This window comes from Puma concolor, chromosome D1 (genome assembly GCF_028749965.1).
Source record: "Puma concolor isolate L17-30 chromosome D1, mPumCon1.1.hap2, whole genome shotgun sequence".
Classification (NCBI taxonomy): Eukaryota; Metazoa; Chordata; class Mammalia; order Carnivora; family Felidae; genus Puma; species Puma concolor.
In genome coordinates, this window is record NC_141676.1 from 54756588 (window position 1) to 54900766 (window position 144179).

General features: G+C 37.4%; 8 protein-coding genes and 4 pseudogenes across 9 annotated transcripts; 7 read left to right on the forward strand and 5 right to left on the reverse strand.

Moving 5' to 3' along the window:
- Window positions 1-1648: 1648 nt before the first annotated feature.
- LOC147576725 (olfactory receptor 52P1-like) lies at window positions 1649-3258 on the forward strand. Its single transcript, XM_086679435.1, has one exon. The coding sequence runs from the start codon at window positions 1818-1820 to the stop codon at window positions 2769-2771; it is 954 nt and encodes a 317-aa protein (XP_086535561.1). The 5' UTR covers window positions 1649-1817; the 3' UTR covers window positions 2772-3258.
- Window positions 3259-9712: 6454 nt separating this feature from the next.
- On the reverse strand, window positions 9713-10663 carry LOC112865704 (olfactory receptor 52A5-like). Its single transcript, XM_025928783.2, has one exon. The coding sequence runs from the start codon at window positions 10661-10663 to the stop codon at window positions 9713-9715; it is 951 nt and encodes a 316-aa protein (XP_025784568.2).
- Window positions 10664-26742: 16079 nt separating this feature from the next.
- Window positions 26743-27681, reverse strand: LOC112865427 (olfactory receptor 52A5-like). The gene has a single exon (XM_025928525.2). It carries the CDS (start codon window positions 27679-27681, stop codon window positions 26743-26745), a length of 939 nt encoding a protein of 312 aa, XP_025784310.2.
- A 10642-nt stretch (window positions 27682-38323) lies between these two features.
- On the reverse strand, window positions 38324-39265 carry LOC147576726 (olfactory receptor 51V1-like). The gene is given in 1 exon segment (XM_086679436.1): window positions 38324-39265. A coding segment is annotated over 1 exon segment (942 nt).
- A 6089-nt stretch (window positions 39266-45354) lies between these two features.
- On the forward strand, window positions 45355-46299 carry LOC112865979 (olfactory receptor 51V1-like). The gene has a single exon (XM_025929019.1). It carries the CDS (start codon window positions 45355-45357, stop codon window positions 46297-46299), a length of 945 nt encoding a protein of 314 aa, XP_025784804.1.
- Window positions 46300-57476: 11177 nt separating this feature from the next.
- LOC112865222 (olfactory receptor 52Z1P-like) lies at window positions 57477-109829 on the reverse strand (annotated as a pseudogene). The gene is made up of 3 exons (XR_015241058.1): window positions 109764-109829; window positions 101098-101163; window positions 57477-58468 (listed from the first exon to the last, which is right to left on the reverse strand). The product of XR_015241058.1 is annotated as an olfactory receptor 52Z1P-like (transcript).
- On the forward strand, window positions 75443-76396 carry LOC112866131 (olfactory receptor 51A4-like). The gene has a single exon (XM_025929169.1). The coding sequence runs from the start codon at window positions 75443-75445 to the stop codon at window positions 76394-76396; it is 954 nt and encodes a 317-aa protein (XP_025784954.1).
- On the forward strand, window positions 90840-91759 carry LOC112865705 (olfactory receptor 51I1-like; annotated as a pseudogene).
- Window positions 94570-96984, reverse strand: LOC112866132 (olfactory receptor 51I1-like). Its single transcript, XM_025929170.2, has one exon. The coding sequence runs from the start codon at window positions 96892-96894 to the stop codon at window positions 95938-95940; it is 957 nt and encodes a 318-aa protein (XP_025784955.1). The 5' UTR covers window positions 96895-96984; the 3' UTR covers window positions 94570-95937.
- Window positions 109090-113056, forward strand: LOC112865707 (olfactory receptor 51G2-like). The gene is made up of 2 exons (XM_025928784.2): window positions 109090-109096; window positions 112003-113056. The coding sequence occupies exons 1-2, from the start codon at window positions 109090-109092 to the stop codon at window positions 112995-112997; spliced, it is 1002 nt and encodes a 333-aa protein (XP_025784569.2). The 3' UTR covers window positions 112998-113056.
- A 10118-nt stretch (window positions 113057-123174) lies between these two features.
- On the forward strand, window positions 123175-124179 carry LOC112865708 (olfactory receptor 51G2-like; annotated as a pseudogene).
- A 15359-nt stretch (window positions 124180-139538) lies between these two features.
- LOC112865709 (olfactory receptor 51G2-like) lies at window positions 139539-140472 on the forward strand (annotated as a pseudogene).
- The last annotated feature ends 3707 nt before the right edge of the window (window positions 140473-144179 follow it).

Genomic DNA, 144179 nt, shown 5'->3' on the forward strand with positions numbered 1-144179 from the left:
CAGTGCCGTGCAGCTACCCTAACCAGAAAGTTTTTTCTGTACACGGATATTATTTAGACCTCCGTGAAAGGAAGGAAGCATTGCCATTTGGAATATTTCCCAATATATCTTTAAACATTTTTTTTAATGTTTATTTAGTTTTGAGAGAGAGACAGAGCATGAGCAGGGGAGGGGTAGAGACAGAAGGAGACACAGAATTCGAAGCAGGCTCCAGGCTCTGAGCTTTCAGCACAGAGCCCAACGCAGGGCTCCAACCGGTGAACCGTGAGATCATGACCTGGTTGAAGTTGGACACTTAACTGACTGCACCACCCAGGCACCCCAGTTTCTCAATATATCTTGAGCCTTCACATCAGTGGAGTTCCCGAACAGAAACTGAGATGCTATGAGCAATTATAAATTTAAAAAACGGTGGCACGTGGGTGGATCAGTCCGTTAAACCTTGACTTTGGCTCAGGTCATGATCCCGCGGTTTGTGGGTTTGAGCCCCGTGTCAGGTTCTGTGCTGACAGCTCAGAGCCTGGAGCCTGCTTCACATTCTGTGTCTCCCTGTCTCTCTCCTTCCCTCTGTCTCCCTCCCCTGCTCAACTCTTTCTCAGAAATAAACATTTAAAAAAAATAAATTTAAGAAGAAGATTAAAAAGAGTAGAGTGCATGTTCCAGAACTACAATATTGGGTAGAAACTGGACGGCAGGAAGAAAAAGAGAGGTGAGAGCAAGAATCATAAGAAAATGCTTTTGCTGCCGAGTCTAAAGGGCTGAATTGTACATGATTTGCTCGTCACTGTCATTAGGCAGGTCTGGATGCCAACCAGAAGTAGGGCTGAGTTTATAGATGGCAGTAATGGCTTTGCAGAAAATAGACTGTACTGACTAACCAACTCATATGCTTATTTGCATCAACTTTAAATCATATGACAGCACAAATAAATAAAATCTTCCCTTTTTTCCTGTTTATATGCTTATGTTATGCTGTCCACCTTCAGATCATCTTAAGGAGTTCATCTAAAATAGGAATAAATTGCTTTGGATGATAAAGCCCTTATTGTTTTTAACTTTATAAGCTTTGTTCTTATATATTAGGATTAGGAGATATTACTCTGAACTGATTATTAAGTTATGCTCTCTGAGAAGAAGAATATCATTAAAATAATGACTGCATTTTTTTTTTTTAAATTTTTTTCAACGTTTATTTATTTTTGGGACAGACAGAGACAGAGCATGAACGGGGGAGGGGCAGAGACAGAGGGAGACACAGAATCGGAAACAGGCTCCAGGCTCTGAGCCATCAGCCCAGAGCCCGACGCGGGGCTCGAACTCACGGACCGCGAGATCGTGACCTGGCTGAAGTCGGACGCTTAACCGACTGTGCCACCCAGGCGCCCCAAAATAATGACTGCATTTTGAAGTATTTGTTAATTATTGTGTGTGCGTTTATTCACTTGTATCCATACCTGATCTCAATGTCCCTGAAAATGATTGTATCACAGAATGCAACACTAGCTTTGACACAATGATGAGACCATTATTTTACTATCTGATCATCTATTAAGAAATAAAAATTACAGAATAAATTAAATAAAATTCAAAAAATGGGAAAAATTTCTGAAATATGAACACAATTTTCTCATTTGCAGATGAAGATACTGAGAATGGCGAAGTGGTTTACCTGAAGATTTAGAGCCTTAACCCTTCTACTGTGTCTGGATTCCCCACATGCAGGACCCTGGTGGAGTTAGTTGGCAATCCTTCATTCTGTGCATAGGAGATTAGTCTGGCTACTTTGTATCTGAGCATGCAAAGTCTCCAGTTCTAACATGGCAGACAATGCTACACATCGCTACATCTCATCTTTTTTCCTGGTTGGTATTCCTGGTTTGCAAGATTTTCACTGCTGGATTGGCATCCCCGTCTGCCTCCTGTTTGCCCTGGCACTGCTGGGGAACAGTGTAATCATCATCACCATCAAACTAGAACCAAGCCTCCACCAGCCTATGTATTTCTTCCTTTGTATGCTGGCAGTGAATGACATGGCTCTTGCCTCTTCCACGGCCCCCAAGATGCTTGGTATCTTCTGGATGGATGCACATTGGATTGACTTTGACACCTGCCTGACACAGTTGTATTTCATTCACACATTCTGCATAATTGAATCATCCCTCTTGGTTGCCATGGCCTTTGACCGCTATGTAGCTATTTGTATCCCATTGCGTTATACAACCATCCTGACAACACCAATGGTCATTAAAATGGGTCTAGCTGGTATGACCAGAGCTATCCTTATGGTTTTGCCCTGTCCTCTTCTTATTAAAAGGCTACCATGTTATACTAAATATGTTATCAATCATGCCTACTGTGAGCACATGGCTGTGGTGAAGTTGGCCAGTGCCAACACCCTCATTAATAGAGTGTACGGAATCTCTGTGGCGCTTTCAGTGATGGTGTGGGACCTAGGGCTCATAGCCGCATCCTATACCAAAATCCTCCAGGCAGTCTTCCGGCTGTCTTCCCAGAATGCCCGCTCGAAAGCGCTGGGCACCTGTGCTGCCCATGTGTGCACTATACTTGTCTCCTACACCCCTGCACTGTTTAGTTTCCTAACTCACCGCATTGGCAAGAAGGTACCTCCAAGCATTCATATAATTTTTGCGAGTTTGTATCTTTTGGTGCCTCCCGCAGTCAATCCCCTGGTGTATGGCGTCAAGACCAAGCAGATTCGTGACCGAGTGGCTGGTCTCTTCTTCCCAAGCAAGAAGATTTCTGGAAACTAAAATATGTAAATACAAACCCATATTGGCAGAATCTGTTTTATGAAGTCATGGTATGTTAACAGTAGTTGCAACTTTGTCCCCAAAATGCTATTTTTCAATTCAGTTATACCTTTTAGCAGGGACATTTGATGTTGTGTATTTTTCTCTTATTTTTATTTTGTAATATTTGCTTGTCTTTCTCTTGTTTAATTCACCACTCATCCTGGCTGACTGAGGACCATGCCAACCTCCATGACTAAGTTTCTTTCTGTCATTAATTCTCATTATTATTTCCCGATTCCCTTGGAAAGGTCCTTAGTGCCAGGTCAGTATTCTTTGTTTACTATCATTACATCTTCAGTTGTGCAAGGTCACCTTTGGGAAATACCATCCATGTCAGTCACCTTCCACCCCTCAGTGCTTAAGACTTATCTATCCTGTATTTTCATTGGTCAATACAGTCCTTAAATTGTTTTCTCTCCATCCACTCATTCTTTAAACATTTCATTTCCTTTAGATCTGTACCTGTGTATCAGCCAATAAATTCTTTTAGAGTTTTTTTTTTTTTTGCCTTTATGGGAAGCTTTCAGTAAATATTTGCAATAATTGTTATTTATTTAGTATTGACATTATTCCATATTCTATATTTATGGATACTATTTTATAATGTTCACAGATGTGAAACAACTAGGCTAATTATTGTAATAATTTAAAAATTCTCAGTACATTGAACATTGAATTTTATAAAAACAAATTCTTTTTTCCAGTTTGCACTGTTACGTGCACTAATTAAAAATTCCTGAGTAGGGGCATCTAGGTGGCTCAGTAGGGTAAGTGTCCAACTCTTGATTTCGGCTCAGGTCATGATTTCACAGTTCATGGGCCCAAGCCCTGCTTCAGGCTCTGCACTAACAGTGCAGAGTCTGCTTGGGATTCTTTCTCTCCCTCTATTTCCCCCTCCCCCAGTTGCTCCTGTATGTGTGTGTTCTCTCTCTCCCAAAATAAATAAATAAATCATAAAAATTTTTTTAAAAAATCCTGAGTAAAAATCATCATTGTCAAGTTTCATCCTACTTATTACAATAGTTATAATAATGGCTTGACACTCAAATAACGATCACTGTGAGTTTGGCTGTTTACTAAGCCCTTTACATGTATTTACTCCTTTAGTCCACAAAACTATACTGTGATGTAGATGTTATTGTTGTTCTCATTGTACCAAATAGGAGACTGAGGCAGAGAAATGTTAAGTAAATTGCATAACGGTGACTCATCTAGGACGTGGCAATGTAGAATTGAACCCAGGGACTCTGGCTTTCAAAATACATGCTCCTTATCATGCAACATTGTCCACCATGACAGAAATCTTATATTTAGTTGCTTTATGAATATGGAAGCCTATTCCTGTAAACATTTTATTTTTTATCATTCTACATCTACTCTTCTTTTAAATATTGTGGTAGATCTCTTAAGTCTCCTTCAAACCACTTATAAGTGCTAAATATATTCCAATATTTTGGCAAGACACCAAGCATGTATTTTTTCTGTTTTACTAGAGAAAGGTCCAATTAGTGTAGCCTGGTACCATTAGTACTATGCCTTCCAAGCTTGAATAAAACTCCAAGACTCTGAAAATAGTACTTACCCACATGGCATTCCCTCTCTGCCTCCCCCCTCTTTTATGGATTCAGTGCATCTCAATTTGTTTTGGTCATATTCATTCAGTGCTGAAATTGAAAACAATTCACTTCTTAATTTAAGATGGTAATTTTATTATACATGGAACACAGAGAACACTACTTTGGGCATATCTATAAAATGCTCTGTTCAAAACATTCTTTTACTTTAGATCATCATGGGCTGAAGCATTCATTGAATTGGAAATTATTTGTTTTTGACCAAGGTTGGTATGTATTCTGTGGCCATTTCATGAACAATTTTGTGTTCTCAAATGAATTAGTTCCTCAAAACTTTATCTTTTCAGGCGTTTCATCTGCAGCCATATTCTTGTTTGTTGCTGACTATATATGTATCTCATCAACTTTTGTGTGTTTTAGATTGCAGAGAGCTATGTTTTCTTATAATAACCATATAGTTTTTCCATTTATTCATTTAATATATTCAGAGTGGCTTTATCAGATATTTTAAAGCTGGGTTTTGGGGGAAAAATCAAGTTTAAACACTGATTCCATCACTAATTGCTGGATGAGTGTCATTTTTAACTTTATAAATCCTAAGCTTCATCATTGGTAAATGTGGAAAATAGTTGTTATACTTTATAGTGTTAAAGTAAGAATTAAATGAGACAATTTATGAAACATAATTATCATGATAGTCAACACACATTCAAAATGCCCCAAGGAGGAGATTTTGCACTTATTCCCCCACCTAAGCCATATTAAAAAAAATTTCTTATTTCAGTGAATAACATGTCAAGTCACTGAAATCAGTAATAGAAAATCAGTTAATGTTATAGAGTGTTGATTAAATGTGAAATATAGGCCAAAGGAAGATACATGAGAAAATAAATGGTAAAAAAAAAATTAAGTAAAGAGAAAATAAAATCCAACAGCCATCCCAGGTAATTTAGAAAAAAAAATAAATATAATACATTTAAAAATGTGTAGATGATTATCAAACACCAAAAATAACGCTGAGTCTGAGAAAAAATTCTAATTCAGGCGTATTGGAGGAGGTTCCAAGAAAAGGATGGTTGAGCCTTGAAGAGTGATGATAATATCACCAGGTAACTGGGTGAGGGTTTCCAAGTAGAGGTAATATCCCAACAGAACTGAATAGACATAGTAAGAAACATGAAAATGCACCCAGAGGACAGTGGTGTCATAAAAACGAAAAGAGGATAAACCTTAAGGAAAAACATACAATTAGAAAATCAGTTGGGACATCCAATAAGAAAAGATCTGGTGTGTGTCGCTATGAAAATCATTGGTCACCTTGGGAAACAAAAGACAATGCAACAGTGATGGTGAAAGGTCCATACAATCTTATGTACAGTGGAAGACACTGGATCCAGGTAATAAATCTAGTCCAAACCCTGAACTTAAAAATTAAATGGCTACACTATAGTTTGCACTTACATAGCCTAAAACTGCTCTTGATCAATCACACAGAATATGGATATGTCCAGCATATGGGACAAATCATCACACAGAGACGAAATGCAGCTTGCTGCTTCTTTCTGTAAATAAAGTCTTATTGGAGCATCACCATATCCATTAATTTATGCATTGTCTATGGAAGCTTTTGCCCTATAGTGGCAAAGCTAAATAATTAAGACAGAGATCACATGACCCCAAACCCTCAAATTATTTACTATCTGTCCTTCTACATAAATATATAATTTAGAACAATTCATCCCATTATAATGTCTTATATTCCTGTCCACTTGTCTTTATTGACCTGCCCTTAAGCTTTAAACCTTCTATCAAAATTTTATATATAAGAACCACATTATAAAAGCCACAAAAAAATTTACAGATAAACTCTTGAAAATACGTAGGTCGGGGCGCCTGGGTGGCGCAGTCGGTTAAGCGTCCGACTTCAGCCAGGTCACGATCTCGCGGTCCGTGAGTTCGAGCCCCGCGTCAGGCTCTGGGCTGATGGCTCAGAGCCTGGAGCCTGTTTCTGATTCTGTGTCTCCCTCTCTCTCTGCCCCTCCCCCGTTCATGCTCTGTCTCTCTCTGTCCCAAAAATAAATAAACGTTCAAAAAAAATAAAATTAAAAAAAAAAAAAAAAAGAAAATACGTAGGTCTACTTTACCATTCAGTATTCCCTATATATACACATCAATGTGGGAAATTTATTCTATAGTTTAGTTCCAAGAACACCAAAAATTCCAGTGGCCAAAATGGACATACATAATACAGAAACAAAGTATCTCCTTTGAAGAATTAATGGTTTTTCTTTTTAAGTAATAGCTATAGCTAGGACCATTTATTTTAAAATTCATTATATTTGGGTGTCAGTTCAAAGTAAATACACACACCACTAATGGGAATAAATTCAATGTTCAGATATCAATTAATGTTATCCATTTCATCAACAAGCTAAAGAGAAAAAATCATGTTATCATATCAATTGATGCACTAAAAACCTTGATAAAATCTAACACTTGTTTCTTAGGGAGAAAACTCTCATCAACCTAAGACTAGAGGGTAACTCTTCAAGTCAGTGAAGAACATCTCCAAAAACTTTACATCAAACATCATATTGAACAGTGAGAAACCTCTAGAATCAAGAACAAGGCAAATATACCACCACTCAGTATTCCCATTCAGCATCATATTGTCAGTCTTAGCTAGAGAAATAATGCAATACAAAAAAAAAAAAAAAAAAGATATACGGATTTAGAAGGAAGGAATAAAACCACTTGTCCACAAATAAATAGGTGAGGTACATGTGATTTTTTGGTAGATCAAATTCTTTTGTATGATACTGTGATGGTGAATACATGATATTATGTACCTTTTAAAAAAAACAATAGACATTTACAGCACAGAGTGGACATTAGCATATAGAAATTAAAACTAATATTTAGAAATTTGGAGGATTCCCAGAATCCCAGATCCCAGAAGCAATGCAGATTGTAAGAACATAATGTACTTGTAGGCAAATGTACAAAATATCTTCACAGAGGGGGATGATGGGAAAAGGTATGACTAAGGCACCTTTGGGAATGAATGGAGTGTAAGAATAAAAGCAAAGGTACTGTCCATAAACGCTGTAGTTTAGTTGATAGAGTTGTTTCCCACAGGGGCAAGGATTTACAACTCTGACATGATCTTAGAAGCATACTGGAAATTAACAGTTGGTGACAGATGGTTGAAGACAGATTTTTCACTGTTGGAGTGGTAATTTACTGATAAGCAAGGGAAAGTTGTTAGAAAGATCCATCAGGGGTGGGGAAGGGGCACCTGGGAGGCTCAGTCAGTTAAGCATCTGACTTCAGCTCAGGTCATGATCACACAGCTCATGGGATTCTGTGTCTCCCTCTCCCTCTACCCCTCTCCCACTCATGCTCTGTGTCTTGAATTAATGTTGCAGATATTAGTAAGAACCCTATATTAACTTTAGATACAGTGTTTGCATATGGAAATATTTATATATATGTGTACGTACATAGGCTAGCATACACACAAAGTTCATGCTGTGTCAGCTGAAAGAACTCAAAGATACCCAGGCAGCAACAAGCATACCTGGGGCCCAGTTACTGGTTTCTAACACTATTCACCAATAAAAGGAATGAAACTTCCTAGAAAAATGGCTAATTCTAGGACTGGGGAGGAAATGCCCAAGATGAGCCTAGAGCACCTTTCAATGCCATAAAGCAAGAATTGCTACACACACATACACACACACTCACACACTAACACACACACACACACAAAATGAGGAGTTAGTCAAAATGGAGTGAAAACCAAATGAAAGTGCACCCAATGGTCAAACTGGGACAACGTGAGCAATAAAATAAAGTAACATTGGATTATAACCCAAATTATACCAAAAATACCAGTAAGTCTATACTGATCTAAATAAATGATTGAATAAATTAATAAGTAGGGAGAATAAATCAGTCTACCATGTAAAAGAATTCTAAATAATTCAACAAATTGTGCACCTATTCCATCCTCAAAGGAGGAACATAAATCCCCACTCCTTAAGTATAGGCTACATACAGCGATTTTTCTTCCAAAAATACAGTATAAAATGGGAATTAAAATGGAGAAATCTGACAAACACTAGTTTGGACAAGTAATTAAAGTCAATACACACAGTGAATAAATTGTTGATAATATGTACTCCTGATATGTGATCAAAATGGGACTTTAATTTCTATGACTTTCTTCCCCAGCGCATACAATTCCAATCTAATCATTAGAATAACATCAGATTAATTCCAATGGAAGGGATTCCTATGAAATACCTGAACAGTACTCTTCAATATTGTCCAAGTCATTGGAAACAAGAAAGTATAGCCAAGAGAAGCTTAAGGACTCTTGATACCTAAATGCAATGGGACATCCAGGATGGGACCCAGTGGTGGGGGGGGGGGGGAGCGGGTGGTGAGGAAGAAATTAGGTAAAAATTTAAGAAATGAATAAAATATGAACTTTAGTAAATTATAATGTACCCATATTGATTCACTGATTATAACAATTCAAATACAGAATTAAACATCTGAACCTTCATAGCGCTCAGATGAAAGTAAGTCAGAAAATAAGTTAAAAGATTTTCATGGTGATAATAAAATGATGATGAAGATGAGGTGGAGGAGAAAGATTACTGAAATCAAATTTAGATGACAAAGAAGTAATTAGTTCATGATCATTGAAGTTATCAACTTTAAAATGAACTTGTTTTTAAAGAACTGCATGATCTTAAAATTTTCAATCAGAGGATAACCACTTAAATTTACTTGTTTTTGAGAAACTTCCTCTCTGAAAGATTGAAGAAAATTCTTCACTGACTAAACCAGAAACAAGTCTTCATGTTTTCTACCTTTTATGTCATCTATTAATTAATTCTGTATCCATAAAAACTGAAATTGTTTAAATAGGAATCAGAGCCTGTCTCCAATGTAAAACCTAAAACTTTATATGTCAGCACAAACAAACTGGAAACAGCACAGAATGTGACTCAAACTAGTATTTCTCAAAATAAATTTTTATTATTTGACAAAAGATAAATGAGATATGAAGATGAATCTTTATTTTTTTTAATTTTTTAATGTTTTTATTTATTTTGGAGAGACAGAGAAAGAGAGAAAGAGGGAGCATGAGTGGAGGAGGGGCAGAGAGAGAGGGAGACACAGAATTTGAAGCAGATTCCAGGCTCTGAGCTGTCAGCACAGAGCCCCATGCGGGGCTCAAATTCATGAGCTGTGAGATCATGACCTGAGCCGAAGTCATCTGCTTAACTGATTGAGTCACCCAGGCACCCCTTAAGATGGATATTTAAAGTGGAAAATCTTAGACACTCGATCTCGAATCTGTTTGGTTTTCACCCCATACACAATAGGATTGAGCAAAGGAGGGACAAGCAGATAAAGGTTGGACAGAAGAATATGAATGTAGGGTGGAATGTGGAACCCGAACCTGTGAGTAAAGAAGGAAAAGAAAGCCAGGAGATAAAACTCAAGGAAGACACAAATATGGGCAATGCAGGTGTTAAAGGCTTTGAGCCTAGATTCTCTCTGAGGCAGATTGAAGACAGTTATAAATATTCGGATGTAGGAGAGTGTGATGAAGATTATGTCAAATCCAAGTATAGTGAAAGCCACAAACAGACCATAGATCTTGTTGATTCGAATATCTTCTGCTGCCAACTTCACGATGGCCATGTGCTCACAGTATGAATGGGAGACCACAGCGGTCCAGTAATGTTTCAGCCGACATTTGATGAGGATGAGACATGGAGCTACAAGGAGGGCTGCTCTGAGTATCACTGCAACCCCAATCTGAGTGAGGAGTTGGTGGGTAAAGATGATTCCATGTCTCAGGGGATCACAGATGGCCACATAGCGGTCCAGGGCCATGGCCAGCAGAATTCCTGATTCAATGGATTGGAAGGTGTGGATGAGCCACATCTGAAAGAGACAGGCATCAAAATATATGTCTGGTAAATGGAACCAGAATATTCCTAGCATTTTGGGTAGGATGCAGGTACTGAGAGCAATGTCTGTTGCTCCAAGCATTGCCAGGAAGAGGTACATGGGTTCATGGAGACTGCGTTCCGATTTGATGACGACCAAGAGCAGGGAATTCCCAAACAGAGCAGTGATGTACATGGCACAAAAAGGAATTCCAATCCAGAACTGCACAGATTCCAAGCCAGGGATCCCGACCAGTGTCAGCACTGAGGGCATGAAGACTGTGCCATTGAGCTTGAACATGTGGCCTTGGGGTTGCCTGATTTATGCTTCAAGTTTTGTTTTGTGTTTCTCTCTTCTTTATTTGTTCTCATGTAGACATTCCTAGAAACAAAAACTGAATGTGTCTTCAAAGGGCATTTTTTCAAGTATACATGTTTATTGATGCTGTAAGTCTAGGGATGCACATACAGGCTCCCTAAATTCTCTCTTTTTCTTTCTCTTTCTCTCTCTCCCTCTCAACAAAGGCACACAAATATACACAACAATTCAATATGCAAAGCAGACCCACTCATACCTGGTGATGTATGTGCATTTGTGTGCATTTATAAGTTAAGGATATTAGTTTAGTTTTATAATAGGTTCAGGAACTTACGATGTTACATATATCAATTTGGTTTTAGCCAAGAGAAATTCATAGATAGTCATTTAGTGTGCAGTGAACACAAAGACAAAGAAAAAAAGAGGAACATTCGCCATTTCAAGCAGTATGCTGTACTATGGGAAAATAGGAAATTATAAAGTAGTGATTTTGACCTTAAAGATAACAATATTTGCATCATTGTAATAAAAAGTTAAATATCTCTGTGCCTAGGAAAGGAAAACTTAATATTATTAAGATGTAACTTATTGTCGACTTGATGTATATAAGCAATGTAACCCCAGTAAAAATCCCAGCAGGTTATTTTGTGTATACATACATCTCTGCCTCAGTTAATATGGAAAGGCAAAAGGCTCAGAATAGCAACACACACTGAAGAAGAGCACAGTTGGAGCACTGACACTACTGGGCTTTGAACTTAAAGAGGCAGTGATCAAAACAGTGTGATCATGCAGAAGAATAGAGAAATTGATGAGGGGAATAAAACTGAAGCCCACCCATAGGCACACACGTACTTGTAGTCAGCTGATCTTTGACACAGGAACAAAGGCAATTTAATGGAGAAAAATAGTCTTTTCAAATAATCATGCTGAAGCCACTGCACATTCCACACACAAAAATAAAGGAATGTAGACACAGACTTTACACCTTTCACAAAAATTAACTCAGAGTGGATCACAGTATTTTTATTGATTTATTTATTTTGGGGCGTCCCCAGATGGCTCAGTTGATTAAGCATTGGATTCCTGGTTTCAGCTCAGGTCATGATCTCATGGTTTATGGGTTTGAGCCCCTTGTGGGGCTCTGTGCTGACAGCGTGGAGCCTGCTTGGGATCCTCTCCATTGCTCTCTGCCCTTCTCCCATTCGCATTCTCTCTCTCAAAAAACCTTAATTAATTGATTGATTTTTTTTTTAAGAGAGTGAGAGAGAGTGCATGTGAGTGGGGGAGAGGCAGAGGAAGAGGGAGAGAAAATCTGAAGCAGACACCATGCCCAGTGCAGAGCCCCATGAGGGGCTTGATCTGAGGACAGTGAGATCATGACCTGATTCAAAATCAAGAGTTAGCCATTTAAGCAACTGTGCCACCCAGGTACTCCAGGTCATAATACTTTTAGATTGAGAATGCAAAGCTATACAAAATTTAAAAGAGACAATAGGATAAAATCTAAGAGATCTTGGCTTTGAAAGTCACCTTTTAGTTAACATTAAAGGTATGATCCATGAAAAAAGCAATTAACAAACTGATCTTCATTAAATTTGGAAATCATCTGCTCTGTGAAAGACATTGTTAAGAGAATAAAATGACAAAGCATAGGCAGGAAGAATATATTTGCAAAGCACATATTTGAAATAAGGACTTTTACTCCAAAATATACAAAGAACTCTTAAAACTCAACAATAAGAAAATGACCAAATTTAAAATGGGCAAAAATCTGAACAGAAACCTCACTGAAGAGGATATATAGATGACAGATAAGCATAGAAAAAATGCTCATCCTAGTTCACTGGGGAATTTCAAATTAAAATAACAATATAATACTACCACATACCTATTAGAAAGGCTAAAATTCAAGAGTCTGATATGTTAAATGCTAGTGAGGAGATGGAGAAACAAGAATTCTCATTCATTAATGGTGAAGATGCAAAATGGTACAGCTACTTTGGAAGACAGCATACAAAGCTAAGCCTAGGCTTATCACGAAGTCCAATAATTATGCTCCTAAGTATTAACCCAAGCGAATTGAAAATTTATGTAAGCACAAAACTTGTGCATGAATATTAATAGCATCTGTATTCACAATTGCCAAAACTTGGAAGCAACCATATCTCTACCAGTAGGTGAACGTGTAAACAAGCCATGATACACCCCTATGATGAAATACTCAGTGATGAAAAGAAATGAACTGTCAAGTTACAAAAGATATGTAGAAACTTTAAATCCATATTGCTAAGTCAATGAGGCAGTTCCTAAAAAAGCTACATACATGTGATCCCTGCTGTATCATATTCTGGAAAAATAAAACTACAGAAACAATAACAAGATCAGCAGTCACCAGGGTTTCAGAGAGAAAAGAGAAGGATGAATAGATGGAACCCAGGGCCTTTTAAGACAGAAGAATATTCTACATGATACTGTAATTATAGATATGATATACATTTGTCCAAACACAAAGAAATGTACAATACAAAGAATGAGCCCTAATGTAAACTATGAACTTTATTTAATAATAATTATCTACTTGCTCAACTTTTGTAACAAATGTATCACACTAATGCAATATGTTAATTACCAGAGAAAATGTAGGATGGCAGAGGAACACAGGGTATATAGAAAGTCTATACTTCTTGTACAGTGTTTCTGTAAACCTGAAACTAATCTAAAAATAAAGCCTATTAATAATGAAGTTAAATATATACATATAGGGGTCTATAGCAGAGCTTACATCATAGTATTTTAAACAAATATTAACCCCAGGAATGGACCCTAGTGAAATATTCTCCAGTATCCCAGATAAAATTAGATGTTTTAGAAATAAACAGCACAAATAAAATTGATGACATCAAATGACAAACTAGACAGATTTTGAAATAAAGAAATCTTGATGCAGGAATAAATTTTTTTATCGAAATTCAGATATACACATTTTGTACAGAAAATTGTAATTGAAATAATAATGGCCTAAAATGAAAAGTTATAATGTATCGTATTTCTCTTGGAAAACTTCCTCCTATCAATATCTGATCGATAAATAATATTCTTTCAAAGAATAGATGGTAATTACTGATTCTAAACAAGATAATTTTTGTAAAATAAATCTGAAAATATAAATGACATAAATACTTAAAATATAACAGAAAATATTGAAAATGTATTTGTTCAATGAAATGCAATTACTATGATTTATTGATGAAAAATACTTTTCTTATATTTCTTATTGAAGTGATTATATTCTTTACATAGAATCTAATTTTTCTTTGGTTTCATGAGTAGGATAAAATTCCTGGAACACACAAATAGCATCTAATAAAGCCAGAAATAAAGGCTAAAATTGTCCCAAACTAGGTAATGCTCAACAAGAAAATTAAAATTTTGTGGAACTGTCCTCTTTAATCAAAGCTAGGTATTTCCCCACTTCCCTAACCCACCCCTTTCCCATTTCTTTTAAGTACCTGCTCCTATAAAACCCACCCTTGGAAATTAATGCACAGTTGAGTGGCCTGTTTACTGTCATTAATTCTGCTGTGAGAGTGTTAGTATTTGTTCCAATTTAAATATTTGCTTGCAAATCACATAACTATGACATTATCACATTCAGTTGGATGTTTTCCTTCTCTTGGGTACACTATTGCGATAGAATTCAGTTAAGTTCAATATCCCTTTACTGAGTACTTCCTATATAAAAGACACTGTGCCGGGGGCTGAGTAAACACAATACTACTGCAGAATTTGCCTGCAGCAGACAATGAGGCTGCACCCCTGTTGACCCCTTTATGTCGCAGCTCTATCTTCCCAATGGAACATCCGGCCTTGTGCTTAGACTATAACATGCATTCAGACCCCACGTCTTCAACATAAGAAGGTTGTTGATCTTTAACATAGATGTCAAACATTAGCTTCATTGTTATCATTTGTAATGACAAAGTTTGGTAGAAATGACTCAATTAATTTCTGGTTCTTTGGGCCCTTCCCCTGGCAAAGCTAATCCTGCCCCAAGAAGCTGCAGGCAGGATGTAGATATATGAGGCGTTCTACACAAATTGCCCCCTTGTTTGTTTCATTTCGACACATGCAAAATACTAAGTCTAAATGCATTCTCCTTTGAAAGGATGTAAATTTTGCTTATATACAAACTTTAGGTGGTTTCTACTAAGATAATCTCTGTATTGAAGGATCAATTAATTGAAAACTCCAACCTTCCTGATTCTCTAAGAATTTGCCTCAGTGATTACTGGGTAATTGAGGACTCAGATGAATCTGAAATCACTGATATGCAGCCATTCCTTTAGTCTAGCTCTAGGAATCCATGGTCAGGAACCTTGTGTTGATTCTCTGGATCGATCTAATTGTTCTGTTCCTGGCTCTTCATATTCCTCTCACACATCCTTACATCCCTAAACACATCTACTCTACTCTGTTACTACCCTATCTCTCTCTGTGTCTCTCAATCTTCCTCCCTCTCTCTCAATCCCTCTCTCTCTCTCTCTGTCACACACACACACACACACACACACTTTAAAAATTTGTCCAAGCAGGTCCATTTCAGTTATTGATAATGTGTACAGTTCCTTTTCTTTTTCTAGCGTGGGAAAGGAAATGATTAATCTCCAGAGAAACTTTCTTCCCACCTTCATCATCTCCAGTTTTTCACACTTGCTAATCACTTTCTTTGGTATTCTCTATTAGTTCTAAGGGAGCCAGTGTTCATCTGTGACCACACCACGCTACACCCACAACCACCCGAAGGAAGCTTTATTCTAAGGATGACTTAATATCTAAGGGAAAGCTAATTTCTATTCACATGAGGATTTATTGGATCCTAAAATCAAAGAATCTTATATGTACATGGAAAAGACTCAACCCCCTGGCATTCCTTATATGATTCATCATAAAAACCTTCAGCTTTGACCTTTCTGCTACTTTGTATGCTATTAATTTGTTAGCAGGTAAACATCTATGGAGTCGGTTTAAATTTTTACAAAATAATATAGAGAGATAGAGGTATGAAATGAATGCTTTTCAAATAGACATTAAAACTCTAATTCCAGGGTACCTGGGTGGCTTAGTCAGTTAAGTACCCAACTCTTGATATCAGCTCAGATTGTGATCTCAAAGTTGTGATCTCTTGAGATCGGGCCCGGTGTCAGGCTCTGCACTGACAGTGCAAAGCCTCCTTGGGATTCTCTCTCTCCCTCTCTCTTTGCCCCTCCCACATGCGCTCGTGCACGCTCTCTCTCTCTCTCAAAATAAATAGAGAAACTAAAACCCAAAAGAACTCTAATTCTACTCAAGGTGGACTTCTACTTCTTACTTTTGTTGGATGATAATAGATTTTCTTCTTTTAGTTGCTTGTATAAACTTCATTTCAGAGGTATGAAGTTCTGATTGTAAATGAGCCAAAAAAAAAAAAATCTGCAGTTTAAATCCCTTAGTCTTTAAAGGGCTTTTAAAATCCAAAGATTTTGTTTGTTGGGTTTGTTTGATTTGTTGTTTAAATCAAACTCATCATGGCTGACTAAGGAACATGCCAACATCCCTGACTAAGTATCTCCCTGTCATTAATTCTCATGATTAACTAACTCCCCATACCTTCACAAAGATCCTTAGTGGGAGGTCAGTATTCTTAGTTTGCTACCATTACATCTTCAATCACCTTCAATCAAGGTCTCCTTTGGGTAATACCACCCATGTACATCACCTTCCATCCCTCAGTGCTTGAGACCAATCTATCCTGTATTCTCATTGGTCAATACAGCCCTAAAATTGTTGTCTACCCACCCCATTCTTTTATCTGTGCCTATGTATCAGCCAACAAATTCTTTTAGAATTTTTCTGTCTTGGTAATATATAGAATATAACTTGTTGAGTGAGATTATTGGCTTCAAATTACATTCATCTAAATTTTCCAAATTAAAAAAAGGTAAATGACTAAAAGGCACAGAATTTTTATATGTAGAGTACAGAAATAAAAGGTGAAAGGGGACAAGTATTCCTGTATCTGGATTTTATTTTTCTCTCCTGGCAGAAACAATATACTTATTATGTTTTAATGATCAGGAATGAGGAAAATAAGGTCTTTTACTTTGTTTTGCTATTTTTTAAATCCCCATGAATAAAAGCTTTCACTCATGTTTCACATTCATAGAACTTCATAAAACTATCACATAAACTTGCACATCATTTTGAAATGTATACAAAAGACATTATTCATACACAAGTTACTCATCATAACTTTGCATTCTGATAAATATCTCATTTTTATTTCCAGCATGTTGTGGTCACATGTTTATTTTTCTCTCTTATTCAGGGCCACTATCTCTTCCTAATTCACATTCTTCTCTTACTTTTTATTCATGATATGATACATTAGCTACTCCTCGGTCAAGTGACAAAATAACCTTTGCCTCTTTAATTACCATCAGTCTGTGTCTGAAAATCTCAAAATGTGACCATACTTTGTTTCCATCATAACCTATCCTGATGTTTCTTCTGTCTCAACATACCCTTCCTTTGTTCTTTTGTCTGACTCTGTTTACACCGTTGGTACCATGAATTCCACTGACAGCTGTATTCATGGCTCTCCTTATTATTCTAGGCGTCTTCTTCTGGCAATATTACCCAGCCCCACAGCTACGCTGATCACTGAAAAAGCAGAAATACATATTGCTTTTCCATAAATTTAACTTGACAATAGAACTCAAACATCAAACTGCCTTTTAAACAGTTCTACCGTGGTGAAAAAGAAATAGAGATTTAAAGATTTTTTTGAATTGAATTCACGTTTCTTAATGCTGCTGACAGGACTTTCTTCCATATACTCCTTCTTCCTGTTGACTTATCGAGTAGACAATACCTACCTTAAAATGTTTGGGAAGATAATTCCTACCCTTAATTCCAGTTCATCACTCACCTTGCCAACAAAGTGAAGATGAAAAGTGACTCATAAGATTGTTGAGATTGGGAAAAGTATTAGTTATAGGAGAGTCTTTTTTTTTTTTTTACCTTTGGTGGGCTCTCTCTGCGTCTCTTTTTCTAAGACTCTGTATCTCTCTTTCTATCATTTTTATTTGTCTCTCTCCAATGTAGTCAAGAGCAGTATTTATCTTTGTATTTCTGATGCCACATTGTGGTTAACCTCATTGCTGACTGGCTGAGGTTGGGTGGAAAAGTCCCTCTACTTCAGTGAGAAATAGGAAAAAAAAAAACACTTATTTTTTTTGCCTGATATTCTAGTATTCTCATTTAATCTAGCTTCACCAACCATGAAGCTAATATATCTCATTAGACCAAGACAGCTATAAAGAGTTCTATTACTGTGCATAATTGTATATGCAATAAAAAATCTCATTTTCTCCAGAAAAAAATAGATAACCTACCATTTCTTCAAACTCATTTATACATTTAGTGACTAAATGTATAGTTAGCATATAGGACGTGAACTTTAGTATATCCTATTAACAGTGTTGTTTTTGTTACACTTAATTTAACCCTGCTATAAACTTACTGCCATAAGAAAACATATATTAGAATTTTAAAAACCATTTTAGATTCTACAATTTTATTATACTTCCCTTTCCTTATAATACATTTTTCTTTAGATTTCCTCCTGTATCCAATACCTTTATTACATGACAAGTAATTATTATTCAACTCTCAGCTCAAGAATCATCCCCTCTATGAAGTATCTCATTATGTTCTTTTTTTAAAGTTTATATATATATAAATAAATATAAAGTTTATATATATATAAATATATATGTTCTTTTTTTAAAGTATATATATATATAAATATAAAGTTTATATATATATAAATATATATATATAAATAAAGTTTATATATATATATATAAATAATATATAAATATATATATAAATAAATATAAAGTTTATATATATATAAATATATATGTTCTTTTTTTAAAGTATATATATATAAATAAATATAAAGTTTATATATATATAAATATATATATATGTATATATATATATATATACACAGAGAGAGAGAGAGAGAGAGAGAACATGCAGGAAGGAGGGGCAAGCCTGACACTAGGCTTGACCCCATGAACTTCAAGATCATGATGTGAGCTGAAATCAAGAGTCAGAAGCTTAGCTGACTGAACCACCCAGGCACCCCTCATCTCCTGATGTTCTTAAGCAGAAATCCAAATTCTTCCTTTATGCTCTCCAATGCAAGACAATGACTAGTTACTGAGTGCACCCTAGTAGGAATTAATTAATTTAGCAGTTTAATTTCCCTGGATATGTTTAATATCAAAAACACATCAAATTTAATGTGGAAGCAAAGCCATTTGTTCTATTTCCAGGAGTATATCTGCATAGAGAAGGATTAGAAAACACAAAGAACCAGTTTAAGAAAAATGTTAGGAATTTTATTTTATGTGTAAGCTTTCTTTGTTCCCACTTCTGCATTATCTTTATAGATTCACCTGAGTCAGAATGCATACCTGCTTTAATGAAACATCTACAGACATTAAGTATGGATGAGAGAAGAAAAGAAAGGTGAAAAATGTTCTTCCAAGAATATTCTTCCAAGAACATTTTTCTGGGTCAAAATATATCTTGGGTCAGATCTGATAAGTGAATTACTTATTTCCCTTCAAGGATTCTGCTCGGAGTGACTTCTTATGCACAATTATAAGGTGCAATTACCCCACACTTCCTTTGGATCCTTTTTAAATATTTATCTAGATCTCAGAGCCACTTATGAGAACATGTACTCACAAGTTTAATTCTTCTGCCTTCTTCTGTGCACTTACCTACTCATATGGTGTAGTTATAAACTATTTTAGATAAAAAAAAACACAGAGTTTTTAATGTAAAAAATTATTTCCACTGAGAGAAATATAGTGTTAGCAGCTAGGCAAGACTGTGATGCAATTCTCCCGAGTAATGAAGAAGTGATCAGTTATGTTCCCTGTGGTCAGCACAATTAGATTTATTTGCTTCTTAATTTTTTTGGCATAAAGATATATTTAAAAAATCCAAAACGTGTTTGCCTCTATTCCCTGAATCTTAGCTGTTTCTGTTCCTATCCCACAAAGTTTTTACAGAAGAGATCTCAGTCTTTGTCTGACACTGAGGTTAGTAACAAACGGGGCAAATAATGCCATCATATAACATATAGGCTTTCAATGGACTCTAAAGTTGAATATATCAGGGCACCTTGGTGACTCAGTAAATTAAACATCTGACTCTTTGTTTTGACTCAGGTTATGATCTCACAGTTCTTAAGTTCAAGGTCTGAATCTGGGCACTGCTGGAAGTGTGGAAACTGCTTGGGATTCTCTCTTTCTCCCCGTCTCTCTGCCCTTCTTTTGCTTGTTCTCTCTCTCTCTCTGTCTCTCTCTCAAAATAAATAAATAAATAAACTTTAAAGTTGAATATATCGTGAAGTTGAAAAAGAGAGGTAGAAATAGTCTTTCCAACAATAGCTGATTGTGTTGAACTATCTATTTGAACCCATGGATTTTTTTCCACAAAGGACTGTTCTTTAATTTGAGACACCACACTGGTGGCAGTAAATTTTAATGAACTAATGGTAGGCAACTCCAAATATCCAGAATCTGCTACTCAGACTTTCATTTGGGTTGGCTCATAGAAGCATCTTACTGTTATTATATCAGAAAACTGTAATTTTATTTATTTTTTAATTTTTTAAGCTTATTTTTTTGAGAGAGACAGAGGCAGTGAAAATTGGGGAGAGGCAGAGAGAGAGAGAGGAAGAGAGAGAATCCCAAGTAGGCTCTGTGCTGCCAGCTGCACAGAGCCTGATGTGGGGCTCAAACTCACAAAACTGTGAGATCAAGACCTGAGTCAAAGCCAAGAGTCAGATGCTTAACCAACTGAGCCACCCAGGTGTCCAGAAACTGTTACTTTAGACAAAAAATGAACTAAGCTGGTTCCTGATTCCTGCGCTGTCTCTAGTACATGTATTTACTATTTTACCTAGAATATCTTGTGGTATTAAAGTGTGGTTAATATAGACTTTGCTGTTTTAAATAGAAAAAGAGTTGTTGACTTGGAGAGAGTACTTTGTGGTTTCTGAGGGAAGCAAGATTTTCTCATAAATGTATAATTATTATTGTTATTGCTGTCATTGTTGTTTCTGTCATTACAAAATCAACCAAACCAGAAAGTTAGGAACGCTGCAGTTATAACTTTCTGAATAGAAATAATCTTATTAAACAAATAATGCATTTACACTTCCCTTTGGGCTTCGCAGTCTGAGAGGGGATAGAACATTTTGAACATTCAGAGAAATTTCTAGTACAGTCTTAGATAACTATACTTCCTATTACTCATGACCATTTTTTTTTTTTATTTCTTTGGGCCTTCTCATATTTGTGAAGCGATGGCATAGGCCTTAATCTTGAAACCCTTAGCCTGCCCTGCCTTAACTTTCCACAACTATGTGAGCTCACCAAAGAACTTCACATACACACGGAGAACCCAAAGAACATTCAGTTCAGGAAATGTGATGGAAGGCTTCATGAGAGGGTCTTGATCTTTCCTGTAGAAGCCTGATTGAAGAGAATAGGTTATAAGTACATAAAACACATATGTATATACTTGGGGCACCTGTGTGGCTCAGTTGGTTAAGCATCGACTTTAATTTAGGCTCAGGTCATAGTCACAGTGTTGAGATCTAGCCCCACGTCTGTGCTCATAGAGTTGAACCTGCTTGGAGTTCTCTCTCTCCCTCTCTTTCTATACCTCCCTCACTCACACTTTCTCTTTCAAAGTAAATAAACATTAAAAATATGTATATACTTTATGAATTGTCATTTATACGTATATATCATTTATGATTATATATAAAATATAGTATATGTATATATACTTCATGTAGTTTATAAATATCTTATTACTTTTTCCCAGTGTCCATAGACATTAATGTAAACTGAGGACAGTTCTCCAAATGCCGTGGATCATACACTTACATTCAATTATTTGAATGAGGTGTGAGGTGTGAAGTGTGAGGTGTGATGGGATTGGAAGAAGAGAAAGAGCAGCTTTGGAATTAAATAATGAATGCAAAGAGAATAGTCTAAGACTTGAATTTCTCCCCTAGTGATGTAAACATAATCTATTTTATCTGTTAAAAGGAAGATATGATAAAATAAAGGGAAAGTTATAAATTGTTAGTCAAACTGGTAGGACATTAAACATATTATTTTGTAGGACACTAAACATATTATTTAAATCTGTGCTATTTCTCTCCTTTATAGAAACAATACTTTTTAGAATTATCAAAACAACTCCATGTACAAAAGGACAGAACACATTATATAGGACTAAATAAGTGATAGCTAATATGTGTACGGAATGCAAATTTTTAATCATTGGACACGTCTCACCTTTCTGCTATATAATACTCTGATTTAACATTTCTCCATAGGTTTCAGCAATTTCTACAATATGATAAACTTTTATAAATCTAAGGAATCATTGAAAAGTCATATATGGAACTTATACAATTTATTTTAATTTGAGACAAAATTATAATAATTTGCCATTGTTTTTAAATTTTTTTTAAATTTTTATTTATTTTTGAGAGAGAGAGAGAGACAGAGCATGAGCGGGGGAGGGGCAGAGAGAGAGGGAGACACAGAATCCGAAGCAGGCTCTAGGCCCTGAGCTGTCAGCACACAGCCAAGGCAGGGCTTGAAGCCACAAACCGCGAGATCCTGACCTGAGCCGAAGCCGGACGCTTAACCGACTGAGACACCCAGGGGCCCCAATGCCATTGTTTTTTAATGTAAGACCAGTGGATACCTACTCCTAAAATGTTTTTATATTTCTAGGTGTGTTTTTCTTTCATTAACAATACCAAAAAAAAAGCACTTCCCAAAACTTTTTGTCTCACCTTCCTTATAATTCAATAAGAAATTAAAGACATCGTGAAGGAGAATCCTTTCAGAGCATATTAAATTCTCCCCAATCACATTAATATATTATAAGCAAATTCAATTGAAAGTATTTAAAAACTGTTATGCTGTACTTAAACCTTTTAAAATATTGAATATTTATATTTTCATATATATATAATATTCAAAATAATGAATATGTTTTCATAGGAATTTTTATAATGCTATTACATTTATTTTTACATATTTCAACACTATACATCCTATTTACCTAAAAGATATGTTATAAAAACAAGAATTAATTCATAAATTACTCAAAGTATATATTATATAATTCTTGATGAGCATAGAATTTAACCAAAGGAAATAAAATGTGTTGGTATAGCAGAAAACAGACTAAAAGCCATACGTCATTAGTGTTACATGGACATTTAGGAATCTGCCTTTTCTATTAAATGGATATTAGTTAAAAGAGTATCTTTGTACTAATTTTCCCCCAAAGTTAACATACTGTGAAATGCTGCCCAGGATGGTTTATCTTTTACCCAGGATGGTTTATCTAACTAAAATGACAGTCTTCAGAGTGCCAGGATGGTTCAGTCAGTTGAGTTTCTGACTCTTGATTTCGGCTCAGGTCATGATCTCAGGGTCATGGAATCGATCCCCACATCGGGCTCTGCACTGGGTGTGGCGCCTGATTGAGGCACTCCCTCTCTCTCTTTCTTTCTCTCTCTCTCTCTCTCCCTCTGCCCCTCTCCACCACTCACTTTCTCTCTCTCCCTTAAAAAAAGTAAAAAGTAAAATGACATTCCTCTATTTCATGAGTAACAATTACACTTCCCCTTAGACCTAACCTTGTAACAGAATGCCCTCTAATATCTTTGTTTCTTTCCTTTTGCCGTCATACTAAACTACCAATAAGTAAAATGTGAAAAATCCAGCCCATTAAATGATGCATCTTACAGGTAACCAGTGTCATCACAAATCCGCCAATGTGTTACTTAGTAAATACCTGTTGATCCTACAATCAGTAACTCTCTGAGTACTATGCTAGATATTTGAGAAAGTGAAACTTTAGGCCATGTTTTCAGTTACTCATTATACTCAGACAGAATCTTGTGTGACCAGAAAATAATAGAAAACTAAAGCTTTGTAATAATATTTAGATGGTATAGTACTAAGAATGCATAAATAAAAGCATTCTAAACATAACCCAGAATTTGCAAAGTGATGTCTTCCTAAAGCCTTCAGAGAAAGATGTAAAATAATAGTTGAAGAATGGCATGCAATTTTCAGGGCTAGAAAGATTAGTCCTAGAGGAATTGGGATATTGTTTGAAAATACTGTGAGGTTTGGGGAGTGAGAGTATGCAGCAAACTCTAGCGATATGCAGCATCAACAGAACTCATGCTCAGAGGTGGGGAGTTTCAGTGAAACCTGTACCATCAGGTTCTACAGCTTTGGTGAGCCAGGGATTAATCAGATCTTTCCCTACCTTCAGAGCAGTTTATATCTACTTACAGAAGAAAGATCTAGACACAAAGAAAGGCTTTCAGTCTACAAAAGGGTTAGTTCATATGATAAACTCAAGGTCACCAGAAAGGAATTTCACAACCCCATAAACTGAGTGTTCTACCTTGTGATGAAGGCATCTTTTAGGCTCATTGATACTGATGAGTTACTGCTCAAAGGCCATCTCAGAGGACAAAGTGCTAGAGAGTACAAACACGTACACTCCTGCACACATACACACTCACACCCATGTTACGTAAATTATACCTGTATATATTTTTCTATATATCAACCCAGATTGGAAACCTTGAGGTTCACTGATGTCTTCAGTAGAAATCCAAAACTACAGATTTCATCCTACTTTTATCTTTTTTGGTACTTGTAATTTCCACCCAAGCTGAGGAAATACATGCTCATCATCTTTAACATGCATTAAATATTTTATAGGGTTCATATAAGAATGAAACTAGATATTGAATGAAATTTTATTCTTACATTTATTCAGTAAAATTGTATTTCTTATATACAAGGGTCAGAACCTTATGAGGCATTGGAAATATGAAGATGAATTACTCAACATTTTTCTGTATCATATTTATAGCCACCAAGTAGATACCTGTACTAGGGAGTTTTAGTTCATAAATTAAACATTAGAATAAACGGATTTTATGGCTGTTTTTTTCCACCTAGACCATCCTTCAAAATTCCTTATGCCAGTGAATGCAACACTAAGTCAATGAAACCAGTAAAAGATAGTGTAAGTCACTATTTAGTGTCATATATATATATATATATATATATATATATATATATATGACAAAAAGTTAAGTGACACTAAGTGGTAAATATTAAGTTATTAGACATCCAGTGTAATCCCCCAAACTATAGATGCATTTTAAAATGATATGGTTTGAACTGTACACACTGCTATGGATTGCAAAGAATAACACAGAGCCCAAAAGGAAACCTCAATTAAGTCACCCTGGGGAAGATACCAAGAAATTTCTGAGCCTAATCCTATAGAATGAAGATTCCACCCATAAAGGAATCAGAGACAGAGGCTCCAGGTAGAGGGTATATCACAATGAGTGTGAGACATAAAAGTAACAGAGATGGAGATATCTCTTGAAGAGATTAATGTCTTAAAAGCAAGAAAAAATGTCCAATTGGAAAAATCCTGACTTCTGGCACTATACAGATTATTGATCATCTTTGAAATTAATGGGCAGTGCAATGTTAATAGTGAAAACCCCACACAATTTTGTGTGTGACAGATGACCAAGTCTCCATGTGAAAAATTTATTCCAAAATCTGAACACATTAATATAATGAAGTTGCTACTTTTTGCCCTCATAAATTCTGACACTATACTTCATCAACCAAACACAATGTGAACATATCAGGTTTGTATCAAAGCATGATGTGAACATGCACTACCCAAGAGTTAGGATATAGAATGAGAGAGAGGGTCGAAATCTACATCTCATACTGTTATTAGGCCATCATCATGCATCTCCCTTACATAGTTGTCGTGACAAGCCTGATGACTTTTACATTTAAATTTTTTATTTATTTTATTATTATGATTGCTATAATAAAGTTATAAAACTTGCTATTTAAAATATTATTTTGCTTATTTATAAGGTCTTACCACAAAACAAGCAAGTAAGCTCACTGCTAATCATTCCACATTTACTTCACTTGTCTTCAGTTCAAATTTCTCTATTGGAATGTAATGTATTTAATAAATATATTATATATGCCCCCATAGAAGGCTGTGTGAAATACTATGGGGGGAAAGAAGAAATTATGATTACATTTTGATACATAAATTAAAAATCTCAATCTGCACTTAATGCTTAATTCATGATCACTCAGTAAAGAACTTTAGGATGACAAAGTGTGATCATAAATGATAGTAAATAAATGATAGATTTAGTTTCGTATACATTAGTATGATAATATATTAGACTGAATTTCTTATGTAGTAGCAAAAAGGCCATTTGATGTTTGTAAACAGAGGCCAAATATTAATATTTAATTTGATTTTAAGAAATGTCTGTCTTAGTGAGTGAGGGCTGATTGAGCTTCAAAAATGTATTCATAACTTTTGTCTGTCATGTGTGGAATAGATATGATTATCTCTGTGTGTTTCAATTAATTTTGTATCTGAAACAAGTGAAAATTTTATTTTATTTATTTTTTTAACGTTTATTTATTTTTGAGACAGAGAGAGACAGAGCATGAATGGAGGAGGGGCAGAGAGAGAGGGAGACACAGAATTGGAGGCAGGCTCCAGGCTCTGAGCCATCAGCCCAGAGCCCGACGCAGGGCTCGAACTCATGGACTGTGAGATCGTGACCTGAGCTGAAGTCGGACGCTCAACCGACTGAGCCACCCAGGCGCCCCAAAAAAACAAGTGAAAATTTTAAAATAGGAGTCAGAGCCTTACTTTCTTGAATGCAAAACTATAATTTTATATTCCTGTGCACAATGAACTTGAGAAAACATAGACTTTAATCAACAATGTTTTTTTCACTGTTTTGTGGTTGTTTTTGTTTGAAATCAAGTAAGATAGTGAGAAATCAAAATGGATCCTCAGAGTGAAAAAATCTTGGACAACCGATCTCGAATCTGTTTGGTTTTCACCCCATACACAATAGGATTGAGCAAAGGAGGGACAAGCAGATAAAGATTGGACAGAAGAATATGAATGTAGGGTGGAATGTGGAACCCGAACCTGTGTGTAAAGAAGGAGAAGAAACCTAGGAGATAAAACTCAAGGAAGACACAAATATGGGCAATGCAGGTGTTAAAGGCTTTGAGCCTAGATTCTCTCTGAGGCAGATTGAAGACAGTTACAAATATTTGGATATAGGAGAGTATGATAACGATTATGTCAAATCCAAGTATAATGAAAGCCGCAAACAGACCATAGATCTTGTTGATTCGAATATCTTCTGCTGCCAACTTCACGACGGCCATGTGCTCACAGTATGAATGGGAGACCACAGTGGTCCAGTAGTGTTTCAGCCGACATTTGATGAGGATGAGACATGGAGCTGAAAAGATGACTGCTCTGAGTGTCACTGCAACCCCAATCTGAGTGAGGAGTTGGTGGGTAAAGATGATTGCATGTCTCAGGGGATCACAGATGGCCACATAGCGGTCCAGGGCCATGGCCAGCAGAATTCCTGATTCGATACACTGGAAGGTGTGGATGAGCCACATCTGAAAGAGACAGGCATCGAAATATATGTCTGGTAAATGGAACCAGAATATTCCTAGCATTTTGGGTAGGATGCAGGTACTGAGAGCAATGTCTGTTGCTCCAAGCATTGCCAGGAAGAGGTACATGGGCTCATGGAGACTGCGTTCCGATTTGATGATGACCAGGAGCAGAGAATTCCCAAACAGAGCAGTGATGTACATGGCACAGAAAGGAATTCCAATCCAGAACTGCACAGATTCCAAGCCAGGGATCCCAACCAGTGTCAGCACTGAGGGCATGAAGACTGTGCCATTGAGCTTGAGCATGTTGGTTTTAGAGACTCTTGGTTTAGAGCTTCTGATTCAAAGTGCCAGTGTGCATTGAGTGTCTGTCTGCTGTTTTCTCTTCTCACTTGCATTCATACAATCAGAGGCTGAGTGTGGTTTCAATGGCAGTTTGTCAGACATAGTCATTTTTTGATGGGACAATTAAATGCGTCTAGGAATGCAGACACAGGCTCCCTAGATGACTTATCTTGGATAGGATTGGGGAATTTAACTGATGCTCTATGTTAAACTTCTTTCTTGTTTTTTTTACCAAAGAAGTTTAAAATCTTTCAGTCAGGCAGTCAGAAGTAAAATAACAACAATAACAATAATGAAACACTCACTCTTGAGGAGCTATTCTCTCTCTTACGCAAACAAGAAGTCATGAAGTAGGGACTTTGACCTCAGGAAGCAATGATCTGCCTGTGGCAATGCCACATGACAAGCTGTAGTGTAAAATTATGCATATGGAGCATGTAGAAGAGATTATAACGGTGTATTTAGAATCTGCCTTTATCCCGAAGTTGGAATCTAAGGAAATTTTCTGAAAAAATGTAGATAAAATTTGATATTTTAGAGATAAATAATTCAAATAAAAATAAAATTTATCATGACAAAGAATAAATAAGACAAACTTAAGTTAGACTAAAGTGTTTTACAAGATTTGCTCATTGGAAAATTTATTTCTCATTTGAAAATTGAACTCGGGATATTTTTTTCTGATTGAATAAGAGCCCCAAATCAAATATTTCTCTGATTATTTCATCAAGAAGTTTTTCTATTATTAAAATAACATTTCCATTTTCATATGTATACAGGAAAACTGATCTTAATGTTATTTTATTAAAATAAATCAGAAAGTATCAAAACCATTGAACATCTATACTTCAAATACACTATGCAATAGTAAATAAGTAATTATATTTTTTCAGTGGGATTCAGGTTATGATATTATTTCTAATAAAAAATAACCAATTTTGGCACCTGGGTGGCTCAGTCAGTTAAGTGTCTGACTTGGCTCAGGTCACGATCTCACGGTTCATGGGTTCTAGTTCGTGTCAGGCTCTGTGCTGACAGCTCAGAGCCTGGAACCTGCTTCAGATTCTGTGTCTCCCACTCTCTGTGCCCCGCCCCCCACTCACACTCTGTCTCTCTGTGTCTCAAAAATAAACATCAAAAAAAATTTTTAAATAACCAGTTTTAGCATATTTCTAATGAGCCACCTTTGGGAACTATTACCCAGCTAGGCTCCCTGTACTCCGCCATCATTCTGCTCTGAAAGTGGCAGAACATGTTTTAAATTTCACGTGCGCTGGCAATTCCCCTATTTAAGCATTAGTGTAATTTTTTTAAAGTTTATTTGCCTCTCACATACTGAAAGTAGGCACAATATTAATTTGGAATTAAGTTAATTTCAACATCTTTTTATTGAATGCTTTTTACGAAGATGAAGTTCTGTGCCAAGATCAGGACAGCCAAACAACAACGGTACAGAACTCACTTGTATCAGAACATGAGACTGAACTTGTTTGACTATCTTGGGGTTCCGTTTTCACACTGGGATATTTGGCCCTATGGTTCAACTATACCCTGCATCCAGTTCCTGGGTTTCTAACCTCTTGCTTAATGATAAAAAATCACTTTATAGATATTTGCAATAGCTATTCCTGGCCATTCCTCTAAATAATTTAATTCTTCTCTAAGAGCCTCTACTCCAAGGGGTCCACCGAGGCAAGATGTAGATATATGGACATTTTGACAAAATTTATTCTCTCATTTGCTGAATTTCAATGAAAATACAATGCTAAGTCTTAACTTATATTCCTTTGGAAGGTACAAAAAATGTGTATATATATGCAAAAGCTAGGTGGTCTCCTTCAAGATTATCTCTGTATTGAAAAATCAATTTAATTGAAAACCCCACTTGTGTGCTGCTCTAAGCATTTACTTAGGTGATTACTAGGTAATCCAGGATTGAGAGAACTCCTTAGTCACTGATATGTGGTCATTCAATCAGTTTAGATCTCAGATATGTCCAGAATCTACAGACAGGAACCACTTGTAAACTCTCTGGATTGATCTAATTATTCTGTTCCTGACATTTGGTATTCCTCTTACTCACCCTTACTTTCCTAATCCTGACTATTCAATTCCCACCTCATCACACACACACACACACACACACACCATTATCTAGAATATTTGTTCAATCAGGCACATTTTAATTATAAGTATATGATGTACTGATTTTTTTTTTTAAATTTTTTTTTTCAACGTTTTTTATTTATTTTTGGGACAGAGAGAGACAGAGCATGAACAGGGGAGGGGCAGAGAGAGAGGGAGACACAGAATCGGAAACAGGCTCCAGGCTCCGAGCCATCAGCCCAGAGCCTGACGCGGGGCTCGAACTCACGGACCGCGAGATCGTGACCTGGCTGAAGTCGGACACTTAACCGACTGCGCCACCCAGGCGCCCCTATGATGTACTGATTTTTTTTTTTCTCTGAAGTGAGAAGAAGAACTTAGTTTCCAAGGAAACTGTCTTCTCACCAGTCCATCTTTACTTTTTCACACTTAACTGAGCCTTTTGGTGTCTCCGTCAGCTGTGACAGAGCACAGTTGGGCTATGACCACAACATACAAAGCCTGAAGGAGGCTTTGCTCTGAGGATGACTTAATGCCAAAGGGAAAGTTGATTTCTCCTCTGATGGGGATATATTGCACCCCAGCATCCTAGAATCTTATGTTTGGGAAGTACTCTATAAAGCTTCACAATTGATTATATGATTCTTCATGAAACATTTGTTTCTGACCACTTGGCCTCTTAGTGCACTATTAATTCTACCAAAAGGTGAATGTCTAAGGAGTCAGTTTATATTTTTATAAAATTACTTAGAGAGATAGATATATTACATGACTATTTCTCCAACTATCTTCTTGAAGCCTGCAATCCCACCCAGTGTGATGTTTACTTTTTACTCAATTTGGGTGAACAGAGATTTTCTTCCTTCAACAGGCTTGTGCAAAATTATTTTGGGGGCATCATGGAAACCCCATTGTAAATGAAACCAAAATTCCATCCACCACAGTACTCCCTCAGTCCTTTAAGGGCTATAAATTCAAAAGCTTTGTGTATTTGTTTGCTTAAAATCACCACTCCTCTTTACTGACTAAGGAATACACCAATCTCTCTGACCATATAGCTCTCCTTCATTAATTCTCATTTTCAAGCCCCAGAACCTCACAGAAATCCTTAATGTGAAACCCATATTCTCACTGGTTACCGTTGCTGCCATTACCACCTCTTTCTGATTCACATTTCTCTCACGTTTTACTCATGCTATAATGCATTAGCTGCTCCTTTGCTACCTGTCACCACATCCTTGCTCCTTTCACTGTCTACCCCCCTGTGCCTGAATATCTCACATTATAATCTATATATTCTGTTTTTCCAACAGAGAAGCTTAATGATATTGGAGAAAAAATCACGATTCTGGAAGGATTCCCATGAAAATCCTGTAGCTTTTAATTCCCTGGCTGATTTCCAGCCATTTCTATTCATTCACCCCCACCCCCCTCAACTCTATAAATAGCTCCTCTCTCTTGATGGTAAGATGTTGGTTACAATGTTACAAACTCTCACCTCTTTTCCTCTGGCATCCTTTACTCCAGCAGAAAGAGAAGCTCTTCTCTGGCAGCTACTATTCCTAATTATATTCTCTTCTAAACAATTAGCTTTTTTGTTTGTTCATTAGCTTTCTCCCCAAACCCTGTATTTTCTTTTCCTTCTGACATATGGTTTTTTTTTTTTTTTTTTTTATGTTACAGGTTTAAACACACTTTGTTATAATATGTGTCATGGTTTCCTCCTGCTAACGTTCTCTATCTTATTCTAATTGCCACTGTAATCCTTCCATGAATCACTATGACGAGCTGTATTTCTTAAATCAATAAGTGATTTTCCACACCATTCTCATAAACCTTTGTATCCATAACTCTTTGAAGTCCATTTTTTCTAGAAAAAATTTAAATGGCACTTCAATGAAATTATGATAAATTTTCAGAAGACTCTGTTGATACTTGTTCGGTAGTCATTATATTTTCTCTTTGAAATGCGTTTTTCATTTCTGTGTCACATTCTAACCTATTTTTCTTCCTGTCTCAAAATACCCTCTCCTTGTTGCTTTGTTTGACTCCCTTTATATTGTTGATGCCACAACTTCCATTAATAACTGTATTCCTCTCCATGGATCTCTTTCTACTCATTCTATATATCCCTCTTGTCCAGAAATATTACTGAATCCATAGTTTCAATAACCACGGATTAAGAGTACATAACTATCACCTCTCCATAAATCTAACCTAAAGACAAGACATACTCATTAAATCCCCTGTGTAACAGTCCCAGCTGTGGTGAAGGTCCTCTGTTTCAGGGAGCAGGGAGAATTAGTGAAAAATCTGATTTGGGTTTTAGATTTACGCATCTTTATTTAATCCAGACTTGCCAGTCACCTAGCCAATATACCTCACTAGGTTCAGGACTCTTGTAACTAGAGCTTTTATTGTGCATAGCTGGAGATGGTGGGGGGAAATCCTAAATTCCTGTAGAAGAAAATAGAATAACTAGCCATCTTTCAAATCCAGCGGTATATTCAGTGACGAAATGCTTAGGAATAGGCAATTTCCTAATTTCACTATTTCCATATGCGCTATTAATATTATTGCTAACTCTCACTGAATCACCCTTGCAAACTTATCAGTCACGTTGAAACGTATGCTAGAATTCTGCAAAGTAATTCATTCCTGTGCTTCTATCATTTCCTTCAGGTTTCCTCCTATCCTTCCTGGTCTTTCTTGTCTGCCAAATACTTATTATTAAACTCTCAACTCAAACATCACCTCCTCTGTGGAGAATTGTGTGATGTTATAAACAAAATTCAAAATTCTTCTTTTATGCCCCCAACATATGACTATTTATTAAATACATCACAGTAGGAACTAATTAGTATTTTACTTCCCCCTCCCCCAATCTATTTAACATCAGAAATGCATGAAACTTAATGGAGATGCAAATTCACTGACACTATTTCCAGATGTATATCTGCATGGAGAAGAGAGGGTAGAGATTAGGAAAAGTGAAGAATCAGTGTACGAAAAGTGTTAAGAATCTTATCTAGAAAGAATATGTTTCCACTGTTTTTATTTCAGTATTCTCTTCAAACACTCACATAAGTCAGGATGTATTTTGCTTTGGTTAAAGATATGAAGAGATTTGCCATGGAAGAGAGGGGGAAATACTAGTCAAAAATGCTAACAAGACCAGGATGAACTCAGTATCCCTTCTTTATGCTCCTCATGTCCCACATGAAATTCTGACAATTGTTCTGCTCCTTTTAGAATTTTGTAATTCCTCATAAATAATTACAAGTGGCACTTTCCCACTGTCCTTTTAGACCCTTTCTGACATTTCTCTGTGTACTCACAATCCCAGTTCTCCAATCTTCTCATGTGCATACACTGGCGTGCTAATGTAGCCAAACACAGTTATAAAAAAAAATTGTTCCCAATGAGACTAATACAGGACAAATACAATATCAGAGGTGGGAAAGGCTATGTGATGCAATTCTCTTGAGGAATGTAGTTAGTGACAGATTGCCTTCATAGACTATAGAATATTTTTTCCAGCTTTCGAATAGCCTCTAAAATTGAATTCATGAATATCAGAAAGAAGTAAGCACTGAAACCAGGACTCCATTGCAAGTATACTCAGGGACTCATAATTTAACTTCATGAAGCTAAAAGGGAGAAGTGGAAACTGAGGGGTCTTCCCAGGAAGAGCTAATCTAAACACATGGAAGATGCTTTTACACTTGTGAGACAAAACCTTAGGGACTTTTTTTTTCACTTAATCTCTTACTTCTAGAAATCACCTTGGTGGTTAATTTTAACCGATTGGTGCTAAGCAAATGACCAAACATAGGATCAACTACCTGGTCTTTCATAATAAGCTGGATCATAGAGGCATTTTCACCTTGGTTACACAAAAAAAGTGCACATTTACACAAAATGAGTTACACTGATTCATAATCCTAATACTGCCTCAGTAGAACTATTTTACCTATGATATCCCGTAACATTAATGAGTGGTTAATATAGCTTTTGTTGTTTTACATAGCAAAGAGTTGTTGACCTCAGGAAGGCACCTTCTGGTTTCTGAAGGAAGGAAAACTTCCTCATAAGTGTATTATCATTATTGTTATTACTATCATTACAAAATCAATCACAGCATGAAGTTGGGAACTCTGATTCTACCATAATTCTTACTCTATAGGAACATTCCTAATGAATATATAATTAATTTTTACTTATGTTTCTTGCTTCTTGGTTGATTGAAGGGCACTAATCTAGTCTGTGGATTCAGAACAGTTTCTAGTAAAATCCTGGATAAATATACTTCTCATTATTCATGGCCATTATTTATGACATCTTTGGGGCTTACTTCCCTTATCTATAGAGTGTAGGATTTGGACTTCTTGATCATGAAACTCATCACCTGCTTTGGCATAACTTTCCACAACTATGTAGGTTGCTCATGAATGCTTCGTGCGCACACACACACACGCACATGCACACACACATACACACACACACATACATGCACACATACACACAGAACCTGAGTAAGAGCCTTCTATCAGCAAATGGGTGGAAGTCTTCAGGCAAAGTTCCTTATTTTCATTGTTGAAGGCAGGACTGGCTGAACTAAACAGCTTTGGAATTAAAGGAAAATGCAGAAGAAAACTCTAAACTATAATAGTATTTGATTTCTAAAGGAGAAAATGTGGTAAAATAAAAGAATATTACAGAGTTTTAATCAGTTGAAACTGGTTTATAAGAGGTCTCTTCTGTTTTTGTGTGATACCAAAATATGTTATTTTGTTCTGTAACAACATTTCTCTCCTTTATGAAAATAATTTTTAAAATTATTTAAGCTATGAGGAATACTGTAGAAAGGTGCAGGAAATATAAGATCAAACAAATGGTAGCAAATATGTGTATTGAATTCAAAATCTTTCATTTTGTGCACACTTCTTGTCTTTCAAATATTATCCTCTGATCCTGGTTTTCTAGAAATGTCAACTACAAAATCAACAATTTGTAATTTTTTAAGTTTTAATTAATATAGTGAGTTATTTGAAAACTTACATGTAACACATGAATTTTATTGTCCCTAGAAACAAAAATTACATCCATTTTTTTCACTTAAGGCCAGTGACCACTAATTCTTGAAATATGTACCTATTTTCAAGTATGACCTTTCTTTCCAATATATGCTAAAAGACACTGTTCAAATTTTCTGTCTCCAATATTTTATAATGTCATAGAAATAAAAAGCATCGTGAAGCACAGTGAAGTGTATTCTCAGAGTTTATTCACGATTTTCCCAATCCTTCTGAGTAATGTATTTGAAGTAAATTCAACTGCAAAGTTTAAACCAAATTAATGTTATGTTATATTAGAGTTCTTCTAGAATATTCAACTTAATTTTATGCAGTCCATTTTTAGCATATTTTAACAATTTGCATATTATTTAACTGAATAATCCATACTCTCTTTTTTTTTTAAGTTTATTTGTTTTAGGGAAAGAACGAGCAGGGGAGGGACAGAGAGAGGGAGAGAGAGAGAGAATCCCAAGCAGGTTCCACATTGCCAATGTGCAATGTGGAATGCAGGGTTCGAACTCACAAACCATGAGATCATGACCTGAGCTGAAATCAAGAGTTGACGCTTAACCGACTAAGCTACCCAGGCACCACTGAATAATCTGTACTCTCTTAGAATGCCAAGGAGATACCTTGTTGGACATATGAGAAGATGGAAACTTAAGCTATGTTTTGGGTAGATCATTACAGTTAGGCAGATTTTGTGTAAGTGAAAAATAAAATATAATAAGTCATAATACTTAAGTGAGATCATATTTAAAGATGGTTGAATGAAACTAAGAACACCAAATGACAATTTAATCCATAATTTTCTAATTGATATTATCTTAAAGTCCCTCATGATACATATGAAAACCCAGATGATGCAGTAGGCACATTTGCAAGGCTGGCAAGATTTTCCTGGTAGGATTTGTGCTATCAGCAAAGACACTGTCGACTTTAGATGGTCTAGTGCCCTTAAGACCTTAAGACTTTGCAGTGACTATTGATGGTGTGCAGCAGCATTCATTAGAGAGCATTGTAGCTGAGGCTGGGGGGCTTTTCTGCAAGACCTCCATCCTTTTTTTCCGTCTCTATTTTTAAGGTGGTTTCTATTGACTTGGAGAAGAGTGATATAAACACAAAGAAGGTACATGACATCAGGGCCCTAAATCTAATAAAAGTAGTTCACATAAACTCATATCACCAGAATGGAATTTCAAAACCCTAGAGGCTTGTAGAATTAGATTTTGATTAAGCCAAAGTCTTTCCTACTTTGTGTTGATTAGGGTTCACTTGGCAGAGAGACAGTGAAGGCATTATTTAGGCACATTGCTACTGGGGAATCACTACTCAAAGCACCACTCAGAGGACAAGGAATGAGGGGATATACACCCACATCCACACATCCACACCTATCCACTTAGATCACACTCATTACATACATTGTATCTGTATTTACTTCTCTATCAACATGAGGCAGTATAGGGAAAACAAGAGGAACATAATTCCTGTAAAGCCTCTGATCTGTGGCAAGTGTTAAAAGTTTCCATAGGCTTAGAGACAAATACCTCCTTCCAGGAAAGAGAACAAACAAGAGACAAGAGCATTAGGGACTAACAGTTGTTTAAACAAAAACAAAAGAAAGAGTTTAAACAGAAATGACTATTTTAAGCCTGCCTGCATAAGTATTTCTGTTTTTCAGACACCCTAAAAAAATCTGGACTGTGAAGAAGGGCATCCTGATTGCCTCGTGGCCATTAGAGTAATGTGTATAAGCTAATGATCATGGGACTGAAGGACACTTCCCTACTCCAAGGCTTTCAAACCTTGGAAAAGTGCCTTTATAAGCTGTACACACTACCCTTTTGAGAGCGACATTCCTCTTTCGTGTTGGTTCCCTTGTATACAAGCTTTCTCTAATAAACTCTGCCTATTTTTTTCTCTCCCTTTCAGTGTTCATTTCTATGACACTGAGACTCAAGAACCAGGTTTTAGGGGTCCAGTAATAAACAAATATTGAAAACCTGAAGTGTTCTTTTAAAATGTTTATTTATTTATTTTGAGAGAGAGCAAGAGAGGGGCAGAGAGAGATAGAGAGAGAGAATGCCAAGCAGGCTCTGTGCTTGGTGTGGAGCCTGATGTGGGGCTCGACATCCGTGAGATGTGAGATTGTGACCTGAGCTGATACCAAGAGTCAAACGCTTAACTGAGTGAGCCACTCAGGTGTCTCGAAAACCTGAAATGTGTTAAGTCAACCTCCAACAATGGGTTTCATTCTACTTTTTTCCACTTTTTTTTTAAATCTATGTTGATGCTTTATTTGAAACAGTTCTTCTGACTTTGAAGGTTCTTTCCTGCATCAAATGAAATGAGACTCAAAGCAAGGAGAAAAAAAGCAAAAGGTACTTGTCAGTTTGAAAGTCACAGTTTATCTTTCTATAATTAGACTAGGAGAAAAAAAAATGAAGAACTCACTGGTATCAGGAAGAAGCAAGAGTCTTCTAGGATCTGGCATTTGATGAGATAGATATTCAGTTACTGTGCATTCCCATTGTTTTTCCATGGCGGAACATATGGCAGAGACTTGGGAACACGCATGCCTGAAGACAGGTTATTCTTATGTTCCGTAACTATGTTGCCACGGTAGTTGGTTGTGCCCCAGACAAATGGGGTGCTTGCTGGTCTGTTCCCACAGATCTTTATCCCAGTCTTCATCACAAGGAGGGTACTGCCAGGTGCTCTCGGCCAGAGTCTCTTGACATTATATTTAGTGAAAAAATGAAGAATGAACATTTAATGTGGAATGAAGTCACATCTTTATAGCATGGAAAGAAGTAAGAATAAAGTCTTTGGAATAGAGGGATGGGATATCTTTTTATTTCAAAATTCCTGTAATAGACTTGCATTACCACTAATGGGGAAAAAGTAATAAAAGTGGGGGAAGGCTTAGCATAGTAGATTCATATGTTCCGCACTTCACCTTTAGGAATAAAACAAGTCCAATTACACAATATTATATGTTTTGATAGAAGTCCCAATTAATTGAATAATCTAATAGGCATGTTTCCAAAATTTTAGACAGTGGTGTGTCTAAGTGGAATGAAAATATTGTTGAACTGAGGGTCACAATTTTCATATGGCAAACACGCTTCAAGAACATGTCAACAAAATGCAAAGACACTTATTATTACATCTATAATGGCCATGATTATCCTATAGCAGACATTCAGAAATCTTTTCTGGAATGTGTATTGGAAAAAGTTAGTTCTATTTTCTCTCTTGAATTAGAACATCTCTTAAGTTCCTTAATATCCAAGACCTCATAAAAGAACAAACCCTCCAATAAGTTATTCAAATTGTAAGTTGTTTCACACATGGGAAGTAGCATTACTCTTCTGACCTTAAAATATTCTTGCTGATCAAACCCAAGGGTTTTACTACATTTTCAGGGAACACCACTTCTTCATCCTGCTTCGGATCTGCTGGGTCTTTACACTGTAGATGATTGGATTCATCAGGGGTGGAAAGAGAATATAGATGTTGCCCATGAGGACATGAACCGAAGGGGAGAGATGCTTTCCAAAGCGGTGCACCATGGTGAGGCCAATGATGGGGATGTAAAAGACCAGGACAGCACAGATGTGGGACACACAGGTCTGCAAGGACTTGAGCCTCTCCTTGTGGGATGCAATTGCCAGCACTGTGTGCAAGATGAAAACGTAGGAGATGAGAATAAGCACAGCGTCTAACAACAAGGTACAGATCACCAGAGCCAGGGCATAGAGGCTGTTGAAGCGGATGTCAGAGCAGGCGAGCCGGAGCAGGTCCTGGTGCAGGCAGAAAGAGTGGGAGAGGATGTGAGGGCGGCAGTAATGGAAGAACTTCAGGCGAATGATGACAGGGAGAATGGACAAAGCTGCCCTCATCAAAATGGCCACCATGAAATGAATGACTCTACTGTTAGTCAGGAGGGATGTGTATCTCAGAGGATTGCAGATTGCAGTGAAGCGATCAAAGGCCATGGCAAGAAGGACCCCAGACTCTATGAAGGACAGACCATGGATAAAGTAAGTTTGGGCAATGCAAGCATCTCAACTAACTTCTTGGTTGAGTCCCCACAGGACCCCCAGCACCGTGTGCACTGTGGACAGCCCCATGCACAGGTCAGTGAGGGCCAGCATGGCCAGGAAGTAGAACATGGGCTGGTGCAGGCTGGGCTCTGTCCGGATCACATGCAGCACCACGCAGTTTCCCAGGAAAACCATGGCATAGATGGAGGAGAAGGGAATGGAAAACCAGGGATAGTAGTGGTCCAGGCCAGGGAACCCCGTGAGAATGAATATTGAGGTATTGATAATGGAAGCAGAAGAAGCAGGCATGATATTTGAAGGTAATGTTCAAGATGAGATCAATATTAACTGACAGTTTTGTCAAAGTGTCTGCTGTGTGGGAGCAGTTGAGTCTAACACAGGTCCTCACACTGTAGCACAGGTCAAGCTAACGTAGACGCCAGGGAAGCCCCCTCTCCAGGAGGAGCTACAGCACAGGACGGTCTCACAGGGAAGCTTCTTGGTATCAGGTCTCAGGTTATGGGAGCAAATCAATGTCCTGACCGTTGTGGGCAAATCAGATCATGCCCTTCATTTGCTTTTAGTCCCTCTGAGCCGCTTGCAGGACACAGCAGGTGACAGTGGCAAAGCCATTGAGAGCATAGGGCTGCTCCTGCTCCGCTGTCCCGAGGAAGCCTCTGCACGCTGTCCTGTGGCCAGTGCTTGTGGCACAAGGAGTCAGAAGGCTCCGGTTTATGAGGAAGGAATGAGAGGATTGTGTGGGCCGGGTGGACCCAGGCTCCTGGGAGGCACTCTTCCCTCTTGGTGGCTGATGCAAGTGGAAGATTCCACCTGGTCACTGCAGGCTAGCAGTTCCTTGGAATTGAGAGGAAAGGACAACTGGTAGTGTTTCCCGGAGTCCACAGATCTTTTCTATCTTGGAGGGAAGGGGACTCAGTGTGTCAGCTGAAAATCTAATACCCGCTCAGAAGGAGGCAAGAAGTAAACACCCAAGGGGAAAAGACCGTATCAGAATTCGGAGGAATTTTTAGTCTCCGTTTCAGTCTGAAATCAACTAAAATATTTCCATAAGGCTTACCTTTACTTATTCATTGTTTTTCCCTAAATGTCACTTTCACTGTTCACTAAATTCCTCGGTAAACACGTCTCCCTTTCTGAGCCCCTGAGCTACTTTTGACAGGTATAATATAAAGAACCATATATAAAAATGTTAGGGAAAAGTGCTACAAAAATGACACAAAACATATTGCTAAAATATTTACTTATGTGTCAGTAATATAAGGTTAATTCTGCACTCATGTGTGAAATACTTAAAATATTTTCTCCTCCTCATATTTGTATCATTCACTGGTGCTGTATGTAAAATTATAGGTAACTACTTCATTCAAATTTCTTTTTTCATTTGAGATATTTTCAATTTTTTTCCTTGGGGAAAAGTTTTGAGTAGAGTGTAAAGAGAATTTTTGCAAATGATTTAATGATAAATTTTCTACCCAAAGTCCATTGTTTTCTACAATGAAGGTCATTCTTCTACATAACCATAATGTAATCATCATCATGAAATTATGGCAATGCTGCCATATTGCTGTCATCAAATTATCAGACCCCAGATAAACTTTCTCAAATTGTACCATCAATGTAATTGATAGTAAAATAAAATGCAGTTCAGAATCGTGTGCATTAGTATTCCTATATTTTTACTTTTATTCCCTGTGAAATTTCTTTAGATTTTCCTTGATTTGCATAACTCTTAAACTTTTGAAAGTTACAAGTCATTATAGAATGCTTCTCATCTGAGTGTGTTTGATTCATACTCATGGTTAGATTCAAATTATATAGGAATGTAATGAAAATGAGGTCTTATTCTTCTCATGCATATGTTCAGGCTGTGTGTGGTTTGAATTTGTCCAAACACTGATGATGATCAATTATTTTTTAAAGTAGGGTCTTCCAGGATTCATTACTATAAATTAATATATATTTCCTTTCCCTTTTATTTTAAGTTTATTTATTTATTTTGAAAGAGAAAGGGGGGAGAGATAGGAAGAGAGAGAGAGAGCAAGTGAGAGCACAAGCAGAGGAGGGACAGAGAAAGGGCCAGAGAGAGCCTCAAGCAGGCTCTGCACTGTCAGTGTAGAGCCTGACCCAGGGCTTGAACTCACAAACCTTGAGGTCGTGAAAAGAAGAGCTGAAAAGAAGAGCTAGGCACTTAACTGACTGAGCCACCCAGGTGCTCCATTCCATTCACTTTTAATAAGTATTTTGTAGGAGAGTATTTGAGACTATATAAATATCTTATAGTCATTGTTTTATATTTTATTCAATAGGTAATTATCAGTCACTATCATTTTTTAGTATTCAATTTATATTCCAGATTTAGTCAGTGAAAGCACCATAATTTGGCTTTTGTATCTTTTTTATACATATTTTAGCACTTCTTAATTTTTGGTACAATTATGTTTGGTACATTTGGTATATTCAGTGTACTTTCACTACCATGGCCCTATAAACATCCATTTTCACAGAAAGCTAAATCCTCTTTTCTTTCTCTTTTGTTTTTAATGTTTATTTTTGAGAGATAGAGTGCGAGTTGGGGACAGGCAGAGAGAGAGAGAGAGAGAGGGAGACACAGAATCCAAAGCAGGCTCTCTAGGTTCCTAGCTGTCAGCACAGAGCCCGATGTAGGTCTCAAACCCATGGATGGCAAGATCGTAACCTGAGCCAAAGTCAGAAGCTTAACCAACTGAGCCACCCAGGTGCTCACGCCCTTTTTTTTTCTTTCTTTTTTTTTTTTTAACGTGTATTTGAGAGAGAGAGAGAGAGAGAGAGAGCAAGCAGGGGAGTTGAAGAGAGAGAGTAAGAGAAAGAAAATCCCAAGCAGGCTCTGCACTGTCAGCACAGAGCCCGATGTGGGCCTTGATCTCACCAACCATGAGATCATGAGTGGAGTCAAAATTAAGAGATGGATGCTTAACTGACTGAATCATCCAGGCACCCCCCAGATCCCCTTTTCATACAGATTAGTACCTAGAAGTTTAAGAATTGCATGCTAGATGGGTCATATCTATTTTCTTTTTTTAAATGTTTATTTATTTTTGAGAGACAGAGAGAGATAGAGCATGAATGGGGGAGGAGCAGATAGAGAGAGAGACAGAATCTGTAGCAGGCTCTAGGCTCTAAGCTGTCGGCACAGAGCCTGACGTGGGGCACAAACTCACAAACTGTGAGATCATGACCTGAGCTGAAGTCGGACACTTACCCAACAGAGCCACCCAGGCTCCCCAAATGGTTCATATCTATTGAGGAATCACTGTTTCCAGGCTCTCTCAGAGAATTGAGCTAGGGTATTGCATCTACATGTATTTCTCTCTATATATATATTGAAATCCTTAATGCACACTTACAAGTTAATTCTTTTTTCATGGTTATAAAGTTGCCACAAACACTGAATTAATGAGTACTGAAGTATTGCTGCCAAGAAAAATAAAAGGTAAAGAAAAAGGTAACCCTTAGTCACAACGTTTTTTGAGTATAACAGCGTTTTGCATTTAATAGATTTAACAGAAACACTGTGGTATTATATAGGCTCACTTATTCTGTTCTCTTTTAAAAATTGTTCCCTTACCAGTGTCTCTGTGAAATAAGCCAGTCTCAACAGTGTTGAAAACCTGTTCAAGCACAAAACCCTTTACCTGCAGAACATTTATGAGATGTTTTAACTTTCTTCTACAGTTTCCTGAACTATTGTCTCTGCCCTGCCTGAAGTTGCACATTCTTCATGCCATGTTGCCATTTAAGCACACAAGCCAGCCAGTGCTAGCTGAGTGGGGTTAACATTTTCCTAAACCTAAATTTCTAAATCTCACAACGATCGCTGCTATGCAGTTTTTGTCGGCTGTCATCTCCTGAATCCACAAATGTGGCTGCTTTTTCATTGTTTCCTCTGTTTCACCATGCATTACACACATTACTTTAGCCCTTTCTCGATAATACAGACACACCAGGGAATTTCTTTTCTTTTTTCTGGAAGTACCATATTGTTGATTCATCAACATTGAACTCACGTACAACAGCATTGCAAATCATGTCTGAAGGAAGCTTATGTCGCACATGTATTTTCTCTGCAAGATAGGTACATCACAGCCTTGCACTTGGGAACACAAGACCTTACTTCAGTACTATGCTTGGAGGCCATTTCAAAAAGTGAAATTGGCACCCAAAGCAACAGAAATGTTTAAAACACGGCACTAAATACCCCAGGAAAAGGACAGTTTTTTACAATATAAAATCTGAAACAAAAAGGAAGCATACCCTTCAGTTTTCAGTTTGTTTTGTTTTTATTGTTGTTGCTGTAAAAATGGGAGTGATAACTTCCAAAGCCTTTACATATCAGAACAGAAAGCAGAAGTCTAACAATCTAACTTTGAAATAAAAAAAAATTAATGCCATTATAATTGCATCCCCCAAATCAATTATTTAGCATTAAATCTGAAAAAAAAATCACTCAAAATGTTAGAATTAAAACTTCATAATAGTAATGGGAAAAATAAAAAACATACACAAATTTAAATATATTTCATTTTCATGGATTGGAAGACATGACAAATTTCTCCAGTTTTATGTTTGGTTCAACATAATCTCAATCAATATCTCAGAGAGTTTTATGCACGTATTTACAAGTGTATTGCAATATTTGTATGTATAGGTAAAGGAATTATATAGTAGCCGGAACAAATTTGGAGGACTTTGCTGGATTTTAAGACTTTTATAAAGCCATAATAATCACAGTAGTGTGGTGTTTAAAAGGATAAACACATAGATTAATACCAGAATAGAGAGGTCAGATAGACCACATATTCAAGTGACTTTCGGCAAAAGTTCAAAGATAAACCAATCAAGAAAGGATAATCTTTTCCAAAGTGGAAGTACTGAAAGATAAAAATAAACTCGACACCATGTATAAAAATTAACTTAAAATGGATTATAGAACCAAAGGTTAAATGTAAAACTTCTAGGAGAAAACATGAGAAAATCTCATGACCTGGATTTGACGGTTTGTAGATATAATAACAAGAGCATATTCCTTAAAGGAAAAAAACACATATAAATTGGAGTCTGTCAATACTAAAAAAAAAAAAATTCCACTCCTTTTGCAAAACTTTGTTTTGCAAAAGTCACTGTTAAGAGAAATAAAGGACAATTAACAATCTGAAAATAACTAGTTGCAAATCATGTATCTGTGAAGGATTTTGTAATTTAAATGTGTAAAGAACTCTCCAAACTCAAGAAGAGCAGAGCTTGATCACAAAGGGAAAATTATTTGAAGAAGCACTTCACCAAGAAGTATATATAACAAATAATTATGAGAAAAGATGCAAAAAAAATATGATAAAGGAGGTGCAAATTTAAACCAAAATGATATATCACTACACATCTACTAATATAGCAAAATAAAAGACAACAAATAAAAATCTGACCGTACAAAGTATTGGCCTAGATATAGAGGAACTATAATTCTCATACACTGCTGGTCCGAAAGTCAAATGGTACAGTTGCCTGGAAGACACACTGACAAATACTGTCAAAAGTTAAACAAATATGTACCATATGATTTAACTATTCTCTTCCAAGTTATTACCTGACAGAAAGTATTGGTTTGGTACTTTACAGTTTAAAATATCATTTATGTTATATAAAAAATAAGAGACAAAAACATTGTGAAGGTCAGAAAAAGGAGAAATCTCATACAGAATAATGAAATGCCTAAAAATAAAGAAAAATATAATGAAGTATGACTAAAAAGGTTAAATGATTTAGAGAGGGGTTAAACAATTTAGAATGTGCAAAAAAAGTTCTGATTCCCCTTAGTTTGTTAGGCTTCTCTTTGTTAAATTGTAATGTTCCCGCAAAGTCAGATTACTTTACTCAGTCTACTTCCTCTGGGATCTTATGGCCCCTTGGGGGTAGAGAAATAGTTGTGGTAACCAAGAGAAAAATTTAGCAATGCATTTCACATTTTACTGAGGATAATGACAACCATGGTAACAGTACACACAGGTCACATGTTATCTTCCTTCAGGAATAAACAGAGAGTCCCACAAGTCCAGCCCAAATCCAAACCCCATGGACCCAGAAACATCATTGCTTCTGCATAAAACCCCCTAGTCTCTTGACATACCTAATCACTAGTCCTGGAAAAGCTATGACTAGACAATGGATTTTTGCCTTATAGAATACAGAAATAGGTCTCTATTTTTCTGAGTTTACGACACTTAAGGAAATTGTATTATATTTTATTTTATTTTCTTCTCAAAGGCAGACAAACATTACTGGAAGTTAGGAGATCATAAACTATCTAATTGTAACATCTCTGTAGAAATATTTTCAATCGTCTACTAATGTCTCCTATCTCTATCTTTAATGTTAATAGTTCCAGATTTATTCTCACTGGTTTTCCTGGCCTAGAAGTTCACTATCTCTGGATCTCCATCCCTTTCTCCTCCATCTATGCCACGGTTTTCCTGGGAAACTGCATGGTGCTGCATGTGATCCGGACAGAGCCCAGCCTGCACCAGCCCATGTTCTACTTCCTGGCCATGCTGGCCCTCACTGATCTGTGCATGGGGCTGTCTACCATGTACACGGTGCTGGGGATCCTGTGGGGATTCGTTCGTGAGATCAGCCTAGATTCCTGCATTGCCCAGTCCTACTTCATCCATGGTTTGTCCTTCATGGAATCCTCTGTCCTCCTTGCTATGGCTTTTGACCGTTACATTGCCATTTGCAACCCACTACGCTATTCTTCCATCCTAACTAATGACAAAATCATGAAAATTGGGGTGACAATCTTATGTAGGAGTTCTTTACTCATACCTCCGGTCATCATTCGCCTAAAGTTCTTAAATTATTGCCGCCCCCACATCCTTTCTCACTCTTTCTGCCTGCACCAAGACTTAATTAGAATGGTCTGTTCAGACATCCGTTTCAACAGCATTTATGGTCTTGCCCTGGTAATTAGCAACCTGTTGTTGGATGCAGTGCTCATACTTATCTCCTATATTATGATCTTGCATGCAGTCTTAGCTATTGCATCACGGGAAGAGAGAATCAAGTCCTTGCAGACCTGTGTATCTCACATCTGTGCTGTTTCTGTTTTCTACATCCCAATCATTGGTCTGACTATGGTGCATCGCTTTGGGAAACACCTCTCACCATGGGTACATGTCCTCCTGGGCAACATCTATATCCTTTTCCCACCCTTGATGAACCCCATTATTTACAGTATCAAGACCCAACAAATACGAAGAAGAGTCCAGAGATTGTTTAATTTCAAAAAATTTTAAGTCTTGAGATCAAATGCGAATTTATTTAAAAGTAGACAAGTGGAGCTCAAAAGGGGAAGGGTGAGTAAATAATTATAAATATATTTAATGACTTCTATTTGTATGTTTTCTATGTTACTCCCTCTCCATTTTCCCCACAACCATCGTAAGTCAGTGAAACTGATACGGGTTATATTGTGATCAGTTTTATAAATTGGAAAGTATATATAAAATGGGCTGAGAATTGTATTCATGAATAAGGCAGATTCACTATTAAAATGTATATCTCACTATATCCAATTGAGTGAAGATGGTTTGGCATCCACTCATTACAGAAAACATAAATTTTACTTATTAAGTAGTTTAAGTAATTACTAAAAGATCAACAATGATCTTAGTCCACTTCCACTACTCTAGGCAACATTCTTGTTTATTATTTAGACATTCTACCTGCTATACAGATTAGCCACTGTACAATATATGGTCATGTAATTGGATCATGTAAAAAAGTAGTGAGACAAACAGCAAAAAAACTAATCTTGGTGCCAGGTTATCTGCCAGCCAAACAGTCTTTCCCTACTCCCTTCCTACAATCAGTAACTGAACTAGGGATACTGACAAATAATAAATACCAGGGTAGAAATAGACTTTTGTGATTAGTTTCTTCAATCATATAATATAAAACAAGTACCATTTGAAAATCGTTTGAAAATGATTCCTATGAGTCCATATCTCATTTAAATTTCCTGTCCTAGGGGCGCCTGGGTGGCGCAGTCAGTTGAGCGTCCGACTTCAGCTCAGGTCACGATCTCGCGGTCCGTGAGTTCGAGCCCCGCGTGGGGCTCTGGGCTGATGGCTCAGAGCCTGGAGCCTGTTTCCGATTCTGTGTCTCCCTCTCTCTCTGCCCCTCCCCCGTTCATGCTCTGTCTCTCTCTCTGTCTCAAAAATAAATAAACGTTAAAAAAAAATTTAAAAAAAATAATAAATTTCCTGCTCTAGTTTAAAAAAAAGAGAAGGAAAGCATACAGTGTCACTATGGCCAACTGATATAAATATGTTTCTAAGGTATCTCACCATCAAGAACCTGTGGCAGATACTATTTTTGTTACATATATGAATAGTTTAAAACATACAAAAGTTAAATGATATGGAAGTAGTAGGTGATGGGATTTGGATATATTCTCTTGTTTAGTTCAAATCACATGACATTTTTATTCTTATCTTCTTTCTGTACTTTTTAATATGAAGTTTACTAAATGGTTATGCAGCCAACATAAAAATATTTATCTCATAATAAAAGTAGAAAGATCACCAAAGTAAATCATGGATGGTAAATAAAGTGTACATATATGGACTGTTGGTATGTGTACATTTCCCCAAAATATTGTTGCTACCATTGTGTTTATACAATCTACTTAATATATGTAAGGTAAGTTTTTTTGAGGTATACTTACAAACAGTAATTCGCTGTTTTGATGTGCATGTGCAGTTTGATGAGTTCTGAAAAACACTTCTAGTCATGTAACCACCACAATCAAGATGTGGAATATCACTGTCACTCACAAAAATTCCCTTTAATCTCTTTGTGTTCACTCTTTACCCACAACCCCAGGTTATGGAAATCACTAAGTTGATCTGTCATTCAGTTTGTCTTTAAGAGAAGATCGTGTAAATTAAATGATAAAGAGTGTAATCTTTATGTCTGGATTCTTTCACTTGCAAAAATCCTCTTGAGATTCCCTCTTGTTATCTGTATGCACAGTTTACTTTTATTGTTGATTCTTATTCCATTTTATCACAGATAATAAGCTGTTTATTCATTTATTTGCAGATGGACATTTTAGTGTTTTCCAGATTTGATTTTGAATAAAGCCACTATGAACATGTATTTTCCCCAAGTTAGACTTTATTTTTATTTTATTTTTTTTTTTTAATTTTTTTTTTTTCAACGTTTATTTATTTTTGGGACAGAGAGAGACAGAGCATGAACGGGGGAGGGGCAGAGAGAGAGGGAGACACAGAATCGGAAACAGGCTCCAGGCTCCGAGCCATCAGCCCAGAGCCCGACGCGGGGCTCGAACTCACGGACCGCGAGATCATGACCTGGCTGAAGTCGGACGCTTAACCGACTGCGCCACCCAGGCGCCCCTAGACTTTATTTTTGATGCTTGCATCTTTACGTTGAATAATACAACACTCATCAAGTAATAATCATTATCATAATCACCATAAAAATAATATTTAGTTTATATTTACCAGATGCCTATTTTATGCTGGGCACCATAGACACACTACCTTCATAGTCATTCTCATTATTGATCTTCAGAGTCAATCTACAGGGTAGACCATAATTATTCAATTTTGCAGATAAGCAACTTAAATAAAGGCATTTTAATTTACTAGGAGATAACAGTGGGGAGAAATAGTTTCACACCACTTTTACCTCTATTATTTCAATTTCATTTGACATCACACTTATTTTTTTAACTTGTTTTATTTATTTATTTTTTTAATTTACATCCAAATTAGTTAGCATATAGTGCAACAATGATTTCAGGAGTAGATTCCTTAGTGACCCTTACCCATTTAGCCCATCCTCCCTCCCCCAACGCCTCCTATAACCCTCAGTTTATTCTCCATATTTATGAGTCTCTTCTGTTTTGTCCCCCTCCCTGTTTTTAATATTATTTTTGTTTCCCTTCCCTTATGTTCATCTATTGTGTATCTTAAAGTGCTCATATGAGTGAAATCATAAGATTTTTGTCTTTCTCTGACTAATTTCACTTAGTATAATACTCTTCAGTTCCATCCACATAGTTGCAAATGGCAAGATTTCATTCTTTTTGACTGCCGAGTAATACTCCAATGTGTATATATATATATATATATATATATATATATATATATATATTCATCCATCAATGGACATTTGGGCCCTTTCCATACTTTGGCTATTGTTAATAGTGCTTCTATAAACATGGGGGTGCATGTGTCCCTTTGAAACAGCCCACCTGTATCCCGTGGATAAATGCCTAGTAGTGCAATTGCTGGGTCATAGGGTAGTTCTATTTTTAGGTTTTTGAGGAACCTTCAAAACCTTGAAGGTTTTGAGGAACCTTCATACTGTTTTCCAGAGAGGCTGCACCAGCTTTCATTCCCACCAACAATGCAAAAGAGATCCTCTTTCTCTGCATCTTCGCCAACATCTGTTTTTGCCTGAGTTGTTAATGTGAGCCATTCTGACAGATGTAAGGTGATATCTCATTGTGGTTTTGACTTGTATTTCCCTGATGATGAGTGATGTTGAGCATTTTTTCATGTGTCGGTTGGCCATCTGGATGTCTTCCTTAGAGAAATGTCTATTCATGTCTTTTGCCCATTTCTTCACTGGATTATTTGTTTCTTGGGTGTTGAGTTTGGTAAGTTCTTTGTAGAATTTGGATACTAACCCTTTATCTGATATGTCACTTGCAAACATCTTCTCCCATTCTGTCAGTTGCCTTTTAGTTTTGCTGATTGTTTCCTTGGCTGTGCAGAAGCTTTTTATTTTGGTGAGGTCTCACTAGTTCATTTTTGCTTTTGTTTCCCTTGCCTCTGGAGACATGTTGAGTAAGCAGTTTCTATAGCCAAGATCAAAGAGGTTTTTGCCTGCTTTCTCCTTGAGGATTTTGATGGCTTCCTGTCTCACATTTAGGTCTTTCATCCATTTTGAGTTTATTTTTGTGAATGGGGTAAGAAAGTGGTCCAGGTTCATTCATCTGCATATTGCTGTCCAGTTTCCCCAGCACCACTTCCTAAAGAGAGTGTCTTTACTCCACTGGATATTCTTTCCTGCTTTGTCAAAGATTAGTTGGCCATACGTTTGTGGGTCCATTTCTGGGTTCTCTCTTCTGTTCCATTGATCTGAGTGTCTGCTCTTGTGCCAGTACCATACTGTCTTGATGATTACAGCTTGGTAGTATAGCTTGAAGTCTGGAATTGTGGTGTCTCCTGCTTTGGTTTTCTTTTTCAAGATCGCTTTGGCTATTCAAAGTCTTTTCTGTTTCCATACAAATTTTAGGATTATTTGTTCTAGTTCTGTGAAAAATTCTGGTGTTATTTTGATAGGGATAGCATTGAATATGTAGATTGCTTTGGGTAGTATCGACATTTTAACAATATTTGTTCTTCCTATCCAGGAGCATGAAATCTTTGCCATTTTTTTGTGTCTTCTTCAATCTCTTTCATAAGTTTTCTATAGTTTTCAGTATATAGATTTTTCACCTCTTTGGTTAGATTTATTCCTAGGTATTTTATGTTTTTGTGTGCAACTGTAAATGGAATCAATTCCTTGATTTCTCCTTCTTTCATTTCATTGTTGGTGTATAGGAATGCAACTGATTTCTGTGCATTGATTTTATATCCTTCAACTTTGCTGAATTCATAAATCAATTCTAGAAGTTTTTTTGTAGAATCTTTTGGGTTTTCCATATAGAGTATCATGTCATCTGCAAAGACTGAAAGTTTGACCTCCTCCTGGACGATTTGGATGCCTTTTATTTCTTTGTGTTGTCTGATTGCAGAGGCTAAGACTTCCAATACTGTGTTGAGTAACAGTGGTGAGAGTGGACATCCCTGTCTTGTTCCTGACCTTAGGGGGAAAGCTCTCAGTTTTTCTCCATTGAGGATGATATTATCATTGGGTCGCTCATATATGGCTTTTATCATCTCGAGGTATGCTCCTTCTATCCCTACTTTCTTGAGGGTTTTTATGAAGAAAGGATGCTGTATTTTGTCAAATGCTTTCTCTGCATCTATTGAGAGGATCATGGTTCTTGTCCTTTCTTTTATTGATGTGATGAATCACGTTAATTGTTTTGCAGATATTGAACCAGCCCTTCATCCCAGGTGTAAATCCCACTTGGTTGTGGTGAATAATTTTTTTAATGTATTGTTGGAGCCAGTTGGCTAATATCTTGTTAAGGATTTTTGCATCCATGTTCATCAGGGAAATTTGTCTATAGTTCTCCTTTTTAGTGGAGTCTCTGTCTGGTTTTGGAATCCAGGTAATGCTGGCCTCATAGAAAGAGTTTGGAAGTTTTCCTTCCATTTCTATTTTTTGGAACAGTTTCAAGAGAATAGGTGTTAACTCTTCCTTAAATGTTTGGTAGAATTCCCCTGGAAAGCCATCTGGCCCTGGACTCTTATTTTTTTGGCAGATTTTTGATTACTAATTTGATTTCCTTACTGGTTATGCATCTGTTCAAATTTTCTATTTCTTCCTGTTTCAGTTTTGGTAATGTATATGTTTCTAGGAATTTGTCCATTTCTTCCAGATTACCCATTTTGATGGCATATGATTGCTCATAATATTCTCTTATTATTGTTTTTATTTCTGCTGTGTTGGTTGTGATCTCTCATCTTTCATTCCTGATTTTATTTATTTGGGTCCTTTCCTTTTTCTTCTTGATCAAACTGGCTAGTGGTTTATCAATTCTGTTAATTCTTTCAGAGAACCAACTTCTGGTTTCATTAATCTGTTCTACTGTTTTTTTGGTTTCAATAGCATTAATTTCTGCTCTAATCTTTATTATTTCCTGTCTTCTGCTGGTTTTGGGTTTTATTTGCCATTTTTTTCCAGCTCCTTAAGGCATAAGTTTAGGTGGTGTATCTGAGATCTTTCTTCCTTCTTTAGGAAGTCCTGGATTGCTATATACTTTCTTCTCATGGCTGCCTTTGCTGCGTCCCAGAGGTTTTAGGTTGTGGTGTTATCATTTTCAGTGACTTCCATATACTTTTTTATTTCCTCTTTAACTGCTTGGTTAGCCCATTCATTCTTTAGTAAGATGTTCTTTAGTCCACAAGTATTTGTTACCTTTCCAAATTTTTCTTGTGGTTGATTTTGAGTTTCATAGCACTGTGGTCTGAAAATATGCATGGTATGATCTCAATCTTTTTGTACTTACTTAGGGCTGATTTGTGTCCCAGTATATGTTCTATTCTGGAGAATGTTCAATGTGCACTGGAGAAGAATGTATATTCTGCTGCTTTAGGATGAAATGTTCTGAATATATCTGTTAAGTCCATCTGGTCCAGTGTGTCATTCAAAGCCATTGTTTCCTTGTTGTTTTTTTGGTTAGATGATCTGTCCATTGCTGTGAGTGGGGTGTTGAAGTCTCCTACTATTATGGTATTACTATCAATGAGATTTTTTATGTTTGTGATTAATTGATTTGTATATTTGGGTGCTTCCACTTTTGGCACATAAGTGTTTACAATTGTTAGGTCTTCTTGGTGGATAGACCCCTTGATTATGATATAATGCGCTTCTGCATCTCTTGATACAGTCTTTATTTTAAAGTCTAGATTGTCTGATAGAAGTATGGCTACTCTATCTTTCTTTTGTTGACAATTATCCTGATAGATGGTTCTACATCCCCTTATTTTCAATCCGTAGGTGTCTTTAGGTCTAAAGTGGGTCTTTTGTAAACAGCATATAGATGGGTCTTGTTTTCTTATCTATTCTGTTACCCTATGTCTTTTGATTGGAGCATTGAGACCATTGACATTTAGAGTGAGTACTGAAAGATATGGATTTATTGCCTTTATGATGCTTGTGGGGTTGGAGTTTCTGGTGGTTTTCTCTGGTCCTTTCTAATCTTTGTTGCTCTTGGTCTTTATTTATTCATTTTTTTTTTTTTATATTTTCATCTTTCTCCCCTCAGAGAGTCCCCCTTAAAGTTTCTTGCAGGGCTGGTTTAGTGGTCACAAACTCCTTTAATTTTTGTTTGTCTGGGAAACTTTTTATCTCTCTTTCTCTTTTGAATGACAGCCTTGCTGGATAAAGAATTCTTGGCTGCATATTTTTCTGATTCAGCACATTGAATATATCCTGCAACTCCTTCCTGGCCTGCCAAGTTTCTGTGGATAGGTCTGCTATAAACCTGATCTGTCTTGCCTTGTAGGTTAAGGACTTTTTTCCCCCTTGTTGCTTTTACGATTCTCTCCTTGCCTGAGTATTTTGTGAATTTGACTATGATATGCCTTGTTGATGGTCGGTTTTTGTTGAGTCTCATGGGGGTCCTCTGTGCTTCCTGGATTTTGATGTCTGTGTCTTTCCTCAGGTTAGGAAAGTTTTCTGCTATGATTTGCTCACATAACCCTTCTACCCTTATTTGTCTCTCTTCCTCTTCTGGGACCCCTATGATTCTGATGTTATTCCTCTTGAATGAGTCACTGATTTCTCTAATTCTTAAATCGTGCTCTTTTGCCTTAATCTCCCTCTTTTTTTCTGCTTCATTATTCTCTATAAGTTCATCCTCTATATTGCTGATTCTCTGTTCTGCCTCATCCATCCTTGCTGCTGCTGCATCCACCCATAATTGCAGCTCAGTTATAGCATTTTTAATTTCATTCTGGCTATTTTTTATTTCTTTTATCTCTGCAGAAAGGGATTCTAATCTATTTTCAACTCCAGCTAGTATTCTTATTTTTGTTATTCTAAATTCTGGTTCAGACATCTTGCATGTAACTGTGTTGGTTAAATCCCTGGCTCTTGTTTCTTCGTGCTCTTCCTTTTGGGGTGAATTCCTTCGTTTTGTCATTTTGAAGGGAGAAAAGGAATTAATGAGGTAGAAAAATTAAAGTTAAAAAAATTAAAATAAAAAAAATATTAAAATTAAAAAATTAAAACACATACACACAAATCTAATAAATGATGCTAGATCCTAGGTGTGTTTTGGTCTGCATGTTGAGAATGGCTTGACAGAGTAGAGGAAAAAAAGGGGGGGGGGAATGAAATCATTTGAGAATTTGAAAAAATGAATACACTGAATTAGACTAAAATGAGATGATGGGAGTAAAATAGAATTTGAAAAAAAATTACACAAAAGTAAAGAATATAGTAGAAAAAATTAAAGAAAAATGTTTTTAATAAAAATTAAAAATAAAAATGTATTTTTCTCATTCTGTATTCAAGAAAGAGAAAAGTTGTGTAAAAGGGAAAAAAAAGATAGAAAATTGAATAGATGGACCTGCTAAGAGATTGAAATACAACTGAAATTACTGTTTTCTCCTAGAAGTCAGACTACGTAGTGCTTTATAGTTCATAAACGAAGTAGGCGGTGAGACTTGTGCTCTTCAAGAGCAAGGTTGGCTCAGTTGGGCGGGGCTCAGTGTAACGGCTGTTCTCCAGTAGATGGTGCTGATAGCCTACTGGGGTGGATTGTTGCGGCACTTGTAGGTGCATATGCGCATACCTGGGAGTGTTGAAAATGGTGTCACCCAGGTACCCTGTCTCTAGTATCGGAACTCAGTTCTCCTGGATCAGCAATCGCTCACTGTCTTCTGTCTTCAGCTTTCGTCCACTCCACTTCTTCACTGTCCATGACCAAGCCCCAGGCAGCACTTCTTTCCCCAGTTTTGTCTCAGATGTGGCTGCTTTCCCTGGCCCCTTACTTCTGAGGGACTGTGGCTTTGACCTGTTCTTCAGGGTCTCACTGAGCAATGGCTGAATGAGCAAGGGCTGAATGTCGGCTACACCCGGGAATGCTTGCTGGACCCTGCTGCTGCTGGTGCCCAAGACTGCAGCCAGGTGCCAGGCCACCCCAGAAAAAGTTCACAAGATAGCATACTAGCAGCTTTTCAGGGATTATGGAAAAATCACAACACACATCTGGCACCAGTCTTCACCTTTAACCACCTTGTTCCAGCACCAATGAATATGGCCATTTTCTGGGGTCTGCTGGGACCAAGTGGCTTCAACAGTCTCCACCAAATGTCCTTCCAGCAGTGGAACTGCTTTTCCCCGTGTGGCCTGAGAACCTCCTGGACACCACTCTGCTCCTGGGGTTCCACCCTTCTCACCAGAGCACCACCAGGTATCGAGCTGCAGGGTTTCAGACACTGCCTGCCCCCTGTTTAAAGTCTGCATGGAATTTAAACCCTCTCCTTTCTCCTTTCTCCCTTTTTAGTTTAGTCCCTGCGGCTGTTTCCAATTTTCTGCTTTCTCTCCAGCTGCTTTTGGGAGGGGTGCTTTTCCTGTATTCTGCCCCCTTCCCCTAGTCTCCGTCCTCTCTCTGCCTGCAAAAGCGGCTCCCTGCCCGCCGCCAGCTTCTCACTCCCCAAGTTCACCTCTCCCTGCCACATACCTGCTGAATTCTGTGGTTCAGGTTGTGCAGATTGTTATATTAATCTTCCAATCAGTTTTCTAGGTGTGTAGGATGGTTTAGTGTTGGTCTGGCTTTATTTCATGGATGCAAGACACACAAAAAACTTCCATGCTGTTCTGCCATCTTGGCTCCTCTTGACATCACACTTATATCTCCATTGTTCAACTTGTTTTTGTTGGTGGTCATGTTCATGACATGGGTTAAGAATTTTAAATAGTACATCAATGTAAATTTAGGTTTTCAAACAATTTACCAGTTGAAACAATTATTTAATAGGCTGTTCTTTCTCAGCCAGTTTTGATACACAAAATCTTATGCAATAGGCTTTGTACTTTATACTCAAAAAGTCCAATGGTTATCTGAAACTCCAACTTCCCACTTACAGGTCAATTAAAGTTTTTGAGTTTAAGAAATATGCTTTCTGTGGCATCATGTAATCTGTCAGTAACTTTTCTGTCAATTTGAAATTGAGATTCTCCCACACAATTCCCTTATCATCTGTTTTCAAGGGGAAGTCAACAATCCAGACAACACTGAGGGACTGGATGTGAGAACTGGATGGGCCCCTGGTCTATGTCTGTGTACTTAGCTGAGCCTTTTTGAATGAACCTTATCCTACCTCTTCACTCTGTGTAGGCCTCTATCCTTTCCGCAGCCTTTGCTGAAATTTGATTATTGTCTCTTGGATCCCACTTAACGAGGCATCTGAAATGTTGGATCTAATCAACAAGCCTTGAAACCTGACCCATTTTCTCTTACTTTGCTGACTCTAACATTTGTGTCTATGGCTCTTGGCTATGGAGCCACTTTTCCCTTAGCCAAAGCCTCTCCCTTTTCAACTTCATGAGTCAGCATTCACCATGATCTTTGTGTTCCCCACGGTGCCGTAAAGAACTCCTACATTCATCTGTTGCTCCTGTGGAACGAGAGGAAACCAGTTCACTGACTGAACATGCCACATGGTCATTTTTACTCTAATGCTGTTCTCCCATGTGGCATGAGACAATTTGTTCAGAAATCTCCCTCAGATACTTAAGTAGGAAATAAGGTATTCCTCTTCCACTGCTTTTCACTTTCATCTCTAAATTCATTGGGTTTCTATCTTTTTATTTTGTATGCCCTGATACTTTGAATGAATACCGAGAATGTGCAGCTGAAACTTGGACTGTATCTTCCTTTTTCTCCATTCCTATCTGTGTCTCTCCCCCATCTCATGCTGGAAGGGGTTCTGCTACTCTTTTTTTGTTTCTAAAAGGAACTTCCTCTGCAGTCAAACCTCCTTCTTCCTTACCATGTTCTACTGGTACTTTTTAACAGAAGCATTTAATGACAGTAGACTCTAGTGGAAGAAAATAAAAATCTATAGTTTTCAAAAGGAATTTTTGTGGTATTTCATATATATATATATATATATATATATACACATATGGGATATATTTCAATGTGTGTTATGCACAGTTTAGAAGCTTTGTAAATCATCTTATTTAATACTTTCAACAACCTTATAAAATATGAAATATTTTAAGCTCAATATAAAGCTAAAGAAGCCCAGAAAGGGTAAATACTCTTTACAAAGATGAGACATCTAAAATTCAAATCTTGAATTTAGAGCCCAACTACTCAACTGATAGATCACAATGCTAAATATATAAGTATTATTTTCTCTGAAATACAAAGATAATATGGGAAAATAAGCTGAAAACCTGTTAAGTTGATTTAGCAATTTGTTTTTTCTATTTTTTTAGTGGGTGGGTTGTGTTTTTACTTTTCCTGTTTTTCTGTATCAATATGAAATTGAAGATAATTATGAGTTATTGTGTTTTAAGTCTGTTGTAACTGAACTCACATTTACACAGAATCTAAAATGCCCTTGGTCTGATACTGTCCTGAACAAAAGCAGCAATTAATTAATTAATTAATTATGATGTAAAATTATCTCAAAAATTTACTGTTATCATTCTACCCTAATGCTGGCATGATATAAGATGTCTGATATAATTTTAAGTACTCTTCAATTAGTTACATAGAAAAATGAAAAATTGAGCTGGATAGTCTACATCAGCAGAATTTATTGCTCACAGAAAAGACATGGACAAACTTCTCCTGAACTTTCTTGGTCTTAACTCCATAAATGATGGGGTTGAGAGTGGGTGGTACCACCACATAAAGATTGGCAAAGAGGATATGTACATGGAGTGGTATATGGTGGCCCCCAAATCGGTGAGCAAAGAATGAAGAAAAGGCTGGAGTATAGAACAGCAGGATAACACAGACATGGGAGCCACAAGTACCCAGAGTCTTGAGTCGGGCATCTTGGGAAGGAATTCTAAAAACAGTACAGAGTATAAGGGCATAGGAGATGATGATAAACACTACATCCAGGCATGTAGAAAATAGGGCTACAATCACCCCATAGTAGATGTTGATTATGATGCTATCACAGGCTAGCTTGGCAATGCCCATATGTTCACAATATGAGTGATGAATAATATTCCTCCCACAGTAAGCAAGCCGATAAACCAGAAAAACCAAGGGGAAGCAGATGAAGAAACTCCTGATCACAGATGCAATGCCCATTTTTCCAATGACTGAGGGGGTTAGAATTGTAGTATATCTTAGTGGATGGCAGATGGCTACATAGCGGTCAAATGCCATGGCCAGCAATATGGCAGACTCTGCCACAAAGATGAAGTGGAGAAAAAACATTTGGGACACACAGAAACCAAAAGAAATACCCCCATCTTGGAACCAGAAGATTGCTAGCATCTTTGGTGTGGTGACTGGAGAGAAAGATATCTGCCAGGGCTAACATGGACAAGAAAAGGTACATGGGTTCATGAAGACTGCGTTCAGTGAAGATCAGGAATAATAAGAAGGTGTTGCCTAAAACAGAAACTATGTACATGAAACAGATGGGAATGGAGATCCATATGTGTGCATATTCCAGTCCTGGGATCCCAGTCATGGTATACCAAATATCTCTAAGGTTGGTGTGGTTTGAAGAGATCGTCATCTTTTACTCTGTCCTCTGACACTGGACACTGGAATGGAAAAAGAGAGAGACAGAGTGAAAAATCATAGTTATTTCATCTGGTTTGAGTATGAATCTTGGCATTGCAATACAGTTGTTGCTTTAAGAAAGGATTGATAGTAAGTAATGGTTCAAAGATGACAAGCCAGATAGGCTTCATTGACATGAAAGTTACCATGATCTTATAGAACTGATGCTACTGGTAATGCTAATGGTTTTAACTATAACTATAAGAACAACAACAACAGTAATGATAATAAGCATTTTATAGGTTTATAATTTTGTCTAGACACTGTGGCAGATACATTGTACTTATTGACTTAGCATCATACATGAAAGTCTCTTATATGCTCTTGCACATCATGGTTTTCCTTCTTATATGACTGGTCATTTCCAGTGTTAATCACAGTTTCTTTCTGGTGATTAATTGCACACTCCAGTAACAAAGTGTCCAGAATATTGGTATGACCTTTTGAGAATTCAAATCTGTAACGACCATTGTTTCTGTAATTTAAAGACTTTAGCTTTTCATCACCAAGTGAAAATAACTTGGAGAGAAAGAGAAATAGAAGTCTAGGGAGTCCTTGCTTTGCATAGTGCTGTATTAACTTAATACTGTGCATATTGAAAACATGTTCTTCCAACATCCACAGTATTAATACAGCACTGTGCAAAGCAAGGACTCATATAACATCATTCTAACTCAGCAGACCATGTGTCCTATCTTCCACATATGTTACATTCCTCCTTTCATTCTCCCTAGTCTCCACTGCCTTTTTCTCCAATTTATTCCTTCCAGCTTGTGTTCAAATATTTGTCTTTTCCTTCCCTTCTTTTTTTTCTTTTTCTGCTCAAACTTGCATACCATTACTGGAGAAAAGAGAAAGGCATCTCATAGGTAATGAAATAATCACAATAATAAAAAATGAGTTGCAGACACATGCAAGATTTAAATAAGTTAATGAATATTTCTTTAAGTTCATTCTGTGATTAATACTATGCTAAAGAAGGAATTAAATATAAACTATACATATCCTCTATTTCAAGGATCTCCTACCCTTGTGAGGATCATGGGACATAGACACAAGTAAGCATCCTCTCAAAGCAGATCAAGATAAGAATGACGGGAGACATGCAGTCACGTGTGTATAATGTGAAAGAGACATTACTTTAACTAGGAGATGATACAAAGATTCATTGAAGTGTTGTCAGTAGATGTGTTTATCAGAAAGCCTTTGGCTTTCAAGAGACTATCATTGGAAAAAAAGAACCAAGACAAGTAAAAACCTAAAACAAGGACTGTAAGTCACTATAAAAATCAAATTATGTAGTGTATCAAAGGCTTAGAGACATGAGAAATATGACCGGACAAATAAATTGTGTCTTGAAGACTCAAAATTTTAAAAGTCAAGCTAAAGACTTTAGGTTTAGGTCTCTTATACTGAGAATTGATTTCTTATTCAACAATACTTACTGAATCTCTAATATTTTACCACAGTTTTAAGGAGAACATAATGGGATCAAAATTTAAGATTTACCCTTTCAGAGAGGTCTTTGCTGATGGACAATATGCTTATTTTTTATTCTCTACTTCCCAATAGCACACCGATACAATTCCTAATGAATAGTTTGTAATATTTTTCACCAATCTTTCTTAAGTTTCATGATGGCTATGAGTATATATTCAACATCTAACATAATATATTTTTGTTGAGTAAATATGGTTTAAAAGGCAGAAAGATAGATTGATGAGGTGGAGGATTTACCTGATTTACTGTAGGAAGTTTTTCCAACAAACCAAAGTAGAACTCGGAACATAGTTTAAACAGTGAAAAAAGGGGATGGAGAAGAAGTGTGGGGCTTTTAAATGTTTATTTGTTTATTTTGAGAAAGAGAAAGTGAGTAAGAGCAGGAGAGATACAGAAAGAGAGAGAGAGAGAGAGAGAGAGAGAGAGAGAGAGAGAGAGAATCCCAAGCAGGCTTCATGCCGTTAGCACAGAGCCCAACTTAGGGTTCCATTCCACGAACTGTGAGATCATGACCTGAGCCGAAATCAAGAGTCAGACTCTCAAACAACTGAGTGACCTGGTCACAAAAGGTGACCCAGGCACCTTGAAAAAATGTGTTTAAAAATAAATAAATGAAAGATAATTCCAAGTGATAGGTTTTATGAGGCAAAATGAAAGGCAATAGGACATTTTGAGACACACTGTCTAGAAAAATGTGATGCCACTAATCAACATAAGGAATAGAGGAGGAGATTTCTTTTTCAGAGAAAGTTAAAACAATTGTTTTAAATTATATTAGTTTATGGCATGTCTATGGAACCACTAAGGAAATAAATCTGGCAGACTATCTCAAACCTGTATAGTGCAAGGGAAAGAAAAGTGGACAAAGCATGAGGTTCTAGCCTGAACTGAACTGTAGTCTCAGCTATGCCATGAACCAACTGGGACCTTGGTAGAAGCATTTCATCACTCCAAATTCTCTGTCCATATAGGTTGGAATGGAACTAGCTCATAGCTACTTCTCTTCTAGATACAAAAGACTAACATCCAATCATGGACCTGGACCTCAAAGCAAAAATACATACATATCAAGCTGTATATTTCAGTTTAGTTTACTATAAGTTATTCTATTAGTTTTAAAAAAGAAAGACCTAAGATGAGAAGTTCTGGTATTAAATCTCTTCCCTAACTGTATCTCCAACATGTAGTTTATTTAATCACAGTGACAGCCCTCAAATAACACATTTTAGTCCCCACATTATTTATACTATTCAACTAATTTTGAGTATTTACCATGAGTTATATCCTGTGTTAACCACTTATCTATAATTTAATGGTCACAAAATACCATTCAATTGCAATAAGAACCCAACAGAATGACAGCTAGTATGGTCCACTTCACACTTTAGGACACTATGGCATGAGTGGTTTGAATAATTTGTCTAAGCTACTATCTAACCAATTAGAGATTCAAACTCAAATTCTCTTGCTTAAAAAACCCATGTTTTTAACACATTGTTTCATTTGCCACTAGTGAGCAATCCCTTCTTCAAGCTTTCTTCTCATTCATTTGCCTTGATTTCATTACAGTCCTCTCTACCTACTACAATTTTCACAGTTCTGAGTCATTTTTTCAATGCTATTTTTTTTTATTATTTCCAGTTTGGTGGTGGTGGTGGTGATGATGATCATGATCATGATTTATTGCCACTTCCCAGTTGTCGTGTTGAGAGTAGGATGTAGAATAAAAGTACTAGACTTTGGGACACCTAGGTGGCTCAGTTGATTGAGTGCCCAACTTCGGCTCAGGTCATGATCTCGTGGTTCGTGAGTTTGAGCCCCACATCAGGCTCACTGCTTTCAGCCTGTCAGTGTACAGCCTGCTTCGGATCCTCTGTCCCCTCTCTCTGCCCCTACCTCACCTACTTTCTCTTAAAAATAATAAAAATAAACATTAAAAAATGTTAGACCTTCACTAGCATCTAGTGAAAAATATTAGACTTTCATTAGTGTCTAGTACAATTTCAAGGAATTGATGAGGGTGAAGTCTGATTCCAGATTGAAAGACACTGGGTATAAAATAGCTGAGAATACCAGCTATGAACAACTGTTAAGAAGGTAGGCACTAAAGTAAAGGAAAACAATAACTGGAAGGAGCAAAAGGTATTGGGAAATGTTCTCTGGAACATAAGAGATGAAAATGGCAGTTTATGTCAGAGGAGTTTGGTAGTAAAGAAGAATTTGAAGCAAGAAAGTGAACAATTTTGGGGATTAAGTCCCCATGATTACAAAAGATAATTCAATCAGTTATTATATAGGTGTTCTGCTTCTTCCACTGAGGCAAAAAGTAGTCAGAAAAATATTAAGGGATATATGGAAGATTTTCAAAAGACTCACATTTGATCCAGATCTTTGCAATAAAATAAAAAGCAATAATTATTCGAGTTAATGCCAAAGCTCATGTGGGAAAAAAAGGAGAAATCTGGAAGAGATACTATTTAAAAAAGATGTGGAGAATAGAAAATAAGAATGAAAAAACAATTGCCCAACAGTGGTGAAGGCTAGCGAGGTGAGAATAAAGAAAGATTTTATAGTAGAATTAAGGGTCTCCTGGCAGAAGAAGCCATACAGGAACAGAGGCTCAACTGATTTTTCACCAGGAAAGTTCAAATTTCATGATCAAGAATACTCAAACAGAGGCATGGGATCAAATGACAGGAAGGGCAAAGTTGTCCAGCAGTGGAAGGAAATGATAACTGAAAGAACAAGTTGTTCACAAAGACTGGTGACATGCCAAGGAACCAAGAAAGATCAGGTTTGGTCAGAGGGAATTGTTGCCTGCTTCATCTGATGCTAGTCAACCTTCCAACTCTTTCCTCTCTGAACCCAGGTCTGCAGTGACCTTCCCCATTCATATCTTCTTCTCTTGTTCCCATTCTATCACTTTTCTTTCAGAAGTACTGAGGATACAACATTTTTTAAGTTTATTTATTTATCTTAGAGATAGAGAGATAGACAGAGCATGCAAGCAGGGGAGAGGTGAAGAGAGAGATGAGAGAGAGAATCCCAAGCAGGCTCTGCAATGTCAGCGTGGAGCCTGATTCAGGCCTTAGATCATGACCTGAGCTGAAACCAAGAGTCAGGTCCTTAACTAACTGAGTCACCCAGGCACCTCTAGGATACCACATTTTAAATGAATGTGTACTAATAGATTAAAATCAATCCCATAAATACACAGAAATGTGCTGATTTTGAAAACAAGCTTAGATACCAACTCAACCACAGTTCATAAGATAAGCAGAGATGGCATGGCCCTCAGTCTTTGGCTGAGGCTTCCTTTATCACTTTCAGCCATTCAGTTATGTTCCAAGAATCATCCAGAAAACCAGTATCTTCTATTATAACTCACATAATTTCCCTTTCTAATACTCACTGCTTACCTCACTCAAAGCTAACATACTGCTGTCGCTGAAGGAACATACCCACAGACGATGGCAGGAGAGGCCACAGTGAGCCAACTGATCTGAGAAACTTGTAACCCTTTTCTCAGAGCTAGCCAGAACTTTATCAGACGCATGCAGCCCAATGGGGCTCATGGGTTTGTTATTTACCAAGAAGGATGGCTCTCATAAATGTTCTCCTTTTTTTCCATTCCTTCTTCCAAACCATCTATATCTTTCTCATACACTTGACTTCTGATTTATGTCATATTTTAGCATTTCCATTTTATTTACCACCTTAATTCTTCTTTACCCCAAATATATAGATAAGCCTCCCCCCCAACAAAAATATCAATAAAACCCAGTAAGCAAAAGCTGCCATCAGAGACCCTTCTGAGCTAGAGCTCTTACTGTCCTGTGAAACTGGCTTCCACACCCACTACAGCTAGACTTGTGTCTCAACTCCTTTTCTGTTTTGGATGAAATGAGACAAACTCCTTCTGCACTAAATTGTTCCAAAAGAGTTTTAACCAGAAATCTGAAAGTAAATAAAGAACCAAAACAGAAGCCTTTGGTATAGAACCTAAAAACATCTAGGGATCCCTCTTATAAAGGAATCTTATCTGTGACTGACTACAGCTGGGGCAACAAAGCCCCAAGCCTTTTTCTTCTGTTGGAAGAAACCCATTTTGGAATGGGTTTTGGAATTAACCCAACTTTCATATTCTGAAATAATTCTTCCTCACAGAGATTGGCTGTTTCAAGAGCCATAAACCACCCTTCAATGAACTCTTCATTAGCTTGAAGAGCATGGTCCAGCCAGGTAGTCAGATATTCATAACAATGACAAGTATCATTTCACAGGTATTGGACATGCCTCCATCACTACCATAGATCTTCTTAGGCCATGACCCTGGGGCAGGTGCTGTACATGGGCATATATGGCAAGAAAAAAGTCGCATATCCTTTTCTCTACCAGGAGTATGCCTAACCTAAAACCTGAGATTTACAGGACATGCCTTCAGAACACAGCAGTCACTTACTGTCCAATATGGGATATCAGAAGCTTACTACCTCCTTTGTTCAGCAATTGCAGACTTCCAAGGCCCTGCAAGATAGGCTGGATGTTCTTGGTCGAGGTCCCAACCTCCGAACACTGAGGTTCGGAACCTGGTTCTATAGCTTTCTCTATCCTGGGAGAACTAAAACCCAGGAGACATGGGGAATCTAATAAAGCATCTGTGGTTTTCTGAGCTCTTTATCCTTTAGTAAGGCTAAGAAAGAACCAATGATGGAATAAGTAGCCTTATAGGAAGAGCATCCTTCTTAGACAATCTTGGGGAGTTAATGATGGCTCTATCAGGGGCAGTAGTCCACAGTGAGACTGCCTTCATAGACATGAAGAAGTTATAGAAATACAGAAGTTGTTGAGGTTTCAACTTGTCAAATGCATGAATTTCTGTGAAAGTGTGATTGTCAGAGCAGAGGGTCTATTTTTTGGTGTCATGAGAATGTGTTCCTTAGGAATCTTCCACCTCCTGAAAAATAGCATAAGATCCATATGGGGGGGATTGAGCAATTTATCATGAAATATCTTGAAAAACATTTTTGTCCTGTATTACATCTGTATCAAACACAAGTATATAAATCAATATAAAACCTGCAACCCCTGCTGTCTAGTGTAGGAAGGGAGATATGTATGTGGGGAAAAATAAGTCTTTAATATCACTACCATTGCCATAAAACTTGCCAAGTTTAACACAAATTTCTGATATAACAATTCTTTTGTTTTGTAGTTTTTTTTGTTTTTAATTTTTAAAATTAATTTTAGAAAGAGAGAGAGGGTGCACAGGCAGAGTGAGAGAGAATCTTAAGCAGGCTCTGCTTCAGTGCAGAGCCTGATGTGGGGCTCGATCCCACAACCCTGGGATCATGACCTGAGCCAAAATCAAGAGGAAGATGCTCAACTGACTGACTGAACCACCCAGGCACCCCTATAACAATTCTTTTAAAACCACAAAAATATCTGGTATTATTTTACTGTTGGCAAGATGAGGATATTGAAGTCCAAAAAGTTTAGTCACTTGGTTTACCTACACATATAGTAAGAAATAAAACTGAAAATTAAGTCAGGCTCTCCTTGCCAAATCTCATGCTCTTCTTAGATAACACTCTGTTATTAATACAAATTTAGAGTGATCAAGTAAAAGAAGTACTTCTCCAACAGAATTAAAACTATTCATTAGAAGCTACAAAGTGTTCAGTGTAATTTATTTTTTGTATGTGAAATACTATGTGAATAGTATAGTCCTGTATGGATTATATTTACACTATATGGCAAAGATTATACACCCACCTAATACATAATTATAAGATTAAAAATCACCCCAGATTGAAAAGAGTGGGATAGGGGCACCTGGATGACTCAGTCGGTTGTGTCCAACTCTTGATTTTGGCTCAGGTCATGATCTCATGGTTCATGAGTTTGAGCCCCACACAGAGCTCTGTGCTGACAATGTGGAGCTTGCTTGGGATTTTATCTCTCTTCTTCTCTCTGCCCTCTCCTGTCTGTGCTCTCTCTCTCTCTCAAAATAAATACATAAAAACTTTTAAAAAAATCAGTTTAAAAAAGAAAAGAATGGGACAAATCAGTGTGAAAATGGATCTATCTGTACACCCATATAGCTCTGTGACACTGTGTAGCATCACTCAGGGATTATTGGACAGAGATTGTCCCTGCCCCATACCATAACCTTACCCCTCGTTCTTTCTGATGCCCACATGCTGTTTGTCCAGGAATCCAATACACTCCGTCAACACAGTGGATCATTCAGTCATGAGCGATGATTCAACCAACATTTGCTAGTGGTTTTAGGGAGTGGAAAAGGCAACAAGAGCTAGAGTACATCAATACAAAGAGACTCTTTAAGAGTCATGACATGTCAAGTTAATTTTGTTGCTACCTTTCCTTTCTGTCACAGTGAAAGATAGGAAATTATCAAGGAAGAGTTCGTGTGCCAGTAAAGAGATAGTTCTTGGATCTGAACAGAAAAAGACAGAGCTTAAACACGATGGAGAATGTCCAAATTCACTGATTTGGAGGATAAATAATATATAAGTGTTTTTTCTCTACCCATTATTCTAAATCTTCACTGTACGTCATATGGATCCATGGAATTTGTATTGCATTGTAGAATCAAATTGTTTATGTGGACAGGGCCCCAAACCAATAAAATATACTTTCAATGGTCTTTCATATCTTGATAGTGACCCTTAGGGAACCCACAGTATATACGGACAGTATACTTCTTCCATACAGTAAGGTCAGATACAATGATGTAATATGCTTAGTTCATGCCCTGCAGAAATGAGATAAGGCTGTTGAGAAGTCAGATTAAGGTCTAGTTAGGGATAGTGAAAGCTCTGAAGCTCTGTCTTACATTCTTGACAAATACAAGTGTCTTCCCATCTGAAAGTTAGAGGGCCACCTGGGTGGCTCAGTTGGTTAAGTGTCTGACTTCGGTTCAGGTCATGATCTCATGGCTCGTGGGGTTGAGCCCCCACATTGGGCACTGTACTGATAGCTCAAAGCCTGAAGCCTGCTTCAGATTCTGTGTCTCCCTCTCTCTCTGCCCCTAACCTGCTCACACTCTGTCTCTCTTTCTCAAAAATAAGTAAACATAAAAAAATTAAAATTAGAGCATTCTTATGAAAACTTTTGGAAGCCAAATGGTATAAAGCAAAAAAGCAATTACTATTAATTTCATGTGAAAAAACATTAATATTCCCACATCCAAAAATTAACCCCTCTTAGACTATTCTGATACCTTAGGTTGCACAGATACTCAGAGGCACAATTCGAAGCCACAATGTCTTGATGCTGAGAGGCTGAGTGTGCTTCCTGAGGAAGGAGCCTGGCCAGGCCGCTCTTGCTGCTCAGGGTATGAGCTGCCTCTACAATGACTCGCTGCAACACAAACACTGAACATTACTTCACTCTTCACCTTTTTCCATAAAAGTGAAAACCTTCTTCATATTTCTTTTGGTTAGCAAATACAGATACTAATATAGATCTTTTCATAAATGCAAATACTTTTTAACCTTATCAAACATTCATTTCTCTTCACAAGCCTGTCTTAATCCCCAGAAATATTGTGTCATGATCTTCATAAAATTGCTTTCTGCATTAGAAAATCAGATGTCTTGTATTATTTCCTTATTTTATTTGCTCACTTCATCTAACCCTTAAAAATTTCTTTCAATGACTATATATTATTGGGCTTTCAGCAATATTGTTCCCAACAGTCAGGAATGTTTTCCTTCAAACAATTTCTAAAGCATTTTCTTCTTTGTCATGTCTCTTACATGGAAGTGTTTCTCTTTGTTCTAACATCAGCTCCTTCACTTCCTTCACCATACTATGTCTTTGAGGGATCCGCTCGCTCTCTAATGCAATTTCAACCCTTTGCAAGCTACGGTTTTTGTGTTAATGGTAGATAAGTTTCATTCCCAGCCTTTATATCTCTGATGGAATTAAGTCTTCAACGTCTTTGAGTAAATGTGCCTTGTCACCTCAACTCAGTGTGCTACTCTGTCTGCTCTGAATCTGCTCCTCCTTTACGGACTCCCCTACTGTATGCACATATACATATACAGATACACATCCACATCCACAACACACATATTCACTCAAGATAATTCTTATTGATTTTTTCTGTGTGTGATACATTATTCTCATTCTGTATGTATTTCCCATCTGATGACTCATATCTATACCTCCAACCAAAATCTTTCCTAAGCTAAATACAAATATAGTTACCAAATGTACTTCCCCATCTATCTTCATATATATATATATATATATATATATATATATATATATATATATTTCAGACTGAGCATTAATTCCATGTCTCTATTTTATTTTTTGATATGTGGAATAGAGTTATAACAACTGTTTTAATGCCCTTGTCTATTTCCAAAATCTGTCAATTCTGGATCAGTTTCTTTAGATTAATTTTTTTCTTTTTCTTAGTGAGTCATATTTTCTTGCTTCTTTGTATGTATGTTTTTTTTATTCTTTATTTTTTTACTTTTTTAGAGAGAGGGTGTGTGTACATGCAAGTGGGGAAGGGGCAGAGAGAGAGAGGGGGAGAAAGAGAGAATCTTAAGTGGGCTCCACATTCAGTGCAGAGTCCAATGCAGGGCTGGATCTGACAACCCTGAGATCATGACCTGAGCCAAAATCAAGAGTCATACACTTAACCAACTTAACCAACTTAACCAACTTAACCACTTAACCAACTTAACCAACTTAACCACCCAGGCACCCCTGCAAGCATGTTTTAATTAGATTTCAGATACTATGAATTTTACCTTGTTGGGTGTAAGTAGAATTTATATTTACTAAAAATTATATATAAATTTTATATTAAAGTTTATATTCTTAAAATTTATTTATATACCTATAAATATTCTTAAGCTTTGCTTTGATATGATTTTTAAATTATCTGGAATTTAAGTTTGATCCTTAAGTTCTTATGCTTAAGATTTATCAGGCATGACAAGTGAGCTTTTAACCTAGAATGAATTGTTCATTACCCCCACTGATTGGACATTATTTTTCTAAGTATTCTGCCCAATGACCTGTGGACTATGAGTTCTTCCAGTGTGGCTGGGAACAGGCACTTACTCAGGCCATGTGTGGGTTATTAAACCTATTTCATTTTCCTCTTACAGAGTTGTTCCTTTGGCCTCAGATAAAGGCCACTTCTTTACACACATGCACCAATCAGGACTCTGATAAGTATTTGAGGGAACCCTCTGCAGATCTTCAAGGCTCTACCTTTGGTAGTTGTCTCCTCTTTGTTACTCTGTCTCATGAACTCTATAAACAATTTTGTCTTCTTGGATTCTCAGCAATGGTTCCTCAACTCAGGAAGTTCATAGGCTCTGTCTAGGTTTCTGCCTGGAAACTCTCTCAAAGCAGTGAGCTAGGGCCACTGTAGGATTTATTTATTTATTTTTAAATGTTTATTTATTTATTTTGAGAGGGGAAGGCAGAAAGAGAAGAGAGAAAGAATCCCAACCAGAGTCTGAGCTGCACAGCAGGGAGCAAGACACGGGGCTTGATTTCATAAACATGAGGCCATGACCAGAGCCAAAATCAAGAGTCAGATGTTTAACAGACTGGGCCACCCAGGCATCCCTGTGGGATTCATTTTGTATGTTTCCCTGACTCTCATAGATTATAGTCCTTTGTTGCCAGAGATTCATTGTCTTAAAAACTGTTACTTCATACATTTTTTCTAATTATTTTGGTTGAGAGTAGAAGATGAATTCAATTGCTCTTACTCCATTTTTGCCAAAAGTAGTCCTCATCATCATTTATTTTTCATTGATCAAGAATATATTGAATGCCTCTATATGATAGGTATCATTCTAGGCATTGTGAATGAAGTAGGAAATAAAGATTAGAACTTTAAAAGGAGAGGAAAATGTTACAATCACAGGAAAGATATAATAAAACTTTAAAAAGAGAGAAAGTGTCTAACAACTAACAGCTTTGCAGTAAGAAAAGGAAGGAAAACCCAGAAGTTTAAATAAAATCCTGCTAACTCATACTAATATAAGTGGTCCTATACCTCTCAGAAAAAACTATCGCAGTACAATGTTGAGAAATAATATAATAATGGATATTTATAACAATGATAGTGAAAGAAAGTGTCCAAACCTCAGCTTCTCAAAAACATTAGATTACAGTTCAAAATTATTCACCTCAGAAAATGATCCAAGCTAAGTATGGATACCTAAAGGTCACTTATCAGGAAAAATCACTTCTTGAAAAAAAGGTGTATCACATGTTTGTGGTGAACAGTAGAGATACAACTGGTTTCATGCTGGAATGTGTGATTAATTACAGGGACTCTGGAGTATTGAGAAAAGCAGGCTTGGCATGTCCTTGCTTCCAAAGACTTTGTTTTCTGTGACATCTCATATGTAGCACGATAAAACCACTATCTCAGGAGAATATTTTGATAATCTCCCTCTGGCACCTTGTGTCTAAGATTTTCTACTTGTGGCAATAAATAACTCTGGCTGCTGGGCAAATATCTCTATCAGTGGTTTCTAGCGTCTTCTAAGAGCCCATCCATTCTCCATCTATGCCAAGGAAGGTGAGTCCAAGAGAACTGTGCTGCTGAGCTCACCTGCCAACCCATGCTGAGGATGCAGGTTGCATAGTAAGGAGGTTGCCTGGCACATAAAAAGAACTGTTGAAAGTATATTCTTTTTTTTTATAATTTTTTTTTTCAACGTTTATTTATTTTTGGGACAGAGAGAGACAGAGCATGAACGAGGGAGGGGCAGAGAGAGAGGGAGACACAGAATCGGAAACAGGCTCCAGGCTCTGAGCCATCAGCCCAGAGCCTGACGCGGGGCTCGAACTCATGGACCGCGAGATCGTGACCTGGCTGAAGTCGGACGCTTAACCGACTGCGCCACCCAGGCGCCCCGAAAGTATATTCTTTAAAAGAACAGAGATGAGGGGCACCTGACTTGCTCAGTCAGAGGAGCATGTGACTCTTGATCTCAGGGTCATGCGTTCAAGCCCCAGCTGGGATATAGAGATTACCTAAAAAAAATAAATCTTAAAAAAACAAAAGAAAAAAGATGGCGAACCCTCTTTAGGAGCTGCTTCATTGAAGTTTTCCATAGATTCAAAATGAAAGTCATGGAAGATCAGTGCCTTTAAAAAAGAAACCAAAAGGGAGTTGGGAAATGATGAGAATAAAAACACCGAATTGAGGAGCCAAGAAGTGTGTTCTGTAGTTCAAGGTTAACAGATGGGGATTCATAGTACATAAGTGAGAGAGCAGGGTTTTGTTGTGGGCTCTGGAGGAAGACTCCAGGAGTGATACATACATCTTAAAAGGAATTTTTTAGGAGCTTGGAAGGAGGGCTTATGGAGATGGTATTTAAATGTCTTTGGCTCTCCAGGAACAGCCAGCAAGATATCTCTCTGGCTAGGATGAGCAATCTACCAGAATTCAATGGAACTCTAGCACAAGGATAACTGGAAATCGAGCAGGTTGATAAATACCAGAATGAATATTCTTCATCTGATTGTCACCTCCTTCTCTGCGTCTAATTTAGTGGCATCTACTCTTCAGTTCTAAACGAGCCTCAATGAGGAGGATGACCCCAAACTCTTTTTCTACATCGGTTTTTAAAAGGGAGCTCAGGACACCTGGGTGGCTCAGTCAGATGAGCATCAGACTCTTGATTGCAGTTCAGGTCAAGGTCTCATGGTTGTGGAATGGAGTCCCGCATTGGGCTCCATGCTAGGCATGGACTCTGCTTGGGATTTTCTCTCTCCCTCTCTCTCTGCCCCTCCTCCACACGTGCTGTCTTTCTCTCAAAATAAATAAATAAACACTTAAAAAATAATAACAAGTAAAAAGGAGCCTGGATTTCTTGTGAGTTTTAAATCTTCGCTAGGGGTTAGCAAATTTATACTACAGTAGGAACCTCTAAACAAGTAATTTATTTGTTTAAACAAAATTTACTATGAGCTTTCTGTGTCCAAACAGTATTGGACTGCAATATGTGAAGGGTACAATCCCAATCTTAAAGGTATTTAAAATCAAACTGCATAAGGAAAACTCCTTTAGGTTTCAGCTGGAAGACAATATGAAATTATATATCATAAATGCCATCTATTGGGGGGAAAAGTACATTCTGTATGGATTTGAGGGCTTGAGGAATTCTTATAATATGAAATAGCATGAGAGGATTTTATAGAATGCTGGATATAGACTGCCTTTTATTTTTTTTATTTTATTTATTTTAATTTTTAAAAAATGTTTATTTATGTTTAAGAGAGAGACAGAGTGTGAGTGGGGGAGGGGTTGAGAGAGAGGGAGACACAGAATCTGAAGCAGGCTCCAGGGTCTGAGCTGTCAGCACAGAGCCCAACACGGGGCTGGAACCCACAAATCATGAGATCATGACTTGAGCCGAAGTCGGACACTTAACTGACTGAGCCACCCAAGTGCCCCATGGCTTTCAATCAATTAATTTAATCACCATCAGTGGAGATAGAGCATGATCACATTTGGGATCCCATCAGAAAGTGTACAAATATTCTGATGTTGGAATGAAAAAGTCATATGTGGTGGAATTAAGCAACCAATCGGACTAGAGTGGAGAGTGACAAGAAAAAAAATAAAATTAGTTGAAATAAAAGACATTCTCATGGAACAGGGCTAGGCACACCACAAAAAGTATTAAACTTGTAACGGCTAAAAAAAATTGAAACACTAACAATATGGCTGAATATATACTTGAGTTTCACGTTGTTGGTGCAGTGATGTCCCTGGTGTATGGATGCGTATGCTGGTAGTGCTTCATGGCTCAGTGACCAAAACAGAAGGGGGAAATGAGTATAAAAGAGAGAAGAATGAATTCCAAGGTATATTGGGAAATAAAGCAAAGGGAGGAAAGATGGTTATGTGTATATATGAACCTGTAGTATATGTATTTCTGTGTGTTTAAATGAGGTACATTGTGTATCGTGGTGGGTCAGAATTTTATGTCTGTTCCAGCGCTTACTGTGGTGGGATGCAGTGTGTTGAGTAACTGTGGGTGTGTGGTATGTTCAGATGCCCTCTCTATTATGAACTATGACTTTCTTCATCCCCCTCCTCCTGTTCCTCCTCCTTCTCTTCCTTTTCCTTCTTGACTCATGTCAAGGAAGACTGAGATATTTCATGTATACAGCTTATATATATATACATATATATGTATATATATATATAACAAAAATAATAATAAATAAATTAAAATAAAATTAAAAAATAAAAATAAATAAAAACAATATTTTAATATTAATCTTTTCTGTATAATATAACATTTATATATAATTTATAATATATAAAGCTCAGTATTCTAATTGCCTAAGTCAGTCTTCTTATTAGGGGCCCTCCTTATGAGGTGCTGATTCACTCCCTCAGCTAAAACGACATGCTTCGTGAAACTCTTTTTAATAGACATTCTATGGAAGAATATAGTAGGATAGAGTAGACATTCACTACCAAGAATATGAGAGTAGGGGACTGAACAAGCATAGGTCTATACATCAGTGCATGGAAATGTATATATTGTGATTCATTTGGGATCTACTCCTTGAAAATATGTTTATATCTATAAAAAGATAACTTTGCTTACATTGACATGCTTTTAAAACAGCACAGTTTTGGGGCGCCTGGGTGGCGCAGTCGGTTAAGCGTCCGACTTCAGCCAGGTCACGATCTCGCGGTCCGGGAGTTCGAGCCCCGCGTCAGGCTCTGGGCTGATGGCTCAGAGCCTGGAGCCTGTTTCCGATTCTGTGTCTCCCTCTCTCTCTGCCCCGCCCCCGTTCATGCTCTGTCTCTCTCTGTCCCAAAAATAAATAAACGTTGAAAAAAAAAAAATTTAAAACAGCACAGTTTTGGCTGAGGGCAAAAAAAAAAAAAAAAAAAAAAAAAGAATGTCTCTTATGCTAATATTCCCCATCTCTAGCTTTTTTCCTGAAAAGGAATCCTTCATCAATCTCTGTTTAATTTTTCTTCTGGTTTTTCAATTTTGGGGCATACTTTTAAATGATATAATTTCACAGAAGACATTGTGTTTTGATTTCATGCTCTTCCAGGTCAGTTATATTACCTCCCTTCTTCCCCAATCTCACATATCCGAATGCAGTTACATCACTGTTTTGTTTCTGCTTGCAATCATAAACAAAAAACTTAAATCTAAGTGTATTCAACCAATTATTTGTAATCTCTTCCTACCCTTCTTTGTAAGATAAATACATAAGTGCTAACCTCATTTCCTCCAATTATGCTATTTTTTGTTTGTTTGAGCATAGTTGACAGACAGTGTTACATTACTTTCAGGCATACTACACAGTGGTTCAACAATTCTGTGCGTTATTCTACACTCACCACAAGCGTAGCTACTCTCTGTCACCATCCAACACTATTACAATACCATTGACTGGATTCCCTATGTTATGCCTTTTATTCCCATGACTTATTCATTCCATGACTGGAAGCCTATATCTCCCCCTCCCCTTCACCCACGTTTCCCAAACCTCCAACTCCCTCTGCCATTCGTTTGTTCTCTGTATTTATAGGTCTCATTCTGCTTTTTTGTTTATTACTTTCTTTTATAAATTCCACATCAATTACACCATTTTTAAGATACTTACTGAAGTATTGTTATTTACTTCCTAGTAAACGATATCTATGTTTTTAAATAGATGTATTTCAAATTTTATTCAATAAATTATTTGTTAATATCTGAAACTATTCTAGCACCAGCTAAGATATAATAACAGTATCCACTTTAATGATTTTATCACTCATATTTCAAAAAATCAACATATGAATTAATTGTAAAAATGAAGGATGTCAGGATGTCACATGAATTTTTTTTTAATGGTTTGAGGTTTATGTGGGTTATTGAAATATCCTATGCTTTATCTCTATAGGTAAAACGAACAGGAAAAATGACCAGATTTCCAGATGCCTGAATAGGTATGATGTTGATGTGGAGAAAGTGCAGGAATTTCTTTCAGAGTTTCAATTAAGGTGATTGAAAATAAAAATGGAAGCAAACATAATTAAATAAATTAAGAAATAGAGTCCTCACAATAATTTTTTCTAAGCACTGAGATAAAAAAGAAAATTATTTTCTTTAAAGAAATTTCAAGAAATTTTCATTGTCACTTGATCCATGTTGGAGTGTTCTAGGCCAAAGGAACTCTAGTAGCTCTTACCTTTTACTAGCAGTTATCCATTGCCCTAACTCCAGGTAGTTATTCAGATAAATTTGGAAACATTTTAAGGATCAATTCTTTGGTAGATAAGGATTTCTAGGATTAGTGCTGCCCCAGGGGAGTTAGGTACGCTATGTCCTCCTATCTTAAAATCTGTGTTTTTCTCCTAAGAGAAATGCCTAGAAGCTCATTTGGGCTGGATCCCAAGAAATATCCTTATGGGTCCTATAAACAGTAGCTGGTTCCAGCCACCCACTCTTCTCCTAACAGGCATTCCTGGACTGGAGGCTGTACAAATATGGATCTCTATCCCACTGTGTGTCATGTATCTAATTGCTCTCCTGGGGAACTGCATCATCCTCTTTGTTATCAAAAACACCTCCAGCCTTCATGACCCTCAATACATCTTCCTATCGATGCTGGCAACCACAGATGTGGGTCTGTCTTTATCAACTCTACCTACGGTACTCAGTGTCTTCCTCTTGAATCACAGAGAAATTGAGTTCCATTCTTGTCTGACACAAATGTTCTTCATCCATACCTTCTCCTCCATGGAGTCAGCCATCCTGTTGGCCATGGCCTTTGACCGATTTGTAGCTATTCGCAACCCATTGCACTACACTGTGGTCTTAACCTCTCCTCGGATCATGGGGATGGGAATTGCAGCCATGGTTAGGGCTGTGGTGTTGATGGTACCCTTGCCAATCCTGCTCAAGCGATTGTCCTTCTGCAGGGATGTTATTCTATCACATTGTTACTGCTACCACCCTGATGTTATGAAGCTGGCCTGTGGCCCTGTCAGAGTCAACATCATCTATGGACTGTCTCTTGTGCTCTGCTCCTTTGGAGTTGACTCTGTGTTCATTGTCATTTCATACATCCTTATTTTGAAAACAGTGCTGGGTATTGCTTCAGAAGATGGTCAGCTCAGAGCGCTTAATACTTGCATTTCCCACATTTTCACTGTCTGCATCTTTTATGTGCCACTCATTGTCCTGGCTCTAATTCATAGGTTTGGTACATTCACATCTCCTCTTCTCCATGTCACCATGGCCAATCTCTTTCTCTTCTTGACCCCAGTCCTTAATCCCTTGGTTTATAGCCTAAAAACGAAACAGATAAGGTCTGCAGTACACAAGGTACTCAGGGCCAGGAGAAACTTGCTGAAGTAGTCAAGTTTGGCTTAGTGAAAGTGACATCCTGACTCTCTCTTTACCTTTCATCTGTCTGTTTCCCTCTGGGAAATACATCATCATTTCAAGGATGGTTTTGTGAGAGTGGAAGTATTTTCTTTTTGTCTGCCAAGTGGATGGTATTATGTTGGTTATTGTCTTGATGCAATTTATTATTTACTATTTTTTATCTAATTTATCATCCACAAAAGTATTGTGTGAAAGATCTTACTGAAATAATTTTTATATCTCTCTTCTACTTAAATATTTGAGTTTAAATAATTAAGTGATTTACAATTAGGTATAAAATAAAGGTCAAGTTATTAACATATTTTAGAAAGTTTTCCATTTTCTTATCCCCACCTTTCTCTCCAGCCTCTGACTACACATTGCCACTTTTTTTCAAACTGGATGATTCAATGTATTTTTATACATATACACCAACTTCCCAAGACTCTAAGCATTTACCAATTGCTTGGCTTGAAATTGTAACACCAATATTAAACAAAAATTTTTCTGGGGCACCTGGGTGGCCCAGTCAGTTGAACATCTGACTCTTGGTTTTGGCTTGGGTCATGACCTCACAAGCCCCACATTGGACTCCATGCTGGCAGCATGGGGCCTGCTTGGGATTCTCTCTCTTCCTCTCTCTCTCTCTGCTGCCCTGTTCATGATCTCTCTCTCTCTCTCAAAATAAATAAATAAACTTAAATTTTTTTCTGTGATGAGTTTTTCTAACATTTTAGTAGAGTTGTCATTTCTCTTTTCCTCTCAACATAACCCACTAATAATTTTATTATAATACAGTACAATTTTACTTACATCTTCATGTCTATCGTCCCCAATTAATTAAGAATTGTTGTGGGAAGGCATTGTGTTGCTTTATTCTAAATCTCTGGTGTATACCTATTTAGTGTATATACCAGTGTATACACCAAGTGTATATACCAGTAAATCTCAATTGTTTTCTTTAATAAGTGAATGAATGTCTGTGAGCATAAGTAATTGCATTTGGCAATCATGACTCTTACCTGCTAACATAACTACTGTTTAATTACCCTCCCCTTCTAAACAGTCAGGGGCCATGTCTGTTGTTTCTGTCATTGCATCTTCAGTACATAGTGGAATATATGTAATATTGTATACAATGAATGCATACTAATACATAAACTAATAAATATGTCAATTAGAGATGTCATTGGTATTTTGTTGTACTTTTAAAGGTATGACATTTACACATTAAAATGTAACTATAAAACAAGTGAGGGAAATCTTTAAAATGATGTATTATTGAAAGAAGACAGGAAATTGAGTTATTGGATGTCTACTTCAAACTCCAAATTTTTAACTACATTATAAAAATTAGCCTCGTTTAAACCAAAGGAAGTAAATTTTATTAGCTCCATTTTAAAGGAAAGGAGACAGTTAAAAGATACTAAATAATATTTCAATATCTCCCCAATCAAAAATTATTGGAGTCAGAATTAAAAACCACCACATATTATGTAAAATAACACATAAATCCTGCCATAGCCTAGTGTTTTTTGCCCTATATAAGATTTAAAGATATGTAGACACATAGGTGTCATTGAGACCCATGTATTTAATTGCAGTATGTTAACCTAATTTTATCTGTATTAATGTTCACTTACATTAGACACTACAAATTTCCTGATTCCAGCAAACCCTGTCTTGTTAAAAAATACACTATTTTTCTTGTCACACTATGTCTGCATAAAGCATACAGTGCCCAAGAAAGCTACCCACTGTAGAAGTAGGACTTAAACTCACATCCATGTTCCTTCAAACATCATGCTCTCAACTTCACCACATACTGAAGTCTAAGAAGAAAATTGCCAAAATGTATAGCCTTACCACATTGTGAAATGTGAGTGTATGTGGAGGTCAATGTGTGTATATTTTTATTTGCTCTCTTTTTAAAGAAATATTGGGATATTCTTTTTGAAAGACAGATGGACGAGGCAATTAACAATCATCTTCTGTAAAACATAAATTAACTACAATTAGCTAACACAATGGAAAAATTATCTTGTTCTTACGAATTTCTACTTATCTATGAAAAGAATCATTCACGAACACAAGTGAAACATCTGATAATTAAGGAAGGGCTTCTTTTAGTGTTCATTAGACATCAGAACTTGAAAGTTGTCTCTTCTATAGAAGTTGATCATTCTGTTGAGAGTTGATCAATGGATGAAACGCATTGTAGTATATGCATACAATGGAATATTATTCAGCCATAAAAATGAAGTATTGACACACTGTAGCACAGATGCTCCTCAGAAACATTATTCTAGGTGAAAGAAACCAAACACAAAGTGTCACATATTGTATTATTTCATTTACATGACATATTCAGAACAGGTAAAAGCATAAAGACATAAAGTAGATTGGTGTTTGTGAGGGGCTGGAGGAAGATGAGAATGTTGATTAACTGCTTAGTGGAGATGAGGTTTTATTTTGGAGTGATGAATATATTCTGGCACCAGGTGGAAGTGATGAATGTACAAGAATATGAATGTACTAAATACTATTGAGTTGTACACTTTTAAATGGTTGACTTTATGTATGTGAATTTCATTGCAATAAAAAGAAAAAAGGAAAAAATTATTCCTTAGACCAAATTCGATTGATATGTTAATGTCCAAAGAGAGTCTGGGTCAGTGTCCTTAAAAAAAAAAGTGTTTATATTTGAAAAAAAACATCATTTTAGGAATGGAACGATAAAATATGGAATTTTGCTCACTGGAATAGACTAAACAAAAAGTTCTGAGAGGCGGAGAGTTTTGGGTGATTATCATGTGTCCAATACATATCCTTCAAACACCTGGCTCTCTTTTCTTTTTTTTTTTCCTTTTTTTAGAGTTTATTTATTCATTCTGAGAGAGAGAGAGAGAGAGAGAGAGAGAGAGAGAGAGAGAGATAAAATCCCAAGCAGGCTATTCCCCTAGCCCTTGACAAACTACCATTCTACTTTCTGCTTCTCTGAGTGTACTTTAGATTCCTGATATAAGTGGAGTCATGTATTATTTGTTCTTCTAATCAATATATTTCACATTTGCAAGGATTTAAGAGTATAACAATAATCCAGCCAATTACTTATGATTTGGAGAGAGTCTATTGGGAAGAAACAGAAATGTAAATTGATATAGTGTGTATCATGATAGGGGTAAGGTCAGAGTACTGTGGATTATATAAAAAAAGCAACTAGCCTAGGATTTAAGGGTCAAGAGAAGGTTACTGCAGAAGTTGAGATGAGAAAACGGGTATAAATGACAACAAACAACATTCAGTCAGAGGAAAGTAGATCAGGTATATTGGGAAAAGTTCACAGAATGTACAAACACATGGTAGTAAGACAAAACATTTTGCTTACAGGAAATGCAAGTAATACAGTGTAACCAAAGGAGATACTCTGGAGTAAGGGTGACAAAGGGCAATATGGCAATGTAATGTTAACTGATATATTAACATATTAATTCTAATAATTAATTAAAATTATCTATCTTTTATTAGCTGATTCTATATTTTTCCAGGGCATTGAAATGCTCTGCTTGGGATAGACTGATGCCCTCAGACTATTTTCACCATAACCAAGGTCACACTGGTGATCTGTTAGGAAATAATTTCTCATACATCTTTTTGAAATTATTTAACAATTATTAGAGTTCCCACTGTTAGGCCCCTTGCCTTGAAATGGATAGTATTTCATGTAGTTATTTTTTCCTGTTATCTTTCATAAACCCCCACCTCCACATACACACACACACACACACACACACACACACACACACACACCATGACACCATGCTCCCAAATAGGAATTCTTTAGTTTCAGTATGGCCACTGCATTCCACGACCTATTACTACTTATTTCTATGCATTGTATTTGGAAAAATAGATGTATGTAAAATGGGAGGTGGGTGAACACTGTAAATGTTTATATCAATATTCTGCACTCCCTTTGTTTTAGACAGTGTTAGGTGGTGAGTAATAAATGTAAAACACCTTTTTTTTTTTTTGGCAAAATCGGACTGGGTGATTTCAGACAGTTTGAGAGAGAATCTGTGTCTTAATTTCATCTACACACTGCATTTAACTGATAATTTTCCTTTGTATTATACAGGTTATTTCTTCAATTGCATTTCCTTTCATCAACATAGAGCTTTTTTATATGAAGTCTATCAGTTGATTCCTGCCTTAGGTTTTCTCTATTTCATTTTTCCGTAGTTTCTTCTAACGAGATAGCCCTCAGTTCCATCCATACAATTCAGAGGCCAAAACATGATGATTTCTTGTTGCTGCCTGTGTGCGTGCTTGTGTATCAGTACTGCATGCACATATCTCTGTTTTAGACTCTAGATCCCTCTTGTACTACTGGTAAATGCATACACAATAAAATAGTTGGAGTAAAGAAGATTGCACATTCCTAAAGTCATCATTAAACTCCACCATTTTTCACCTTGCACATCCCATTCATGATAAAATCTCTTTTTATTGCTTCTGCTATTGCAACAGAGCAAGACTTTTTAATCTCTAACTTAGAGTTGATCTTTACCAAGTAACTAAATTATATCCCAGAGCAAACCCTAAAAACATTCCTAGGAATGCAAAAATATACAGTAACCAGATTTACAATGTGTAGCATTTAATTAAATAAATATCAGACATACAAAGAAGGGAGATGCAGCCTATATAATAAGGAAGAAAACGTGAACCAAAATTGACCCACTTGGATGACTGAGAGGATGTCATAGTAGAGCTAAGCTTAGAAGTCAATAAGCCAATAGAAAAACTGGATTCATTGAATTTTTTGATGTTATAGAAGGTATAATATAGGAAATCATCATCTAGTTATTAAAAGATAAGCAAGGATTTTCTCAGTTAAGGATGAAAAGCTTACATCAGGTATAGGTATTGGCAAGTCAAAAGCATTTTTGAACTAACATATAGTATTCAGAATATTGAAACTAGTTTCATAAGACTAGGGTACCAGAAAAGGTAGACAAGTCAAGGGAAGCCTAGCATATCATATACATTAGATTAAGTTTATCATATCAAAAGTGGATTGTATTGCAAAAATTCTAAGTGAACAGTCAACATGACAGTATTTGCTTTACAAAGTTTATACAGCAGTGTAAATAGTTGAGGCATGGAGTGACATTACATGAAGAAAACTCAGCTATTGCAATAGATAAATAAAGAGATAAAAAAAAGCTTGAATTAGTGAAAACTACAGAGATAATAGATATATAAACCCATTTAACATATATTGAGGTGGTAGAGTGAATTAAATTAATGAAAATTAAATGTGGGTAAATATAAGAGGACTATAGAGAGATAATAGGATCATTATCTTCTCTATAACAAAATAAAACTTCCAATTTATGTACAAAGGGAATTTAAAAGAAAGAAACATTTGGAGCAGAAGTTCATGAATTTGAAGACTGCTGTCATGCTGAACATATCGACGTACATACGCTTATCTGGAGATCAAAAAGAAGTGGAAAACTTCTCAAAATGATTAATAAAATGTATTCAGTAATTATGTTAAAAGCAATATATAAACTAAAAATAGTAGAATCTATTGGAAACCAGGACAAACGTCCTCTGCAGAGCCTGGATTTTCACATATTAGGGGGAATGGGAAGAGTTTTCTTGAATTGAGCCAATGCTTGGGTAAATGAGCAATAAAAAAAAAAAATTATCTATGAACTTACTGCTATGACTCAGGAACTTGGCAATTTGACACAGTTAAAGTAGTGTAGCAGATATAAATATTCTCAAGGAGATTTCAGTGCAGGAGACAAGGAAGACAAAAAAATAAAATGAAATTAATAAAACATAGTGGAAAGAAAAGAGATAAACTAGGAAGTTAGAGAATAAGGTGGGGGATTTGTCAAATTCTTTGGACTTCTCACAAACTTGCTGAGTTAGAAACTGCATTTGGAAGTGGAAGAATACTAGACTTGCCTGTGACAGTGGGGTTGTCATGAACACTGTCCAAGGATCCTTCATCTGTCCCCGTTTTCTTCTCAAGATGTTTGAAACCGCATGTGAAGGAAGAAGTGGGAACGCATAGTATATTATGACTATCTAATTTATATCTTTATTTATAAAAGCTATAATTTATACCATTTCATTCTATATCCACATTCTACACCTAAAATTACAACAAAGTTCATCAATATTTGCAAGATCCTCCACCAGCAAAAAGATGACGACCTGCTGACACTCAGATAATGGTCAGCACTTTTTAATAATAAAATATTCTAAAATAATGTGTGTACATTTTTTTAGACACAATGCTATTGCATACTACAAAGACTAAGGTACAGTGTAAACATAACCTGTTTGTGCACTGGGAAACCAAAAATTCTCTTGATTCACCTTATTTCAATATTCAATTTATTGCAGTGGTCTGGAACCAAATCTACAGTATCTCCAAGATATGCCCATGTATTTTTTCATTATTTTCTATCTAAAATTTTATGTTATGCTATTTTAAATAATTTAAATATTCCATAAAATTTCTTATTTTACATTAAATAGCTTAGGTTAAAAGTCCATGAAACTAGTTTACAAAGTTTCATTTTTTCTAATAAAATATCACATAGTAAAAACTGCAATAATGACTTTATAGTGCTTAATACCTGCAATGAAATTTTCAGATACAAAACAAATTCGAGCTTAGTAAGGAATTTATTTTAAAAGATTATTGCAAAGGGAGGAGCAGACTGTTGCAAGAGGAAGAGGGCTGTGACTAAAACTGCAAGCATCTCAAGGATTAGGCAATATATTCTCTTTTTTAAAAAAAAGAATATGTATTTATTTTGAGAGAAAGAGAGAGAAGGAGTCAGGGAGGGGCAGAGAGAGAGAGGGACACAGAATCCCAAGCAGGCTCCATGCTGTTAGAGCAGAGCCAGACATTGGGCTCCATCTCAGGAACCATGAGATCATGACCTGAGCATAAATCAAGAGTCCTTCACTTAACAGACTGAGCCACCCAAATGCCCCAAGAATACATTTACTTTTTTTTTTTTAATGTTTATTTATTTGAGAAAGAGAGAAAGAGGGAGAGACAGAGCACGAATTGGGGGTGGGGTAGAGAGAGAGGAGACACAGAATCCGAAGCAGGCTCCAGGCTCTGAGGTGTCAGCACAGAGCCTGATGCTGGGCTGGAACACATGAACCCATAACGTCATGACCTGAGCCCACATCAGATGCTTAACTGACTGAGCCACCCAGATGCCCCAATACATCTTCTTTTATAGAGAGGAGTGAGCTAGACTAGGAAGACCGAAGTGTGAGGAAGTACAGATGAAAATGTGGTGTGATTGGATAGGGAATCAGAAAGTGTTTTACCCTGAGGCCCACGTATTCTCCAGGGGGCTATCAAAACTCAGAGGCCTGGGGGAGGAGATCAGCTTAACCACCATTCGTTGAACAAGCATTAATATGCTCTGATTGTTCGGTGGGGACAAAGCAGTTTAGCTAAATATATACGAGGCAAAAAAAAAAAAAAATGGACAAGGGGAATATGAGTGGTCTTTGTCTGGTCTTGTTATGGGTAAAAAGGGGGGCATCCATGAGTCTCATCTCTGTCATATGGGGAAGGGAGGTTGTTTGCAGAAAGCAGTTTTCCCAAATACAAAAGGTGTGGGGTAGCTTGATCATTTGTTTTCCAGGATGACAGGGGCTCAGGTATCAGGTACAGTTCAACATTGTCAATTGTATTATTTTCTTTATATGTTTGATGTATTAATACAAATACCCATTTCATAGGCATGCAAATAAAGGCACAGTGAGCTTCAGCCATTTGTTAAAGGACACCAAAGGTGAGTGGCCAAGTCCAGTGGAGCTTTGTCTCCAGGCATTCTGACTGCAGAACCTTTTAGTTTTCACATTCAGTGACCCTTAAGCTTAAATACAGTCAAAAAAACTTGGAATTACATTTTTTAATTTTTTTGATGTTTTATTTATTTTTGATAGGGAGAGAGGAAGAGAGAGAGGGCACGAGCAGAGGAGGGGCAGAAAGAGAGACAGACACAGAATCTGAAGCAGGCTCCAAACTGTCAGCACAGAGCCCGTCTTGGGGCTCAAACTCACAGACTGTGAGATCATGACCTGAGCTGAAGTTGGATGCCTAACTGACTGAGGCACCCAGGTGCCCTGAAATTACATTTTTAATTTCTGTATAAACATGTTGGATGAACCTGGATAATTCACACCCCTGCTCAGTGTCTCCCATCTATAAAATAATGTATCAGGATGGTCTTTATAATCCCTTTTCATTCCAGCATCTATGAGGAAGGGACTCATCAACAACTGAATTGACATATTATTTATTTGTTTTTGTGGGTAAGTGTTCTTTCAATAATCTTGCAGTCTTTTCATTTATCCAAAACTATAACAATATGCTTTAAATTTCATCTCAGAATTGGTCTGGCTGGGCTAACATCTGTGTACTTGTGTTCTCTCAAATAGGTGACAGCGTTTTTCTGTCTTTCCTAGGTGCCTTGGCCCCAAATGTGAACAAGGACTTTATGTATGGAGACCTGAAAACAGTAAGTTACTACAGCTCAAGATGGGTACAGGTTGGTTAACACTGGAAATGAAAACACTCTAATAGTGGCTGAATTTAAGGCAACCAAACCATTAAGATTGCTAATTCTCTCTTTTGTTTATCAGTGTTAGCCTTTACTTTTCATTCCTTTCCATATACTCATTATCCATTTACTCTTTCTCAAACAATTTTTTCTGATAGTTAAGTCCTTCCTGAGTTAAATCATTTTACTAAATGATCTAAATGGTCAATGTCATACATAGTTTACAATAGTATGATTTATCCTCTTTTGCAAAACTAGAACAGAAACTAACCTACTTTATTTTGTTGGAATATTTGAAGAGAACATATGGGATGAGTGTTACTAGATAATTTTTTCTTATTGCTCCTCACACCTGATCTGTGGAGTCTTTTAACAACCAGCAAAGCATCCTCCCACCTCAACCCAGGAGTAATTAAGAGAGACTATTGTTCCACAGCTCTCAACTGACTTGCAAAAAAAGGAGATTCCGTACCTGAGCAGCTCCTTCCTTGCCAGACTCTCTCACAGTGAGCATATGATCCACCTGGCAGTTTCTGAAAGTTCTTTGTATATGTATCATGCAGAGTGATGAAAAACAGTGTGTAACTTTAATAATGCAATTCTACAAGGGCACCGGGGTGCTTCAGTCAGTCCAGTGACCAACTCTTGATTTAGGTCCAGGTCAGGATCTCAGGGTTCAACAGGATCCAGCCCTACCTCGGGCTCTATGCTGACAGTGCGGAGCCTGCTGGGGATTCTGTCTCTCTCCGTCTTTCACTCTCTCTCTCTCTCTCTCTCTGTCCACCCCTCCCCCAAATAAATAAATAAATAAATAAATAAATAAATAAACATTTAAAAAATAATGCCGTTCTACAGATGAACGAATGTGCAGACTTTGATCTTTGAAAGGTAGGTGCTCTCTTTCCAAATCCCCCACCCCCCACCTGATTTTCTTAAGACCTATCCACCTCACTCCTTTCTTAGAGTTCCCTTCTTCCACCAGTGCACACTCTGTTGTCCTTTTATTTTGAAGTTTCTCCATCAAAGGCAGGTGATAGATTGTAGTTAATCCATTCTACAGAACAGAATATTGAGGAACAGAAAGGTTAAGCAATTGGTCCAAGATCACAAATCTAGTAAATTGGAGGGGAGGTGGTAGCAGGATTCTGATTTGAGTCTCTCTGACTCCAGAGCGCGTAAGGTCTTAAACCCCATTTTAAATCGTCTTTCTCATCTCTGTTATTTTGTGAAAAATCTTATGCTATGTTTGTGTAACTTATATTTTTATAGATTTTATAAATATAAACATATAGTTTATATTTTTCCACAACCAGTTTCTCATTACCCATTCACTCCTAGATGCTCCCTGTCAGTCTTGCTTTCTGGTGATTGATTGATTGATTGATTGATTGATTGATTTTGAGACAGATAGGGGGAGAGGGGGAGGGCCAGAGAGAGAGGGCCAGAGAATCTGAAGTGGGCTCTGTGCTGACAGCAGTGAGCCAGATGTGGGGCTCGAACTCACAAACTGTGAGATCATGACCTGAGCCGAAGTCAGATGTTTGACCACCTAAGCCACCCACACACCTCTGGTGTTCTGTTCTTCTAGAACCACTTTTAACAATAACCTCTCTAATCACCAAGAACAACATAGGGGATTTTTCAGTTCTCGTGTTTCCGTTACAGAACATTTATTTACTTCCTGTGACTATCTATTTGTTGAAACCTTCTCATTATTTTATTTCCAGGACAGTCCACTCTTCCACTCTCTTTTTTTCTTAATCTACTCTTGTGTATCCTGTGTTTTCTTGCTTGCTTCCTCCTCCAAGTTCCTGAGTATGGACATCAACTAAACCTCATTAGCTCTACACCTTTTGGCCATCCTTCCCATTACAGACATCATCTATTCCAAAATATAGCTATAAACGAACTGAAATACCTTTTCCTGTCAATCTCTAAGCCAAGAACTCAGACTCAAAATCTTAGCATAAAATGAGAGTGGGGGACTTCTTGCTACACATCTAGTTAACTAAATCCTGTTTGGTTGTTTTTTTCCCCCCCAAAACACCCTTGCCTCCATTTCTCCCTAGTGAATCAAATATTCTTATTTAGGTTTTTACCACTTGACCTTTTAATGATTATAAGAATTGCCGAGGGGTTTGTCCTGAGACCACACAGCCTTACATACTAATGTGTTTTGGGTTCTGATACTTGGTAGAAGCCTCATTATGCATACCGCATCCTCTTTACCCCGACCTTATGGTTTCCAACAAGACTCCATTCTACCTATTCTATCTTATTTAACTTTCCCTCTTTTTACAACTCTTCATTCTATTCAGGAGGATATTCTCGGTGCTCTTCCCTTATAAGCCTTATTCTGATTTCCACACCTTTGCTCTTGAAGTCAATCAGCCTGCAATTATTTCTGATTTTGCCTCTTCCAATTAAAGTTCTTCATCAGCCAATGACAAGTTACATTTCATTCTCTCCTTGAATCCTTCTATGGCTTTTCAAGTCCTCATTTACTTCTCTTTCAATGTATGCCTGCTATTTGCATATTTGTTTTATATAATTTAACAGAGGAGTGTTGTTGAAAGAGCACAATAGGACAGAAAAATTAGGCTTTTCTAAGGGCTGACTGAAAGTCATGTGACCTTAGGAATTATTTACCCTTCCAAGCCTAATTTAAGGTTTAGTGTGCTTTTGGTTTTTGTTTCTCTTTGTTTTCTTTGTTTTGTTTATTTTGATTGTGTTTTTTTAATTTTTTTAATGTTTATTTATTTTTGAGAGAGAGAGAGACAGAGAGAGAGAGAGAGAGAGTGGGGGAGGGGCAGAGAGAGAGGGAGACACAGAATCTGAAGCAGGCTCCAGGCTCTGAGCTGTCAGCACAGAGCCTGATGCGGGGGTCAAACTCATGAACCACAGGTCATGACCAGAGCTAAAGTCAGACACTTAACCAACTGAGCCACCCAGGTGCCCCAATTTTGGTTTGGATATAGTAAGGCTGGCTTCCTCCTTGCTGGGGTGAAATTATAACCAAATAAAATAATGTTTGAGAAAAAAATAGTGAAGTTCTATTCATTGTGAGAGTTCATTATACAATGTCTTTCCTTGTTCATAGTTTTGAACTGATGTGCTTTCCACCAAATATATTGTACTACATCAGGAACTTTAGAACAGGGATCATAAGTTGCATAGCATCTGTTATCAACTGCAAATCATGGAACAATATGTGGTACATATTAAGGGTTCAATAATATTTGGCAACTGTGTCTCACAGTTTTCTGTTGTTCTGTCTCTCATTGCACTTGTACAAGAGTCTGGGTCACAATAATTGCCATTCTTCAGTTTCCTCTTTTTTAGTACTGATGCATAGGGGCACTTGTACCCCAATGTTCATAGCAGCACTCTCAACAATAGCCAAATTATGGAAAGAACCTAAATGTCCATCAACTGATGAGTGGATAAAGAAATTGTGGTTTATATACACAATGGAGTACTACGTGGCAATGAGAAAGAATGAACTCTGGCCCTTTGTAGCAACGTGGATGGAACTGGAGAGTGTGATGCTAAGTGAAGTAAGTCATACAGTGAAAGACAGATACCATATGTTTTCACTCTTACGTGGATCCTGAGAAACTTAACAGAAACCCATGGGGGAGGGGAAGGAAAAAAAAAAAAAGAGGTTAGAGTGGGAGAGAGCCAAAGCATAAGAGACTCTTAAAAACTGAGAACAAACTGAGGGTTGATGGGGGGGTGGGAGGGAGGGGAGGGTGGGTAATGTGTATTGAGGAGGGCACCTTTTGGGATGAGCACTGGGTGTTGTATGGAAACCAATTTGACAACAAATTTCATATATTGAAAAAAAATAAATTTCCTCTTTTTAAACTCCTTTTATTAATTACATTAATCTTCTATTATTGTTTCCTTTATTTAACATTCTGCTTCTATTTTTTAAGCAGGAAGTTTGATGTAATATATATTGATGTAGGACACATGGTTTGAAAATGATTCTTAGCCGCTAGCAATTGATTCTTAAATAAGTGACTTCTACTTCCTATGCCTCTAAAGTGACAAGGAACTCTGTTTTGCTTCTAAGGTACTGGAGATAAATGCTTGTTTGGGAGCTATAAATAGCCAGTGGCCATAGCCATTAAGGCAATAGACTTATGTCAGATAATCCTGCCCAGCAACTCGTTGCACAGCAACTGTTGGTTTTATACAGACACACTTTTCCCCAAAATGCTATGAAAGCATTCTCATGGCTGTGCTTACAACAGAAATGTGTTAAGGTAGCTTGGTGTCCTGGGTGCCAAGTTTGTGTGGTTTATTTAACATTTTTTTTTTTTACATTTATTTATTTTTGAGAGACAGAGTGAGACAAAGTGAGAGTGGGGGAGGGGCAGAGAGAGAGGGAGACACAGGATCTAAAGCAGGCTCTGGGCTCTGAGCTGTCAGCACAGAGCCCAATGCAGGGCTCGAACTCATGAACCATGAGATCATAAACTGAGCTGAAGTCGGATGCTCAAGCGACTGAGTCACCCACGCGCCCCTGTGTGGTTTATTTTAGCCTAGCGTGTCCTGTGTTGATTGTGGTCTGTCCCACACAATCAATTCATTATAATTATAATTCATGTATTAAGTTCTTGTTTTATTTATAGATATATTTTGTATCACTCTTACTGTGTTACATATGTATTTGCTTATTTGTTCGTATCTGTATATCACACCACCAAACAGTAGCCTATATGTAGGCCGAAATCATATCTTAGTAAATTTTGTATCCCCAGAAGTAGTAATGTATATTTTTTGTATTACTTAAGAATATTTAACTTGAGTCCAAAAAACAAGATGATAAATGGAGTATAGATTAAACTCATGAGATACATTAAACATAGATAGGAAGTAAATTTATAAGTAGCTTAGAAGATATCATATGACTAAGATATAGGCATCATTCACCAATTATGGTAAATATGGATAGTAGGTAAGTTATAGGAGCTATTAAACAACATGTTAAAGATAAAACATATGGAATCTATGATAAACAAAAATTTTATTTATAGATAAGAAGAATAGAAAAAAAGTCATAAGGCATGATAATGCCATGTCTAGAATGGCGGCTGTGTGATACCTAAATCAGTCAACTATTAATGACATCCGTTGTGGTTTTGTCCTGGTCCCACATGCTCTCAGCATAAGAAATGCAGGTAAAATTCATAGATATTCCCCAGTCTTATTGATGAGCTACAGCTGTGGCCATGCATGCATGATGCTGTGTGCCTGATAAAGTGTGAGTTGACCCCAGGTACCTTTCATCTGTAGGATTCCCTTTGCTCAAACCTCAACTCTGGTGATCTTTCTAACATGATCAGCAGAGAGACAGAACAGAGAAATATTTCATAATCTAGCATTCAGATACTGTGGGCCTTCCTACTTGGATGCAATTCTATGTGTATTAACACAACCCCATCTCTGTCCTCCTGCTTCTCACTGTGTGTTTTAAATTAACTAAGTTAATCATGTGATTTGTGAATATTACTTTGTTCTGTGAATGTTTCTGTTCAAAACTTCCTTAGTTTATCTGGTAGTGTTTTTGAAGGCTACCATTGCATCCACAAAATTGCCCACAGGATAGCAGTTACAAATCACCTAAAAATTACTCATACAGGCTTTTTGAATTAAACTACATTCTACCCTATTCAGTTTGCTCGGCATGCAACAGATATTTAGTTTGTTTCTGCCTCTAGACTCTCTCTTCAACCACTGAATGAACTTGAATTAATTTACCACTTGATTTTCCTACACGTGTTCTCTTTTTTAGGTTTAGCATCATGCTTATGTTCAATGGCACCTACTACCAGCCACCCTTCTTCCTTATTTCAGGAAGACTCATATCTGAGTCTCCATCCAACTGAGCATCACGTATATAATTGCCATCCTGGAGAACCGCATCATAATTACCATAATACACAAGAACCCCAGCCTTCATGAGCCTCAGTATGTATTCTTATCCATGTTGGCAGCCACCGACACAGGCATGTCAGCATCTACACTGCCTACTGTACCTAATATGTTTCTCCTTAACCACAGGATTGAGTTCCATGGTTGCCTAGCTCCGACGTTCTTCATCCACACTTCTCTTCTGTGGAGTCAGCCCTCCTGTAAGCCATGGCTTTTGATTGCTTTGTTGCCATACGCAACCCGCTGTGCTACACTGTGGTCCTGACCCATTCCCGCATTACTCAGGTGGGATTGGCTGCTATGGCTTGAGGAGTGACACTGATGGCCTTCTTACTCATCCAGCTCAAATGGCTTCCCTTCTGTAAGAACATCATCCTATCCCACTCATTCTGCTTCCACCCTGAAGTGATGAAGCTAGCTTGTGTGTCCATTCATGTGAACATCACCCATGGGTTGGCATTGGTTCTCTGCACCTTTGGTGTTGACTCTGTCTTTATTGTTTCTGTCTTATGCTTTGATCTTGAAGACAGTTCTTAGCATTGCTTCTGGGGAAGGATGACTTAAGGAACTCAACACACATGTCTACCACATTGTCATGGTCCTCATTGTCTAGGACCCGCTTATTGGCTTAGTTCTGATCCACAGGACAGGCAGATACAACTCCCCTTTACCCCACATCACTATGTCCAACATTATCCTTTTCCTCACACCTGTCCTCAACTCTTTTGTTTCTAGTGTGAAAAGAAAACAAATTAGAAGTCCAAAATGTAGACTGTTTGCACTTAACTAGGTTGATGGAACAGAGTAAGATCCCTTTGAGGGACTGACTGAAAGTTACCAGGGATATTGAAAAAAGAAGAATCAACAGACATTATTTTCCTGTGTGCTGAGGTACTTCCTTTAGTACATCTCTGTATGGTTTTATTGTAATTTTTCTAGAAATATAGTATTCCTTTCTGGTTTTAAATATTTGATCAAGAAAGATGCCCAAAACCCCTTTCACCTTCACTTATGTTTCTCATTCCTGGTGTTTACAGCACTCACCTATGAGCCCATTTCAATCTAAAGAGTCCTACAGATACTTCTATCTGAGACTCCCACATGTATAGCTATATGGCTGAAATATTATTTAAAATAAAATATTTACATTGTTATACAGACATATACTATCTTTTGGGAGTTTGAGATATTATAGAGGGGAATATTCCAAATGAGAGAAAAGAAGGCTTATTTTCATTTTCATAATTTTTATTTAAATATGTTTATGTTTTATGATTCCTTTGCTGAAACCATCCCAATCTAAGCCTCATATAACATGAAAATTCAGTGAGAGATTAAAATGAAAATATAACAAAGCAGTGTACCTAAAATCTGCCATTTATGTAATGTATCCTTGATTTTCTCAGGTTGTATTAATTTAGATTTCATATTTAGTTGAAGATATAAATATATACTGCTTAAGCTAAAATCAGGACTCTGAAACTTATCTGTTATGTATCCAGGGAACATAATGACCCTGATTTCTGTGCTTCAGTGTCTCTATCAGTGAAAATGAGTTAATAATGGTATCTACTCTGTAAGGACACTGTAAGAAGAAATGTGATAAGTTATGTAATATGTCTGTAACAATGAAAAGTATGTTGCAAATGTTCAGTGAATATGAATCATTTTATTATAAACCAAAAATATGGTAGAGGACAAAGGCCAAGCCAGGATTTAAAGATAAATACAAATGAATAAAGGCTTCTGTCATTCAGATGGTGATATCAAAGGTGACCAGAGGATAATACAGTTTGTTCAAAGACATATTTAGAGTTCTCTTTTTATATATATTTTATAAAATATGTTTGTTTGCAAATATGTAAAATGATTCAGACCAGGTTTATATATTTCATATTTGTGTATATCATATTTATATGCCCAATATTATCATTGCAGATCAGAGACAGGCATCAAATTCTTTATATATACTAGTGATGTCTCTAAATTAACTATAATACAGCAGAGCTAGACATTATTACTTCATCCATTTAAAATTTTTTCATGTTTATTTATTTACTTTGAGAGAGAGAGAGAGAGAGAGCAGGGGGAGGGGCCAAGAGAGAGGGAAAGAGAGAATCCCAAGCAGGCTCCATGTTGTCAGCACAGAGCCCAATGTGAGACTCTATCTCATGAACCTTGAGATCATGACCTGAGCCAAAATCAATTCAGACAGTTAACCAACTGAGCCACCCAGGTGCCCTATTACTTCATCCTTTTTTAATCAAGTTATGTGGACATGAATTCATGGTTCATTAATTTATTGATTCAATAATAATATTTAATTCTTTTATTTTCACCTTTTGTCCTTTGTGACTCCTTATTTTACATCTTCACACAACCATTCTGGGGTTCACTATATACCACACTGTATGGGACAGATGAATCAGACAAAAATGCCATCATTTAGGGAAGTACCACTTAGTAAGTGAGACAAGACAGGAATACATTGGCATACTTTTTTTTTTTTTTTTTTTTCAACATTTATTTATTTTTTGGGACAGAGAGAGACAGAGCATGAACGGGGGAGGGGCAGAGAGAGAGGGAGACACAGAATCGGAAACAGGCTCCAGGCTCTGAGCCATCAGCCCAGAGCCCGACGCGGGGCTCGAACTCACGGACCGCGAGATCGTGACCTGGCTGAAGTCGAACGCTTAACCGACTGCGCCACCCAGGCGCCCCTACATTGGCATACTTTAAGACAGAATCAGGGGCGCCTGGGTGGCGCAGTCGGTTAAGCGTCTGACTTCGGCCAGGTCACGATCTCGCGGTCCGTGAGTTCGAGCCCCGCGTCGGGCTCTGGGCTGATGGCTCAGAGCCTGGAGCCTGTTTCCGATTCTGTGTCTCCCTCTCTCTCTGCCCCTCCCCCGTTCATGCTCTGTCTCTCTCTGTCCCAAAATATAAATAAATGTTGAAAAAAAAAATTTAAAAAAAAAAAAAAAAGACAGAATCAAATAAAGTATCCAATCCACTTCATAACAGACAGAATATGCCATTAAGTTACCTCATCATTTAATTTATAAGTGAAGAAATGTAAAACAAAATTATCAGGAAAGGTCACAGATTCAAAGGAAGGATCTCAGGGACTCAAGCTTAAGGACTCAACACTGTCATGTCACTTTTCCTCTCTGGGGCATCCTCTTATATCTGCTTCTTTTCTCCTCCATACTCATGCTCTCCTAATGTAGACAGGTATGGCTTCCACAAAGCTATGGAACATGATGACCACATGTGATGTGATCTCCTTCCAGAAAGGAGACTCTTTCACGCTAACTCTAGCATAAAACATGAAGGAGATTTTCTTTCCTCAGTTTTTAATATCTATAGCTGAAAGATCAGAGGAGGGATATGGTAGAATTTTATTATTGGTCTCATTCAAACTCTACAGACAAGTAAGGATTTCCTCAAAGGAAAATTGTGCAGTGTTTTAAGACAATGAAACAGTTGCTGAAAAATGATCCCCAGTTCCCTCTACTCATGCTCAGGGAAGTCAGAGTTAGGAGGCTTTTGGCCAGACTCACAATAAAGAAAATGATTAAATCAGGCCTTAAAAGATGAAGAAACAGTTTAAGAATTAGAATTTTATTTAATTTTTTCAGCGTCTTAATTATACTTCTCAAATAATCTCTCCATAAAGGTAAAGACCATACTTAAAAAAAAATAACTCCCTTTATCTTGTTAATACCTAACAGATAGAGCTTACTGAATGCTTTTGGAATTGAGATAGATTTCCAGCTTCCATAATACTTCTCTTGATCTTCTCTGTCTTGCAGGCCGAAGTTCTTGGCAACCCCAGTCCTCACTAGCTTACTTTCCTCTGAATTCATATTAACAATTCAAAGCAAGTCTCAGCCTTACTAATTACATTATGTAACATGGTTTTGCTGCTATTTCCTGATTTCCATGGGTAGAATGTAAGCTATACGAATATTAAATCTATGTCTTTTATATGATTCTGGTGTCTACCGAATATGTCAGACATTAAAATATTTTCCAGTTGATTGCTTGAGCTATCCTTTAGAAATTCATTCAAAGCTCTCTTAAAGTTGTTTGAAATTCTTGCTAATGATAACTGCATGTTTGTTCATTCCCATGGACAATTAAGTCTCTCTCTTTACTTGCTTCCTATGCTGATCCTAGCAGGACAATTCTTCCTTTGCTTACTCTAACTTCAAGAGCTGACCCTAGAAGAGAATAAACGAATTTGTTTTTCCTCTTGGAAAGTTAGGAGAAAAAAAAAAAAAAAAAGATGTAGCCTTGCTTCAACAGGCAGAATATAACCCTATCTACCCTCAGTATGAAATGTGAAACAAAACAATATCCAAATAAGGCATGAATTCTGAATGAAGTAGCAAAATGAGTAAGAATAACTATTTCTCAGATCCTTATATATTATTCTTTTCAGAAAGCTTCTTTACTTTTTGTTAAAAGTCAGAAGGTTCAGACATTAGCTAGTATCCAACTACAAGAAGTAGTCAGAAATAATAAACATACCGTCATAAATTTATCATCAATTTTGAATTTTCGTGCTTCAGCTTAAACAACATTGCCAGTCAAGAATTAGGAGACATTTTGTTTTCTCTATAGAATTAATCCTTCATTGATCTTTTACAATCCAGAGTTGGACTCCTCAGTTTAGCACCTGGAGCGATGTGATTTTCCTCCAACTCACACACCAAACACATTGAGCTTGGCTTCCTGTTGTCATTTCTCCTTACCACTACCAAAGTCATCATTCATGATCACAGTTATGATCTTTTATCTAAGCGTTCTGCCTCTCCTTCCCTCATTAGTTAGATTAATTATTTCTTGAGAAAACCTAAGTATTTTATTGTTTTGAATTCATGGTGCCTAACATACTACTTGGCACACAGTAGATCCTGAATAGCAGTTTTTAAATTGGTTATCTCTTCTAATATAGAGAAAATATCATTCCCCAGCAATGACACGTTGCACCCAAAATCGCTTGCGCAGGGCAGCCTGGATCTGCCGGGATTTGAGACTATAGACGAGAGGGTTGAGCAGTGGTGTCATGAGGAGGTAGGCATTACTCATGGTGGTATACAGAATTGGGGAAGTGTCCTCGGTATAACGATGCAGCACTGCCAAGCTGATTAGGGGCAGGTAGAACACAAGCACCGTGCATAGGTGACAGGCACAGGTGTGCAGTGACCTCCAGTTTCTGTCTTGAGTCTCCAGCTTCATAATAGTGTCCAAGATCTTCATGTATGAAGCTAAGATGAAGACAACATCCACTGCAAATGTGCAGAGAACAAAAACCAATCCATAGGCACTGCTGAAGGTAATGTCCCCACAGGCTAAGTTCAGCATATCTGGGTAGTAGCAATAGGAGTGTGAGAGGATATTGGCCCCACAGAAAGGAAAAGTCCTAAGGAAAAAAGGCAGAGGAGCCAGGAGAGTGGCACCTCGTATGAGGGCAGCTCCACTAAGGCATGCAACCGTGTAGTGGGTAAGGATCTTGGTATAGTTTAATGGAGCACAGATAGCTACCAAACGGTCAAAAGCCATGGCCACCAGGACACCTGATTCTACTGAGGAGAGGGTGTGGATGAAGAACATCTGGGTTAGGCAGGCATTAAGGCCAATGTCGCGGACATCAAACCAGAAGATAGCCAAGACACTAGGCATTGTTGACAATGAAAGGCCTAGATCAGTAAGGGCTAGCATAGCCAAAAAATAGAACTGAGGTTCATGAAGGTTCTTCTCTGCTCTAACTAGGATAAGAAGAACAGCATTACCCACAAGGGCTATGAAGTACAGGACACAGAAGGGGATAGAGATCCATATATGTGCAGCCTCCAGACCAGGAATACCAATGAAGGAGAAAGTGGGCCAATTAAAGAAAGTGTTATTAAAAGCCAACATAGTAAGATGCACATAGGACTGTAGTTCAGGATACTTGCAAACCTATAAAAGAGAAACCATGTGTCAGGAAATGTGAAAGCCAAATTTAAAGTAAATAGGTTATTGATGCACAGAATATAAAATTAAAATATGGAGAACTGAAAAATTGAGTTTCTATTTTGAGCTTCATAACTATTTTGATATGTGGATGGCAACTAAGTACATGAAAAGATGTAGAACATCATTATTTATTAGGTAAATGTAAATAAATACAATAGGATACCATTAGAATGGCTAGAATTAAAAAGACTGAAAATTCCATGTGTTGATGAGGATATGAACAGCTGGAACTCTCTCTCCTGGAATGTAAGTGGTACAACTTCTTTGGAACACAGTTTGGCAGTTTCTTATAAAGTTATACATACACTTATCATACAGTTAGCATTACCCAGAAATTTCACTCTTAAAAGTTGGCCCAAGAGTCAAAAGACATGAATAGATGCTTCTCCAAAGAAGACATCCAGATGGCCAACCAACACATGAAAAAATTCTCAACGTCATTCATCATCAGGGAAATACAAATCAAAACCACAATGAGATACCACCTTACACCTGTCAGAATGGCTAACATTAACAACTCAGGCAACAACAGATATTGGCGAGGATGCAGAGAAAGAGGATCTCTTGCACTGCTGGTGGGAATGCAAGCTGGTGCAGCCACTCTGGAAAACAGTACGAAAGTTCCTCAAAAACTTAAAAATAGAACTACCCTATGACCCAGCAATTGCACTACTAGGTATTTATCCAAGGGGTACAGGTATGCTGTTTCGAAGGGACACATGCACCCCCATGTTTATAGCAGCACTATCAACAATAGCCAAGGTATGGAAAGAGCCCAAATGTCCATCGATGGATGAATGGATAAAGAAGATGTGGTACATATATACAATGGAGTATTATTCAGCAATCAAAATGAATGAAATCTTGCCATTTGCAACAACATGGATGGAACTAGAGGGTATTATGCTAAGTGAAATTAGTCAGAGAAGACAAATATCATATGACTTCACTCATATGAGGGCTTTAAGACACAAAATAGATGAACATAAGGGAAGGGAAGCAAAAATAATATAAAAACAGGGAGGGGGACAAAACATAAGAGACTCTTAAATATTGAGAACAAACAGAGGGTTACTGGAAGGGTTGTGGGGAGAAGGGATGGGCTAAATGGGTAGGGGGCATTAGGGAATCTACTCTTGAAATCATTGTTGCACTATATGCTAACTAATTTGGGTGTAAATTAAAAAAATAAATTAAAAAAAAATGTTGGGCCAAGAGAAATGAAAACTCATGTTCACACAAAGACTTGTACACATTTATCCATAATATTTTTATTCATACTAGCAAAAAACCCAGAAAAAAAACGAATATACAACCACTGTTGAATGAATAAACAAACTGTGACAAATCCACACAATTTAAATCAAAGAGGGGGGGTGCCTGAGTGGCTCAGTCAGTTGAGTATTTGACTCTTGATTTTGGTCATGATCTTGTGGTTCGTGAATTCGAGCCCTGTGTCAGGCTCTGCACTGACAGTGCAGAGTCTAGTTGGGATTCTCTCTCACCCTCTCTCTCCTTCTCTCTCTCTCTCAAAATAAATACATAAATAAACTTTTTTTTTTTTAAAAAAAGGAAGAGGGGCGCCTGGGTGGCGCAGTCGGTTAAGCGTCCGACTTCAGCCAGGTCACGATCTCGCGGTCCGTGAGTTCGAGCCCCGCATCGGGCTCTGGGCTGATGGCTCAGAGCCTGGAGCCTGTTTCCGATTCTGTGTCTCCCTCTCTCTCTGCCCCTCGCCCGTTCATGTTCTGTCTCTCTCTGTCCCAAAAATAAATAAACGTTGAAAAAAAAAATTAAAAAAAAAAAAAGGAAGAGATTACTGATAGATGCAACAGAATGAATGGATCACTAATGCTATGTGAAAGAAGGCAAAAATAAAAGGTCAAAGATGTATGACCTCATTTATATGAAATTCTAGAAAAAACAATGCCATAGTGATATTTGCTCAGAGGTATGAGAGATGAACAGGGAGTGTGAAGAGATTGGCTACAAACAGGCAGATCTATCTTTTTGGGAGATGAAAATGTCCCATACTGGGGTGCCTGGGTGGCTCAGTCAGTTGAGCGTCCAACTTCATTTCAGGTCATAATCTCATGGTTCGTGAGTTTGAGCCCCATGTCGGGCTCTGTGCTGACAGCTCAGAGCCTGGATCCTGCTTCAGATTCTGTGTCTCCTCTCTTTGCCCCTCCCCTGCTCTGTCTGTCTGTCTGTCTCTCTCTCTCTCTCTCAAAAATGAATAAACATTAAAAAAAATTTTTTTAAAGAAAATGCCCATACCATGGCTAATGCACTGACTGAATGGTGTGTGTGTGTATATATATATATATATATATATATATATATATATATATATTTCATCATACTGTACTATTAAAACAGGTAAATTTTATTCTAGGTAGTTTTCACCTCCATAAAGCTAATCAAAAATATAAGATTTTTGTCTAAGAAATAGCTTTTTAATTATTCTAAATCTGTAGTTCATCAAAATGTATCTCTTCAGGATATCTTCTGCAAATCCTTCCTTTCAACTCATTCACAAAGAAAATGTCACTGTAGTTTGTGAAATTACTTGACCCCACTACTAGAAATTTATTGTATCTAGGATGAGTGCCAAGTTATATTTTTTTACACATTTACCTATTTGACTCTGATCTAAATGGTGCACATCCACACTGAAAAAAAAAAAAATCTCTATGTCCTCTTTTAATATTTTTGTCAACAGTGTCTTTCATTTTTTCTCCATTTTAAAGAATTATAACACCCTACATGCATCCTATCCCTTAGAAATCTAAAGGTGGCTTTGAACAAAAGCCATGGCTTCTCTAGTTCAAATTGATTTACTTATCTTCTTCTCTTCTGATTTATATAAAATTTATGGACAACTTGAGTACTCTCAAGGCTTTAGTTAACTCCCAAATTTCCATATCCAACCCACATACCTTTTCTGAATATATATTCAGCTGACCCATAGATCATAGCTATCTCTACCCATATGCTTCAAAGGAAATTCAAATGTGTACGCTAAGCATAAGGGCTAATTTAACCCTTATCAATGCTTACAACTTTTTCTTGTGCTTTCTCCAGAAATATCCCTCTTTCTTACATACCTCATGAACTTCTCTTCAGTCTTAAAAATAAATCTTAAATTTATCTTGTCCAAAAAGTATTCCCTAACCCCTTTCAAAATAATTGAACAAACTTCCTTCTTTGGTACCTTTTAATGCTCCTATCATTACACCCATAACTTTTGAATTTTTTATTATTTTTCTGCCCTGTCGACTAATCTGCAAGTACTTGAGATTACAGGTTATTTCTTTAAATGAGATTTTTTTCCCTGAAAAACCTTATATATTATGATAAACAATTTGTATAGGTAAATGGCTGACTTGATTAATAAGGATTGAGGTAAATTGCTTGATTTCACTAATTTCACTAAATTTCAGGGTTTTTTTCAGTAAATTTGTATTAATGATACTTTATTAAGTAATTATGTGAGGATTAAATGTATGAGACAGAGCAAAAGCACACTGCACACTCACTGCCTAAAACCTTACCAATCAACATTTGTTTCTTGGCCTTTATCATACTCAATTCAATACAAATGTATGTCTAAGTGAATTGCAAACATTATAAAAATCCTTATTAACTTCGCTAGGACACACACTGATTGTTAGGAAATATTAAAATATTTCTACAAAATAATATACTCTCACATTCTTTTACTCTGAGATTTCATATTAAAACCATGAATGGATTTTATTAAAAATCAAAGTATATGAGAGAATTGATATGTATATATAAGTTGTTATATATACATATAGGTCAGAGTATCTATCTAGTGTGTATCAAACCTCTCCCATGTGTTATTTATATTTTTGAATACATTATAAAAAAAAAGTAAGGTCAAGTTGATCAAACCAATATTCCAGGTCAATGAGGAGCTTAAATATGTGTTGGAGAAAGAAAAGAGGCAACAGAAACAGAGATGGAAAGGCAGAAAAAGACAGTGGTACACAGGGAAAGAAGAAGGGAAGGGAAAAAGAGGAAGAGAGGGAGGAAAGAATAAAAGAAAGAGAATTCTAGAAAAAATTAAAGAATAGCTGATACCTGGCCCATCTTCAAATACTAGTGGTGAAGTCAATATACATTTCCTGGATCCTAGTACTTGAATTTCTATAAGAAAACAAACTAATTAATATAAATATTAATTCACCAAAATAATATACGGATATTGAGTGTGTTATATATATGTGTGTGTATGTGTGTGTGTGGGTATTTTTCCTTCAAAGTCCAACCAAAAGCTATGTTCTTACACAAATTTCTAAAAAAGTTTCACTTTGATTTACTAAAGGCTCTATCTTAAAAATGTATAAATGAGAAATGCCCCTGGTAGCAGTGGGCTAAAAACACATAACACATCTGATTATAAAAATGTCCTGCACTTACACATACATAACATAGCCATTCACATACATGTATCTGTTATGAATGCATCTTAGTTACTAGCATAAAAGCTTCTTGTTTTACTATAACTCCAGCTTCAAACAACAAATTGAATATAATTCATTCTATTCCATCCCATTAGCCCTGTTTCTTTGATTATTATTTTTACATATAAATATATCATATATGTAAATATTATTTATAATATTTTACACAGGTAATTATATAATATAAATAATTATTCAAATATATATTTAAATATAAATGCATTTATAATGTAACTATACATTACATATTATAATATGTTATATATGAATATAATAAATATTTTTTTGGTTAAAGAAATGATATGGCTTGGGGTACCTGGGTGTCTCAGTCACTTAAACTGAGTCCGACTCTTAATTTCAGTTCTGGTCATGATCGCATGGTTCATGGGTTCGAGCTCCACATGGGGCTCTGAGCTGCTTGGTATTCTCTCTCTCTCTCTCTCTCTGCCTCTCCCCAGCTCATGATCTCTCTCTCTCTCAAAAAATAAACAAACTTAAAGTAAGAAAAGATCTAGCTCTAAATCCATTCTTATATCAGCTGCTGAAAGGAAAATTTTATTTTACTTGCTTCCCCTTTGAAGTTACACTATGTCATTTTATGTCATGTCACATCATGTCATGTCATGTCATACTACCTTATATCAATTATGTACATTTTAACAAGAATGTTGTTTGTCAGGTATCATTCCAAGCATTGGAGTAAAGCATTAAAGTAAAACAGCATTATGAAAGAAACTAAATTATTATGGTTTAAAAATTGGCTTTGTCTTTTCCCTCTTATGTAATCTCAATGGTCATTTTACCTTTCGAAGAACTAATATTCCTTGCAGTCAAGATATGGGTAATCATACCTTTTAATGGGTATTTAGAAAGATTAAACAGAAAACAGTAAAAGAGCTTATTATAATGCTGACAGAATTGAAAAACAAAACTTGCAAAAGTCACTGTGTAGTACTGTGTTGAGGTCTGATTGAGAGGTATTTATCAAATTTATATCCATATCTACTTCACTCTGTATAAATTTTAACTTAGGGATATTGCAGATGGTTCCAATGATCAGTTGAATTTAAGGAGGATTCTAAAGAAGCATCAGTTGGGTAAAAGCAAATATGTTTCCTGTGCAAAGGAACAGCCTTCCTTGTGTAATTCTGCAAAATTATAGTGACTTTACAGAGAACCGAGATCAGGAATATTATGGCAGCTTAGTATTATCAATACAGCATTGACATTGCAGACTGACAAGTCTGTAAATATTATCAGAACAGCTCTTCACCCAGGTCAAGTTTATATTTTATCTGAACACCTAAGTTTGGTTTTAAATGGTCATTTTCCCAAAACACAAATCCTCATCTTGAAACTTGTAAAGAAGATGACTATTATTACCAGTAGGCATGAACTCAACATTTATATTGGGAAAAGCACTTTTGCTAAACAAGGTGGGGAGAAAAGTCCCAAAATTTGCAAAAGCATTTGCTCTCTCCACGAACCTAAAAACAGCACCTAAAAACAGAACATGCTGATTGAGTCAAATCTAACTCATGTTGCAAAATATATTCCTGAAACACAGGTTTCAGGATTCCAGAGAAAGCTATCAAATCAAGAAATGCAGTTCCATGTAATTTGGGAATCTAATACTAGCTGTGTAACCACAATATGCACAGGTAGCATTAACAGATACTCTTTAAATTGATCATGACTACACCAATTAGTACTCAGAAGAAAATACAGATGAAATTCAAACAAGCATGTGACTTTAACCTTACATTTAACTTTAAAATGTTTGGTTATCAAACACAGGATTCTCTGAACAATTTAATCCCCAAATCTCATATACCCTCACTCAACACTAGCCATTCCTATGGGTCCCTTTACCCTGGAAAACTGGTTATTATTATATAAGTTTACTTGAAAGAACATTATAACCAATTTACTTGAAAGGACATTTACAATGGTAGTTGCTATTATTTATCTCTGAAATACTTCACTTACTACACGGCGAACGGCCTTTTCACTTTCCCATGTGTCTGTTGGCAGGACTGTCCCTCCCTGGAAGACACAAAACCCCACAGCTCTGTGTGCGGAAGCAGTTTTACTTCAAAGGCTTGGTCGTTTAATGGTAGCTTACAGGCCAACAAGAGAAGGTCTCCCAAGTACCCAGAAAGCTCTGCTGAGATTTAAAAGGCACTGTGGGCTCCCAACCCCTAGCTAAGAAGCTTAAATTTATTTTCACCCCAAGGGATCTGAGAAAGGAGGAAGCATCGTTTAGATATTGCACACCATAGAGCATCTTTTTGTCCTGGAGAAACCAAAAGCTTTCATTTTTATTTGAACACAGTGGATCTGAGCAATTTCTTCCTTTGTTATATGAAAAGCAAGCTGGAGTGAAAACACGTAAACCAGAACTATGTTTAAACAAGATCGGCTGTTTAGGAAATGTTAAGCTTCTTAGCAAATAGAATAATAACTACTTAAAAGTATTTAATACAGAGGCTTCTGGGTGGCTCAGTCAGTTCAGCATCTGACTCTTGATTTTGACTCAGGTCATGATCTCACAGTTCATGGGTTCCTGAGCCCCACATCGGGCTCTGTGCTGACAGCATGGAGCCTGCTTGGGATTCTCTCCCTTCCCTCTCTCCTTCTCTCTTTCTGCCTTTCACTATCTCTTTCTCAAAATAAATAAATAAACTTTAATTTTTAAAAAGAAAAAAGTATTTAATACAAATAAATACTTGCATGCTGTCAAAACTTTTTTCCATGTAATTTATTGCAACAACTATTTTCCCCAGAGTTAACAAAACAAAACTGTCTAACTTTATCTTTCTGCATAAAAAACAAAATAAATTTTGGGATGCCTGGGTGTCTCAGTCAGTTAAACATCCAAGTTAAACTCAGGTAATGATTTCTAAGTTCACGAGCCCCGCATCAGGCTTTCTGCTTCGGGTCCTCTGCCCAATCTCTCTCTGCCCCTTCTCCACTTGTGTGCTCACATGGGCAAGTTGTCTCTCTCTCTCTCTCTCAAAAACAAATAAACATTAAAAAAAGAAAAGAAACATTTAAAAAAGAAAATATATTAAAGTTATTTAGTACATGACTTCAGACTGTATCTTTCTATATCTTGTGGTTTTTTTTCTCAAGGATTTATCAAAGGCATATTTCCATGACAGTACAAAAAATATCCCTCTGAGTTTTAAAAGATAGTTCATATTGGGGACCCTGGGTGGCTCAGTAGGTTAAATGTCACACTCTTGATCTCAGCTCAAGTCTTGATCTCAGGGTCATGAGTTTAAGCCCTACACTGGGTTCCATGCTGGGCATGAAGCCTCCTTAAAAAATAAATAAATAAATGATACTTAATACTGCACAATAAGAATGTAATATATTAAGCACCTCTCTGATTTTTAGACTGCTTATGTTTCACAAATATGAATAATTATACCATCTTAGTACATATTTAATTCCTGTTTAGCTTCCTTTCAAAAATGTTAAATAAATATACATCCAGAGAAGTATAAAGATTTGACTTCTTTTCCTTCACACTTGCCAATCTCTTAAATTTCCTAACATACTAGACCAAATGGGAAAAAAAAAAGTGTATTGTTATTCCCTTAATTTGTATTGTTATATTGATTATTAGTAAGGTATGATCTTTGTTATGTATTATTGGACATGTGTGCAAATTCTTTGGTAAATTACTTAAATTCGTATTTCAAAATATTCAAATAGATACTTTTAGAGTCCCTATTATCTCAGTTCTATCTTTATATTTAAAATAAAGGCAAACTATTTTTCAGAAAATTTGAGTCCATGTAGGCACTTGATTGGGGAACATCATTAAATCCAAATTTCTAAACCAGGACCCCATTCAGAGTCACCCTCAAAACCTTTTCATGTCTTTATATCCTTGTCCTGCCTCCACTGTGATTCTGCCTTCACTGTGTCAAAATATTTGCATCTAAGATTATTCTGGGTAATATTAGACAGTAAAACTCAAATTTTTCAAAATCAAATTTTTCAACTGTAATTTCTACCAATATATCAACTGATTGATGTATATGGGAGTACTAGATCATATTTTCATAAACTAAAGTTCTCTGTAAAATTTTGTCTACTTATTTATGCTAATAGCCTAGTCTAACAATCCTGCCTGAATTCCTTTTGGAAGCTTCCTTAAACAAGTCACAAGTTCACATTTTACTTCTTTTTTATTTTAGGGCACTTCTCAAATAGACAATTCTTCACATTGAGACTTTCCCAAAGAGGCCAAAGTCATTATAAATTATATTTGGTATAAATATGCCATTTGAAAAGACAGGCGCACTAAATGAGAGTTTTGGCACAGCTACAGTTAAGATGCATAATCTGTCATGGAGAGGAAAACACTTGGAATGAGACAAATCAATACATGCCTGATAATACTTGGGAAATTAAATTGTTCATGCACCTGGTGTCTTGGGTCCTTAGTTACTGGCTATCTAAACTGCAGATTTAATAAATATGCAATTCCTGGCAGATAGAACATTAAAAGAAGAGCTCTCTCTCCCCCAACCAGATTCCCATGGTAAATAGGAAAAGAGCTGAGACAAGTTCTCCTAATCCTTTTGGTCACTCAAGGCAAAATTGCTCCTTTAAGTCTGCTGTACTGTGGAGGCCTTCTGTCTTCATCAGTCCTTGGAGCCATCTCAAGGACAGACTTATCAGTTGTGGATTTGCCTTCACCCACGTGAAACTTCTTAAACACACAAATTAGCAATAACAACAGAAAGACAAACAAAAGTATGTCTATTAATAAGGCAAATTTGCACCAATGGAAGCAAATGTGAAAGGATTGCATAAAAGCAAGTGTTCCTTATTCATGATGAAATATACTCTCAGTAATTTGAAACTCGGTGTTAAGAAGTTGGAGACCAGGCACAACATGAGGTTTACCTCATGTTGCATCTTGGATATCTCCAAGCAGGAGATTCATGAATTATGGGGTCTTAAGCCATGGTAGGACACCAAGTATAAACTAGATCCATAACTTACTAATTGAACTAATAGAGAACACTACTTTGACATATTTCCAGTAGTACTTCAGAAGAAAGTGGTCAGGTTGGGATATTTCTAGGGTTTTGGGATCCAGACCCAAGATCTGAGATATCTTTTTGAAGGTTGGAACTGAATGGCAATATATAAATCTTATGGCATAATAGTTTAGGATAGAAATAATGTGGTATGGAAAGTGAAAGCCATCTTGATAAATAAACTGTTGTTCGATAAAGGACCTAAGCTGTTTTTCTATGTGAGCAATCAATTTCTCTCAAATAATTTCCATTTGCCCAGATTGCCTATTGATTATTTGAATAAATTTATTTTCAGGAATTTAATAAAACAAAGGATGGGTTTATTTGCTGTTTTACATCTTTAATTCCTTGTGCAAAAGTGTTCCTGCACAAGTAAGAGAGTTGACATAAGTATTCTCAGTTCACAGTCTGGATATGTTCTGTGTTTATTCAGGTGTTCGTGGTTCTGTTTGCCATTTCACTGATAGGAATAGTAGGAATTTTTACATTTAGTAAAGCTGGAGTTAAATGGTGTATACTACCTAGTACTCTGAGATTCTACACATCTTTATGTATTATCTTTAGTTATTCTCAAAGGCTCCTGAGAGGTTAAATTGATGAATTCCATAATGACATTTTATATAGTCATTTCTCACAGCTATATCTCAAGAATACAGCTACCGTCATTAACACATTAACACACAAAGTTGTTCAATGCATATCTTCAATAAATAGCATATTGCTGGATCTGTTAATACTAATGTAAGATTTATGTAACACCTTCTCTGTGTTGGGCCTTGATATATCTGACAAATCAACAGGAGAATACAAAAAAAGAAATATTCTTTTTCCTGGAGGTGACTGAACTTTCAGTTTGAACACCTCATCTAAGAATCTGTCCTCACATGTTAGGAATCATTTATGCAAGACCTCTTTCTCTGGTTCCCAGTCCCACATTTAACTTATACTTTTTCTCAAAGGTCATAGGTCTTCACAACTTTGAGTAGACAGGAAACTACCTATTTTATTTTAATCTAAGTCACACAAAAAATTTTAATGAGTAAAGGATTATTAATTATAATCTATATTTCAATATTTCTATCTTTAAATTAAAAAAATAATAATGACAAAAACACCCAGGGAAATAGGAAGCTACTTTGGGTAATATATCATTCTCAGTGGTATTTTATTTATATATATTAGTGGCTTCAACTCACAGCATTATTATGAATATAGAAAGCCTCAGGACAAGAAGAATCAGTGGAGAAAGCTGATCAACCAATTTTGCACTTAACTGATTTCCATTATGATTGCTTTTCTTCCATAGAAGGGGAAATAAACATTTTTCATCAGAGAAAAGATACTTTATCAATACAAGTCAGGTTTATAAAAATTATAACTTTGATGTTATTTTTGAAGTATATTTTGATAAAGGGAGAACATGCTGGGGACCATGAATTACCTTTGAATCCTAGATTGGCTACATATTAGTTGTCTGACGGGGGGTTCGATAAATTAATATATTTGAATTTCAGCTTGTTGAAACTGAACATGATTTGCTAATTGAAGTGAGGAGAATATATGGCTTTTTATGTGAGAAAGTAAATAATAAAAGACACATAAAAGTGTTTTTTTTTTAATTCCTTAACATGATTCATCACAAGGAGGGTCTAATGCTATTTTGTGGAATTTGTGGAAGTTTGACTACTCCTGTTGAATGCCATTGAATCTGTGCATTCTGCTAGCCTGAAAGTCCGTATGTTTATGTGAAACTACATGACAAAAAAAGGTCCTTGACATGCAGTTATGTGTAAGGTGCATGGTGTGTGTAGGGGTAGTGTGGAATGATGATGGGAAAGTTTATATAGTTTATAATTTCAGAATTCCAAGGTAATTTCTACATATATTCTATAGGGTTTCTGAAACATACATTATAAATGGAACAATAGCAGAATTCAAACAGATGTCTGTGAAGCAATTAAATTTTGAGAAATCTCAAAATATATTGTAGAAGACATGAACAATCCCAAGATGTAGATACTACATTAAAACAATTCGCTTCAGAGTGAAATGAGATGACACCAAGACTTAATGAGAGGCTTTCAATTAACCTGATGCAAAAAAAGTACCCAGTACTTGGGCTATTTCTGGAGCTTCCCTAGGAAACAATGAAGAATGGACTTTAAATCAAGAAAAGTGGCACCTGGTGGCTCAGTCAATTGACTGTCAGGCTCTTGATTATGGTTCAGATCATGATCTCACATTTCGTGGGTTCAAGCCCTGCATCGGGCTCTGTGCTGACAGTGTGGAGCCTGCTTTGGATTTTCTCTCTCCGTCTCTCTCTCTGCACTTCCCATGTGTGCGTGCTCCCTCTCTCTTAAAATAAATAAATTAAAACTTTCAAAATAAATAAATCAAGAAGAGACTGGGGCTTCCTAGGAGATTATATCCTCGTGAGATAGCTGCATGAATAATAAAGAAGCTCAAACCAAGTCATAGGACTCTTGATTTTGGACATGGAAGAGAAAGCTGCCCCTGCAGGACTTTAGCAAACACTCTACCTTGAGATGTCAGGTAAGAGAGAAGATATTGTTTACTTGCATTTGGAAAAGACTAAGAACAAAGAGACTATGGATAAATTAGTGAGTATAGACACTCTAGCCTGTAATATGAGGAACTACAGGAATCTAGAGGTGTTTCTTTCTATGAAAGTATCTCTAATTTGTTTTCCCTCAAGAACCTGAAACAGTTGGACAATGCTACTGAGCCAAAGAAAAGTGAGTGGGTTTAACGTATTCCTGAACTAGAGAAGTGCACAACTACCCATGCCTATGTTTACACCGACCATGAGATTCAGCCTCATATCTAAACATGAACATACTTTGAAAACAACAAGTGTAGACTCTGGATTCTGAAAATGCTTTGCAAAACCCATGCATAATAAAAGGCATTGTGAATAAACATGGCACCAGACCCTTAATGTTGGAAGGTGCAATGATTTGACTAAGCAGAATGAGTTTTACCCAACAAAGAGTGAGTTTTCTAGCCATTCTACCTCCATTCTCTATCTTTTACAACAAAACTCAAGATTAAAAAAAAATACTAATAAAGCCTCTTGAAGATAATTCCAATTTTTGTAATTTTTAAACACAATGCATAGAAATCTAGTGAATCCCTTGTTAGTATTTCTAAAAGTCTGATCCAAATTGACTTAAATTGAGATTTTGAAAAATTCACTAACCTGTCAAATGGAAGCAGAGACAAATGGGCTGGATCTTCCAGCTTCTTACCCACAATGCCAACCAAGTTAGGTAGTCAGACTTTATAGAAGAACTTTTAAAAAAAAAATTATTATTTTATCTGAGACTCTTAATCTGACCAAAGATTAGACTTAAGGGAGAATTCAAATAGGAACAGCTGGGAAATACTCAGGCCACCACAGCTAAGGCCCATCAGCTCCACCCAGGGAATGATGATTTAGAAGTGCACATCTCTACAAAGGCTCACAAATGATACCAAGGATGACATTGGTGAGTGAGGGTAGATGAGGGGTTGGGAAAGGCATATGTGCAAATATTTGTATGGCTTATTGTCATTGTGAGATAACTGCTACGATAGGAAGGGTATATAAGTATAAATGCAATGTCTACGTAGTTCCATAAAAACAGAATCTGGTGAGAGGTGAACTCATAAAAATGTGTACTTTGCTGTCTGTGGGAAAGAGATTCAGTGTATCACAAGATTCATTGTTTTATTTAAATAAATAAGTTTTGGTAATGAAGACTATGAAAACGGTCTCATCTCTGACATACTGTGCATTTTGTTGATTATTAAATAAGCTTGTCACTTCTTCAAAGAAGTTGCTAATTTTACTTTCCTAGATCTTTGTTATAATCTTCAAGCTTAGAGCTAATAAGAATATGGAGAAAAATAATTGATATTTATTGAATATTTGGATGAATAAATAACCATACCTATATTGAATTAAGTCAATAAAATAGGCATTGTATAACATTTTGTTATCATCATTAAAAATGAACTGTTTGCTTACACAAGTACATAGTAACTATGCAAAATATCTCTAGATCTTTTTAATTAAAATTCAAAATATTTACAATATTTTGGTCAAACATGGTCAAACATAACCATGAACATGATTTTTTTTTAATTAAGCAATCTAGGGACACCAGGGTGGCTCAATCACTTCGACTTCGGCTCAGGTTATGATGTCACAGTTCGTGAGTTCAAGCCCCTCATCAGGCTCTGTGCTGACAGCTCAGAGCCTGGAGCCTGCTTCAGATTCTGTTTCTCCCTCTCTCTCTCTGCCCCTCCCCAGATTGCACTCTGTCTCTATTTCAAAAATAAATAAACATTAAAAAAATTAAACAATTTGTTCAAAATTTTAGTATTTTTAAATATATAGAACTAAATTCTTGCTGTTTTTGTTCATGTTCAATTGAAAAAAAAACACATTTATATTCAACAATGAATTATCATGAAACAGTGCTTCATAACCTATGGAGTGAAGATATACTTAAAATTTTGCAATCACCAAATACTTTCATAAATATAACTAAAATTATGTTTAATGTAAATGAAATGAAAAATACATGCAATAATAACCCTATTATTATATACTAATAATAATTAGTATTATTAAATTATTTAAATTAAAGCATAGATACATTATGTCAATTAATGCAAAAGTTTCTAAAGATTTATTTTACTTTTTTATTATTTTTAACTTTTTAAAATTATTATTTATTTTTGAGACAGATAGGGAGCAGGGAGAGGCAGAGAGAGAGGGAGACACAGAATCCAAAGCAGGCTCCAAGCTCTGAGCTGTCAGCACAGAGCCCACTGCAGCATTCAAACTCACAAACTGAGAGATCATGACCTGAGTTGAAGTCAGATGCTTAACCGACTGAGCCACCCAGGCTTTAAAATAAACCTTTAAATCAAAGGTTTATTTAAATTTCTGCACTCATCTCACTGGAGAAATAATAGGATATCAAAATGTGCCAAGAACTACAGTTTAAGTAGCTTTGTCTAATATGGATCAAGGTAGTCTAAGGCAGTAAGAAATACCCAGGAATGATGTACCACTGTAATTACAGTAACAAGTATGAATTTGCATGGATTTTTAAAAGAAATTTACTTGAACATATCATATACTTTGGATTTTTTATTATTTATTTATTTATAACAAACATTATATCAGTTAAAGTACTTAGATAAACTAAATACCAATGATACTTTTTTTTCCTCATTTTTCCTTCATAAAGCTACAATATCTAGGGAATTTGATCAAAAAAAAGCAGGTCTTGTTTGTTAGTCTAGAGGCTTAGATGCTCTGTCGGGAAATAGCATTTAATCTCAGAGACAACTCAGGGTCAATTTAAAGTAAGGTGTATTATGAGTTGTCAAAGGTTCAAGTCAAATTTTAACATCTGTGACTGAGTCAATAAATTTTGTTCTAGGAAAGGCATGCACCTCTGGCATTATATTGCCCACCAATAGCACCACATCCATAGTCTCCACCTTTGTGGTGACAGGCATACCTGGGCTGGAGGCTGTGCACATCTGGATCTCCATACCCTTCTGTGCCATGTTCTTCATTACCTTGGTGAGCAACATGGCCATCATGACAGTTATCTGCAAGGACCAGACCCTCCATGTGCCTATGTATCTCTTCCTGGCCATGCTAGCTGTCTCTGATCTGGGTCTGTCCCTCTTCACTTTCCCCACAATGCTGGGGATCTTCTGGCTGGATGCTCGAGAGCTCACCTTCTCTGCTTGCTTCACCCAAATGTTTTTTATTCACACCTTCCAGGATTTTGAGTCAGCTATCATACTGGCAATGGCCTTTGACCGCTATGTGGCCATTTCTCGTCCATTGCACTATTCTTCCATTCTCACCAACGGTGTAATTGCCAGGATAGGTTTGGCCATTCTAGTGCGAACATTCACTGTGCAGGTGCCTCTCCCCATCCTCTTGAGGACACTGTGCTTCTGTGATTCCAATGTACTATCTCATTCCTACTGCCTGCATCCTGATATCATAAAGCTCTCTTGTTCCAACACCAGGATCAACAGCATCTTTGGACTGTTTGTGGTGCTATCCACTATGGGACTTGATTTTCTCTTCATCCTCTTTTCATATGTCCTGATACTTAAAACTGTACTGAGCATTGCATCCTATGGTGGCCGTCTCAAGGCTCTCAACACCTGCATTTCCCACATCTGTGCTGTGATTCTCTTTTTCACACCCATGATCTGCCTGTCCATACTGCACCGCTTCGGCCCCAAACTTCCCTCATGTATCTACGTGACCATGGCTAACATGCATTTTCTCATTCCCCCTGTGATGAACCCTGTTGTGTATGTAGCGAAAACCAAGCAGATACGAGATAAAATTCAGAAACTCTTCACCAAAAGAAGACCAGGAGAATCCCAAGTCACATTTATAACATAAATGAGCACGATCCTAAGAGAGAAAGAATGCTTCATGAAAGCAAAGAGCTGCTGATATTCTAAAAGCCCACAAAGATTCTGTTTGACTCTTCTGAATTATACAGTATATTGGTTTGGGTAACTTTTAAAACTGTTTCTATTCTATGATTTGAACAAATGTACATTGAACAATAAAATTTATTCAGGAAATAAAAATCTGAAATAATGAACTATTTGCATTATTTCTTTGTCCACTGGTTCATATATTTTAGTCAGAGAAGTTTATAGTCTTATAGTTCATCTTGGACAGAGTGAACAAAGTACTTGGTCTTATCATCTGTATCTATACCTTGACATGGTGTTAACTCTTTATCCTTGACTTTTTGAGGAGCTGAAGATATAATATGAATTAAGCAAAGTTCTTGCTTGCATAGTGCTTTGTTTTATTGATGATATTGTTGTTGAAGTAGGGAGTAAAGGAAAGAAGCAAACAAGTGAATATCTAATATTGCTATTTAAAAAAAACTATAAAATCATGAAATTTACAATACCAACAATCTCTACCTATATTGGACGTACGAAACTTCTCTTGCCACACTCTAAAAATCATCATCATTTGGAAAAAGTATAATGTTTAAATCCAGTATGTCAATCTGTAGTATCATATTCTGTCCTTCAAGAATGTTCACTCCTTGACTTCACCGCATTTGGACTTTGGGCTTGAGATCTTTAGTCCCAAATCCCTCACTTTCTCTAACTCCAGGACAGCCATCATTTTATCATTGACTTTCCTATTCACTATGGACCACACATATTCCAGGAAAAGCTCCATCAGCACTCATTTTTTTTCTTTTAATACTTTTCAACTGTAAACTTAACTTTGGAATCAATTTAAATATTTTGTATTTTCTAGTCTTACATCTGTGCTTTTGAGTTCTCCCTAAGAATAACACTAGAGTTTTCATACTGTAATGGCTACAAATTAATGATCTTCAATTCATTTGGTTTTTCAGTGTCTGGATGCATATTTTTGAAACCCTCGGTGACATTTTTCATGATCCACACTTGCCATTTCAAATACCTGCAACTTTCTTCCAGTCACTTATGCTTCACACCAGACCCTTTCTTCACTTTCACATACATAAAAGAATCTATATCTAGAAATGCCATCAAAATTCTTCCTTCCAATATTAGAAAAAGAATGTAATCTCTTTTATTCAAAGATGGTTGAACATGTCCATCTCTAAATGTGTTTCTTTTAATATTATCTGAAACACTCCATTTTGCCATCCACCTTACTCTCTTTCCCCTTTTGTTTATATTATTATTATGATTATTATGAAATGCTTCAAGGATGAAAAGATGCAAACAATAATACAAAAAACATACAGAAGTCATACAATTTCTATATGGTTCTACTGAATTACAATATTTTGCCTCAATTGAGTCAGAATTTTTTAAGTAAAACAAATTACAATAAAGGCAAAATTTCTTTGCATCTCTCTGAATCATAGATGTTAAACTCAATATCCAAAAGTAATCATACAATTTTACTCTGTTCCTTATCTTTCTTTTCCATGTTTTATTATGTTAAATGGATGTGTGTGTATATAGCAAGCATACACAAAAGTGTATGTGATATGCATGTATGTGCTTTATAGCACTGTTTTAAATCTTCTCCAAAAAAAAAAAAATCACTATTCTTTGTCACAAATGTATGCTTTTGAGATTTGCCCATATAGTTACATGTTATTTGGATATATTTATTTTCACTGATGTAAAGATTCCTGTGTTGTTTAGGAGATAAAAGGGAGCTCCAGAGATTCAGTTCCTCCAGGTAATTCTGCCTCTTGCTTTACCTACATAATATCATTAATAGTATTGCAGGGGGTTCTAGAATTCTGCAAATACTTCCCATCTCCATAACATTGTCAGACTCAACCCCAATCTCTGTAAGAAACCTTCTGGGGTAATTTCATTATACATGCTATCCTTATTCATATAAGACTCTTATCTCATCCCTTGACTTCCATTCAATAATATTCACTTCAATAAAATTCACTTCAATAAAATTTTTTGGCATAAATAAGCTACTTGAAAAATATTCATTAATTGTCTTAATTTTCTCCCCCTTGTCAAATTTAAATATATTTTATGGTGGAATATAAAGTACATATAGAAAGTTGCATTGAAATAAATGTGCAATTCAATAAATTTTTATTAAATGAGCATCTGTATAAATATCACCTAAGGAATGAAATAATAAATTATCAACACCTAAATTTTCTCTGCAGCCTTTCCTGAACATAACCTCACCACTGTCAGCGCATTAAACCAGTATGCTGACTTTTGTACTGTTCATTTCATTGTTTTTCTTTATAGTGGGGCTATTTAAGTATGCATCCTCAAACAACATAGTTGCCAACAATTTAACTGAAATAGAAATCATTTCCTCTTCAACGCCATTATAACAAAATTTTGCCTCTACAATTCTATTGAAATTGCTTGGGCAAAAGTCATCAAGAAATCTAAATAACAAATCAAATAACGTATTTCAAATCTGTCTTTTCAGCCCTGGACCTCTCATCAATTATTGACACTGTTGACCACTCACTTGTTATTCAATATCTGTACTTTTTGGCTTCTCTAACACCCCTCATTTCTGCTTATTCTCTGATCTCTCTGAATAATTTGACTCCTTGCATTTTCTGTTTTCACTTCTTTTGCTAACCCCCTGAATATGAATGTTGCCATATCAATCTCAAACTCAGCGTCCCTCCTGAATTTCAGATATGTTCACATGTCACTCTGGGATAATTCCCTTTGTATGCTACATGGAAATCTTAAACTCAACAAGGCCAAAGAAGAACTTACTCATTCTGCTCCAACCTTGATTGCTACTTCTTCCTGCTTCCACTTTTGTGTTCTCCATGTATGTGGGTGGCATTTCCCTTTACTCCCTCACTCTAGCCAAAAATGCAGACCAAGTGCCACACATGGTTCTCACTTTCCCTCACTTGTAATTTCCAATCCCTTATCAATATTGTAGATTTCACTCTCTTAATATTTTTCACCACTTTTACATTTCCACTCCTCCTGCCTCAGTTTAGACCTTAATGATTAAGTAGATCATTTAGCCATCCTGCTAGTTGGCTTCCCTGTCTTCATTCTCAAACAACTCCAAGCAGAACTGAAAATAGCTCTCAAAATCTAAAGATTATGTTGCGCACTCATTTAAACTTTTCCATTGCTCCTCTTCACTTGCAGGTTAGTCTTTACTCACAGCTACCACTATTATTTTTTGATAATTTTCTAGCTCAAAATTTTTGTCACTGATTATATGCTCCATGCCCTAAAATAAATGACCTTCTTACTTAACCACCTGCTGTCTCTCTAGCAAATTATTACAATTGTTCCAGCTACATTCTCTTCCTTAAATATCCTCCTTGTCACTTAAGGATCCACAATGGGAATCCACCTAGTTTTGATTTAATATTTCTAGTCTTTTTTGTATTTTGTCATCTAGGATTAGAATTATGTTTAGGTCACATTAAAAGTTATTCATATTTCACACATGCTGAATGAAAACATTTCCGACCCATGTTCAGTGTGGTCATGGTCACGACATACTCCTGCAAATGCACAGAAGATCCCTGCAAGAAAAGAGTTAATGCAACAGATCCATTTTACTCAGTTCTTGCATATCTCTGTAGACATGTTGATGAGTGGTCCTTGACCAAACTCTAAAAATAATTCTCTGGAATGTTCACATAGTTACTGAGTAGTAGTGTTATTATGTATGCCAAAGCAGTAGTTCAATATGAACCAGGTTGGTAGCATATGTTAGACAAATATAGAATTTATTATGTGTCCTGTTGCCTGGTTTGGGGTCTACACACACTGGTCATGCAACAGATATGTACCTATGTAACTGGCTTGCTTTAATAACACTGGACTCCATAACTCAAGCAGGCTTCTCTGGACAGAGGCATCTCTCATGTGTCCCTGAGGTTTGTGGCTACAGTGACCCTTGCAGAAAGAGAAGAAACAGTTGGAAGCCTGTATGTGGCCTCTCTTGACGTCACAATGGACACCTTTTTCCTGCTCTTCCTGCACAGTGTCCTTTGCTATGTCAAATCTTAGCCGTGAGTATAACTTTCTGTTGAATTGTATGAGTGCTTTGGTGAACCACTGAACTAGCAAGTGGTTGTGGTACCCCTGGATGTTTCCTCTGCCTCATGCCCAGTTTGGTCCCTACTTCAATTTCCCAGGCCACTCCTGCCCAGCTCCATGCCTACTATGACCAAACTTTGCATCTTATATCACTCTTCTTTTTACCTTCAAAACAAAATCCAGGACCCTTTCGTATGTTCCTGGTGAATCCTTTTTAATCTCCTTCACCCATTCCTCAGTAAGTTTGAAAACTCACTTTGAGGAAGTAGGGAGGAGGAAAAGGGGCAGCACTAGGGAAAAGTTAGCTGTATGTTATTGTAACAAAGACCGATCAGTGCAAAATAATCTTGGTCATGTTATCATTCATGAAAATAGTGCTGCAGATATTCAACTCTCACCACCCAAGATATATACAATTGAAGGGAAAAAAACCTGCTGAATTGGGGGATCAGGGAGGATATAAAGATTGTATGTCCTGGAGATCAGAATATGACACAAGATGTTTCCATGACCAAAAAAAGCTAGGATCAATGTGATAACTTCTACTTCTAAGGGGCTAAGACACATGGGTGGCTCAGTCAGTTGAGTGATCAACTTTGGCTCAGGTCATGATCTCACGGTTCAGTTGGGGAGTTTGAGCCCCACATCAGGCTCTGTTCTGACAACACAGAGCTTGGACCCTGTTTTGATTCTGTGTCTTCCTCTCTCTCTCTCTCTCTCTCTGTGCTCCTCCCCATCTCATGCTCTGTCTCTCTCTGTCTCTCTCAAAAATAAACATTAAAAAAATATCTCATAAGGGGCTAAGGATGTCTTAGAGTGGGAAAAGAAGAAAGGAAGTTCAAAGAAGGACTGGCTCCATGTTCTAGCGTGTAATCATACCTCACCTAGAGGCCTGGCAAAGACACACTAAGATTAGCACATGAACATCTGATGCTTGTTGAGATCCTATACCACAAGGATTGGGTGTGAGTCTCACTGGGATTGGTTGTGAGCCTCCAGAACCAATGCTTTATAAACTTGCTTACTTGGCACTATGCTCAAGGCAGGGGGCCTCATGAGCCCCCAGCTGCATGACAATCCACAAAGCTTGTGTCCCTGCCCTGGTGTCTGGTGAGTGATAGAAACTCCTCAAACGACATTAGCTTACCTTAAATCATGTTGTATGCATACTTGGGATGGAAATCAAGAAAAGTCATGGGCTATCCTAGATATGGTTGTAAACTCCGTGTGAGGATCTCTGAGACAAGAAAAACATTTGCTGGAGGTATACAGTGCCTCTAATCCTCTTATATGATATATTCTATAGTTTTGGGGAATAATCCCTGGCCCCCTTTCCTTACCCAACAATCACTCAATTATTTCCCGTAAAGTTTAAGATCAACTACCAACCCAAACATCATTTATGTAAGACACGTATTAGATAATTAGATAATTGATTAGATAATTGTAAGACATGTATTAGATAATAGATAAGTTTAAGATCAACTACCAACCCAAACATCATTTATGTAAGACACGTATTAGATAATTAGATAATTAGACAATTGATAATTGAGATTAAGAAAGACAAGAGGGAAGAGGTAAGCAAAGGAGGGAAGGAGGGAAACTGGAAATCTGAAAATATGATTCATAATTCTCACACAATATTATAACAGAGGCAACACCAAATATTTACTAATAAATCTCCCAGGATGAAAAGCTATGTAGAGTTCTTGTCTTAAAAGAAATGATTTAAAGGATTGATAAAATGGAACCTAGGCTATGAGATTTTTTAAAATTTTTTTTTTCAACGTTTATTTATTTTTGGGACAGAGAGAGACAGAGCATGAACGGGGGAGGGGCAGAGAGAGAGGGGGACACAGAATCGGAAACAGGCTCCAGGCTCTGAGCCATCAGCCCAGAGCCCGACGGGGGGCTGGAACTCCCGGACCGCGAGATCGTGACCTGGCTGAAGTCGGACGCTTAACCGACTGCGCCACCCAGGCGCCCCTGAGATTTTTTTAAAAAGGATAATAACTCTGCATTCATGCTGGGGTGTTTTAAGTTTTTATTGGAATTCCACTTAGTTAACACACAGTGTAATATTAGTTTCATGGGTACAATATATATAGTTTCAACCTTTCCATACATCACCAGGTCCTCATCGCAAGTGCCCTCCTTAATCCCTAACACCAGTTTCACCCATTCCCCCCCCCGCCCCACCTCCCCTCTGGTAACTATCAGTTTGTTCTCTGTGGTTAAGAGTCTGTTTCTTGGTTTTCCTCCCTGAAGAACTGATGTGACTTCGTTCACGTAGTGTTTCTCAGGGCAGGTGCAAACAGTTCCAGGACTCCATCTTTGTCCATCTAGTGCTTTGAAGCAGCATTAACAACTTGAAAGTCTGTAAAGCCGAAGAGCCCCATAGGGTATGGGCAATACAGCAGTGTTTCTCAGAAAGTTGTATATTTTTGAGACAAGATTTTTGGAATTCAAATTTCCACTATCTTCTACGAATATTAGGCACTATTCAACAAAATGTCAACGCCCCTTAGTTTATAATGATGAGACGCTTCGGGAAGAAACTGAGGAGTGAATTGTGTCCAGAGAGACGCATAACCGGGGAGTCTGGGTGGCTCAGTCAGTTAAGTGTCCAAGTTTGGCTCAAAGCACGATCTCATGGTTTGTGGGTTCAAGTCCAAGTCAGGCTCCATGTTGACAGTGTGCAGCCTGCTTGGGATTCTCTCTCTCTCTCTCTCTCTCTCTCTCTGCCCCTCCTCCCTTTCAAAATAAATAAATAAACTGTAAAAAATTAAACAAACAAAATAAAAAAAAGAGACAAGCATAACATTGGCTTGCACTGCAAGTCATAGCCTTTATTCAGAGGTAAAAAATTAACAGTCCTTGTTAATTCCTGTCATTTTAGCATTTCTTTGTGAGTCCAAATCCAGGGAGTTGTATATGCACCCGTTCTCTATGAGTAAAAGAATAACAACATTGTATAGTTACTCCTTACTAAATATTAAATACAGAAATCCTTTCAGACTATGGGAGTAAAGGAAATCCAGGTGGCTCATTTCATCGGATACAATCTAGACTGTCAATTACTAAGTAAGGGCTTAGAACACTTCTCCAATTTGCACAAAAGGCAGCACAGAAAGATGTCTTTCGTGGGTTACTTAAATATCACTATAGAATGGATTACTTTCTGAGACAGAGTTTCACATTTATTTTATGGATATTGCAGTAACAATTTCGCAGGAATTGGACAAGATGACTTTGAAAAATCTTCAAAGTTTCTCTCTCTCTCTCTCTCTTTTTTTTTTTTTCCTGGTAAAGCTCAAATAAAGAAGATAGCATTTTTGCTGCTCACTTTGTGACCATAAACATCCTGCCAAATGTTCATGTGGGAGGGTTAATTCTCCCATATGCTCATACTCAGAAGTGGACAGCGAGGAGAAATAAGCAGAGAGATACATGCTTCGAACTTCTGCTTGATTATATCTCCTTGGTCCTTAAACATTTGGCATCATGACTGGGCCTGTCAGAAACACCTCTCCCTCTTCTCCTCACTGATTGCCACAACTATTTCAGATGAAATGATGCTCTTTGGATAATTATTCTCTATCAGAATTAGGTTTTGTATACACCATTACCTCTCTGCAAAGTCCAGTAATGTGCCTGACACATAATACACATCGAAATATACTGAAAACAATTACTTCATACTATTCACAGAATAGAGTGTCTGGTACTATTTTCTTTCTCTGCTTTCCTGTCTCAGGCAATTCCCCAAATCCCTACTGTCCTTGATTCTTCCCATTCAGCTTTATATTTAGCGAGGATCCACAATCCTTGGAGGGTGGAAGCTTGTATTCCTGACATGACTGGTTCCTACACAGCTCAATACCTATTCTGGACAGAATGAGACACATAAATAGAATCCATACACCATGCTTTAGAGCCTGATAGTAGCAACCTTTCTTTCCCGACATTCTTAGAAGGTAGAGTCAAGGCAAAGACTTCCAAGTAGCCCCTGAGACTTTTCCTACTTGTGAATTGATCACTGGTTAGTCACATACTATCTAGTCTTCTGGATATAAAATTGTCCTCTTTCCTACTCGTCATGGTTCAGTAATGGATTTGCTGTTTTATTTATAGCAGCTTGTTAAATATTCTCCCAGGAATATTAATGCTGAATCCCAGATGTTTTATTTTGATTAATAATTATAACTTCTCTGCATTCATGAGAATTTTAGTATATGACTTTGGGAGAGGGATGCTTTTCTTTTCTTTTGAAAATACACTGCGATTAACAGCTTATAAGAAAAACTGTTGAGGCAAGTTAATGAATACCAAGTGCATGCATTGCACACCTTGCCCTCTGGAACCAGAGGGAGTTTTTATTAGAACAAAGATGACTACTAGTACTCAGCTACCTTTACTTCTCCATGGGTATAAACACACAGAAACTCAGTCCTCCTCTTTTCATTGCAGATCCTTTCTCAAATCTGATAGGCCTGCCTCTGCTTTTTGCCTTTCTTATGCGTGGTTATACACTTCCTCCTCCACAACTTGCCCTATAATAATTGCCAATATTTGTTTACTGTTCAAATGCCATGTTGTTTTGATTCTGACACGTTGTTCACTCTTCACAGAATTTTTTCTCTAGGTTTTCCTTAGACTAATGGTTAGCATGTTGAAAGTATTCTTCATGACTTTATGGGCAACATTATAATTAGCGTCTGAAAACGTGGAATACAATGAAGATTGTTCTACTGGTCACGGCTGCCCCCTACTGGTCATGACTGCCCAGAGCATGTTGATAATTCCCTTGTTAAGAGAATTTTCATAAGGTATTAGCAAAGAAAATCATCATTCAGTGTGAACTTCATATATGTGACCAAGGTTTCTTTTGAACTCTATGTACTCAGTTTTCACACTGTATTCCTTTCTTTAATAATTGTCTTTGAAGGTACCAGGATCATTCTTTAAAAAGGTGAGTTGTGGTTGGGGCGCCTGCATGGCTCAGTCAGTTGAGCATCCAACTTTGACTCTGGTCATGATCTCACAGTTCGTGAGTTCCAGCCCCACGTCCGGCTCTGTGCTGACAGCTCGGAGCCTGGAGCCTGCTTCGGATTCTGCATCTCCCTCTCTCTGCCCCTTTCCCGCTCATGCTCTGTCTCTCTCTGTCTCTCAAAACTGAATAAAGTTAAAAAAAAAAAAAAATGAAAAAGGTGAGTTGTGGAGAGTGTAGATTCCCAGAGGGGATGTTTAGCTGTCCCATGGTCATTGCCCTCATGGATATGTTCTGTGTTGGCCAGTGGATTACTAGACCTTCAAAGGCATAAGTTATAGATTGCCTGTCATTATATTATTTAAATGAAGTAGTAGGAGCTCAGTAAATGTGTGATGCCATTGAGAATACATGTATTTCTAGCTGCAAATATTATCTAGTCTTCATCTTCTTCGTCTCATACATCTGAACCAGCTATCCAAACACTTTTTCAGAGAGTGATAACAAAGATTGAGAAGGGATTTAACCCAGTAGACATACACATTAAGCCCAAACCCTTGGGCTTGTCTTCTGGTCACATATATTACTTTTGAATCCCTTTCAGACAAAAAGATATTTCTGGTGACATCAGGAGTTCAGAGTCAGTATTAACATTCTTACACTTTACTTTCTAACTCCCAGGCAGCCATTAAATACAATTATCCTTACCTAGGTTTCTTTAGAGCCCGATTTTCTGGTATTAAAACTAATCTAGTTTATGCATCGGTACCGCGCACTCTCACCACAGAGTTTCCCTTTCCATTTTTCAAAACTTGACATATCTTCAAATGAGGAAGGAATTTTCTGTCAATGAAAGGCACAAAAAGCCTCTGAAAACTAGGCTTCGTGGCAGTCAAGAAAAGAGCCACCATTGTACTCTAGAGGAACTTCTAAAGCAATGGGATTTAGACTTGTAAAAAGAGGAGGAGAGTGATATTACTCTGCAAGCATGGGTCATGGGCGTTGTGGGATGAGATGCTAGGAAAATGCTGTGAAAGAATAACTTTTTGCCTTCTCCATAATTTTTCCAGGGCAAGCTCTTCCCAAAGTTATGGCAGTTCTTAACAACAATAATGCCAGCAGCTTCATCTTCATAGTGATGGAACTCCCAGGACTGGAGACCTCTCATTGCTGGACAGCTATTCCTATCTGCTCTATCTATGTTGTGTCTTTGCTGGGCAACATCACCATAATGTACATTGTCAAGCCTGTCCCTAGCCTCCACACACCTAGGTACCTCTTCCTGTCCATGCTTTCAATGGCAGACCTGGGCCTCTCAGCTTCTACACTGCCTTCAATGACAGCTGTCTTTCTCCTGGGCCAGAGAGAGGTGGGAGATGCAACCTGCTTTACACAACTCTTCTTCATCCATACTTTCTCAGTTATTGAATCATCTGTGCTCTTGGCCATGGCTTTTGACCACCATGTGGCTATTCGAGAGCTTTTATGCTATGCCACCATTCTCACAACCAAGCGCATTGGGGCCATTGGGCTGGCCATTGTGATACGTAGTGCTGCTCTCCATCTGCCCCTGTTCTTGATCCTTGGAAGACGGCAATTTAAGCCTATGAATGCTCTGTCTCATTCATATTGTGTCCATCCTGATGTTTTAAGGCTAGCCAGTTCTAGCACTCTTGTGAACAGTGGCTTTGGGCTCTGTCATGCTCTCCACACTGGCTTTGGATGCTGTACTCATTCTCCTCTCCTACATGCTAATCTTGAGGACAGTATTGAGCATTTCTTCTAACACTGAGGGGCTCAAAGCCTTTAACACCTGCATTTCCCACAGCTGTGCTGTATTACTATTTTATACCCCACTGGTCAGCCTGTCTATGATCCATCACTTTGGGAAAAAGAAGCTACCAGCTCAGGTATATACATGTTTCTCTCCTATCTACACTTTCTTGTTCCTCTAATGCTCAACCCAATTGTCTACAGTGTTAAAACCAAAGAGATTCGGGCATGCATTCTGAAGATGCTCCACCTAAAAAAACTCTGAATCACAGAGATAAAATACTGGTTTTGATAATCAGCCTGCTGACTGAACACATCTCTGAGAGGAAACAGAGTATACAGCTTCCATCTGATGTTGATTAATTATTAAAAAAACTGACTGAAATATATTATGTATTTAAATATATACCATTTAAAACAGTACCTATTTAATGAGAAAAACATGTTGCTCATTCTGCAAATATCAATATCAGCCTGTGAAAGACTCAGATTATTACAGAAGAAACTGTCAGCCACTTGAAAGAGTATCATTTACATGAAAAAGCAAGAAGATTAGAAGAGTGGAATTCAAAGACATCTAAAATATCCTCCAACCAAAAATCTAGAGGTTTATAAACTTTAGCTCAAGAGGGCTTTACTTTGTATATTTTCTGAAAATTTGGCAAATATTAAAATCAAAATATGTTTTTTATGAATTACGTAATAACTTTAGATGTGTGTTACACTGGAAAATACACACCAAATGAGCTACAGAACTTTTAAATACATTTAAAGAAACAAATACCTGAATTACCATAATAAAATGTATTACAATGTGACTATTTAGCAGTTCAGGTTTTTTTTAAGCTCCATGATACATGAAAGGTGGACACAGCTTCCAATATTCTTCAGCTCTCTGAATGAAGTGAAAGCTGTTCCTCACTTCCTAATAAATACAAGAGATATTCTGTGCTTTCATAAACTTACCATGGCATGCTATAATTTTTGAATGATAGGTATCATGTAGAACTTAATTTTTTTCTCAATCTTTCAGGGAATATTAGAAAAAATAAGCAAAGTAGACCTCCTGGAAGATGATTCTTAAAAGAACTGACTAGGCTTTCATAAACAAGTCAAAGCTAAAGAAAATGATTTGTTCGCTTTATCATGGTCTTTTTCTTTCTGGATTAAATCTTCAGCTAACCTCTCTGATAGAACTGCCCTGTTAAAAACATAACCAGTACTAAGTCAACTAAGACTTTTACCTAAGTGCTAGTATTTCGGATCAGAACACATTATAAAGTTATTTATAATGTTGAGATGAAAAGAAAAGAAACATACTACCAGTATTTTATTTCTCTCCTACAGAGTCATTCATTTCAATATTATTTATTCATCTATACTAGGCCACTTCCTATTCAAAATATAAAGAAAACAAAATAGAATATTTCTAGCTCAGTGTGAAAAGTTTAAATCATCAGGGAAAATTGAATTGTAAGCATATAATTCCCCAGTGAGTCACAGGTGCTCTGAAAACAGACAGCACAGCTTCCGGTGAGGACACAAGAAGGATGGGTCCATTCGAATGATGGAAATTTCAGGATACCTCTTTGAACTTACGAATTTTAAGTGGGGACTGGAAAGATGAAATATATAAGCACAACATACAAAGCCCTTGTGGTTTGACTTCATCTCTCAACAGATCCTGCATTCCAGAAACACAATAAAAGTTGAAGTGCCTAATGAACACTTGGCAGGTTCTGTCATCTGACTGTTACTTCATTTTGTAACTCTGATCGCAACATCCAATGCTCTTCCTCTTCTGCTACCACTCTACTGCTCCCACCCCACACATGTAGCTCTATTGTCAAGGTACTGAAGACACTTTTTTTTTTAATTGTCAAGGTACTGAAGAGAGAGTGAATGGTAGAGAGGGGTGGCGGAGGCAGGGGGGGAGAGAGAGAGAGAGAGAGAGAGAGAGAGAGAGAGAGAGAGAGAGAGAATATTAAGTAGGTCCCATGCACAGCAGCGAGCCCAACTCAGGGCTCAATCCCATGACCCTGAGATCATGACTTGAGCAGAAATCAAGAGTCTAATGCTCAACCAACTGACCCACCCAGGCGCCCCTGAAGATACCTTTTGTTAGCATACCACCACATTTTCTGTTATGTTGGGTAACCCTCCTCAAAATCTATTAATATCACATGCATGTCTTTATTGAGGAATAATTGACATATAAGAAATTGCACATATTTACAGTATACAATTTGATAAATTTAATATACATACACACCCATGAAATCATCACCAAACTCAAGATAATGAACATACACACTACCCCCAAGTTTCCTGTTGTTCTTCCCCAGTACATTTTTCCACTCAACCCATCAATGGCTGAGATGATTTTGTTATTACAGATTAGCGTACATCTTTATAAAATTTTACATCAATGTATTCATAAAGTATATGGTTTTTGCTAGCAGTCTGGCTTTTTTCTCTCCGCATAAGTATATTGAGTTCCATTTGAGTTGATTTTATATTATTCCATTTTATTGCTGAATAATATTTCACTGTGGATATACCACAATTTGCATATACTTCCCTTCGCATTTGCCACATGTAATACTCTGTATCCCTTAGCATATGTGCAAATTTATACCTGTCATCATTTCCTTTCAGCCTGAAAATGTTTAATATTTACTCTAAAATTTTACTAGATTAGAATTATAAATTTCAAGGATTTTTTTCCCTATATGACTTTATTTTTTTTTTATTTATATATGAAATTTATTGTCAAATTGGTTTCCATACAACACCCAGTGCTCATCCCAAAAGGTGCCCTCCTCAATACCCATCACCCACCCTCTCCTCCCTCCCACCCCCCATCAACCCTTAGTTTGTTCTCAGTTCTCAACAGTCTCTTATGCTTTGGCTCTCTCCCACTCTAACCTCTTTTTTTTTTTTCCTTCCCCTCCCCCATGGGTTCCTGTTAAGTTTCTCAGGATCCACATAAGAGTGAAACCATATGGTATCTGTCTTTCTCTGTATGGCTTATTTCACTTAGCATCACACTCTCCAGTTCCATCCACGTTGCTACAAAAGGCCATATTTCATTTTTTCTCATTGCCACGTAGTATTCCATTGTGTATATAAACCACAATTTCTTTATCCATTCATCAGTTGATGGACATTTAGGCTCTTTCCATAATTTGGCTATTGTTGAGAGTGCTGCTATGAACATTGGGGTACAAGTGCCCCTATGCATCAGTACTCCTGTGTCCCTTGGATAAATTCCTAGCAGTGCTATTGCTGGGTCATAGGGTAGGTCTATTTTTAATTTTCTGAGGAACCTCCACACTGTTTTCCAGAGCGGCTGCACCAATTTGCATTCCCACCAACAGTGCAAGAGGGTTCCCGTTTCTCCACATTCTCTCCAGCATCTATAGTCTCCTGATTTGTTCATTTTGGCCACTCTGACTGGCGTGAGGTGATACCTGAGTGTGGTTTTGATTTGTATTTCCCTGATAAGGAGCGACGTTGAGCATCTTTTCATATGCCTGTTGGCCATCCGGATGTCTTCTTTAGAGAAGTGTCTATTCATGTTTTCTGCCCATTTCTTCACTGGGTTATTTGCTTTTCGGGTGTGGAGTTTGGTGAGCTCTTTATAGATTTTGGATACTAGCCCTTTGTCCGATATGTCATTGGCAAATATCTTTTCCCATTCCGTTGGTTGCCTTTTAGTTTTGTTGGTTGTTTCCTTTGCTGTGCAGAAGCTTTTTATCTTCATAAGGTCCCAGTAATTCACTTTTGCTTTTAATTCCCTTGTCTTTGGGGATGTGTCGAGTAAGAGATTGCTACGGCTGAGGTCAGAGAGGTCTTTTCCTGCTTTCTCCTCTAAGGTTTTGATGGTTTCCTGTCTCACATTCAGGTCCTTTATCCATTTTGAGTTTATTTTTGTGAATGGTGTGAGAAAGTGGTCTAGTTTCAACCTTCTGCATGTTGCTGTCCAGTTCTCCCAGCACCATTTGTTAAAGAGACTGTCTTTTTTCCATTGGATGTTCTTTCCTGCTTTGTCAAAGATGAGTTGGCCATACGTTTGTGGGTCTAGTTCTGGGGTTTCTATTCTATTCCATTGGTCTATGTGTCTGTTTTTCTGCCAATACCATGCTGTCTTGATGATGACAGCTTTGTAGTAGAGGCTAAAGTCTGGGATTGTGATGCCTCCTGCTTTGGTCTTCTTCTTCAAAATTACTTTGGCTATTCGGGGCCTTTTGTGGTTCCATATGAATTTTAGGATTGCTTGTTCTAGTTTCGAGAAGAATGCTGGTGCAATTTTGATTGGGATTGCATTGAATGTGTAGATAGCTTTGGGTAGTATTGACATTTTGACAATATTTATTCTTCCAATCCATGAGCAGGGAATGTCTTTCCATTTCTTTAAATCTTCTTCAATTACCTTCATAAGCTTTCTATAGTTTTCAGCATACAGATCCTTTACATCTTTGGTTAGATTGATTCCTAGGTATTTTATGCTTCTTGGTGCAATTGTGAATGGGATCAGTTTCTTTATTTGTCTTTCTGTTGCTTCATTGTTAGTGTATAAGAATGCAACTGATTTCTGTACATTGATTTTGTATCCTGCAACTTTGCTGAATTCATGTATCAGTTCTAGCAGACTTTTGGTGGAGTCTATCGGATTTTCCACGTATAATATCATGTCATGTGCAAAAAGCGAAAGCTTGACTTCATCTTTGCCAATTTTGATGCCTTTGATTTCCTTTTGCTGTCTGATTGCTGATGCTAGAACTTCCAGCACTATGTTAAACAACAGCGGTGAGAGTGGGCATCCCTGTCGTGTTCCTGATCTCAGGGAAAAAGCTCTCAGTTTTTCCCCGTTGAGGATGATGTTAGCTGTGGGCTTTTCATAAATGGCTTTTATGATCTTTAAGTATGTTCCTTCTATCCCAACTTTCTCAAGGGTTTTTATTAAGAAAGGGTGCTGGATTTTGTCAAAGGCCTTTTCTGCATCGATTGACAGGATCATATGGTTCTTCTCCTTTTTTTTGTTAATGTGATGTATCACGTTGATTGATTTGCGAATGTTGAACCATCCCTGTATCCCAGGAATGAATCCCACTTGATCATGGTGAAGAATTCTTTTTATATGCCGTTGAATTCGATTTGCTAGTATCTTATTGAGAATTTTTGCATCCATATTCATCAGGGATATTGGCCTGTTGGTCTCTTTTTTTACTGGGTCTCTGTCTGGTTTAGGAATCAAAGTAATACTGGCTTCATAGAATGAGTCTGGAAGTTTTCCTTCCCTTTCTATTTCTTGGAATAGCTTGAGAAGGATAGGTATTATCTCTGCTTTAAACGTCTGGTAGAACTCCCCTGGGAAGCCATGTGGTCCTGGACTCTTATTTGTTGGGAGATTTTTGATAACTGATTCAATTTCTTCGCTGGTTATGGGTCTGTTCAAGCTTTCTATTTCCTCCTGATTGAGTTTTGGAAGCGTGTGGGTGTTCAGGAATTTGTCCATTTCTTCCAGGTTGTCCAATTTGTTGGCATATAATTTTTCATAGTATTCCCTGATGATTGTTTGTATCTCTGAGGGATTGGTTGTAATAATTCCATTTTCATTCATGATTTTATCTATTTGGGTCATCTCCCTTTTCTTTTTGAGAAGCCTGGCTAGAGGTTTGTCAATTTTGTTTATTTTTTCAAAAAACCAACTCTCGGTTTCGTTGATCTGCTCTACAGTTTTTTTAGATTCTACATTGTTTATTTCTGCTCTGATCTTTATTATTTCTCTTCTTCTGCTGGGTTTAGGCTGCCTTTGCTGTTCTGCTTCTACTTCCTTTAGGTGTGCTGTTAGATTTTGTATTTGGGATTTTTCTTGTTTCTTGAGATAGGTCTGGATTGCAATGTATTTTCCTCTCAGGACTGCCTTCGCTGCGTCCCAAAGCGTTTGGATTGTTGTATTTTCATTTTCGTTTGTTTCCATATATTTTTTAATTTCTTCTCTAATTGCCTGGTTGACCCACTCATTCGTTAGTAGGGTGTTCTTTAACCTCCATGCTTTTGGAGGTTTTCCAGACTTTTTTCTGTGGTTGATTTCAAGCTTCATAGCATTGTGGTCTGAAAGGATGCATGGTATGATTTCAATTCTTGTAAACTTATGAAGGGCTGTTTTGTGACCCAGTATATGATCTATCTTGGAGAATGTTCCATGTGCACTCAAGAAGAAAGTATATTCTGTTGCTTTGGGATGCAGAGTTCTAAATATATCTGTCAAGTCCATCTGATCCAATGTGTCATTCAGGGCCCTTGTTTCTTTATTGACCGTGTGTCTAGATGATCTATCCATTTCTGTAAGTGGGGTGTTAAAGTCCCCTGCAATTACCACATTCTTATCAATAAGGTTGCTTATGTTTATGAGTAATTGTTTTATATATTTGGGCGCTCCAGTATTCGGCGCATAGACATTTATAATTGTTAGCTCTTCCTGATGGATAGACCCTGTCACTATTATATAATGTCCTTCTTCATCTCTTGTTACAGCCTTTAATTTAAAGTCTAGTTTGTCTGATATAAGGATGGCTACTCCAGCTTTCTTTTGGCTTCCAGTTGCATGATAAATAGTTCTCCATCCCCTCACTCTCAATCTAAAGGTGTCCTCAGGTCTAAAATGAGTCTCTTGTAGACAGCAAATAGATGGGTCTTGTTTTTTTTATCCATTCTGATACCCTATGTCTTTTGGTTGGCGCATTTAATCCATTTACATTCAGTGTTATTATAGAAAGATATGGGTTTAGAGTCATTGTGATGTCTGCATGTTTTATGCTTGTAGTGATGTCTCTGGTACTTTGTCTCACAGGGTCCCCCTTAGGATCTCTTGGAGGGCTGGTTCAGTGGTGACAAATTCCTTCAGTTTTTGTTTGTTTGGGAAGACCTTTATCTCTCCTTCTATCCTAAATGACAGACTTGCTGGATAAAGGATTCTCGGCTGCATATTTTTTCTGTCTAGCACACTGAAAATCTCGTGCCAATTCTTTCTGGCCTGCCAAGTTTCAAAAGAGAGATCAGTCACGAGTCTTACAGGTCTCCCTTTATATGTGAGGGCACGTTTACCCCTTGCTGCTTTCAGAATTTTCTCTTTATCCTTGTATTTTGCCAGTTTCACTATGATATGTCGTGCAGAAGATCGATTCAAGTTACGTCTGAAGGGAGTTCTCTGTGCCTCTTGGATTTCAATGCCTTTTTCCTTCCCCAGTTCAGGGAAGTTCTCAGCTATGATTTCTTCAAGTACCCCTTCAGCACCTTTCCCTCTCTCTTCCTCCTTTGGGATACCTATTATGCGTATATTATTTCTTTTTAGTGTATCACTTAGTTCTCTAATTTTCCCCTCATACTCCTGGATTTTTTAACTCTCTTTTTCTCAGCTTCCTCTTTTTCCATAACTTTATCTTCTAGTTCACCTATTCTCTCCTCTGCCTCTTCAATCCGAGCCGTGGTGGTTTCCATTTTGTTTTGCATTTCGTTTAAAGCATTTTTCAGCTCCTCGTGACTGTTCCTTAGTCCCTTGATCTCTGTAGCAAGAGATTCTCTGCTGTCAGCTATACTGTTTTCAAGCCCAGCGATTAATTTTATGACTATTATTCTAAATTCACTTTCTGTTATATTATTTAAATCCTTTTTGATCAGCTCATTAGCTGTTGTTATTTCCTGGAGATTCTTCTGAGGGGAATTCTTCCGCTTGGTCATTTTGGATAGTCCCTGGCGTGGTGAGGACCTGCAGGGCACTTCCCCTGTGCTGTGGTGTATAACTGGAGTTGGTGGGCGGAGCCGCAGTCAGACCTGATGTCTGCCCCCAGCAGACCGCTGTGTCCACAGTCAGACTGGTGTGTGCCTTCTCTTCCCCTCTCCTAGGGGCGGGATTCACTGTGGGGTGGGGTGGCCTGTCTGGGCTACTTGCACACTGCCAGGCTTGTGATGCTGGGGATCTGGCGTCTTAGCTGGGGTGGGTAGGCAAGGTGCATGGGGGCAGGAGGGGCAGGCTTAGCTTGCTTCTCCTTAGGTGTTCCACTTCAGGAGGGGCCCTGTGGCAGCAGGAGGGAGTCAGATCCGCTGCCGGGGGTTTGGCTCCGCAGAAGCGCAGAGTTGGGTGTTTGCACGGAGCGAGCAAGTTCCCTGGCAGGAACTGGTGCTCTTTGGGATTTTGGCTGGGGGATGGGCGGGGGAGATGGCGCTGGCGAGCGCCTTTGTTCCCCACCAAACTGAGCTCTGTCGTCTGGGGGCTCAGCAGCTTTCCTTCCCTTTGTCCTCCAGCCTTCCCGCTTTCCGAGCAGAGCTGTTAACTTATGACCTCCCAGACGCTAAGTCGCGCTTGCTGTCGGAACACAGTCCATCAGGCCCCTCAGCTTTTTGCAAGCCAGACTCGGGGGCTCTGCTTGGCCGGCGAGCCGCCCCTCCGCCCTGGCTCCCTCCCGCCAGTCCGTGGAGCGCGCACCGCCTCGCCGCCCTTCCTACCCTCTTCCGTGGGCCTCTCGTCTGCGCTTGGCTCCGGCGACTCCGTTCTGCTAATCCTCTGGCGGTTTTCTGGGTTATTTAGGCAGGTGTAGGTGGAATCTAAGTGATCAGCAGGACGCGCGGTGAGCCCAGCGTCCTCCTACGCCGCCATCTTCCCTCTCTCCCCCTATATGACTTTAAAAATATGATTTCTTATATGTTAATTTCTTTCTCTGGCAGTGAGAAATCTGGACACCATTATCTATAATTTATTTTTTTCATCATTTCATCCCTCATATACATAAATTTAGTTTCAAAAATTATTAAGGCTCTGTTCTCCCAATTTTAGAATCTCTGTTCATCCTGAATCTCTTATGAGCTGTTTTACTTTATTCTGATTATCTTTCTGCTTTTTATTTGTCTTTTTTTAATGTGCCCATAAGCATTGCAAATGCTATGTTATTGAGAATATGGGTCACATTATCCTATATAAAGAGAATCTGATTCGAGCTGGCAGTCAGGATCATGTTAATGTTTTTGCATCTTGACTTTATGCCTTATTAATGTTGATGCTAATTAGCCCTCACTCTTTGGTTACAGTATTCTCTCCTAATTTCCTGCTATTCACCTTGTTGGTGAGAAAGGGATTTCTACTGTAGGGTTATGGAAATAGATGAAAGCATGGTACTTGATGCTGCAAAGATAGGATTGATAGCAGTTTATTAGACATAGATACTCATAGACTGGGGAAAGGAGGAAACTGCACACCAGGCAAGGGGCACACCTGGGTTACACTTGGGGACAAAGCAAACAAACAAAGGCCCATGAGAGGCAGGCTCGGTAGTAACAGCAAGATGGGGTTACTCCTTTCATTCCCAAAGGAGAACGTGAGTGCTTTGTTTGAATAATTTCATGGGTTTACAGGCAAGTGAAAGCCATTAGTTGGAGTGCAGCATATTTGATTGTTAGGGGAACGAGCTGGGAGGGGACCCTTGTCCACTGGATGTGGGGGCATATCTGGAAAGAGCAGGGCAGCTATTGTTATGCTTTTAGATGCACTCCCAGTTTCAGATGTCAAAGGAGCACATGATATTGAATCAATTGCATGAAATCAGAAACCATACCATATACTCCTATTCCTATGGTATGGCCCTTCTAGGATTTCATGTCAATGTCCAAGGTGTTCGAAGAGCTCTGTCCACTCTCCCTTTTTGGAACTCCAGTTGTCCCAATACTGAATGACCTCCAGAATTTCCATGCAACTTACAGCCCACTCTGTCTCAGAGATGTTCTCTGCCAAGGTTTTTGGACTCTTGACCCATGAATTTGCAGCTTAGTACTTGGTGAAAACCTCAAACGGATACCTAAGTAGATTTCTAGGACTCCTTCCTTTTTCAACTTCTTTATATCCAGTAGGTGCCCCAAATTTTGACCCCTCACACTCTCTAAAATCACTTTGGTCTTCTCCCTCCAGTAGGTAGAGAGCTGCCCTCACTTTGCATTCAACTTCCTTGGCTGAGCTTATAAAGCACCATCTGGCAGAGAACCTGCATGGATATCTAGCTCACTTCCTGTTTCCTTTATCACAAGGAACCACAGCTCTACACTGTCTGTTTTACAATGCCTGACATATTTTACATATCTTGCCCAGAGTTACAGTTGTTTATTTGTTGGAATATGTTCAACATCCAGTTCTTCTTTATGACCTATAACGTTGAGTTTGAAAGCTTTGGGAGCCTCACGATTTTCTTTCATTCATACTCAAAGGTTTCACAAATGTGCTCACAACGAGCTGCAATTTTTTGTTTTGCACTTGTATCGTGAAACAAAGAATTTTACAAAACATTTTTTTGGGGCAAGTATGAATTGTCTGCCTTGGTTTTCAATGCTGTGGCTAAACCTGTTTCTGTTCTGTTTATTTCTATTTTCTATTTCTATTTTCCTCAAAGATAGAAAGTCCTTCATTGCATTCAACTCTTATTATTTACGTGGCAACAAGAGAAAGTTTCTTTGTTGAATTTGTATGTACATCAACATCAGCATCACCACATTTATCAAGTGCTTAATGTGCGGGTTTTTTTTGTTTTTTGTTTTGTTTTTTGTTTTTTTTTTTAGGAATGATAACGGATGGTTCGCATATACTATCATATTAAATACCCACAATGTTATTATGGAAAAATAATGATAAAATAATAGGTAATTATTTGAGTATTGAGAAACATTGTTGTAAGTTTTCTAAGGGAGTACCTGATTTAATCCTCACAACAACATTGTACATTAGTTTCTTTCACTATTTCAATTTCACAGGTAAGGAAACTGAGAGGTTCAATTCAGGTCTTTCTGATGTTGAAGCCTGCACTCTCGAGCAGCTAATTACTTTTTAATCACAATACAAGTAGAGTCAGAAACTGAGACAGACTTGGACAGGACCAAAGAGTTTCCAATCACGACGGAGTTTCTTTACAGGCAATGCAAAACTTCTTTGGCAGTGACATGGTTAAAGGTATTTGCTCCCCAAAGCCCATGCTGCCCACTGTGTTCATCAAGGGATGATATCCAGGAATGTACCCCGGGGGAGGGTGAGAAATGTCTTCAGCTCTTATGTCCTCCTTGTGGGTGAGCCAGGAACACGGGGCTTGGGAGGAAAGGGGTATAGCCATTTGCCAAGGTTCCTTATTAGTGCTCATCTAAGAATAGAGTTAATATGTTTTAAGACCCTGAAAAAGTACAGTATTAAAGATTTAGATGGAGAAAAAATATTCTTTATCTTTGGGTACCATCTGGGAGCTACTGGATAAGTTTCCTCAAATGTGCTGTCACAATAGATAAAACCAAATAAATCGGAAATTAGGAGATAGGCTGAAAATTAGGAGATGAGCTGGTAACGAGCATACATCTTCAATGCCTTAAATATAGCCTGATTTATGTTTTCCTAAGACTTTAGGCAGGTGGATTCTATGCCCCTTAAGGGAGACGTGCTGAGATGAGGAAAAGTTTGAGGAGCAGAAAGGAATGGAAATTTCCTCGTTTGTGAAGATAGTTTGAAAAGGCAGTCTGTTTCTATTTGTATGATGGAAGGTAACAGAATGATGATGTGAACAGACAAATCCAGAGTGATCAAGGTTAATTGCAATTACTTCTAAATCTTTAAAGAATCCTATTTGGAAAAGCTCCTTGAATTCTGAGCATGGTAAGTAAAGGTAGGAAAAACTAAAGAACACACACATATTAACAATGATTATTTTCTAAGTGCTGTACAGAATACTAGGAACTCATCCACCCAGTCTTAGTTTATCATCAGAGAAACCTACGAGATTGGTATGCTGTGAGAATTGGTACAATTCACCCTATTCCATTATTTAGACAATAGGAAAAGTGAAATCAGCATTGTATATGTAAGTGTAGATATATGGTATGAGAGGAGAATCCTTTGTGTACATCTATTCTCTTATTTCTTATTAATGGCATTGCAGAATATTGGCTGTTAACACTTAATATTAATCTGAATCCAAATGTGACTCCAGAAGAAAACACATTGGTGTTAGGAACCACCACTTTATTCCATGATGCTGCAGGCTGATACCTGATTGAGAATCTGCTGGCAAGCCAAAAGGAACAGTTTCTGTAAAGGAGGTCACAGCACAGTCTTTTTTCCCCCCAAGTTTACTTACTTATTTTGAGAGACAGCATGTGTGCAGGAGCAGGGGAGGGGTAGAGAGACAGAGAGGGAGAGAGAGAATCCCAAGCAGGCTCTGTACTGTCATCACACAGCCCCACACAGGGCTTGATCTCATGAACTGTGAGATCATGACTTGAGGCAAAATCAAGAGTCAGATGCTTAATGGACAAGCCACCCTAGCACCCCTCTCGTAGTGCATTCTTACTTTTGGATAAATAGCTGTCGCTTAAGTCTAAGTTTGCTCAAGTTTGTTTGGTTTTTGTTTTCCAGTGTTTCGTGCTGAAGCCAGGACCAGAAACCAGTTGCCCTGCCTTTTCACCTATATTTTTCTGTTTCTTATCACAAAATCCTTTCATTCCACAAGTATTTCTTAAAAATTAAGAAAAACTATCACACACACAACACACACACACACACACACACACACACACACACACGAATTCACCAAACTCTTCTTCTTCTGCACAGTCAGCTTAATGCAATATACAAAAATAATATGTTCCACATATATGAGCACCTCAGGGCCTTTTCTAATAAGTCCATTTTCTCAAATGCTAACTGAAATAATGTCCAGAAGTTATGACTATGCTTGCACTATGTCCATTCATTTTGTTTCTATCTCCACATTTGAAATCTATGGGTTAAGGGAGAGAACTCTCAGTCTGTTAAAAAAAATCTTAAAGATTGTTTTCTAATTTTAAAGAAACAGTGCAGCATGAACACAGGATGAAGAATTCATATGTGGCATTCAAACACTTAATTTGAACACACAATTCTTCCCCGTGTCCTCAAAAATGTCTCTGTCTTATTTCACGCTAGCTCCTCTGTCAGTAACTGACTAGGAATTCATACATCTGTATATAGAGAGCTAAAACACCCTGTTCAGCTTCCAACAGCAGCAGAATTTAGCAGACTGCAGATTTTCTTAGCACTGGGGAACAAGGTTTCTTTCTTTGTCTAAGAATGTCCCTTTTCTGTTAATTCATAACCTCTGCTTCTCTCCCACTTCCTTGCTTTTCCGACAGCACTCATCTGCTTGCAAAAAAAGTACTATAACTAACGATGTGCCTCAGTGATTCTCAGGCTTTGGGTTGCATCAGAATCACCTGGAGAGTTTGTTAAAACACCAAATGCTGGACTTCAACTGGACATATCCTGATGGGCATGTAGGTTGGGGGTGGAACCTAATGATTTGTATTTATTACAAGCTGTCCTGTGCTGTTGATGCCACCAGCCCAGAGTCCACACTGTCAGAGCCACTAGGTGTATGTGCTGAAGCACAGAAGAAAATACCTCCCCACTCCCAGTCAAGTGAAATGTAGTTTTCTTAAGTAATCGTGTTGGTTCTGGAAGGTTATCTCTATTATCTTAACTTCTCCTATTTCTATCACAATTCCAGCTTTAACAAATACCTATCTCATACCTACCTTGTGCGCTAATAACTTCAAGTTTCTAGTGATGTACCTTCATACATTCCCTGCCAATTAGAACTCACTCACCCGGACAGGTACAGTCTTGCTCCCTCTTTCTGTTTTGCCCTGTCTACAATTCTCCCTTCTTCAGAGAGCTTTCACCTAAACTCACTATTGAAAATCACATGCCCTTCTCTTTCCACACTGTTTTATTTTCTTCACATACTTGACATACTGATTCATGCTTCCCTTATTATTGAAGGGATCTTATTAATATCTGTGTCTAGAACAGTTCCTTAGATGGTTTAATTACTGAATGAAAATGAGGGCATTTAATCTGGAGGAAATAAAGTAAATTAGAAGAAGAAAACCAGAAATGGCCATCATATAGGAAATTTTTAAGAGGAAAACCAGAAATGGCCACCTAATAAGAAATTTTTAAGCACAGAAATTCATGGGAATTTTTTATTTCCTTAGATGTAAGGATAAGGTTTGTGAATGTTTTGATATGTTTGTTAATAGCTGGCATTTGTCTTTACATTCAAACAACAATATCTAGAGTAAAAGATACTGAGTCAGAGAAAATTTTTTCCAGTCCTAGATTCTCCTTTACAATTGATGGGACTTGAGTAAAGTTATACACTTGAATTCTTAAGGATTAAGTTTCTTAATCTGGAAAAACTGATCTAACTTCTAAGGGTTGAGATGCTTTACAATCAAATATCAGAGAACATTGTGTAAATTACTTTAGGTGAAATATGGAAGCAATAAATTACACTTGCACATTTTTACCTGCTGAAGAAAAAGTGACAGAATTCATTATTATGTGGAAATCCTAGAAAGAGGAACAAATACTAGATTATTCTCAAATACATGAGAGAAAAGGCAATAAAATGAAAAATCAGTATCATTGGAGAAAGACCAAACATAACAAATCTCTGAATGTATGATTAAGATTCCTAAAAATTAAGTTGTCCTTGTTGGCTATTATTCTTCAGTTTTGTACTCCTGGGATACTCCAGAAATCTCCCTCCTTTGTTTATGATTAGGAGGAAAGGCGAAAGCTTTCAGACAGTCCTTTGAGTGCTTTCTCAGAAAATGGAACTCATGATGGATGGAATAGGAGGGAACCTAACTGGCAGGGAATGAAACAGGAGCTAAAGCACATGGGAGTGAACACAGCAAAGACAGAAAATGTAGTCCCCCATTATTGTATTTTTCCAGAAATCACTTTATCAGTGGATCTAAGTTCTGATTCCTCCACACATAAATATCTTTTTCTGATTTCTATATGCTCATCAATATAATGCTGAAAAAATTACAGAAAAGCTTCAAGGTAGTTTTAATTTTCTATGAGTTAGAGATCATACTATTTAATGTTCCCGAGACACAGGTCAATTGGAGAATGACTCACATTTGGAAAAATATCTAGAATTTTTGCCATAGCTTGACATTTTAAACCATGTGGGTGATAAAGTTGTATTTGTGTGCTCACACAGGTGGGCTAACATGTGAAAGGGAATTATTTTGAATTGTTTTAATTTAAAACAAGATGTCAGTCTGCAAGATTGGGATATTCACCACCCTGAAGTACCTATTTAAAGACAGTGTGAAGAAGAACTTGACAGGAAGTGAGGGGCCTGTACTCTGCTCCCAGATCAGACACACTAACTATATAAGGATCTAGAGTTCACATCCCAGGATGTATATAGTGAAGAGTTGAGACCAATATTGTCTCAGACCCTTTCTAGATCCATGTTTCAAACTCTGATTTTTGCGGTAAATTTTGCTGTGTGGTTCCCGAGCCAGGCTCACCATGATTATAAGATTCCTTTTTATAATTCAAACTCACCTTTGCTTAAGGGCCCTTATCTAGGAATTGGGGGAAAGACCTCAGAAATCACAAGGCCAGGGTTGTCAGGGAAACACTCTGGGGAGTCACTGCAAGGTCTTGGTTCATGGTGGAGGTTCTGACCCAGCAACTCCTCTGATTTCAGGGCCTGTGGTGGCATTTCTGCCTGGGACTCTGCCTGCTGGGTCACCATGTCAGACTCCAACCACACTGGTAGTTCCTTCCTCCTAGCAGGGCTCCCAGGCCTTGAGGCTGTGCACAGCTGGCTCTCCATCCCTCTGTGTGCCATGTATGTGGCCTCTCTGGAAGGGAACAGCCTGATCCTGTGGGTGGTGAAGTCAGAGCCCACTCTGCACCAGCCCATGTACTACTTCCTGTCAATGCTGGCAGCGACTGACCTGGGCCTGTCTGCCTCCACACTCCCCTCCACCATGCTCCCCTTCTACATGCTAGGTCTCAGACAGGTGGCGGTGGATATGTGCCTGGCCCAGCTCTTCTTCATCCACACTTTCTCCATCACGGAGTCCTCTGTGCTGCTGACCATGGCCTTTGACCGTTTTGGGGCCATAAGCAACCCCCTGCGTTACAGCACCATGTTCGCCAGCTCCCACATTGCCAGCTTGGGCCTGGCCAGTGTGGTGCACAGCATCAGGCTCCACGTCCCGGCCCCCATCATGCTGAAGGAGCTGCCTTACTGCCAGAATCACCTGCTTTCCCCCTCTTACTGCCTACACCCAGATGTCATGAAGCTGGCCTGTGCGGACACCCACATCAACAGTGCCTATGGTCTCTTTGTGGTGCTCACTGTGCTCTACTATGGGCTGATCTCCAAACAATGCTATCCATTGCTTCCAATGTTGAGCGCCTCAAAGCCCTCAACACTTGTGTCTCCCACGCCTGTGCTGTGTTGCTCTTCTACACGCCTATGATTGGCCTGTCTGTGATCCACAGATTTGGGAAGGGGGTTTCCCCTTCCAGCCGTGTGCTGCTCTCCTATCTTCATTTTCTTACGCCTCCGTTGTCAATCCAGCGGTTTACATCATTAAGACCAAGCAGATCCGGCTGAGGATGCTAAGCCTCTTCTGGCTGGGTGGGGCTGGCATCAGAGACCCTCAGGCTCATTAAATCTTTGGTAGAGAGGGAAAGTCATAGTTGTTGTGTAATGAGCCGTTTAATATAAAATACCATTGTGAGGAGAAGAATGTAACAAGGAGACAGCATCGTCTTTTTATGAAGTTCTCACGCATGGGAAAAAAATAACCACATTCTCCTCTACTTATTTCTAATAAAACAAAAATTCACTGAGCACCTACTCTGTAAAATACACTATTGTTGACCTTGGAAATACAAATGAAACTTAAGATACAGCCACTGTTTTTGAGGAAAACCTCATGATATCTAAGACTCATGAAGGGGACTACCAATTTAAATAGAAAACGTTTGAAAGAACAACTTAAGAACTTTACAAATGCATAAAAATGCACATGAGGGCTTTGCCTCAGAGTTTAGGAGAAAGAATTTTTGACAAATAGAGTGATGGGTATATTTGGAATTCAGTTATATTAGAAGCATTCTGGAAAATCCCCACTAAAAATAATCCCCACGAAGAAAGGCATTCATTCTCTCTTGCTAACGACTGCATCCCTTTTCCTGAAGGTAGCCCTTTCCTATACATTAGGTACTTGGTTAGTATTTGCTGAATAAATGAATGATTGGGGGGGGGGGCTACATTTGTGAAACAGGCAAACCAAAAGGAGTCCACAAAAATTGCTTTTGTGCTACCTTTCCTGCTTCTGTTCTTGCTAGGACCTATACCCCGACTTTACACACACTTTATGAAACAGATAATGTAGATCCTCCTTGTAAAGGAGGAGTTAATGATTTCTTTGGAGGCTTCCAGCACAATAGATGACATCGAAGGGGTGACCAGGTGGGTTGTCATGAACGTTTTCCAAGAACACTGACTCACCAAGACGCCTGGCTCCAGGGCATAAATGACTTATGGAGAACACCTAAGCACTCCGGATGCCTGAGAAGACATGTGCACCAAACCACAGCCCTCAATAAAAACCCACACCCGAAGCAAAAAGGAGACTCCCTTTCCTTTCCTTTTTGAGCCTCCCAGAAGTTCTGTCTGTATCTGCACTCTCTCTGTCTTCAATAAACTGCTCTCACTTCCTACCAGCTCACATTTGATTTCTATCCTGTGCAAAGCCAATGACCCTTTTGGCTGGTACTGTGGGACCCACTCTCTGAGTCCTCCGACAAAGCCAGCCTGTATCACTTGCAAGGGTGAAATGTTCACAGGCAATGAATGTAATTCCAGATATGTGAGAATCAAACCTATGAGGACTTCTTAATTTTGCTTTTAGGGAATTTTAGGATTTTGCTGTTTTTCTCATCTCAATAGAAATTTCAAGAATGGTAAGGTTATCTAACTCTTAAACTGGTCACAGTTACCAACATATATTTTTTTCAACACATATTTTTAAATACCAAGAATGAAAAAAATTTCAAGCAAAATTATCTTCTCTGTAGGCTTTTTCTAAAAATCTCATCAGTTTTGAACGTAACTATAAATGAAGGATGCTTTGAAGATAAAACATGTGAATTCCATTGCTATAGCCTGTGCACTGAATGCTGTGGCTACTTCTTTGTGCATACTTTGTAAAACCTTCCCTTTTAGCTTTTGCACTGACAATAGATTAAGAGGGAAACTTATATACAGTGGGGGATGGAAGTAGTAAGTGGATGGATGTTACAACACAAAATACAAAACAACAAAATTATAATTTGGGGCAGAAAGAGCTGCACTGGGGTTGTGAAGAGTGAGTGACTGTTTATATACCTTAGAGTTGGAGGAAATGAAGTCAAGAGGATGTTTCTTTTCTTTTTTTAATGTTTATTTATATTTGAAAGAGAGACACAGACAGAGAGAGAGACAGTGCGTGAGTCGGGGAGGGGTAGAGAGAGGGATAACAGAATCTGAAGCAGGTCACGGCTCTGAGCTGTCAGCACAGAGTCCAAGGCAGGGCTCTAACTCTCAAGCCCAGCCATGAGATCACGACCTGATGTGAAGTAGGATACTTAGTTGACTGAGCCACCAGGTGCCCCAAGAGGATGTTTCTTAAAGGGATTTCCATTAAAGAAGACTCACAGATTACTGGAGGCCTAGCTATTGTCAAGCTAAGGTTGTTTTTCTCTCTAGCAGTAGGGAGATTCCGGAGATTAGGCTATTGATAAGATCGCCTTTTTCTTGTAATTTACTAAAATATTTGTAAACTGATGGAGACTTTATCAGTTTAACCATTTGTTTTTGTCATTTCCTTTGTTCTTGGGCAGCCAGGAGTGCCTGAGGAATATCACACTTATCCCACCTGGGGGTGGGGAGTGGATTGCAGGGTGTCAGCTTGCCTTATGCTTCCTCACCATAGATCATAGCATATTTTACTGGCACTATAAATAAAGATGGATGAGAAGATGAAGAGTTCAGGGGCACCTGGGTGGCTCAGTCAGTTAAGCATCGGACTCGATTTTGATTCAGGTCATGATCTCATGGTTTGTGAGTTCTAGCCCCGCATTGCTCTGTATTGAGTGCAGCCTGCTTGAGATTCTCTCCCTCCCTCTCTCTCTGCCCCTCCCATGTATTCTGTCTCACCCTCTCCCCACAAAGTAAATAGTGCACTCCCCCCACACACAGAGTGAATAAATTAAAAAAAAAGATGTAGAGTTCTATTCTGCATTGTTTAATGTGAGTTTTCTGCAGGTAATTAAACAATTATGTACAGAAAATAGCTAAATATATAGCTCTGAATATAGAGCTCAGGAAAGTGTCAGAACTTCAAATATGTATGTGTTAATAATTAGTATACAGGTGATAGCTAAAACAATGACAAAGACTTTATTGCCCAAGGATTTCAAGGGAAGGAAGAATAAGCAGTGGCCAGAGAATAAACACTGAAGAAATGAAGATTAAGTCAATGAGAAAGTATTTAGCTTTTAATGGACTCCAAGAAGGATAAGGGAGTGAAGAGATTGCTCCTTCACAAGGCTCATAACAGTTTAAATAAGATAAGCTCAGTTCAACTACTTCAAATGCAAAAGTAGTAGCAGTCATGCTAATGCGGGTATATGTTCCTATCAGCACACCACCCTGAATTACAGAATCCTGTCCATAGAATGGTCCCTTGCTGCCGTAAGGGCCTCATTGTTGGTCCAATAGCTAAGTGTCTGCTTAACCATGCAGAAAAAGTCTCAGAAACTAATTTTCTACAGTCAAATAGCTGGATAATGGGGAGACCATTGGAACAATATTCATGGCTCAAATAGTTGATTATAACTGGAAATCACCCAATAGCAAAGCACACTTCCATGTCATGGACTCTGATCTGGGGTGATTAGTCATTATTGAAACTGAAAATGGGAGGCAGAGAAGTGAGATTCATGTGAGGAACAGAAGGATTTGTTTGGTAGATAGATAGATAGATAGATAGATGATAGATAGACAGATATAAGAAAACACAATGTAATAATAGTCATTCTGTAATTGAAGTCAGTGTATGGAAATAAAAATTCCCTTCCCAAATCTCTATAACAAGAACAGTAGACCTATATGGTGCAGATATTTAGATTTCCCTCAAAGGTATATTGCAAAAAGTTTTCAGATAATTCCCTCCAGGTAGATTAAGAATTAGCATATATTCTCTTTGTCTCTGAATACATTAAAAAAGTACCAAAAGGAGCCCAAGGCACACTGATAAAAGCTACCTAAACTCACCAAGTGAGGAAATTGCTGAGACTTTTTGAGTTTTCCTTCAGGAAGGTGTGCCATG

Coding starts and splice junctions, on each gene's coding strand:
- LOC147576725 (XM_086679435.1), top strand. CDS start 1,818: ATGGCAGACAATGCTACACATCGCTACATCTCATCTTTTTTCCTGGTT.
- LOC112865704 (XM_025928783.2), bottom strand. CDS start 10,663: ATGTTCAAGCTCAATGGCACAGTCTTCATGCCCTCAGTGCTGACACTG.
- LOC112865427 (XM_025928525.2), bottom strand. CDS start 27,681: ATGCTCAAGCTCAATGGCACAGTCTTCATGCCCTCAGTGCTGACACTG.
- LOC112865979 (XM_025929019.1), top strand. CDS start 45,355: ATGTCTCCTATCTCTATCTTTAATGTTAATAGTTCCAGATTTATTCTC.
- LOC112866131 (XM_025929169.1), top strand. CDS start 75,443: ATGGGTCCTATAAACAGTAGCTGGTTCCAGCCACCCACTCTTCTCCTA.
- LOC112866132 (XM_025929170.2), bottom strand. CDS start 96,894: ATGTTGGCTTTTAATAACACTTTCTTTAATTGGCCCACTTTCTCCTTC.